General features: G+C 42.3%; 2 protein-coding genes across 2 annotated transcripts in view; one reads left to right on the forward strand and one right to left on the reverse strand.

The window, feature by feature from the left end:
* Positions 1-13,349: 13,349 nt before the first annotated feature.
* LOC137347671 (gelsolin-like) lies at positions 13,350-76,856 on the reverse strand. Its single transcript, XM_068012348.1, has 17 exons — positions 76,705-76,856; positions 52,262-52,463; positions 50,418-50,572; positions 48,683-48,844; positions 45,578-45,727; positions 43,251-43,337; positions 38,609-38,741; positions 37,047-37,135; positions 36,374-36,589; positions 34,523-34,656; positions 30,380-30,470; positions 24,747-24,917; positions 21,022-21,196; positions 20,462-20,583; positions 17,571-17,648; positions 15,872-15,932; positions 13,350-13,725 (listed from the first exon to the last, which is right to left on the reverse strand). Exons 2-17 carry the CDS (start codon positions 52,452-52,454, stop codon positions 13,556-13,558), a joined length of 2,187 nt encoding a protein of 728 aa, XP_067868449.1. The 5' UTR covers positions 52,455-52,463; positions 76,705-76,856; the 3' UTR covers positions 13,350-13,555.
* A 27,076-nt stretch (positions 76,857-103,932) lies between these two features.
* LOC137347672 (ras-related protein Rab-14) overlaps positions 103,933-144,179 on the forward strand; it is a 42,538-nt gene continuing 2,291 nt past the window's right edge. Inside the window, exons 1-7 of the mRNA XM_068012349.1 lie at positions 103,933-104,064; positions 119,046-119,104; positions 121,928-121,981; positions 129,397-129,574; positions 136,109-136,175; positions 136,994-137,081; positions 143,782-143,812. Of these exons, the coding sequence (XP_067868450.1) occupies positions 119,053-119,104; positions 121,928-121,981; positions 129,397-129,574; positions 136,109-136,175; positions 136,994-137,081; positions 143,782-143,812 (470 nt within the window). The 5' untranslated portion in view covers positions 103,933-104,064; positions 119,046-119,052. The remainder of the gene's footprint in view (positions 104,065-119,045; positions 119,105-121,927; positions 121,982-129,396; positions 129,575-136,108; positions 136,176-136,993; positions 137,082-143,781; positions 143,813-144,179) is intronic.

A 144,179-nucleotide genomic window follows, 5' to 3' on the forward strand; every position in this document is an offset into this window, starting at 1 on the left:
TCAGGAGGCGAGTTATTCGCCGTAGTCTGTTATCGGCATTGCTCGTGAATAAATCTTGACACCTCATGACTTGCAACAGTCTTCTTTCTGCAAGTGCCCGTTCTGTCCTCCTCTCACTTTTTGCCCTGTTAATTACGTGACAATACAGTCTCCACTCCCCCATAGTAAGCCAAGGCAGGAGAGGCATTAGAACCTGCATCAATTCCTTTTACAGCAATATTAAAACCTGCTTCAAATTTGGGGTCATGGTGCATTACATTCTCTGCAGGTGAGCTGGGCTATTGAACTCCAAAGCTTTCCAGAGGGAAAGGATTCAGTTACTCACCATCATGACAGTTGTGTTAATGCAGGAGCTCTTGTGCATCCTGCATCTCTAAAAGAGGGTGTAAATAAAGCCACCGTCATGTACTCTACACCTTACAGATCTTATTATTGTCACAATGAAGACATTTGCACTTACAATATGAATAGTACTAACTGTTGGCTTTCGCTTGCCTGAGAATTAGAGGTACAAGTACACGTGCAAGTACAGCACATTGATGTAAAAATATCTAAACTATGTACATAAATATGTACATCAGAAACTGCGATGTTAAGTCATGTTCCCAAAGGTTCTGTCAGAAAGGAAAACAAATTATTTTGGTTCAGTGAGTGGATTAATTCATCAATTTTTCCTTTGCTGGATTTTGATGTCTATGCAATGATTTTGATGATTTTTTTTTACTGCATTCTCCATGCACCCAGGGATTTGTCAAATTTGTAATTTCATATATAGTAGCAATCCTTTGGGATATAAGTTTTAGAAAAGGGTTTGCTGATATGGTTGCCATTCATTTTTATTTTTCTTACCATCTCATTTCCCTGGTGATTACTATATATCTGGTCATGACTCCTGATTTCCCTGGTGAACTAGTTATGAAGTGTCAATACAATCTAATCTCCCTGGTGGTCTAAGTGGTTACCTATACAAGTCATCTGATTTCTTTGATGAACTGAAGGACTCAGTTTGGGAATCAAGTTTAGTGAGGGACTATGTTCAAGTTGCCTACAAAGAAAGAAACAAACTAACTATCTTTAGCAAATTGTAAATTCAGATAATCAGAATTTTGGAGAATCCACGTCCACACATATGTAAATGGTTGTGTGCAAGATTTATAATTTGCTATCAGTCTTTAGTGGACTAGAAGAGAAGTCAGGTTGGAGATGTCCACATTACCGTTCGATAGATTTTGCATCAACAGGCTTTTTAGGAAAATGCACAAGAGAAGTGCAATCACTTTAATCTCAGAACTTCAAACTACTCTTTGCTACACAACTACTGCACAAGAGCTCCTGCATTAACACAACTGTCATGATGGTGAGAGGACAGAATATTCTGGAAATATTCAACATGTCCATCAGCATTGGGAAGGAGGGGAAAAGCAAATTTAGCATTAAGTTTAGCATCTTTATCAGAACCAAACTGATGAAGAATCTCCACCCGACACGTTAACCCACTGTTTCTCCTTTCGGAACTGCCAGGCCTGCTCTGTATTCCATTTTTATTTATGTTTCCAATATTTTCAGTTCCTATCTTGGAAGGACAGAGGAGATCAGGGCAAACTTGATAAAATAACAGTAGTTGCTGTGGCTTTCATGCACCACCTCCACGGATACTGCCAAAGAAAATAACCAATTCTGGGTAGAACCTGCCCCAGATAACCCATCTCAGACCTACTGATACTGATCGGGAAGTCTCAACAGGTTATTTACAAGTGGATACATCTTGCTTGTTATGGGTTATTTAATTCCATTATGAAAAAACAGGAGGAGATAACATCCTGCTTTCAACAGCATGGTTACAAACAGCAATGATACACATCCATCTCTCCAGGGTCTAGGCAGGCTGTAAGAGACAACTGTTCCTTTCCATGGATGAAAAGAATCTTCTAGGCATTCAGGCAACCAGACTCAATCCTCATTAGGAGTCTTCAACTGTGGGATTGCAGGTAGGTCAAATCACACAGATTCAATGAGAAAACCCAAAGTTACCCAATTTATTCTGGGTGAGGGACTTCAGTGTCCATCACCAAGAGTGGCTCGGTAGCACCACTACTGACCGAGCCCTAAAGGACATAGCTGCTAGACTGGGTCTGCAGCAGGTGGTGAGGGAACCAAAAAGAGGGAAAAACATACTTGACCTTGTCCTCACCAATCAGCCTGTCGCAGATGCATCTGTCCAAGACAGTATTGGTAGGAGTGACCACCACACAGTCGGTGTGGAGACAAAGTCTCATCTTTGCCTTGAGGGTCCCCCCTCATCACGTTGTGTGGCACTACCACCGTGCTAAATGAGATAGATTTCGAACAGATCTAGCAGTGCAAAACTGGGCATCCATGAAGCGCTGTGGGCCATCAGCAGTAGCACTGTACTCAAGCACGATCTGTAATTTCATGGCCCAGCATATTCTCCACTCTACCATTACTATCAAGCCAGGGGACGAACCCTGGTTCAATGAAGAACGCAGGAGGGCATGCCAGGAGCAGCACCAGGCATACCTCAAAATGAGGCGTCAACCTGGTGAAGCTACAACACAGGACTACTTGTGTGCCAAACAACATAAGCAGCATGCGATAGACAGAGCTAAGCAATCCCACAACCAACAGATCAGATCTAAGCTCTGCAGTCCTGCCACATCCACTCATGAATAGTGGTGGACAATTAAACAACTAACTGGAGGAGGTGGCTCCACAAATATCCCCATCCTCAATGATGGGGAGCCCAGCACATCAGTGCAAAAGATAAGGCTGAAGCATTTGCAACAATCTTCAGCCAGAAGTGCTGAGTTGATGATCCATCTCGGCCTCCTCCTGAAGTCCCCAGCATCACAGATGCCAGACTTCAGGCAATTCAATTCACTCCACGTGATATCAAGAAATAACTGAAGGCACCGGATACTGCAAAAGCTATGGGCCCTGACAATATTCCGGCAATAGTACTGAAGACCTGTGCTCCAGAACTTGCCACACCCCGAGCCAAGCTGTTCCAGTACAGCTACAACACTGGCATCTATCCGGCAATGTGGAAAATTGCCCAGGTATGTCCTGTACACAAAAAGCAGGACAAGTCCAACCTGGCCAATTACTACCCCATAGTCTACTTTCATTTATCAGTAGTGATGGAAGGTGTCATTGACAGTGCTGTCAAGTGGCACTTGCTTAGCAATAACCTGCTCAATGAGGCAGAGTTTGGGTTCCGCCAGGGCCACTCAGCTCCTGACCTGATTACAGTCTTCATTCAGACATGGACAAAAGCGCTGAACTCAAGAGGCGAGGTGAGAGTGCCTGCCCTTGACATCAAGGCAGCATTTGAGAGAGAGAGTATGGCATCGAGGAGCCCGAACAAAACTTGAGTCAATAGGAATCAGGGGGAAAATTCTCTGCTGGTTGGAGTCGTACCTAGCACAAAAGAAGATGGCTGTGTTTGTTGGAGGTCAATCATCTGAACTCCAGGACATCACTGCAGGAGTTCGTCAGGGTAGTGTCCTAGGCCCAACCAACTTCAACTGCTTCATCAATGACCTTTCTTCAATCGTAAGGTCAGAGTGGGGATGTTCGCTGATGATTGCACAATGTTCAGCACCATTCGTGACTCCTCAAATACTGAAGCAGTCTGTGTAGAAATGCAGCAAAACCTGGACAATATCCAGGCTTGGGCTGATAAGTGGCAAGTAACATTCACGCCACACAAGTGCTAGACAATGACCATTTCCAACAAGAGAGACTCTAACCATCTCCCCTTGACATTCAATGGCATTACAATTGCTGAATCCCCCACTATCAACATCCTAGGGGATACCATTGACCAGAAACTGAACTGGAGTAGCCATATAAATACCATGGCTACAGGAACAGGTCAGAGGCTAGGAATCCTGTGCCAAGTAACTTATCTCCGGACTCTCCAAAGCCTGTCCACCATCTACAAGGCATAAGTCAGGAGTGTGATGAAATACTCTCCACTTGCTTGGATGTGTGCAGCTCCAACAACACTTAAGAAACTCGACACCATCCAGGACAAAGCAGCCCACTTGATTGTTTGTAGAGGGGGTGCCATTCACTCCCTCCACCACCGACACACAGTGGCAGCAGTGTGTACTATCTACAAGATGCACTGCAGCAATGCACCAAGGCTCCTTATACAGCACCTTCCAAACCCACGACCTCTACCAACTAGAAGGACAAGGGCAGCAGGTGTATGGGAACACCACCACCTGCAAGTTCCCCTCCAAGCCACACACCATCCTGACTTGGAACTATATCACCGTTCCTTCACTGTTGCTGGGTCAAAATCCTGGAACTCCCTTCCTAATAGCACTGTGAGTGTACCTACCTCACATGGACTGCAGGGGTTCAAGGTAGCTCATCACCTTCTAAAGGGCAATTAGGAATGGACAATAATTGCTGGCCTGGCCAGCGATGCCCACATCCCATAAAAGAATTTTTTAAAAAGCCCCTATCCTATTCACTGTAATATCACAACTGAATAATGAGTTTTGCTTTGCATTAAAGTTTAAAATTTCAGTGCCTCTGATGAACAAGCGCTGATGGTTTGGAATGACATAAATTTATTCGAATCGCAATGCGTTGCTCACATCTGAGGAGCAAAAATACAGTTGTGTCATTTATCTGTTAAGCTTTGCAATTGCCTTTAAGGCCACTATCGTGCCCTCCTTCTAGGGATGTTAAGCAAATAGGCTCATCTTGTTTTGGAGACTGAGGATAGACAGACAGACAGACAGATATAACTCGCATTTATATAGTGCCTTTCACAACCTCATCGTCGCAAAGCACTTTACCGCCAATGAAGTAGTTGTGAAGTCTAACGTAGGGAATCGTGGCAGCAAATTTGCACACAGCAAGGTTCCACAAACAGCAATGAGCTGATGTCCAGATAATCTGTTGATTGAGGGATAAATATTGACCACAACACCTTCTTCAAAATAGTGCCGCGGGATCTACACATACACCTGAGAGAGCAGACTTGATTTAACATGGGAACAGCACAACTCTCTCAAACAGGTCAGCAATGTGCAATGCCCAGAACAGCACTCTGTGAAACACCTCAGGTAGCTCATGATCCACTTCTGTTGAGCCATTTTTGTGTGCTTGATTCATTCCAATAAGTGTATCAATTTCTTCAGTGGATCAGGGGCTAATAATCTCAGCCCATATTCCCTTTAATCTGCTCCTCCCCATACGTCCCCCCCAAGAAACATCCAAATCTCAGCACTAATATCAACCACAACGCTGTGCACAGTGTTTTGGCAATAATCCCAGTAGAGATTCAAAAGCCTGGAAGTGCCATGCAGACAATTGTCCAGAATCTCTCATAACACATAAGCTCGCAGTCCAGCATGACACCTCAGAATGGATCAAATCCCTGTTGATGGATGATGAGGAACTGCAGCAAACTGCACAGGGAGGAAGCAGAGTATTAGAAGCAGATTGTGATAACCTGACTGAAACCCATTTTAATTAAGTGAATATCTGTGGCTGGCGTTGCACCTCATACATCAGATTCGCACATTAGCAGCATGCTGATTGTAGATATTTGCAGTACAAACACCATCTGACCTAAACACCCAAAGGGTTCCTTTGTAACAAGTCATAAATGGCAGAGATTTTCCTTAAATGTATTGTTAACACAAGAGTACAATAAAATGCACATATAAATCAGCCTTATATAAATATGCACAATGAATTGGTAACATGTTTGAAAAAATTGACGTTTTTGTTGCCAGTTATTTATGTTCTGATTGTCATGGATGCCCCACAGCAACTTCCATCCCTCAGCTGGGAAGATGTGTAGATAACTGGCTCCTAGACCACCAGCAGAACTAGTCTTGGCCAAGTCACTGGGAGATGCACAAGAAAACGTCTAAAGGACAACTCTTTCCCCCTCTCCCACCCTCATCTCCACATATTTTCATTCCCTTCCTGTGAAGAATTGCTCGATTGATGTTTACCAACGATCACCACCTTCAGAAGTGGGTTCAAGTCCCACTCCAGGACTTTGAGCACAAAAATCCAGGCTGACACTCTAGTGCAGTACTGAGGGAGTGCTGCACTGTCAGCTTCGCAGGTGGATGTAAAACCTCCCATGGCACTATTTTGAATAGGAGCAGAAGAATTACCCCTAGTGTCCTGGGCAATATTTATCTCTCAATCAACATCACAAAAACAGATTTGGTCATTCTCACACTGCCGTTTGTGGGAGTTTGCTGTACACAAAGTAGCTGCTGTGTTTCCAACATTACAACAGTGACTACACTTCAAAAGTACTTCATTGGCAGTAAAGGGCTTTGGGAATTCCTGAGGTTGTGAAAGGCGCTATATAAATGCTTTTTTTCCCCCCTTTTGTAGCATCTTACCAACATGGCTCACAGCACAGTATTCCACACTCGTGTTGGAGTGCAGCTTCCTACGTACTACACAACTCCCCCTTTATACTGCTCTTCAAAGGTTTTGTTAAAGTCAGTAAAAATGAAGCATTCTATATAGAACCTTTCACAACCTCAGTGATGTCCCCAAGTACTTTACACCCAATAAAATGGTTTTGAAGTGTAAGTCACTGGTAATGTAGCGGGCAAATTGCATCCTTGGTTTGACACAAGGAACTGCACATTGAATGGATGCCAGTTTTAACTAGAACTGCATTTCATGCTGGTGCTGATACCGGTGGTAGATGTAGACATCCCCACCCTCCCAATGAAAAAGTCTTGCATTTAAAAATAGGATCTTTCATGACCACCAGATGTCTCAGTGCTTTACAGCCAATGAGGTACTTTGTTTTGAAATATATTCACTGTTGTGTTACAGGAAATGCAGCAGCCAATTTGCGTATCGCAAGCTCCCACAAACAGAAATATGATAAACAGATAATTTTTTTTTGTGATGTTGATTGAGGGATAAATAAAGGGCGGCACAGTGGCGCAGTGGTTAGCACCGCAGCCTCACAGCTCCAGGGACCCGGGTTCGATTCCGGATACTGCCTGTGTGGAGTTTGCAAGTTCTCCCTGTGTCTGCGTGGGTTTTCTCCGGGTGCTCCGGTTTCCTCCCACAAGCCAAAAGACTTGCAGGTTGATAGGTAAATTGGCCATTATAAATTGTCACTAGTATAGGTAGGTGGTAGGGAAATATAGGGACAGGTGGGGATGTTTGGTAGGAATATGGGATTAGTGTAGGATTAGTATAAATGGGTGGTTGATGTTCGGCACAGACTCGGTGGGCCGAAGGGCCTGTTTCAGTGCTGTATCTCTAATCTAATTGGCCAGGACACTGGGAATAACTGCCCTGCTCCTCTGATATAGTGCCATGCGATCTTTAACATCCACCTCAGAGATCAAACGGGGTCTTGGTTTAACATCTCATCCAAAAGACAGCACCTCCATCAGTGCAGCGCTCCCTCAGTACTGCACTGGAGTGTCAGCCTTAAGTTTGAGCTCAAGTCCTGGAATGGGACAAACCCAGAACCTTCTGACTCAGAGGAGAGTGCTACCCAACTGAGCTACAGCCGACACTGAGGAAATTCTTAGTCAGCACCAGAACGTAAACCCGCGACAAGGCACCAAGATGATCCGTCTGGTTGCCATGGTAGATGTTACTACACTCCCCCATTTAATATCTCTTGCCCTTCACTCGCAATTTCTCAAGTTTCAACATCTCTCTCCAAACTGCTTAGTTGCCCATTCTGATAGAAATCATAGAATAATGCAGCACAGGAAGAGGCCATCAGCCTGAAAAAGAAAAAATAAGCTAAAAAGATATATGACACAAAGAATAAGCTAAAAGGATACATGAAGCAAAGAATCTTTAAAAGATCTTGGATACATGAAATTGCTGAGACAGACAGAATTGGACAAGTGGGGGGCGGGGGGGGGGGGGGAAGGTGTGGCATTCTGATAACAAACTGGTGCTCAGATGTGTGTGTGTCAGTCGCTAATTGGAGCCTTTTATCAGTATGTACACGCAGCCCCTCAGATAGGCTGTAATGCTGACCGAGGGGCCCCTCTAACTACTTCATTATCATGTTACAACAAAAAGTCAAATGTGACACGGGGATGGCTGTGATTGGCTCATTTAAATCACTCTGTATAATCTGATTGGTGTATGTAAACAATATCTGATAAGTAATCCTATAAACATGTATGACCATTGTGTTTCGGAGAGCTTGCACGTTTCGACTTGATTCATGTGGCTCCCCTGCATGCTTGAATAAACCGGTGTTCAAACAAAAACTGGAGTCTTGCGTCTCGCCTGGTAACTACTTACACGTGGAGAGGGAGAATCAACTCTCACAGGTAGCAGAACAAGGGAGGGCAACTGAACTCCCGCATGGGGAGGGTGATTGAACTCCCCGCAACACAAGTCATTGTGCTTGTGCTAACTTTTTGAAAGAGTTAGCCAATTAGTTCCACTCACCTGCTCTTTCCCCATTACCCTGTAAATTTTTCCCCTTCAAGTATTTACCCAATTCTACTTTCAAAGTTATTTTTGAATCTGCTTCCACTGCCCTTTCAGGGAGTGCATTCCAGATCACAAAAACTTGGTGTAAAAATGTTTTCCTCATGTTGCCTCTGGTTTTTTTTTCTCCAATTACCTTAAATCTATATCCTCTGGTTACCAACCTTTCTGTAACTGCTAACAGTTTCTCCTTATTAACAAAACCCTTCACAATTTTGTCCAGCTCTATAAAAATTGTCCCTTAACCTTCTTTGCTCTCAGGATATGAACCCATTTCTTTAGTGCCTCCACATAACCAAAGTTCGTCCTCTCTTGTATCCTTTTAGTAAATCTGGTCAGCACCCTCTCTAAGAAATTGACATCCTTCCCAACGTGTGGTGTCCAAATCTGACAATACTCTAGCTTGGGCCTAACCAGTGTTTCATGAAAGGTTTAGCATAACTGCCTTGCTTTTGTATTCTATGCCTCTATTTATGAAGCCAAGTATCCCGTATGCCTGTGTGATTATCCTGCTACCTTCAAAGAACCTCCGTCCCATGTGTCTCTCTTCCTGCCATGTGTCCGCCCATTTCACCAGTCTATGTTCCAAGTCTGTTATCAGCTTCACTCTTTACTGCACGAGTTTCATGTTAACGATAAACTTTGAAATGATGCCTGTACGCTCAAGTCCAGGTCATCATTGTGCAACACAAAGAATGATCCCACAAACCAACTCATAACACACCACTGTACCACTGTGTACTTCTCTCCAGTCTGAAAAACAAGAATTCACCGCTACTTTCTGTCCCTTGCCAATTTCATATCCACACATCTACTGCTCCTTTAATTCCATGAGCTTCAATTTGTCTAACAAGCAATTGTACTACTTAATCAAATGTTTCAAACCCCCCCTCCGCCCCAATCACCAAACCCCCTCCCCCACCCCACTGCTGTGTGCACAAATCAGTGCTTTGTGCATCAGCAAACATAATATATGGACATGGTGCCATCCTGGTTGTGTAATTTGAATAGTTCCTCATACTTCTCATTTCAATCTTAACCTGGTTACAGTAAACAAAGCATTAAAGGAGGAAGGAGTCTATGTCCTATAAGAATTCTGACCATTTATACTACCTTGAGGGGTTATGAAAGGTAGTCAGGTGTCATTTCCCATTCCATAGGGGTGAATCCTATTATGTTGCAGAACACTGAATCCTTGAGTTTCTAAAAGTTAATAACCTTAGCCAAGGTTAATCCTTACAAGCATAAAAATGGACAGGCATGTTCCTACTGGTTAGATTAAAATGGGTTGTTCCAACATACAGAGAATTGATTTGTGTAAGGTTAGATTACGCAAAGTTTCCGCCAGGATTGGGAAAGCACTTTTGGCAACTGAACAAAAAAAAGCTTCTTGCAGTAGTCAAAAAGACAGCAAAGGGGTTTATCTTTCCCTTCAACTTTGCACCCCTCCCCCCCCCCCTTTTCATCTTCACAATGGTGCCTCTAGTAACATTAAATCAATTTTTTTGTCCTGCTCAGTTTCGTATCGTCAAGTGTGAGATGAAGCAGAGCGGTTCCGACACAATCCTGTCAGCACAAATCGGACATTTGATAGCAAACAGACCAGTGAGAGATATGGACTCTGCTTCTGACTGTGGTCAGTCACTAGGTGGAATTCCTTGTTGTGGTGCAAGCATTGCATCACTGGGGCCAGAAGTTATGTTACCTCTCACCCTTGGGCTGTACACACCCCTGAACATTTGACATGAAAATGTATAATGTAAATATAGCCTGTAATTGAAAAGGTAGTGAGGCACCTCAGCACCACGTACTGTATTTAAAAAATGAACTGCATTGCAGTTATGTACTTGAGCTATGTACTTTAAAATGCTATCTCTAATCACTAAATCACAATCACTAAACTGGTTGTGCAAGATCCCGATCTTGCAACTAATGTGGAATAGAGCAAGATGTGTAAAATTAAATTGCATTACAATTCAATAGTTATTTTCCATAATTAAAAAAAGTGCCCATCTAGAACATTGCAAAACCACAGGAACATGGATGACATCAATACCATCCCACACACAGGTCTATGTGGGCAAATAGGCATACTGTATTTTTCCATTGTCTATGTGGATGTTGACAAGACTCGGAACGTTATAGTATTTCTCAATTTGATCTCAGGGGTGGGACCTAAAAATTAACTTCATACATTAGAATTACTTTGTGCTGCACTTTCAATGCCTTTTCTCCTCCCCCCCACCCCCATTTTAATTCATTCTCTCTTGAGAGTACTAGGGCCAATTGTATTTCCCTCTGTCCAGCATAAAATGGGCCTCAAAATGGATCAGGTTACTTACAGCTTTGTTTATGTAGCTACTCAGATCACTAGTACGTTCTGCAGGCTCTTGAGATGGGCGGGCTGATACCCACCTGGCTGAAAGAGGGTGGCAATGTGTAATATGCAACATGCAGTCTTATGACCATCATTGCAAGTTTGACATACAAATGGGCAGAATTTATTCATTTACAGATTGTAGGCATCCCTAATTGCCTTTGAGAAGGTGGTGGTGAGCTGCCTTCTTGAACCGCTGCAGTCCATGTGGGGTAGGTACACCCACAGTGCTGTAGGGAGGGAGTTCCAGGATTTTGACCCAGCAACAGCGAAGGAACAGCAATATATAATTCCAGGTCAGAATGGTGTGTGACTTGAAGGGGAACATGCAGGCGGTGATGTTCCCATGCATCTGCTGCCCTTATTTTTCCAGGTGGTAGAGGTTGTGGGTTTGGAAGGTGCTGTCAAAGAAGCCTTAGTGTGCCTAATTACATTAGGTGGTGGGCAGCCTGAATCAATTGGTCTTAAAAAGGGACGACTGGAGACTCCTGACAAAATGGTCCAAGAAGCAATTCATTTATTTGTGTTAAGCTCAGGAAAAGAACTACTACTCCTGGGCTAACTAGGAAACTCCAAGCCGCTAGCAATCTACTGGGATTGTCTTCATAAACCAACCTCTCCGGCTCCAAAACCAGGCCCCACCCGTTAGCCAGCTAAAGTAGAGAAATGGCCAATTTCCCACATTCCCAGAAACAAAGAGCAACAGCATGGTACCCACTTGGTGCCAGTCAGCTGGCAGAATGTGATTGATGCCTGCGGCTCAATGGCTTGGACCACTCGCCAGCAACAAGGGGCAGGTGGAGGGAATGTTCCACCCTCCTATACCCCAGTTAAAAATCGGCCTTAGTCATTTGGAGTACAGGTGCCTCCCCCTAGTGGGCATTCTTTGTGCCAGGATCAACAGTCTACTAATTATAGCCAAGTACATCCTGTCCTGACCGCACAGCTGTGATGGAGGTCAACTAGAACACTCAGTCCTGGCTCAAATTAGCTAACTCAGCAACGACTGAAGGTTCAGGCTCTTCCAGAGATGGAACGAGGGATATAAATTTACCTTGAGACAGTCACTCAGGTGTTGGCTCTTTCACCAATCCCCAACACAAGAAATCCATGCAGGAAAATGTAATGTGAGGCTCATGATTTATTGGCAGAAGAATTTCAGAGGCTCCTGTTGGCATACAGGAGATGCATAGCTTCAATTCTTTTGCCAAAGATCCACCCTTTGTGATGCGGGTCAACACTGCCCTTCCCTTCATTTTTCCAACTCACTCTGGACTATGGACCTACAGCAACCCCAAAGTCTAGAGTTTGGTGAGCTGTATCTATAGCACTCAGCACTTTTGATCAGTGGTAGGTGCAAGGATTAGAAATCTGGGTGGGTCCATTTTTGGACATATGGCTGTAGGGAGGGGTGTGTGGGCCACAGGTTGGGTATGATCCCCCTGCACCCAAATGGTGAGGTCCACCACCCTCCTGATATTGTGCCTCAGGCGCCAAACCGGTGTGGTAGAAGGAGCCTGCCGACAAAGTGAACCAAGTTTAGGTTGCTGCTAGTGTCACGGCAGGCCTGTTGGGTAAGTGAATGCCCAAGCAGCAATATAGGGATGAGAGTGTGTCCTGGGGAAGGGGAGGGCGATTAAAAAAAAAAAAAAAAGAAAGAGAGACCTGGCCAGTCTTGTAATGAGGGTGTTCCTCCTGACTCCACAGTTAAGTATGGGGCAACACTGCCAGACAGCGCCACATTTGCAGGGAGGATTCCACACGGCTGGCTGAGAGATTGGTGTATGGGTCCTTCAAAATGCAAAGGACCAAGTTACTTCCCACTTCAAATGCTCCCCCAGCACCAGCGCAACCACCTCATCCAGATGGTGGGCCATGCAATTGCAGCTTGCTTCCCGTCTGCCATATTGGAGGTTGTTCAGCACCCAAATTTCTAGGCTAAGGGGTCATCTTTGGCTCAGTGAGTAGCACTTACAACTCTGAACCAGGAGGTTATGTATTCAAGTAACACTCGAGAGAGAGTAGCACAAAATCTGGGCTGACACTCCAGTGTCGTGCTGAGGGAGTACTGCACTTGTCGGAGGTGCCGTACTCTTGGATGCAATGTTTAGCTGATGTCCGACCTGCCCTCTTTGGTAGGCTTCAAAAAGGTCCACGGCACTATTTGAAGAGCAGAGGAGTTTTCTCCCATGGCCACTATCCATCCTTCAACTATCACCACTAGAAAGTGTCCGGTCACCACATGGCTGATTGTGGGATCTTGCTGTTCAGTAAATGTGACAGCTGCATTTCCTTCATTACAACACTGCCTACACGTAAAATGCTTCTGGATATCTTGAGGTTAAAAGGGCACTATATAAATGCAAGTTATTTCTTTTCCTTTAGCAAGCAAGAAGACTATGTGATGTTTACATTAGGAAATGAGTGCAAGTCCAAATCAGGCACTACATTTAACTTAAACGAAACCAGATTCTGCTCTAAAAATGTCACTTTATTATATAGAAAGCTTTGGAAGCACATCCCATATGCCAGCACACAGCCTAAATACTGCACAGAAAAATTGTGTTAGTGAAGCGGCAGTGCTCAGCGTTGGCAAAACTTAACATTTATATCTTCAAAGCTCCTTAAAAAGTGAAATCAAAAGCATGGGCATCAGTGGGAAACACTCCCCATGATTCAAGATTCAAGTTCAGCCCTGGCCCGCTCGAAGGGGTCGATATTCCAGTAATCGTAATCCCATCCCAGGAACCAGCCAGTGAACGAGGGAGGCTCGAACCCCTGTTTGATCTTTATTATTGATGTCCTCTTATCCCTGTTGGCAGGATCAGTCTTAATGTATACGTCAGCTAGATTGAAGACAAAAAGGAAACAAACATTTGTCTCTTTCTATAAGCCGTTACCATTACTGGATATTTTTCACATTAAAGCCCTGTATAATACTGATTAATCAGCTTCTGGACTTGCTGCTGCGTAAATGAGATCTAGCAGGTGGTGGCCATTGCTGACTTGGCATCATCCTTCACCATAGTGTGTGTGGAAGTATTAGTAAGCTATTCACAGGAGACAAGCCTAATCCCAATCCCAATATTTACACACCCATACATGCATACTTTCCAGCAAGTAGTGACTGGACTGCAATGGAAATTGGAAACTCCCATTCCCCCAACCAAATGCAACTCCCATACAGCTGCCTTAGTTAAAAAAAAAATCAGAACATGCAGAGACTGGAAATGCTACTGGGCACTTTCCCCAGTGAGACTCAGCATGTGGTGGATGTATTTGCTGAGTCAGAGGAAGGAGCTGTAATCTTTCATTTTACACAATGTGGACACTAATGTTCAGATTCCTTCCAGGCAGATGCCACGATCTACAGTGCAGACTCTCAATTTTAAAAAAAAAGTCCTTTGCACTAGGATGTCTCCCCTCGGGAGCAGTGTGGTTGAAAAGATTTCAGAGTTACACTACTTTCAATTATTGCACATTATGTGACATGCTGAGATATTGTGGATATCTCGAAATTAAATTTCACAAGGGAAGGAGGCAGTATTTCTTTTTAAAAAATACCCTCAAGACCTCATTAGAAACAAATCTATACCAAAATAAACTTCAGGTGAAAGTCAAAAGCAATCATAGCAAATCAAAGAAAACTCACCTTCAGGCCCACTACCCACATCATAAACAGGTCCTCTGCAACAGCTCACTCCTGTTATCATACCAACTGGATCACAATAAGTAGTACAAAACTCTGCAAGTGCCCATGGAGGGGAGGTGGTGGCGTGGTGGTATTGTCATTGGACTAGTAACCCAGAGACCCAAGGTATTGCTGTGGGGACATGGGTTCAAATCCGGAAGGTGGAATTTGAATTTAGTTCATAAAATCTGCAAATTAAAAAGCTAGTCTAATGATGACCATGAAACCATTGCTGATTGTTTTAGTTTAGTTTAGTTTAGAGATACAGCACTGAAACAGGCCCTTCGGCCCACCGAGTCTGTGCCGCACATCAACCACCCATTTATACTAATCCTACACTAATCCCATATTCCCAACAAACATCCCCACCTATCCCTATATTTCCCTACCACCTACCTATACTAGGGGCAATTTATAATGGCCAATTTACCTATCAACCTGCAAGTCTTTTGGCTTGTGGGAGGAAACCGGAGCACCCGGAGAAAACCCACGCAGACACAGGGAGAACTTGCAAACTCCACACAGGCAGTACCCGGAATCGAACCCGGGTCCCTGGAGCTGTGAGGCTGCGGTGCTAACCACTGCGCCGCCCTATGGCGGGTAAAAACCCATCTGGTTCACTAATGTCCTTTAGCCTGGTCTGGCCTACATGTAGCTATAGTTGAGCTCGAGATAGCATAAGAGCAAAAATTTTTTTTGACACTTTTAAACCATTAATACACAGTAGCTTGTACCCACACTGCGCATAGGCATGGCAGGTGACAGAACAATGCCAACATTAATTGGGAACGTACACCTTTATGTAGGTGTTATAATAGCAAGAGTATTCCAGTGAATAAGTAATAGCTCAAATAGGCACATGATTCTTGAAGGGCTGGATGACTGTGGGATAGCATGCTGCCCTTTCACCACTGAAATATCTTGTCTGAATGTACCCCACTGACTACATGTTTTGTATAACCACGCGAGTTAGGAGAAGCAGGCCATTCGGCCCATCAAGCCTGCTCTGCCATTCAATAAGATCATGGCTGATCTGTTGGTCTCGAATTCCACACTCCCATCTACCCCTGATAATCTTTGATTCCCTTGCCTAACAATATATCTACCTCCATGTTAAAAATATTCAACGACCCCACCTCCATCACCTTCTGAGGCAGAGAGTTCCAAAGTCGCACCTTGACAGTATCCATACTGAACTTTGGAAAGGGTCCCCTCCCATCATAAAGTCATTGGTATCACACACTGAATGGGAGAATTAAAGTGAACGATATTAAATGAACCACCAGGTATCAAGTTCTTACCATTTGCCTCTGCATTGTCTTTTTCTTCGTCTTGTGCATCTTTACCCACCCAGACAAACACCTAAAATAAGACCAAATTCCATCAGTTGTAGCTAAAGAGCGGACAGTAACTTAAAAAAAAAATACAAAAAAAAAAAAACTTTGCAACTCCTGTGGGCTAATGACTCATTCTGGAGATATTCACATTCAGTAATTTCCAAATCTTAACTTGAAAATTCACAGCAGAGAGAGAACCACACCTGTAATTTAATCTTCCCGATTTGCTCTTCACCAGATAATTACAGAGAAATGACTAATGGTATTTTATGGCACTCGCTCACTCCTCAGCAGAAGGACAATAATTTGCGAGCCTTCTTCCACGGTAAACTATGCTCCCACTGCTGGATATGAACCCTTTGGCTGCACCAGGACAGGGCTCAAAAACACAACAGGGGTATTTTTGACTTTAAGGAGGTGTAAAACTGGCAATATTCGATATACCGACCGCTATACATTGCGCCCAGTTTTAATTTACACTGCCCAATAGAAATTAAAAAGGGGGGAAAAAAGATGATGTGCAATAGGCGACTGATCTGATAGCACTTATTTCACGTTACACCCAAAGTCAAAATTATACCCATTACACTTTTTGTCCCCCAAATATAAATGAAATGGATGCGGTGAAAGCGTTGAGTGATGTGACCGTTCCAACAGTACTCTTGGCTTTTCCACAGATATACTGTGGCCATGCAACTTAGAGGCCACATTGCTCCCCAAAGCCTGTCCACCATCTCTACAGGACACAAGTCAGGAGTGTGACGGAATACTCTCCACTTGCCTGGATGAGTCCAGCTCCAACAATGCTCAAAAAGCTCATCATCTTGGACAAAGCAGCCCATCCACCACCCTCAACATTCACTTCCTCTACCACCAGCACACAGTGGCAGCAGTGTGTACCATATACAAGATGCACTGCAGCAACTCAACAAGCTTCCTTCAACACCTTACAAACCCACGAGCTCTACCACTTAGAAGGACAAGGGCAGCATGTTTACATCACCACGCGAAAGTCTCCTTCCAAGCCACACACTACCCCGATTTGGAACTATATTTAGATTTATTTAATTTAGAGATACAGCACTGAAACAGGCCCTTCGGCCCACCGAGTCTGTGCCGACCATCAACCACCCATTTAAACTAATCCTACACTAATCCCATATTCCTACCACATCCCCACCTATCCCTATATTTGCCTACCACCTACCTATACTAGGGGCAATTTATAATGGACAATTTACCTATCAACCCACAAATCTTTGGCATGTGGGAGGAAACCGGAGCGCCCGGAGGAAACCCACGCAGACACAGGGAGAACTTGCAAACTCCACACAGGCAGTACCCAGAATTGAACCCAGGTCGCTGGAGCTGTGAGGCTGCGGTGCTAACCACTGTGCCACCATAATTGCCGTTCCTTCACTGTCGTTTGGTAAAAACCCTGGAACTCCCTCCCCAACGCTGTGAGTGTACAGACTGCAGCGGTTCAAGGCCACAACTCACCACCACCACCTTCAAGGTGAATTAGGGATGGAAAACAAATGCTGGCCTTGCCAGTGATGCCCCACATCCCATGAACAAATGAAACACACTCTGGTCTCATGGGCTGCAGTCTCCTTGTTTACAAGAGCAGATATCATCCATCATAAATGGCTGGTAACCTCACCTGGTCCCATGCATCAAGAATCATGACATCATCAGTGGCCAGATCATCCTGGGTCTGCTCACCAGGCACTTCTTCAATCTGAGATCAAAAAACAGATCATTGAAATTATTTTTTAAAAAGTGATTATACAGTCATTTTTGCCACTCCTTAAAAGAAAGTGAAGGATGTTAGAAAGCTTCAGAATTTGTTTTGGGCACTCGGTCACACCCAGATTACACATCCACATCAGCTACATACAATGCAAAGCTCCTACGCTGCCTCAAATGGCAAAAGCATCCCTTAAGCCAAGGTTGTGACATTTGCTTCATTTCCCAAACAGGCCTAGTGAAGTGAGATTGCCAATTAGTTACAAAGCTGGGTCAGTTTTGTTGAGTGGGTCCCTTGGAATTAGATCAAGAATGTCCAAAGTCATTTATGACCTTTACAACCAGAGACACAGAAGATTTTTATTCAACCAAATCAGGGCTGAATTTAAATCCTGCCAGATGGGAAAGTCAGTGTCCAACCTTCTACATGTAGGTGAATCACAGATTCCAAGCAGGAAGCAGGATCAGGACATCTTGCTTTTTTTTTAAATTAAAAATCCTCAAATCAAGACAAATATTTAAAATCTGTGGATAGAAGTTACTTTTAATATTAAAACAGTTTATAGACTTTAAAATATCAAAATGTAATACAGCCACATTAACCAAGTAATTAAAAACAGCACACAATTCATTTCCAACTTAGAATGAGTACAGATTTCTCAATCTTAGGAGAGTGAGGGGTGAGAAGTGGGGTTATGCTGGTTAACTCCATTCCCATAGAAGCTAGATCAGAGGCTCCAGGAGGCCACTAGTCGAGAATTACCCTCTACCCTCACTCATGACCACAACAATGCAGAGTCCATATGCTGATCCTCACTGAGTCTCCTGTTACTTTTCTCAAACCCCTTCAGTGTTTAATTGAAACGCAGCCCCCTCCAAATAAAATATCAACCCACTGGCACCAAAAATAGGTTCCGGAAACGATGGAGGCACCAAGGAGCGCTTTCCCAAATGATTTAACAATAACGTGCATTCATGTAGAGCCTACTGTCCCAAGGTGCTTCACACTATTAATTATCAGACAAATATTTGACACCGAGTTACATAGGATATGTTAGGAGAAGTAACCACTTAGTCAAAGTTTACAGCCCTTCCCCCACAGCTATTGTTCCCTGCTGAGCATGTGACTAGTGCTACTGTTTCTTTGCTTCACCTCCAGTCTGGTTCCTGGCCAGAGATTCACTCTCCTGGGCCAAAGTACATTTCGCTGATGATTCTGGATCTTAGGTTGACTTCCAACTTTCGTTGTTTACTTTTCTGCCCCACAACTGACCTGGCACACCACCTGGATCTTCACCCACATGGAAATACTGCCAACAGTACATCCTCTGATACTTTACCCTTCAAATAGATTCTGGACTTCCTCACCTGCCACACTCTTCTCTGAAGATCGACAACAGTTCATTGATACTCCATGTCGACTACATCCTACCTATAACATTATCCCATTATGGGACCTCGCTAACTCTAGACTCCCTCCAATAGTCTCCTCTCTATGCTCTGTATGCATCCTAATAAGTGCTACATAACCAAACCTATGTAACTTGAGTTTTCCCTGTGCCTATTTGCATGTGTTTTGACTGTCATTCCTGACCCGAGACCATCACATCTATTTCCACTTCACCACCCACCCCCCCTTTTCTCCTTGCTCTGTGTCATCATCTCATTTCGCCCCTCCCAAATCCCTACAGCATTCCTCAACCTTCCCAATCTCCTGCCGCCATCCCAGCCTGGACTCCCCATTAGATAAGCCTGCAGCTTCCTCCAGTCTGTCCCCTTGATTATTCCCAATTTTAAAATCACTCCACCATTGGTGACCATACCTTCCGTTACTATGCTCTACCATTCCTTCCCTAAACCTCTTACTCTTTGACCAAGCTTTTGGTTATCTGCCCCAATATCTCCTTACGTGGTTTAGTATCAAATTTTGTTTGATAATGCTCCTGTGTATCACCTTGTGATATTTTATACATTAAAGGCACTATATAAATATAAGTGTGCACTCAATGTGCCTCTGAAATTACTCCTCCAATGAGCACTTTTTTTAATCCGTTCCCAAGATTTACCTCAAATCCCCACACCTTTTGAGTTTAATTAAAAGCCTTTGGCAAGTAATTTTATCAAGTCTTTTTAAGTCAAAGTACATCAAGTCACTGGACTTAGCACAGTGCACATGAGTTGTCAGTTCAAGAGGAGACAATAGCAAGGTGCTGCTAGCACTGAGGCCAACATGCCTATATTTCAGAAACTAGATCCACTGCTAAAAGCTCATCCTACTCCATATCTGGCAAATTAACCAGAGTGAAGAGAGTGTCTTCAAGTCACTAAATCCCATTTCACTAAGAATTCCCAATTAAGCAGTCAGCAGAGAGCTCAAACCCCTTATACAAGGTACTCTGGACTGAAATCTGATCATCTAACATCTAATGTCTGTTATCTTCTACAAATATCAGAATATGGGGCAGGCCATCTAGGACTGAGATGATGACTAGTAATTTCTTCACTCAGAGGATGGTGAATCTTTGGAATTCTCTGTCCCAGAGGGCTGTGGAGGCTCAGTCGTTGAGTATGTTCAAGACTGAGATTGATAGATTTCTACATATTAAAAACACCAAGGGTTATGAGGACAGTGCAGGAAACTGGTGTTGAACTAAAATATCAGCCATGATCTCATTGAATGGCGAAGCAGACTCGAATAACCGAATGGCCTACTCCTGCTCCTATTTCTTATGTTCGTAGGTTCTTAGGTTTACCACTACACCACAGGGAAACCTCAAAGATGCAGTAACTGACGGTCAAACTCACAATGAAACGTCCAGTCTTGTTAGAACACGCAAAGAGGCGGGGTGGATGAATATCCATTTTGTTCCTTAGTCTTGGGGATGTGCGATAATCTGCCTTTCCACCCAAGATATCCCAGAACTCATCTATCAAAACAATAAAACAGTAAAGTGTGGAAGAGATAAATGATTAGACCCTCTATAAGAGAAGTACAGACTGCATACTGATGACTGCATGTAAGGTTCAAGCAGAGTACCTATGCCATGTGAATACTGTAACAAGTTGGACAAAAAAAAACTAATTTAAAAAGATAGCTGTCCACATAATAAGTAAGTAAGTGTGTAAAATTAATTGAAAGCCAGGATGAAATAGTTTATATATAATATGTAGCCATCTTTTGTGCCATTAAAATGACAAGGGACTTCACTTAGCAGTACACGGTGGCTGAAATTTCCCACTTCCCTGCTTTGCTAACTCTAGCATTGCAGGAAAAATAAAATACTTTGTGCAAATTATGTAACATTAAAAGCAATAAAAGGCTCTCATCAGCAGCAGGCGTAGTGCAGGAGCTCTGCGTAACCTACCTGACTCGCCGCCCTCGGCTATTTCTGAGGCACTGACTCCCAGAATGTCAAGGAGCTGTTGGGCCCCTCGCTTCTCGGCATCACTTGCTCCCTTGCCAACCCAGACAAAGGAAGATCCAGAAGTCTTCAGGACAAAGACATCATTTGAATTCAGGTTAGAGGAAACAGCATCGACCTGCAGGGAACAGAAAGACTTCACAGCATCAGCGGGTACAGCTGCCGTCTCCTGCAGTTCCACTACACGCAGCAGCGGTTTCAAATGCTCAATTTAATACAGTTTGTAATGCTTCAACTGGGACTTCAGGGATAAATGTTGCCCCCGCCGCACCTCACCAATGAGCTCATTTTTTCTAACATTCCCATCTCATTTTAAGATTGGTAAACCTCAGGTAGGGGAAAAATTAACTTAAAACCAATTTATTGGGCAGGAAGGATAATGGGCAAGACTACTGAAGGAACCGGAGTTTGATCTTTATATGATCTGTTAATTAATTTTTCATCTTAACAGCAATAGTAACCAATGTCTTAACTTCTAAGGATATGGCAAGTATGGAGAGACATCCTTTGGGAGCTGGTTTCAGACAACTCACTCACCACACAGACACGGTTAACAACCCTGGTTAATACCTGGCCCATTTCAGTCAGAAGACACTGGCCAAGATTCTTGCTGTTCTGACCTTCTGTACACTCAGTCCTGTCTTAACAAGCATCTGCCAGCTCATTACACTCGACAATGCCAACCACATTTCAGCTTTCCATGGGCAAGACTGCAGCCAATCAACCAAAAGAGCACCTCGATAAATTCACAGTATGCTGGGGACTGACCGCATGTATGTGGCACTCAAGATAGATATTTGTTACTGAAGGAAAACCTTTCATCCAACGAGCATTCAAATTTTTTTTCAAATGCAGAAATTCCCAGACGGTGAACTGGGTGTACAACGATATCGGTTGGGTTGGACAACATGAGGAAGACACCAGCTGTATCTCACCAAAGGCAAGGTGTGCAATGTATAATTTCTCCAACAGTGACACTGCAGCACTCCAACTCGCAAGCATCTCCTGCACACTGTTCCAGCTCTCTGGTATTTTCAACACGCTTCATAGTCGACTTGTTTGCCTTCTGGTCTGTAACTAGGTGTAGCACAGATTTTTTTTTTTTTTTTGAAGGCGTTCCAGAATCTTGTGGTTTATTTCTGGGTGGAGGCAAGGACAAGTCAATACCCCTTCCCCCAATGCTCCAAAAAAGAAAGAAAAAGCATTAAAAGATTCTTTGCTGTGAATTGTGTCCCTCTGTTGAACAACAGGTTTTTTTTCTCTCCCCCTGCATTAGAGTCTTTGAGATTGAGGTCCCCATAGGGTTTCCCAACTCTGCTTGGATGTATTCAGACAGACAGTCATTTATGACACGGAAGGCAGCCATTCAGCCCATCGAGTCCATGCCAGCTCTCCATGGAGCGCTTCAGTCAGTTCCCCTCCCCCGTTTGACCCCTGCAAGTCTGTGCCTTTTAAGTGGCCATCGAATTTCCTTTTAAAGTCATTGATCGTCTCCGCTTCCACCAGACTTATGGGCAGTGAGTTCCAGGTCATTACCACCAGCTGCGTAAAAAAATTTCCTCATATTCCCCCTGCATCTCTTGCCCAAAGTCTTCAATCTGTGTACCTTAGTCCTTCAACCATTGGTCAATGGGAACAGTTTTTTTCCTTGTCTAACTTACCTAAGCCCATCATAATCTTGTACACTTCCATTAAAACTCCTCTCAATCTCCTTTGTTCTAAAGGCAAATAAACCCAGCTTTTCCAACCTAATCTTGTAACTAAAATCACTCATCCCTGGAACCATTCTGGTAAATCTCCCCTGCACCCTCTCATCTTCCTAAAATAAAGCATGGTGACCAGAACTACATGCAATACTGCAGTTTGGGCCTAACCAGAGCTTTATAAAAAAGGTTCAGAATAACTTCCCTGCTTTTGTACTCAATGCCTTGGTTTATGAAGCCCAAGATCCCATATACTGGAGGTTTCATCATGTGACCTCCTGCCTCCAATTGCCCCCATCCTCTGACTTCCACCATCAAACACCTAACATGTCCATCTTCACTGCTCTTTCCCTGCCCCCACCATCAATTGGAAGACTGTTCGTCAACCAATTGGATGAGTATTCATCTACCAAACTACCTTTTTTGCCAATCTCCAATATTTGTGACTAATAAATGAATGTTCAATGAAAAACTTACTTTTAGCATCCCTACGATTACTCTCCTGGGTTAACTGCAGCAGCAACTTGGAAGTTAACATTTAACCCCCGGAGACGCAGCTATCCTAGGTCCTCACGACATTGAAAAGCAGATAAACTGCTCACCTTTCAAAAACTTATTGCTGCCTCAAAAGTTACTTTATTGCACAGTGTCCTGCACGCCTCTAGCAGATATGATTTCCCTGTTTGCAATTATCTTAAATTGAGAAAAATTAATAACGGGATCAAGTCATGGGTCCTTGATGGCAGCATAAAATAATTGAATTGAATTCATTTTTGCCTCCAAAGCATTGGATCAATTCATCATTCCAGGTTTCCCCTCCACCACAAAAAACTGGCCAAACGCAGGCCCGTTCTAGTTCTCTCTGCAGGGAAACAGGAAGACAAGCAGTTCTCCTCACTCTGCAGTTGCCAGGAAATTCCTCATCTGCCCCTCCCTCACTACCATCTCCCCCCCCACCCCACCTCCACTTTTGCATTACTTCATCAGAAGAGCAGTGGAAAGCCCATTTATGCTCCACACCTCCAACAAATGAACATAGCAAAGTGGGGACTGATCCAATGAATTTCCCAGCCGGTGATATATGCTAGGACTTTGTATTAAAGCTCATTAAGTGCAAGGGAACAACATTGAAAACTGCTAAAGTGACGCAACTGGTGTGGTAGATGCAGCTGGAAACCCAGAATACAATATCAATTTACACTTGTAATTTCTTAGAGAAAAAAAAAAGAGGGGCAAGTGGTGAATGTGCATATGGGACAGGAATCAGTGTGGGAGGCAGGGGCAGTCTCACCAACATTGAAAACAACTTGAGAACCCGTTCTGATGTGGATCACACTCTTTTACAGCAACTCTTGCCCCGTTCTGCAGGCTCCTTGCAATCCTGCCCTCTTGGCCAGTAGGAGGTTTTGATCTGAAGGTGCAGTTATGTGGGATGGACATTTTAGGCGATCGAATAGTGGAAGTGTGAGTGGGCAACTGGAAACAAGAGGGGTCAGGTGGTGAAACCATCCAGGAATACATACAACTAGGTAGCTGGCTACCCTAGTGTAGACATTTATGATTTATTGATAAGCACATTCCAAGCTAGAACTCATGTGAAATCAGGTTTGTTTTTACGGCAGGCACAGGAAGTGCACTTCATTTGATGTCACCATCTCCAGTCTGCCTTGTGAATGAGTGAGTCAGCGACATCTGCTGGCAGCACACCTGCCCCACTAGAAGTCACAGGACATTAAGGGCAAAGAGTCTTTAATGTTTGTACATGTGCCTATGTTCATCACAAATGACAAAGAACAATCTTTACAATTCTTGTTACAAAGAGTGAAAGGAGACATCTCCAAACCTCCCGGAAACAAGAATCCTCCCTCTTGCTTTTAATGAGACCTGCTCATTCTGCATAAAGGATTTGAGATGGTTCTTGTTGAATATGGAGGGAAAAGGAAAGCCAGCATGAAACCAACTAACCTCCACTGCTCTGGTGGATCCGGAGACAGAGGACCGTACTTGGAACAAGCGATTGTCTGCAGGTTCAGTCTGGCCACCTTCCCTGGAGGTCCCACCTTTATAAACAACCATTGGCTTCCCTCCAAACATGCTCATCAGGTGGGCTGGTTCCTTCCCCTGCATCACACGCACCTGTCCAGGCAATGAAAAAGAAAGTTACTGTTACAGACGGACATGACACTGGAAGTGCAAATGCTATTTAAATCTTAGGAAATCCAGTCTGTGCAACTCACTCAATTAATAAGTTTACTCTGATAGGAAGCAATACATGGAGTTGCCCACAGACATAATTTAACATTGAATAAAATATCTGACCTTTAGAACTCCAAGTTTTGGTGGGGAGGTATTCATCCAATACAATTTTCAGTGCCAGTATTTCTCGTACTGAGCTGCAAGGTGGGATACAATTTTTTTGATCACGTACAAAGCTGCTGCTAGTCAGAAACTCGACGGTCACTGGTCCTTGTTCCAGTGGGCTTGGGAGCAGTATCTGTCATTTAATCTCTCACACCCCAGAGACTTTCCCTTTTGCTCTTATTCCACCATCAGCACAACCACCCCCCACTGTTTCCCGAAACCCATTACATTTCTAACCTTTGCCAGTTCTGACAAAAAGTCAAAGACTCCCTCTCTCTCTCATCACAGATGCTGCCAGACCTGCTGAGTATATCCAGCACTTGGTTTTTATTTGGGAGCAGGATATTTTGCTTCCCCAAAATTTCCTGTGGGCTTGACCTCCTGTCACTTGCAGCATGAACAATGTCACTGCTTTAAAAGCTGTTAATTTTGGTGTTGTGAGTTTAGTGTACATAGGGTTAGGCTCAGGCCCACAACTGCCTAGGTGACTTCCTGTTCAAATGGCACAGTCCTGCTGGTTACACAGTGTCTTCCCTTTAGGGACATGCAACCATGTGCATTGTGGGGAAAAGAAATAGAAGATTAAGGGTTTAGACATCGATGTACCAATTACAGCATATGCATTTCCAGTGTTTTTTCTTCTCTAACTGTTTTGTTAATTAGATGGTGGGTTGTAGAGACAGGATTTGCCAAAGAACTGAGCCCATGGCAATGTAGTGACATGACTGCACTGAATGCCAAGCAGGACCTTCAACCCTTCCATTTGCCAATCTGTGCTGAGCCACTGAAGGAGAGTAGAAGCTGATCCAGAGGGAGGAGAGGAGAAAAAAAAAATCTAGGAGAGCACATTTATCGGCCATGTTGTATACCTCCCCAGCACCAGGCTTGAAAACTGCTCTCAGTCTACTGGTGGCCAACCATGAAGTGTTGGTTAAAGGTGGGAAGGGGGGGGGGGGGTCACAGAGAAGCATGGCAGGGTTCAGAACAGAAGGAAGGATCTCAGTTCAGATTACAAGAAATAAAAGAAACTAGCTCATATCAGTGTTTTCCAGCATCCACTATGGCACATGTTTCAGACACCCAGGTCTCATGATTGTTTACTATCTCTTCTATAATCCCTGGAGACGCTGTGTCACTGAAAAAAAAGGAAAAAACAAGGAGACATGGACAGTACAGGAGGAAAGCAAGAAAGAAAAACAAAAAAGGGACAATTCGATAAGATAAAATACAAAACAATCTCAAAGCAATAGCTTATTCCCATAGCAAACAACTGTGGGATTAATCACAGAGACTGTAAACTCTGAACACAGGACTGACTCATGCAGAGAGAAAAAAATATGTCCCTATATTCCCCTACCACCTACCTATACTAGGGGCAATTTATAATGGCCAATTTACCTATCAACCAGCAAGTCTTTTGGTGGGTACCCGGAGAAAACCCACGCAGACACAGGGAGAACTTGCAAACTCCACACAGACAGTACCCAGAATTGAACCCGGGTCACTGGAGCTGTGAGGCTGCGGTGCTAACCACTGCGCCACTGTGCTGCCCTATTAAGTGACTGACCTCGAGAATGTAATGGGAATGAGGGAAATTAAATTAGTTCTTTTCCCCACTTCTGGCCTCTGCAACAGCCTTTTGGTCCGTTTCTGACGTCAACTAATCCTATTTAAACAAAAATGCTCGACTCCCAAGTTCAAACAAGGATGGAAAAGTACTAAAAATGGGTGATGGCCCACTTCTCCCATTTCAAAAGGGCGAGGAAGAGAACAGGGTTTTATTAAATATTTCTGCCTACTAATTTGAATTTTCACAAGATAATTGGAAATTATAATCCAACTTTCGTATGTGTAAGAGTTTACCAGCAGATCTCAGATTTTCAGACGTGGGTACAAGTCTTGGAACTGCAGCTTCTGAAACGCCATCTAGTGGAAAAAGCATGCAGCTGCAAGTGTGCCTGCATCAGTGATGGTGCCCAAATAAGGACTACAAAGCAGATTTATTATATTACAGATGTGCAGTAATCGTTTATTAGCTAAAAAGCTGCGAGAGTGGCAGTGGGTTGGAATTTTCTTTCACCCATGGGATGGAGATGCCTGCTTTGAATAATGGAATGCCAAGTCTCCTGCATTTGTTGGCTATAGTCCAAAGTGGAATTCCAATCTTCACCCTAATAGCATGGTGACGGACATAAAACTGCCTAAAGGTCCACAAGCAGCCTTAAAAAATAGCCTTGGTGATATCTGTGTGTGGTGCTCAATACGGCAGCACAGTGGCGCAGTGGTTAGCACCGCAACCTCACAGCTCCACCGACCTGGGTTCAATTCTGGGTACTGCCTGTGTGGAGTTTGCAAGTTCTCCGTGTCTGCGTGGGTTTCCTCCCACACGCCAAAGACTTGCAGGTTGTTAGGTAAATTGGCCATTATAAATTGCCCCTAGTATAGGTAGATGGTAGGGAAATATAGGGACAGGTGGGGATGTCGTAGGAATATGGAATGAGTGTAGGATTAGTATAAATGGGTGGTTGATGGTCGGCACAGACTCGGTGGGCCGAAGGGCCTGTTTCAGTGCTGTATCAATAAATTAAAAAAAAAACACACATTCTTAGAAGATTCCTCTGGCATTGCAGCACGGGTGCTGTTAATGCATTAAAACATACAGGATGGCGTTCCTGTTGGGATGAGCATGGTTAATAAAATTTGATTATTCCTCAGTCTTAACAACCCAGGACTGTAAATTTGGCCTTTGATAACGAAACTCGGAAACAAAAAAAATGGAATCAAAAAAATTACGCCCAGTTCTGCTCAGGTTGGCATTAAGGCAGGGTGGGGGGGAAAGAGCGCGAGAGAGAGAAGTTTACTTTGAATCGAACACTGTTGGATTTCAGCTGGAAGCTCACAATGCTGACACTGGTAGCCAAAATTACACAAGAGTTTAAGTTCTCCAGCATGGACATGCCTTTTCTTTCTAAACCCCCAACCCATGTTAACATCCCAAGGGAATTACATACAGGCAGAAAAGTAACAACTAAAAAAAGTACTAACATTAGAGGATCAACTACATACGCAACCCTTCAGAAAGCAGACAGACATCAATGGATGCAAAAAGCAGGAGCATTCCATCCACAGCTGCCAATCTACACACTTCTTTGCTGGTTACTAACTAGTGTTCACACTGAGTGCAACAATCTGGACTCAATCTACAAAAGCTGCAACATTAGGGCAACTCAAACATGCACAACTATCTCATGCTGACTGTGCTTAATGTTAAAGACACAGATACAAATCAATTTTTTTTTTTTTTAAATCAATTCAGTGTCACTAAATGCCACAATCTTCAGTGAGCAGGTGCAGATACCTGGTTAACGACTCGGGAACCATCAGATCTCTGTAGGGAATTAGGAATTCAGTAACAGTCAGCAGTGAAGCCCCACTTCATGACTAGAAACATTTATTTTGTGGACATTGATCTGACCATTACAAAACAGTGTTCACTATCACAGCTAAACAGATCCTTCCCATTCCACTTACTGTAACCACTATGGGTTTGGTCACCTTTATAAAAATTCTCCCCAGTACTGCTGTGACTGAGGAACTCAGTTAAACCACTACCTGAAAGGTGCAAGAAGTTGTCTGTTCACAATATATCTCACACACAAACTGGTAGGTCTGTCTGACTTGTATCCTTTGTATGAACTAATGAATGGTGTATGTTTGCACATATGTGCATGTTTGAACTTTATGATTTTAAGTGCTTATCCTTTTAAACCATCACTTGGTCAAAATCTTGGAACTCCCTCTAACATCACTGTCAAAGTACCTTCACCACATGGACAACAGTGGTTTAAGGCAGTTCACCACCAAGAGCAACTAATGATGGGTAACAAAATGCTGTCCTTGCCATTAAGACCCATATCCAGAAATACCCAGAGTTGGTTCTTTCCCCTTTCAGATGCTGAGTGCCTTACTATTCATTTCCAGCATTGTTTGTTTTAACCAAAATTTCAATGTTTTTGAACAAAGAATACCTTTGAATAGAGGGCTTCATGTCATGAGATTATAAAAAAGGAGAAAAGCAAGGACTTTGGGATCTAACCAAGAAAGTATTATCCATTTAAAACTCATTGAGCACCTTAATTACAGAAGCACTTTGAAAGCAAGTCAACCCAGTTCATTCATAAGGAGGCAGCTGTCTGGTCCAAAAGCAGCCAATAAATCCTCCGTTCATATAATGGATGGTACAAAGTTTTTTTTAAAACTTAAGTCAAAAAAAAATCTAAGATTTATCATAGATTCACACAGTTTGTAATAAAGTGAAAGTCTGGTTTAAAAAAAAAAGTGAATGGGATAGGGGTGGAGTATTTGGTACAAGTTTGACATTCCCTCCCAATGAATTCAATCGTCAGAAGATTACAGTCCTAAAAAGCAGCGATGTTTGCCTTATTTTCATCATTTAAAAACCTTTCCCCATGGTATGCGACAGATAAAAACTTTGGAGAGAGTGGCATTGTGCTTCAGGTGACTCAATAGTACAAGGGGATGGATGGATGGATGGTGCTTTGTGCAATGCAAAGTTCCTCACAAGAACACAGTAAAACCTTCATATAAACACTGGCAGAGAATGTGTGAAAAGTGCAAACGTTGATTGGTTGACCTGGCTGAAATGAAGCAACGGACAGAGAGTCCCTCCGTTCTGTTATTAAGTGTCATTGAATAATAGAAACGTATTTGATGACTTAGCTTCAGAACTCTAATTTCTGGTAACCATGCAATCAGACCATCAAGACTTACAGAAAACCACAAAAACCCCAGAATTAAATGGTTGGTGTCTGCAGTGCTCGATGTGAAAAATAAAAACAATTGATGCCCTATGGAGCTGGCTGGCACAGCACCAAACCGATAATTAAGGCCAGCTCCACCGAGTGACCTGCTGCACTCGCCTACTGAGCCCGATCATGGGACCGACACTCAGCATAAACAAGCTAGGAGAAAACACTTGTGTAATTGTTTCATTCGGATTCTTGTTTTTATTCCAGGGCGTTTGATGCTTTCTTCTGCACCAGAAACCTAACAATTAATGTTGCTTGAACTGCCAAAACACTCGTCTTGGTCATTGTTTTAAATAAACTGATGCGACACCGGCATTAAAATTTATTTGCTGATATCACTGATAGTAATTTAATGACCACAATGTGCTTTGACTCTTCACCAGAGAAAGATTTTTTTTTTTTGTTTACCTGGACTGGGCCACCTCCCACCTCCTCATCTAGCTGGGCAGTCAAGATAGCAGCAGCACCCATTTCATCTTGGGACGAATCGCCTCCCAGCCTGTAAAGCAAAAAAAGAAATGCAGCCAACCAGCAAATTAACCAGTGGACTAGACTCGAGTTAGCTCTCCTGGTGCCCAAGTGGCTAAATGACTCAGTACAGCGTTAAGTAGGTGCAAACAGACCAATGGGCCACCAGGGGCAATCCCAGTTTGCATACTTTTGCTGATGCTAGCTGGGGAGGGGTGTCAAGACAACACATGGGGCTGGACCTGATGGTGCTGCAGCACAAACAAACACTCTCTTCAGGGGCAATGGAGAAAAGATGAAGGCAAAATGGTCCTTAGATTGTAAATTAATTACTAAACGCAATATTCTAAGTCAGCAACCACTGCTGGCAGGCCATTCGGAGACTCTCCAGTCAGGTGTCAAATAGTCTGACTCTCAGTATGGGAGTATTGAACCTGCTTAATCTTAAACGTGAAATTGTTCTTTCCTTATTTCCAGAATGTGGGGTGGCACAGTGGTTAGCACCGCAGCCTCACAGCTCCAGGGACCCGGGTTCAGTTCTGGGTACTGCCTGTGCGGAGTTTGCAAGTTCTCCCTGTGACCGCGTGGGTTTTCGCCGGGTGCTCTAGTTTCCTCCCACAGCCAAAGACTTGCAGGTTGATAGGTAAATTGGCCATTGTAAATTGTCCCTACTGAAGGTAGGTGGTAGGAGAATGGTAGGGAATATGGGATTACTGTAGAGTTCGGATAAATGGGTGGTTGTTGGTCAGCACAGACTCGGTGGGCCGAAGGGCCCGTTTCAGTGCTGTATCTCGGTGATGAACTGAACTGGTGCAGATGCAGCCCTGCTAGGTGGCAGCACTGAGCACAGTTTATAGACCGAGTATAAAGTGTCCCTTCATTATAAACAAATAGGCTCTATTCCTAGATCTGAATAGATCATCCATTTAAAAAAAAACACCTTCAATTTTTTTTTTTAAAAACAAGCTTCAGTAGACAAGGCAATGACAGACAGATTTCAAGGTCACAGTAAGGCCACTAATCTAATATAAACGGAATTGACAGAACCAAACCAGAAAAAAACTACAGTAAAAGGGAATTCACGTCGAAAACAAGGATACTCTGAAGCAAGAGAAGGCAGAAGACTTGTGAAATAAATTAGCAAAAAGACCACTGAAATTAACAGCATCAATAATTTGTTATAAAAGAGACACAATGGCCAGGATTTTGCTGTGATTGGCGAAGGAACGGTTTGTGCCACTCACCTTCAAGGCACTCACCCACAGACTTTTAGCGGGCTTGTCAGCTGAGACTTCAAGTCATCTGGTGTTTGTTTGAATTCAGCACCCTCTAGAGGGGAACTCTTGTGACTGCAAGCAGAGCAAGCTGCAGGGAGGCTCTTCAACCAACCAGATTGAAGAATCCACACATGTAAATTATTGGTCAAGCAGCAAAAGAAAAATTTAGACATACACATGGGATTAAGGGAAAGATGGGAAAAAATAAAAGCAAAAGAACCTACAAAATCTGCAACATTATCGTCTGATGGAATGTGACTCCACACTTGGAAAATTATTTTTTCAGGGCCAGAGAGGTCATTCAGCAGCAATTATCACTCACTACTCTTCGAGGCCAAACATTTTCATGCGTTTGGAATGATAATGTCGGGAAATTAGCCCAAGTTCATCAAAAAAGACTGCAACAATATGTTCTGTGAAGGAGCAAGGCACCATCCAAAGCAGCTTCCGTATTTCCAGGTTTAGCTGCACAAGTGCTGACAGTTGAAGCTGTCAGTTTTACCCAGGTGATAATGAGCGCAAGCAGTCTCACCATTAAAGCAAAATCTGGCAAAATTAGATAGAGATTGACAAACAAGTTGTGAAAGCTGGTAGGTGGGTGCTAGCCTTGTCTTGGCTCGAATACTTCATTCCCAATTTCCCTTGATCTCTTGAAGTATTCATTTATCAGTGGAGTTGACCCGACTTTGCTCATGAACAAAAGGTACTGCCCTTCCAAAGTCACATTCCAGCTTCTTTTCTCCATTGCATGCAGAGACATTTGTGCGGCCTTCTCGTATTCCCATTTTAACAGGAGTGCCAGGCAGCTGTGCAACAGGGCTGCTAATGTCTTTTAAAAAAGAACTGCGACTAAGTTATAAAGTACAGCCAATCCCAGGAAGGCCAGACTGGGGTGTTTTCTGATGCACAGTAGCATACAAGTTGTGCCAGAGTAGTCATACTCAGCTCAGCATCAAGCCTGTGCTAGACTACAGCACAGGGCGATGGCAGCAATTATTTAGAGTGGGAAACACTCCGCCACTCTCTCCATTCTCAAAGTGAATCAAAGAAAAATGTGGCACTTGAAGGCTTGAAAGCACTGCTGTCAAACTGTCGCCATTTGCATCAGAGCATCTACTTTGAAGTCTATCTCTCGGGATTTTAAATGCCTGTGGGGTCTTGAGAATTAGAAAACAAGCAACCGAGGGGGAGAAGAAATATTAAAAATTTAAAGCATTAGAGTAGCAGTAATGCCTGCAGTAGCTAGGCCCCACCATACTCAATCAGACCCATTGTCGAAGAGGCAGAAGCTCCTTCCCCCACCCCCTACTCCTTGTGTAAGTAACAATTCATGCTCAGGTACCGTTCCATACTTCCAGGTGACAATCCTTCACAAGTCAGCTGGGACAAATTGCATCAACAGGTAATTCAGCAGTGGGATGGCGTTATTACCAGCCATGTCACAGGAACACCAACACCTCCAAGCCACGCTTGATCTTGACTGCATACATACTTTGCGCTTGCTGGGTTATTATTAAAATTTCCTACCCTAACACCATCATGACATCATTTTCGTCACATGGGCTGCTGCGATTCAAGAAAGAGGCTCACTTCTGCCTTTTCAAAGCAGCTAGGTACGGACCTAGTCAGCGTCACCCATATTCCCAGAACAGAATGTGCTTGAAAAAGGTTTGATCCCGTTACCTGTATAGGTAATTGAGTATTTCAATTGCATTTAGGTGATGGGCATTAACTAGGGATTCACTTGGTCTCCTATACAGAGCTGACTGAAATGGTGGTTGTTGGGTTTGAAGGTGCATGTTTGTAACGTGTCTCTGTAAATAAAAGCCAGCAAGCATGTGAAGATTAAGCTCCAGTTCTATCCTTCACCACCTGGTTATGTTTAGTTTAGTTTAGTTTAGTTTAGAGATACAGCACTGAAACAGGCCCTTCAGCCCACCGAGTCTGTGCTGACCATCAACCACCCATTTATACTAATCCTACACTAATCCCATATTCCTACCACCTAATCCCCACCTGTCCCTATATTTCCCTACCACCTACCTATACTAGGGGCAATTTATAATGGCCAATTTACCTACCAACCTGCAAGTCTTTTGGCTTGTGGGAGGAAACCGGAGCACCCGGAGGAAACCCACGCAGACACAGGGAGAACTTGCAAACTCCACACAGGCAGTACCCAGAATTGAACCCGGGTCGCTGGAGCTGTGAGGCTGCGGTGCTAACCACTGCGCCGCCCTATGTGGAGAACAGCAGCTCCTGTCTTCACCAAACATCCACAAGCATTTTTCAGTAAGGCTCTCAGAACAAATCAGGAAAGAGACACTTCCATACTCTGTTACTCAAGCCAGTAACAAAATGAACTTTCATTGAGATAGTGCCCTTCACATCCTCAAGACACCCAAAACTATTCACAGCCACTGAATCACTTTTGAAATGTCATTATGGTTATGTCACAAACGCAGCAAGATCCCACAAACAGCGAGAGTGGGGGGGAATGGCCAGTTAATCTTTTTTATGGTGGCCTTGGTTGAGGGAGCAACACTGACCAGAATACTGGAAGAACTCTTCAGTGTTCTTCAAAACAGTAAGACAGGATCTTGTACGTCACAGCTGAATTGATAGAGGGCACCTCGACTTAAACTTCTTACTTCAGAAGAAACCCAAATGTCAATCAGGAGCCTCCCCGGTGTGAGCTCCAGTGAGTACTTACCCATTGAGGCATCAGGGATGCCCCAAGTGAAGCTTTTTAAAAAAGCGTAACAAATGTAAATAAAACATCCAACAAAGCTTTTCAACAACTTACCAGTAATAGATGATTTGGCCCGGTCTTCCAGAAAAGGTATACGCATACAAGATAATGTAGCAGTCTCCTCCGTAGAACTGGCCGTGAGTGCTCGGGTCCACAAGTACTTTGTCACTGCCTTCGATGCGCCAGATCTGAAAGTTGTAAATCGATTTATTGTTGGCCCTGTCAAGGTAGCATTTAATCCCGTGTCTTTTCTTCAGTTCCCCCTTTACCAAAGGCAGTGACTCACACTGGGAGCAGCTAAGGCCATCCAGAGCATTGAAGAGTTGACCAATTCTTCATGCATGAAACAATATAGCAAGCGACTGCTCAAGCTACATTCAGTCCTTGCCAGGGACAGATAAACTCAACGTCCAGCAAGAGTGGGAGCACAGGATAGCAGTACACAGTAGCTGCTCCCCTCTGGTCTAGGAACACAAAGGCACATTATATACCCTTCACTGCCATCCTTCCTGATATCAGCTAACTTAGCATGGAGCAAGCACTGAACCCCCTAGTCTGTGGGACCAGTATTGCACCAGGCCAACAGGATTATTCTGACACTCTTCCCAGTTCCACTTGCCTCATCAGCTTTCATTTCCTGCCCAGGCAGCCTATTCCACAAAGCATCTACTGCTGGAAAGAGCAAGAGACTAGCAGGGACGTTGCTTCATCTGAATTATTCCCTTCCTTCTTTGGTAGCAGCCACTACAGAGGAAACTCGGCAACAAGACGCACAAAGCCACATCCCACCAGTATTGCCATTCCTCCAGTTCCTTACTTGTTCCAGTTTAACTGGATCCAATAAGTGGGCAAACTGGAACATGTGTGAATGTATTTCGAAGAAACAGACTATAATCTCTACATAGTCTATACTTTAAAAATATTAAAAGGTTTGGTTTGCGTGACAAAAATCTTAGATTTTATCATGTATATGTAAAAGCCCCTGCCTAACAGGTACTGACCTATTCGCACTTAAACGGTCATCTGAACCTCATCTGGGGGAAGTTGTAAAATTCTGGCCATGGCTTTAGAGCTAGGGTAGGAGGGGGCGGGAGTGGGGGGAAGAAATGGAGACAAACAGCAGAGGTCTCTGAACAGATGGTCTCAATCTTACTGACAAAGATATGTCAGCTCTTTCTACATTTATTGGAGGCGAGTGCAGGTGGTCAGAGACAGGGCTGTAAAGGAGAGAGTTAGGGGAAATAAGCTGGAGATCAGAGATATTCTTAAAAATCATCCGGGAGTAATGAATGGTGTTGGCAGAAGAGAATGAAGGATGGTAGCGCTTGATGTGGACCGGCCAGACCTGATGGATGGCCAAACCAGTTGTGCAGCAGATAAGCTCAAGTCTACACCCCTTGGACTGCAGGGGACTAAAGATGGGAAACATAATAGGGGAACAACTGGGTTGGGAGAGAAAGTTATTTTCTGGAATCAAAGGCATTTAAAATTTTAAAAAAAAGGTATGCTGGGGAGGGGTTGGGTGCAAGAGTAGTTGAGCAGATTGATAGCTACAGAAGTATCGTGGCAAACAGAGGGCTGAAGTACAAATGGTTGGGTTTGTAAGTTCACACATTTGTTAAGCATTGTGGAACATTTTACTACATTGAGGAAGCTATTTAAATGCAAGTTGTCGAAAATGTATTTGGAAGTGACATGGATCCTTCTACAGTATAAACTGGAATGACAAGCTTCCAATACACAGCTGGGTACACATCTACATCAATCGCTACATTCTTAGTTAAGAATGGGCTCCTTTTGGAGAAACCCAACTGTTTCCTATAAGCTGACTTTGCATCACAGTACGCCCTTGATTCTCAGTTAGTGCCTCTCCTGATCACTATTAGCGATGTGCTATTGTCATACCGTTTTTTCTCCGGACCCATCATCCACCATTCCATGCTGGGCAGCCATAGCAGGAGACTCGTGCAAAGTAGCAGCATCAAAAGGCACTTTTTCAATTTTGGCAATTTGGCCAGAAATGTAGCAGGTTCCCATTCCCTCAGTCTGATACAGGTCAACCCAGTTCTTGAAGAATTGCTTAAACAGTGGCGTCTCACCAGTCTCAGGCAGAATCTGGACCTAAGAAACAAAATATTAGGATGTTTAATACGACATCCCTGGTTACACGCCTACTTGAAATGTAAATTTTACACTGAAAACTGTTCAATCACTTTTCCTCTGGGTACGCAACAGCCCAGACGAAAGTCTAATAGTTACGAATAGCAAGACATTTCATTCAATACCAAATTAACGCACGGGTGATACAAACAGAATATTCTGTGGAGAACCCTTGAATATGACATGTGAATGGGTGAATTTCTTTTCAGTTGTTTGAGTACATTCCAAATCCTTCCTTGGCAGTGAGCATCACCAGTCTCAACATGTCCCCCCACCTCCCTCCATCCCCACAGACATTTTCCAGGTTATGTTTGGGGAGTAGTTTGAACAGTATTTTAAAGGAAGTAGGATCCACAGCTTGAAGAGCTCAGGGAAGCTGCCGGCTTCATTTGATACAAATCACTCCGGTACATCTTACCTGGGTGTGTTTGGGATAACCCATTTTCGTAATAAAGCCTTCAGCAGCTTTCAGGGCAGCTTTTCGTTCTTCTGGATCAGCTTTTTTACCTTCGCATTTCACAAAAATAGAAAAAGGAAATTAGGAATTCCTTTTTCATTTCTCAAACTTGAATAATTTCATATCTGATCAAGGCAACACACTGAAATGTCTTCAATTTAAAAAATGATACTCTTGCGATCAGTGATGTTACTGGACGACTAATCCAGAAGCCCAGACAAATAACTGAATACAAAAGTTCAAATCCCACAATGGTAGCTTGAGAATCTGAACTTCGTTTAACGGCAAACAAAAAGCCGGTATCGATAAAAAAAAACAAAGTGAGCATGAAGCTATTGAATTGTTGTAAAAATCTGGTTCACAAATGCCTTTTAGGGAAGGAAACCTGCTGCCCTTACCAATTGGTCTGATCTATGGTGACTCCATACACACACCAGACTGCTACAGTTCAAGGCAGCCCACAACTACCTTAACAGGGAAATGAAGGTTAGACAATAAAAAGTTGGTGCACACCATGAAAGAATGATACATAACAAGTGGGGGGAAAAAAAAAAACCTCACGTTTGAACTACTTAATGCCCTTCCACCACCACCTTACCGAATTAAACTATTTCCCCTTCCATTTCTCCCTCTTCAAACAGCTAACACGGATGCCTTTTAACTCACACAGGACAAGGAAGTGGCATACATAGAAGTATTTCCTAGCTTGATAGCTGCTGAAGACCACTGAAGAGCCTTCTCCCACCATACCTCATCTAACCATCCAGTAATAACTGGACTCCTATTTCCATGCCAGGTAAAGCCTCAGGATCTGCATCACTCTGCATGTTGACTTTGACCTTTAGCTAAAATAGTCAAGTGAAATTGGGTGACACACATTGCTGTACAAATAATATACAACGAAGAACGAGCATTCCGACACGTCAGTAACACCACACAAAACTTTAAAATCTTCATTCCTGGCACGCCCACAAACTGGTGACATAATTGATGGAGGTTCCCTTACTGGTTTGTTTTACACATTAAAAAAAAAAAAGGCCTTGCACATTATAATAGTGCCATTGGCTCTGGGGGGGGGGGGGGGGGGGGGGGCTCTCATTTGTGGAGCCAATGGCACTCCCAAAATTAACCTAATTGTCTCTGATCAGCCAGCACCTATATTTATCCTGAATATCCAAAGCTGTGCCAACACTCCAACTTCCATCCTTAGCCTTTGAACCAGCGGAGATGGCTCAAAGTGTTTTCCCACTCCTGCCATGAGTGCGCATGGTTCACAGAGCCAACTCACTCACTGTTCTTGGGTCACATTCCAATTCTTCTTAATATGTAAAAAAAAAAATCTAAAAAATTGGGTTTCCATTTGCCACCTTAGCATTCAAAAAAAGGACAACAGGAAAGTAGAGACAAGAACTCAAAGGCAAGTTTGGTGCCTGCTCCCCGAAACCTGGGCAATTTTTTTTTTTTTTAAATGCCTTAAACCTGCTGTTAAATCTCTCATCACAACTGGCCAACTTAACTCTAACCTTTCCAAATGAAGATCTTTCCATCGGTTCCATTGTCCAGGATGAAGCTGTCTTCAGATTCCAACATGCTCTGTTTAAATGGGTTCGCTGCAGCCACCAGGCTTACCTGGACATCACCAGAGGCATTTGAAACCTGTAGAATGGAAAGACAGCAAGAACATCAGAGTCAGAAATTCATTGGCCAAGTATTCAATCCCATAACAAAGGAACTTTGCCTTTTTGTCACAGCCTCACTCAAATCTCCATGGTTCCCAAAAATTGTATGATCCAGGATAAACCTGGAGTTTACCTTCTCCTGACTTCAAGTGGGAATAGAATTAAAAAGGAATTCCTTTCAGGAACTCGTGTGTTACAAGGGACACGACGGCCCGTTTCTATTGCACAAACACCTCTACCATCCTGATGGCAAAAGGTGGTCTGTACGGGGCACAGGGAACTGCATTATTATCTGTACAAGTGGGCAGAGCACTCAGGCTACCTACTGACAGAAAAAAGTGGCTGCATGATGCAGCTCATGGCCTCAGCAGTGATGGTTTCTTTTGGGATGGGAGCTGGAAAACCAACGCGAGGCTGCAAATCAAGACCACTGCTGTGATATAAAGTAGGTGGGGGAGGAGGGTGAAGTTTTTCTCTCTTGAATGAGGTTCCTGATCTGGTCACTAGAAGGGCGAGGGGGAAAAAAACATAACTGGCTGCTTCCATATCTGTTCCTGCAGCTGCCATTGTGCTGTACTGTTACAGGCCTGGGGAAGAGATCCTCTCAGCCTGGTGCATGCACTGCATTGAATATAACGTGGACAAAGATTTTATAATGTGATTACCTACATGGCTCAAAAGGATAAGCAATTGGCACAGGTCTACATCCTGTTGGCTACCCAGCAACACCAACCGAAGCGGCTTACAATAGGCAACAACAGGGCCAGGTTCCGCTGCAATGGTCACATCCAAATAATGCATAAAGGCCAGTCAGACGAGGTACCCCAGAGCTGCCATCCTTTATTTCCTAACATAATTAGGACCTTTGGAAGAGATGGGGTTGTGGGGGGCTGGGACAGGGAGTTGGGTAGAACATGAGGTAAGGTTTGAAGTTACTCTTAAGTGCTACCAAATACATCCAGAATAAGAGAACCCCAAATATTAACCACACCCCAATTACCAAACAAAACAGTTTCTGAAGTAATTCTTTATGTACCCAGAGAGAGAGGCTGGTCAAAAAAAAAAAAAAAGTGCCTTCCTCTCGGAGATCTGGGTGTGTTGCTCCAAGCGAGTTGGCAACTCTCAGACCAGCACCACAGAGCTAGTTCACTGCCCAGATAGTACATTTTAAAACTGCAAGATAGTCTGCACAGCATCAAGCTTGTTTAAACACACAATGGAAAACCTAAACTCAAAAACCTCTGGGTGCACATGACTGCAACAGGCTGAACGCTAACTGCGTGATAATAGAATCCAGTCAGAATTACCAAGAAGTTTAACACAGGCCTGGCTGAAGGTCTATATAAAACACAGACCTCAACTTCTTCTATAAAGGAGTATAGAATATATGTATATATGTGTGGAGCCAGAGGAAATGGGCCAGGTGCTACATGAGTACTTTGTATCAGTATTCACCAAAGAGAAGGACTTGGTGGATGATGAGCCTAGGGAAGGGAGTGCAGGTAGTCTCAGTCATCTCATTATCAAAAAGGAGGTGGTGTTGGGTGTCTTGCAAAGCATTAAGGTAGATATGTCCCCAGGGCCTGATGGGATCTACCCCAGAATACTAAGAGAGACAAGGGAAGCAATTGCTGGGACCTTGACACAGAAATCTTTGCATCCTCATTGGCCACAGGTGAGGTCCAGAGGACTGGAGAATAGCCAATGTTGTTTCTTTGTTTAAGAAGGGTAGCAAAGATTATCCGGGAAGTTATAGGCCGGTGAGCCTTACGTCAGTGGTAGGGAAACTATTAGAGAGGATTCCTCGGGACAGGATTTACTCCCATTTGGAAACAAACTAACTTATTAGTGAGAGGCAGCATGGCTTTGTGAAGGGGAGGTCGTGTCTTACTAATTTGATTGAGTTTTTTGAGGAAGTGACGAAGATGATTGATGAAGGAAGGGCAGTGGATGTTATCTATATGGACTTCAGTAAAGCCTTTGACAAGGTCCCTCATGGCAGACTGGCACAAAAGGTAAAGTCACACGGGATCAGAGGTGAGCTGGCAAGATGGATACAGAACTGGCTCGGTCATAGAAGACAGAGGGTAGCAGTGGATGGGTGTTTTTCTGAATGGAGGGATGTGACTAGTGGTGTTCCGCAGGGATCAGTGCTGGGACCTTTGCTGTTTGTAGTATATATAAATGATTTGGAGGAAAATGTAGCTGGTCTGATTAGTAAGTTTGCAGACAACACAAAGGTTGGTGGAGTTGCAGATAATGAGGATTGTCAGAGGATACAGCAGGATATAGATCGGTTGGAGACTTGGGCGGAGAAATGGCAGATGAAGTTTAATCCGGACAAATGTGAGGTAATGCATTTTGGAAGGTCTAATGCAGGTGGGAAGTATACAGTAAATGGCAGAACCCTTAGGAGTATTGACAGGCAGAGAGATCTGGGCGTACAGGTCACTGAAAGTGGCAAGGCAGGTGGATAAGGTAGTCAAGAAGGCATACGGTACGCTTGCCTTCATCGGTCGGGGCATAGAGTATAAAAATTGGCAAGTTATGCTGCAGCTGTGCAGAACTTTAGTTAGGCCACACTTAGAATATTGCGTGCAATTCTGGTCACCACACTACCAGAAGGACGTGGAGGCTTTGGAGAGGGTACAGAAGAGGTTTACCAGGATGTTGCCTGGTCTGGAGGGCATTAGCTATGAGGAGAGGTTGGATAAACTCGGATTGTTTTCACTGGAACGACAGAGGTGGAGCGGCAACATGATAGAGGTTTACAAAGTTATGAGCGGCATGAACAGAGTGGATAGTCAGAAGCTTTTTCCCAGGGTGGAAGAGTCAGTTACTAGAGGACATAGGTTTAAGGTGCGAGGGGCAAAGTTTAGAGGGGATGTGCAAGGCAAGTTTTGTTTTTACACAGAGGGTGGCGAGTGCCTGGAACTTGCTGCCGGGGGAGGTGGTGGAAGCAGATACGATAGCGACGTTTAAGAGACATCTTGACAAATACATGAATAGGATGGGAAGAGAGGGATATGGGCGCAGGAAGTGCAGAAGGTGTTAGTTTAGGCAGGCATCAAGATCGGCGCAGGCTTGGAGGGCCAAATGGCCTGTTCCTGTGCTGTACTGTTCGTTGTTCTTTACCTAGATTAAATTAGAAAGTCTAGATGGAAAAAAAAAAATGAATAGGAATATGTATTATTTTGCAAGTAAGAAAAATTCCACTGAAACCCACATACACGTTGCAAATGGTCTGACAGAAACTGTTGCATTAACAGAACCACAATGCAGCATCTCCGAACTGAACATGGTGGTGTAGTGGTAATGTCACTGAACTAGTAATCCAGAGACCTGGGCTAATGCCCTGGGAACATGGGCTCAAATGCCATCATGGCAGCTGGTGGAATTTAAATACAATTAATTCATAAAAATCAGGAACTGAAAGCTAGTCTTAGTAATGGTGCCATAAAACTATTGATTGGCTCAACAACCCAAGTGGTTCACTAATGTCCTTTAGGGAAGGAAATCTGCCGTCCTTACCTGGTCTGGCCTACATGTGACTCCAGACCCACAGCAATGTGGTTGACTCTTAAATGCCCTCTGAAATGGCTTAGCAAGCCATTCAGTTCAAGGGCAATTAGGGATGGGCAACAAATGCTGGCCTTGCCAGTGATGCCCACATCCCAATGAATGAATTAAAAAAAAACTTCACAGGAAGACAATTGGTACTGGGATTAAACCTGCTAGTACTGAAAATGATGTTACTATGGCTTTTTATACCGACAAAGGGCACGGGAGTCACTCGGAGGGTTTCTTAGCAAAAGGCCGTGACTCAACTTATGATGCAGCAAAAACAAAATGCTGATACTACTGCACAGTCACATGCACTCAACAGGTTTTCAATTCTCTTAGGTTCAATATTGAGAGGCTTAATAAGTTTAGTGCTCCACAGACCCATCTCCATCTGGTTGGATCGTCTATAAAAAAAACTATAGCATCAGTGCTGATACCACAACCTGGCTCCTGCTGCTACTGAAGGTGGTGGGCACATGTGCCAATGATCAGTACAATTAGTGACCCTGCGCCCATGTTAAATATACCCTCCCCACTGCACTCAAATCAGCACTACCTGCCTTGGTGGCATAGCATTAAAGAAAGTTAAAATTCTAATTCAAGAATGCATCAAGACTGTTTAAAATCAAAGCTCTGCTTTTTTTTTTTGACAAGTAATCACATTGAATCATTCTGGAAATCTTTTGTGATCTTAGCAGCCAACACATCAGTTTGCTTGCTGGTCAGGTTCCCTGCTGGCTCAGCAGGCGAATACACCTTCTGTAATGGTGCAGGGCCATTTGGATTAGGAGAGTCCAAGCTTATGTTTCGGCTCCTATTGAATTAACTCATATGGTGAGGAGGGTGAACAGCCAAGCTTGATCGAAGTCTATTTGCCATAACCCATTTCCAATAACTTATCTTGAAGTGTTGTAGTTAGTACCTTGTACAGTTTTGCCAGTTTCCTGTTGGATGAATCAACTTTAACGTCATCAGTTCCGTCTGGCAGATCTGGTTTTGGTCCAAGAACCTAGAAACAAGGCAGCAACATAGTTAGCAACCAGCCACAAATGCCATAAAATAGTTACAACTTGACAACAGAGGTCACTGAAATCAAATGACTTTTCCCTATGCCACTGTATCTGAAGGATTCCTTCTTCATCTCTGTCATAATTACCCCCCCCCCCCCCCCCCCCCCCCCGCCCCTTGGGAAATATTGCGCTGTGCCTTTAAGGCTGTAAAAAGATCAGTACTTCAAGACAACACGCTCCAGGGACTGTAAGACAAAGCGCATTCTGGTTACCCGGCTACAACCACACAGAAAAGGAGGACAGGACTTCAAATGCATCCATTTTGACTTTGAAGTTGACTTTGCAGAGACACAGTTGACAGACTGTTCTGGCACATGAACGAAAGGGGAGAGCTCTCCCTCAATCTAATTAAACCCTATTTATTATTTTCTCTCAGAATTCTGAAAAGTCAAGCCAGATTATTTTTTTTTTAAACTATCAATTGTGTTCATCGCTGAAAAGAATATGATGTTTCAACTACTGAACTCCTATTGTCAGATTCATCAAGCCACCTCAACTGTTCCACATTCAAAGATTCCACTTCATCAGGACAGTAAATCTGCAAAAAGACTTTGTTATTACTAATTTTTCAGGTAGCTAATTAAACACCAAACTACCAATAGTTTGGGTATATGTATGTGAATGCAGGAGTTAGATTCTGTAAATAAGGTATAAGGTCTTCAGATATTGGTTTATCTTAGTAGTGTTTAAAATTAGTTTTTTTTAAATAAGCAGTTAATTTGTTGATATCTAAAGATACCTGGTTTGGTTCGCCTCATTCGGGGGTTACTAGATTGGTTCAAGTTGGCTGTGGCTTTCTTTGTTTTGGAAAGCTTAAAGATACATGTTATGTGACTTCCAACTGGGAAATTTATGGAATATAAAAATACAGGCCCACGGACATGTTTTGATGTCATGTTTGAGCTATAAAATACAAAAGCCAAGCTGCAGACGGCAGCACAGGGCTGGGCAGCAAGGGGTTAACTTGGACATTTAGTAAAAGACAGTGGCTCATCACAAAGGATTCAGACATTGTTCTATAACGAGACTAAGTCAATGATACTGGAGAAAAGCCAATACCTGCCGTTGGCTAATGCAATTAAGAGACTGATTACCCTACACAATGGTACAAGAAACATGCCAGCGATAAAATACAATTAAGGAGTTGTAATACAACTAAGGCCACCAGAGACAATGGTACTGGAATCTGGCCATTGTAACTGATTGGTTCCTCTCTAGGAGAGGAGTGGGACATTCACACCTTCAACCTCAAAGCCAGGTGCTTTTACTGTATGGCCTCAACAGTAGGGGGATTGTTTAAACGATATACAAGTTGATCATATTTGTCTGGGCTATGCATGGAATAAACCAAGAAGGTGTTAACTAACGGATATTTTGAACAGCACGAACAACAGGAAATAGGTTTGATATGTTTGAGTTGAATGGTTATAAAAAGAGGGTGTATTGGGGTGACTGTGCTGCAGTCAGGTGAAGGACGGGGACTGGTCATCTCCAGATGTAGGCTTACAATCAACATCGCTAATGACCAGCTTTGTGGGTGATTGTAAGTTTCTCAGTCAAATCTTGAAGAGGTTTGTACTATGGGGGCTGCAGTCAGAAGGGGGGGGGGGGGTGCGGGGTCAGGATTGGTCACTGATTCAGGACGTACAATCGACACTGGACAGATCAGCCGTGTTGGGGAATGTAAGTAGTGATACTGGTCTGAGGGTTTTGTAAGGTTTGGGACAAAAGCAGTTTTTTTTGCCAGTATTTTGGGAGGGGTTAAAAGCAAGTTGTCGTCATTTATTTTGGGTAACTGGGAACAGCAGTCAAATCGCAGGAGGATTCAGCTGGGAATCGGAGGTGTCAATTTTAGGTAACAGAAGGTTTTGTACTGGGTACAGTTTTGTTTCTTTCCAACTAACCATAGAGGGGTCTGTATTAGGGCTATTAGTGGGTTCAATAAAACAAATTTATGGTAGAGTCAAACCCTATGTCATGTGCATTTTGTACTTGTAATTCCTGAAGTTCAAGAACCGTAAAGGGGAAAACAGGAACTGAACCTCTTACATTTGTTACTTCAACAAACTGCATCCGAACAGTAAAGGAAATCCAATTTTTTTGAATTCACTTTTTAAAAAAAAAAAATTAACTCTGTTGAAAATATAATGTCATCGTGCTCGAGCTGCCCCAGCCTCACCTCAATCAGTCTTTCTGACTCCCTTCCTTCCTCCATCACCCTCACATTGGCACGGCCACTCCTCTCGTTGTCACGGATACCCTTGGCTACATATGTGGCCTTCATCCGTTCAAATCTATTGCAGCAAGAGCCACACCACTGCAAGATTTCCTGGAACAGACCATATAAGGAAGGGCGTGAGATTACAAACATGGTGCAGTTTACCGGCTAAAAAAAAAATCAATTTCAAAATTACATTTTATGATCAATATCACGCAAACTGTCTTCCCTTTGAGGCACATCACTTTATTGTAATGTTGTTCCACTCATCATGCTCTTGGCTTGCAAATGGCTGGCTGTCAATAAGAAAATGTCAAGGAAAACAAAAGCCATGCCATTATTATTTCTTCCATCATCATGAAATCTAACAAGTTTGGAGTAGCCTCAAATGATTTTGCCTCTCGTTTCGCTTGGTGTATTATGCCAAACAAATATTATGTTCCTAAATAAGTTCTAAAATCATTTTTCACCAATCTTCATTTTGTCCTTACTCTATGTACTCTACTTTGTAGCCCAATATGTAGATCACTGCTGCATTACACTTACACAAACTATTAGCTTCCATTGGGAGTTTGTTTAGAGTGGATTGACAAAGATGCATCAAAGAATGAATGCAGTACTTCTTGTGGTCTTGAGCCACAGATCAGGAAAATTTCAGGTTTAATCTCGGAACTACATGATCTCCGCTGCAAGAGTAATGGAGGCATTACAGCTCGCCGCAGCGTCCTGAGCTGTTGTTCCTGATCACCAAGTCATAACCACTACAGGAAATTGCATTCAACAACTTTTACTATGTTAGAGGAGCTATGTAAGTAAAACGTCCCAGGGTGCTTCACAAGAGTGTTGAAGAAACTGACCCGCACAAGGAGATTAAAACAGGTGGTGATCAAAAGCTTGGTGTGTGAGGGGACAGGAAACAGAGGGACAGATCAACTATGATCTGAGTTTGGGTGGCATCCCGGTTTTAGACCCCCACCCAATGTCAGGTGGAGTCTAAAACCAGCACTGCACCCAGTCCAGTCAGGGTCTCGATGGGTGGGTGAGGTTAGAATTACCTCAAATGCCTGAAGAAAAAAAAAAAGAAAATGGGTGGGGAAGTGGGTTTTCAGATATCAAAGTTTTGACTGATAACAGAATATTCAGTGTTCCAATGACAGATAAAATTATAATGGTTACATCATGGTGAAAAGTCGAACGGTCGTCTCCAAAAAGGACAATGTGCGCATCGATTAAATGGGGAATTGAAAGATATTATCTTTTAAGTAACTGAATACAATTGACTTCAGGAGAATAATTAACATCTCCTACCCAATGATCACCCCCACCTTCCTGCACTCATCGCCTCCCCCCACCTCATCAATATCTAAAATACAGGGTTGTAGGAAATGCAACTCAGGAGACGTTAGCAACAGCTGTTAGGGGTGTACTGGGCAGTGAAACAATGCACTTTTTTTTTTAAAAAGAGAAACAATACAAATAGACAACTTAGTCCTGTAGCCATTATAAGAGAAAAACATCCAAGTGAAAACAGACAAATACTTGTGTACAAGGTGTGCCCATGAGCTATCATAAAGGGATTTGACACCAGGAGCTTCGTTCAACTAGAGTGGAAAGAAATCAATTTAAACGTTCAGTGACCTTTGACCTGCTTCATCTTATGAAGGGGATGACACATGCCTTTAAAACAAATGCTACTTGATACTCAGCTAGTAACCAGCCATCGTGTCACAAAAGGCCGTTATTAATTTAATAGATCGTCTCAAACATTTACGGTCATGGGGTTAAGAAGCAGTTAGGTTAAAAAGGAAGTAATGTGCTTGTGTGAATGGCCCCAGGGGACACTTGTGAACCATGCAGGCTCGGAGTTGTCTCAGAGTATATAGGTGACCACTTTCAGCAGGCCCAAGATGGAAAGGCTTAATGATCCAACACAAACATTAACCCATGGAGTGAAAGGGCCTTAAGAGATACATTGAGGCCTGGGCTGCAGGCCAACCTCAATTAAAAAAGAGGCTTGCCGATTCCACAATTACATTTACACAGATTTCAGAAATTACTATAGAAATTAAGAAATGACACCGCCAACCATTCCCAGATCCGCTTAAACAGTTACAAGTGTCAATAAATTTCTCACCAGAAAACACTTAGTTTGGGAAAATTGTCTGGTCCTGTATTATACATATTAAAAATTAACCTTCTGAAAGCCTCCCTCTTTAAACATCCTTAGTGTTTCTTTCAGCACCTGCCTGCAAAAGGTTAAAAAATTCAAGCCTGCATGCTATTTATAAGGAACTATTCAACATACACTAAATTCTATGGAGTATTCACTGTGTAACAGCCCCGACAAACAAATTTTTCTGCAGCACCTGTGGAAGAGTCTGTCACTCTAGAATTGGCCTTTATAGCCACTCCAGGCACTGCTCCACAAACCACTGACCACCTCCAGGCGCTAACCCATCGTCTCTCGAGACAAGGAGGCCAAAGAAGAATTCACTGCAACAGAACAGCCCAGCTCTAACTTTTACCAACACAAATTTTGGGGCTTGGTCTCAATGTATTCTCTCATTCCTATTGCTGTGTTTACTTTGTATGTTTTTCTAATGAGAGGTGGAGGGCAATATTAATGCTGTGCCTGAAGTGTCAGCCTGGGATCTCAATCTAGTGAAGTGCAATAACTACCACAATAATCATATAGCAGAATACTCAATGAAGGGTCTGGCTTTTCAATGGCATTGAGTGTGGAGACAGAAAGCTGCAAAACAAAAAACTGTAGAAATAGAATTTGCTTCCTAATTGCATCTTTAACCAGCTATTAACACATATAATGCAGAAATAGGCAGTAAATACACACATCTTCTAGCATAACATTTGGTGTTGTGGTATTTTATGTGAACCGAATTCCTAAGTGGACATTTGTTGAAATGTAATAACATGGCTTCAACAGTCAGCATTCACATTCTAGCTGTAGAACATTTAGCTACTGTTATGCCACTTTGTTATTGACGAAATAAGCAATGTCTGGCTTGGTAACAGCTATAGTGGTGATGTCAATGGTTTAGAACTTACATCTCCCAGGTCGACAATAAAGCAGTCTCCTTTGTTGAAGCTATCCCACGACAAGGGGACCTCCAATGCTCGCACCGCTCTGCGGCCTTTCAGATGGAGCAACCGTTGCACAGTTACCTCATTGGTCACCACGTGGGTGAACCCTGATGCCACCCCACCAACCTGCAGTGAAACAAAAAAAAAAGTGCAAAAACATTCAAGCAAACCATCAGGTTGCATCATTGACAGTTAAAGCATTTGAAGTCATTCTTTTTAAACCTTTATAAACCCACTGCCCCCAGATTCCAACGGTACCACGGTGGATGACTTGGCTCTCCTATGGTGAAGGATTCAAGTTAGTAGGTAGCAAACTTTCAAAAATCACTATTAACTTCTGAACTAGCCGTGGCCTCACTGGACAAGTTCTTCCAGTTCTATGTGACAATGATAAACGGACGAGATCAGTGCTGCGCCTACTGGCTAAATCACTGAAGAGTGAAAGATAGGGGATGCTTACAAAGAAGATTATTTCCAAACACAACAGCTATCTTACAACAATTTAGAGATCTCCCTCCCAGCTGACGTCTGAAGCAATCATCTTTATTTTCACCAGAAAGCTTTAGAGCAAAATGCCATCCGAGGTGCTGCCATTTACATTTAATTAAATATAAAACACTTCAAAATAGTTCACATAACAACCTCAAACTAGATAAGTGACATTCCAATTTCAAATATACTTAGGGGCCCCCTCACACACTTCGGAATGACTGATCAAAGACTGGCAAAGGCCTGGGAGCTACTTACTCACCCATCCATCCTCTCATTCATTGTGTGATACTGGGAGATGACAGACAGAAAGGGCAACTGTTATTCACAATTTCTCTCATTCCCCTTTTCATAAAGCCAAGATTTTAAAAAATGACATGTTTTCTTCCTCTCCCAAAATTGTACCTCCTTGTTTTGGACACCAGCCAGGCTGAATGTGACATGCTCCTAGATGCCTCTGATGCCAGTTGAATCTCTTGCCACATAAAGTTCCTTGATCTCTGTGGGCAAATAACTGAACCATGTTTGGCACCACTCTTCCTCTCCACCTTCTCGAACCCCACCCTTCCTAGCTCCAATAGGGAAGTTGGCTGCACTTATAGTGCAAAGCCATGTGTTTGTTGGTACACTGACATCATCAGTTCCCTTTCCTTTGTTCCATGAGGAAGTAATGTCACATCCATAAAGTGAAAATCAATATAGTGCCTCCTCCCTTTCTTGCTGTTGGCTCGGATCATGCATTTGCCTCATTTCCCTTCCTTGCCAACCTCTCCTGAATACGGGGGCTGATATTATTTTGGTTGCTGGCCTACAGCCGCATAGGAACTGCTATCACTGGCTCCCGATCTCATAAAACTGATCTCATTGGTGTGGAACAAACTGGGTTCTTTACAGAATTTTATCTGTTGATAGCCTTCAGCTTCCAAAAAATAAACAGCTGGAAAATTTCACCTTACACTGATTTACTTTAATAACACTTAGCACACACCATCATAAATTTTGGAGGTTTATAAACTTTTTCTTCAAAAAAAAAAACTGTTAAGGATGAGTAACAAAAGTGGTTAACCATTTCAAAAATGTGTCAAGGCAGCACTTGAGGCCTTGCATTGATTCAAGGAAATATGTACCAAAGCCAAAAGTAAAACACTGGGCTCATTGACTAGCAAATGTTGAATCAAGTTACTGTCTTAGATTACTGACAAATTTTTACCTTGTATTTGATGCCAGACTTGAAGTTGCCCAGAAAGACATTGGACTCATGGCCCTGCATCTCTCTGTACTGGACAGGCATTCCACCAAGATAATCATCCATCTGCACAGTGAATATGGCAGCAGCTCCCTTCTCATCATCTGAGCATGCATCACCTGCTCATCAAAAAAAAGGAAAAAAACAATTCAGGCTGAAAATTTACGACACAGCAGCTAAAGAGAATTTTCTGACCAGCAATGACAAGGGACGGACGTTCCTCACTTTCGTTCCTATAAATGTGCAAAACGGCCTATGCTTGGTGAAATCAATGATCCATATGTTTTCAATTATTAAGAGTGCAACTTTGTGAACAAGAATAAAAAAATAGCTAATGAGGACACACCAGCAATAATGATCTTTCCAAACTCAATCAGCCAATGAGCCATTGAATGTAGAAGGTTCAGAGGGGTACTGAAAAAGAAAATGAGAAGTAAAGAGGGAGTATGAAGAGAGACTGGCAGCTAACGTAAAAGGGAATCCCAAAGTCTTCTACAGGCATATAAACAGTAAAAAAAAAAAGGTATAAAAAAGGAGTAGGGCCAATTTAAAAAAAAAATTATTAGTTTGTGGGATGCGGCCATGTGGAGTCGCATGTAGGCCAGACTAGGTAAGGATGGCAATTTCCTTTAGGGAAGGGAATCTAAGTGAACCAGATGGGATTTTACAACAAATCAATGGTTACATGGTCATTACACTAGCTTTTAATTCCAGATTTATTAATTGAACTCAAATTTCATCATCTGCCATGGTGGATTCGAACACATGTCCCCAGAGCATTAGCCTGGGTTCTGGATTACTAGTCCAGTCCAGACATTACCTTACACCGCCGCCTCCCCATCGAGGGACCTAAAAATGGGATTTATGCACGAGACAGGGGAAATAACTGTGGTGCCAAATTAATACTTTTCATCTGTTTTTACTAAGGAAGAAAGTGCTCCCCCGGCCACAGTGAAAGGAGGTGGCAATTAACATACTAGAAGGATTTAAAATTGATAGGAGGTATTAAATGGGCTGTCTATACTTAAAGTTGCTAGGGCACCAGGACTGGTCCAAAAGAGAACCAACCAAAAGTGGCCATCTCCAGGTGATGTCCCTTGCTGGTGTTGTAAGGCCTCACTGACATTTGAGTTCAGGGCACTGGTGACCTTAACTACCACAAGTGGCGCAATGCATCTGCTCAACTTCTCCTGCAGACTTTAATGGACCATGTGCGGATGAAAATGCAAACACTGGATATAGACACCATCCAGAATCTGAAAGAGGAAATTGTTCAGATGGGATCCATCAAGACTTGTACTCCCAATCTATCTTCCTCTTCCATATGTTGATTGACCTTCTAGACATGTCCAGAATTTTGTAATTCTAGTACAATAGGCAGTGGCCTCTGCAGTGTGAGGGTTGGGAGGGAGGATGAGCTTGGCTCTGGAATATAGAACATGGTTATGCCAGTCAGTCCCTTGAGCCTGCTCCTCTGGTCGGAGGAGTCCGTAGTTGTGAAGAGATGTTTTCACACAAGAAACTTAATCCATTGAAATTTCTGTGCCTTATAAATATGCTGATTAATACAATAACTTACAAAAACATTTGAAGCAAACGTAACAAAGCTTTAAATCAGAATTTGGCACGATGCATTAACCAGTGCACTAAAAATAGTGATACACAAGCAGGCTTTCAATTTGTTGCATTTGTCACTTTGACTGAATGACATTTCTAAAGAGAGGTGTCGACTATAATATAAATATAGCAAGAGTGAAGTGTCCAATCATAGAAATGAACAGTAAAAGCTTTACAAGATTAGCACTCACCCAGCCAGAAATGCAGATCATACTGCAAATTTCCAGACCGCTGTTGAATGGTACGCATTACAAGATAGGCATCTCCTGTGAAGAAGTCTCCATAAAGGTTTCTGGGCACAGCGACAAGATCAAACTTTTCAATCCTCCAGATCTGCAGGCCAGGTTCCTTTCCAGCATTTTCAAATTCGGCATGGTAAACCATCGTGGGAACCTAAAAAGGGAATCAGTAAGGAATGTTTAAAAAAAAAAAAATTGAGATCTTTCCCCCTCATCATTAACCTTTAACTTAGTTAAATAGGTAAATCCAACAACCAAAATTCAGGTCAAGTTCCCTTATCTCAGATCTGTCAGTTGGTCCTGCAGGCAGTGGAACAGATCATTCTTAATAATTCTCAATGTGGGTACTGCTGGCAAAGTCAAATATACTGTCTAGTCCCAGTTCACGAGAAGGCAGTGACGAGCCTTCTTGAACCACTGCAGTCTTTGTACTGATGGATAGCTAGAGCAGAATAGGATTTTGACTCTGCAAAATAAAAGGAACATAATGCACCCGTAAAGCAGCCCCATTCACCATTGCCAAGTTTTGGCTTTACTCAGATGGCAGTGTTCGGCTGATGACATCAACTAATTCCACATGGATGAGATTTTTTTTTTTTGCTGCTCTCTACACAATTATCTTCACATTGGCAAAATTTGTGGATCCACGCGAATATAAAAAATTGTGCATATGAATCTGGATTGCAACAATTACACCATGCTAAAATTTAACAGAACTAGAAATTCAGTTTCTTTTATTCCCAGAATACTACAAACATAGGTCTCATTTTGTTTGTTTTCTACATTGTACGATTATTTGTGTACTTGATTTTAAGACCACATTTGTGGTCACAATGGCACTAATGTTTGGCATTGGGGATTGTGAACAAAGATTGTCCTTAGAGAATTTTAAAAATCTACACAGAAAGCAACATTGTAATTTGTTTTATATCAAAGTCCCCAGAAGATGCAAATGATCTTAGCTTCCATTGCCTGTAATATTTGTAGAATAGATCGACCCTATTAGAAACTTTTAAATAAACAAGGCAAGAGCAGGAAAGATTTGAACTAAAAAAATGATGCCTTTGTTCTTGGCAGAAAAATCATAGTAAAAGTGCAATGTCTTAAAATGTTTGTACCTCTGTGCTGAATGTTCAGGGGACCAGACTGCTCTGCTATACAGAGGTTCAAAATCACCACACCATCGAGCCAGAGACTAACCTCAAACATTCTAGGCATCTTAGAATATTACATATCTCTCACTCAAGTGAAGCCTTCTCAACTTGAGTTGATAGAAAATTGCGAGGGTTGAAGGCTGAGACATTGGTTTGGTGGAAAACACAGACAAGTCAACATTCCTAGTTATGCACACATTGTCTAGATATAACAACCAGTGTAAAAGGCAGACTCAATGAATATGTTGAAAATGTACATATTAGGGTAGGCTAATAAAAAAAACAGATGCCTTTGTTCGGCCTACCAGCCACTCTGTCCTGAAGTCTTGTGTTATGATAAATTTTCATTAATTATTTTGCTTGAATGCAAGCATGTCCAGGCATTGCCTATGAAATGATCAAGAAAGAAGCACATACAACTATAATTTAGTGGCTTTACTTCAATTTTTAGCTCAAAAGATCAACAGCTGCATTAATGATAGGGACAGCTTGCATTTATATAGCACCTTTCGCAACCACAGGACATCCCAAAGCACTTTACGGCCCAAGAAATACTTTTGAAGCATGGCCCCTGTTATAATGTAGAAAACATGGCAGCCAACGTGCACATGGCAAGCTCCCTCCAACAGTAACGTGATAATGGCCAGGTAATCTGCTTTGCGATATTGACTGTGGGATGAATATCAACTAGGATGCCAGGGGATAACTCCCCTGCAAAGCAGAGTCCTCAAGAAGGTGCAGAGACAATTTACCAGAATGGTTCCAGGGATGGGATATAAAAAGGTACAAGGTTAGGTTGGAGAAACTGGGGTTGTTCCCCTTGGAGCAAAAGGAGAGGTTGGGGGGAGATTTAATAGAGGTGTACAAAATTGACAGGCTTGGATAGAATAAACTAAGAAAAGCTGTTCCCATTAGTTGATGGTGCAAGGACTAGGGACACAGATTTAAGGTTTCGGGCAAGAGATGCAGCGGGGGGTGGGGGGGGCGGGGTGCAGAGAACCTTTTGATGCAGCGAGTGCAATGACCTGGAACTCACTGCTTATGAGGGTGGTGAAAGCAGGGACAATAAATGATTTCAAAACAATAGGCACCGAGGGAAATAAACTTGCAGGGCTATGTGGATGGATCACAGGAATGGGAGTGACTGGTCTCCTCTACAGAGAGCTGGGATGGACTCAATGGCCTCCTTCTGTGCTGTAATGATAGAGTGTCATGGGATTTTTTCATCCAAAAGGGCAGATAGGGCCTCAGTTTAACATCGCATCTAAAAGACAGTACTTGACTGGAGTGTTGAGCTCAAATCTCTGGAGTGAGATCGGAGTCTACAACAGCCTGACTCAGAGCTGAGTGCGCGACTGACAGTCACACTTAGCACGTATTGGTGGAAGTGGTTCTCACCCTCAATACCAGCAGTAAATTTAACAAATCACTGGATAGGATATTTAACCAGAAGGAAATGTAATTTTTTTTTGAAAATAAGGTAGCCTCTTTACTGGATCAGAAGTGTGCAACTGCAGCCCAAGACTTCAGATAAAGGACAGACTGCAGGCAAGCTCAAGCAACACCAATGATAAGTTAACTATGGACAGAGTCCAATTCTGTCACCAAATATTATTTACGACGAATGTAAGTAATTGATTTTGGTGGCGGGGTGGGGTAAAAGGATTGTGAAATGCGTGCGTGCATCAAGGTGAGGAATGTTAAGTGAAGGACAAGAATAAATGGCTTTGATCAAGTTTGAAGTGAAGTCTATAGAGTACTTCATACAAGAAGTCAAAATTACAAATACTACCTAAATTTCTCTGAAAACATTGCCATAGGGTACCCCTTTCATTATTGGTCAACAAGGGCCAACCAATTTAAAGCTCAGCCACATGGATGTTTGCTCAAATACTTAAATAAAAACATTAGGAATTCCTGCCCACAACAGTAATTATTGACAAATGTGAGGAGGAGGAGATAATAAAGATTTCAAATTCAAAAGTTACAAAATAACATTTTGAAATGAGACTTGATGTTTCAGCTTGCCACATTCCTTTGAGCAGGAAACAGTCTGTGCCTTTGATTTGGCTTCTAGTCAGTTAGCAGTGTGAACAGCACAGAGACTGAATAAGTGGGCGCGTCCTATAATGAATAATTCCATTCGAAAAGCAGGTGTATAATCTCTTCAAAAAGGTTGGTCGCTGTGTTTCAGCAGGCAGTCACACCCCTTAGATTAACTACCTTGAATTCGGCCAGTGGTCAGGGACAGGGGGGTGTGACTATGAGTGAGGCAGATAGAGGGATCCAGGAGGTAGTTCTGCAGGAGCCTCAGCCATTGTCCTTGTCTAACAGGTTGGGGATTCTTGTTCCCTGTGTGGATGAGAGCAGGGACTGTAGGGAGGATGAGCAAACTGACCACAGCACTGTGGTACAGGGAGCCATTCAAGTGGGGGGGGGGGGGGAGGGGAGAAAATGAAATGTCATAATCGGGGATAGTATATAGTTAGGGGCATAGACACTGTTCTCTGTGGCCAGGATAGAGAGTCCCGAAGGCTCTTTTGCCTACCTGGTGCCAGGGTTTGGGATATCTCATCTGGGCTGCAGAGGAACTTGGAGTGGGAGGGGAAAGATCCAGTTATCGTGGTCCATGTAGGTACCAACGATATAGGTAGAACGAGGTTAGAGGTTCTGCTGAGGGAATACGAGTAGCTAGGGGCTAAATTAAAAAGCAGAACCAAAAAAGGTCAAACTCCAGATTACTACCTGAGCCACGAGCAAATTGGCAAAGGGTCAATAAGATTAAAGAGGTAAATGCGTGGCTCAAAGACTGGTGTGGGAGAAATGGGTTTGAATTCGTGGGACATTGGCACCAGTACTGGGGAAGGAGGGAGCTGTTCCGATGGGACGGGCTCCACCTGAATCATGCTGAGACCACAGTCCTGGCGAATCGCATAACTAGGGCTGTAGAAAGGGCTTTAAACTAAACAGTGAGGGGGAGGGTTCAGTTGCATGGAAAAACAGGAAGTTAAAGGAGAAGGTAGGAGTGCAACATAGGTTTACAAGAATGATACCTGGACTACAGAGGTTAAGTTACGAGGAGAGATTACACAAATTAGGCCTGTTTTTGCTAGAATTTAGAAGGTCAAGGGGTGATCTGATCGAAGTCTTCAAGAAACGAACAGGAAAGGACAGGCTAGATAAAGATAAACTATTTCCACTGGTTGGAGATTCTAAAACTAAAGGGCATAGTCTAAAAATTAGGACCAGACCGTTCAGGAGAGATGTTAGGAAGCACTTCTTCACGCAAAGGGTGGTAGAGGTTTGGAACTCTTTCCCACAAACAGCAGTTGAAGCTAGAACAGTTGTTAATTTTAAATCTGAGATAGATAGATTTTTGTTAAACAAAGATATTAAGGGATATGGGCCAAAGGAGTTAGGCCGCGGATCAGCCACGATCTCATTGAATGGTGGGACAGGCTCGAGGGGCTGAATGGTCTTCCCATGTGGCACAGATTGGAAGTTTATGGAGTTAGGGCACCAGTGAGCTGTCCCTGGAGGAAAACCAACCATATCTGCTTTCAAAAGGCAGTACTGCAGTGCCAATGTTGCCCCAAGGTTTATGATCATCTTCAGCACCATAAATGCATAAAGAAAATCAACTGGCTCAAAAAAAAAAGAATCTAATTGCTACAATATTGGATTGCTCCAATTAAGAGGATTCCTTCTCACGTGGGCTCTCAGACATTGGTGTTGTAGTGATGAGAATTACATTGCAGATATGGTTCAGCATTTAGGACAAAAACTTGAAACAAAAAATGTGCTCAGTTGCAGCTCCACTGACAGGTGAATGCAGAACGGCAGGGAAAAGGGGTCAACCCCCAACACCTGTCCGTCCTATTGGAGGTGGATACAGAGAGTGGAAAGGCTGCACTTATACTACATCATTTTGAACTTGAAACCTGTGATGAACAGTCAGCCCCTAGTGTCTAGGTGGCAGCTACAGATTTGATTGCCTTCCCAGTCCATTTCAGATAGTCTCCCCTCATCATACCTAAATGATCCCTCCTTTGTGTGATTGAATGCTGGCTCAATGATAAGCAAGGGCCAAGAAAAAAGGCAAGATTGTTAATGTGCATGCTTGTGGCTGCTTATTGTAGCCAGGAGGGGCTAGAAAGGACTGGGGGAAAACTTCCCCAAGTTTGCCCCCCCATGCCATTCTCTGATCCAAGTTTCATTGCCAGTTAATGAATGAACATGGCTAAGAGGGAAGGAATAACTTCAGTTCTGCTCCAAGGAATATTTAACTATGGTTGCTATTTTATCAGGAAAGTTTTGAATTATTTTTCTAATTATATCAAAGTGCAAACATTGCCACATACAGATTAAGAGAAAACCATCTCTAAAACAAAATTAATTTCATTTTAATTTTTAGCTAAAATAAGGGTGAAGCTATCTAATGACTGTCCAAGGCTGGAGGGTTGTACCGTGTTACTCTTCTGCTAAATTCACCACATTGCTGCCTTCTGTATGATACAGACTGCACAGGGGTGCACAAATACACTACAGCATTATGCACTCATCCAAAAGCTTCTCTTTACTGTAATCTCAGCAAAATCTCTGCATGATTGACCCAGTAAAACAGGAGCTCCCATTCAAGATTTTTTATACGTGGCCTATTGGAATTTTAAGAGCACACCCTCATTTTAGCATTGGTTGTTTAATTGAAACAAGTTGCTTTCTGCTCAGTTCATGTTAGATCAGCTGTGGCAGGTCTCATTTAATCTCGGTTTCTCCCCTCCAGATGGCCTCCAACTTTGACCCACTACAGATGTCAGGTTCACTGGATATAGTCCCCAGTAACTTTGAATCTTTTATGAACTATTGTGATGCAGGTCCTTTAATTCTTGACTATTTTAGTTTGATAAGTTCCTAAAAATACCCAAAATAAAAGAAAATACTGCAGATGCTGGAAATCTGAAATAAAAACAAGAAATGCTGGAAATACTCAGCAGGTCTGGCAGCAACTGTGGAGAGAGAAGCAGAGGTAATGTTTCAGGTCAGTGACCTTTCATCAGAACTGGCAAAGGTTAGAAATGCAATAGGTTTTAAACAAAAACAGCAGGTGTGGGACAAGGTCATCATTCTGAAGGGATCATTCCCTCCGCGACACCCTGGTCCTCTTCCCATGCAATCACAGGCGGTGTAATATCTGCCCTTTTATCTCCTCTCTCCTCAATATCCAAGGCCCCAAACATTCCTTTCAGGTGAAGCAGCAATTTACTTGTACTTTAAATTTCGTCTACTGTATTCGATGCAAACAATGTGGTCTCCTCTACAGTGGGGAGACCAAATGCAAATTGGGTGACCACTTTGCAGAATACCTCCACTCAGTCCGAAAGCATGACCCCGAGCTTCCGGTTGCTTGCCATTTCAACACAACCCCCTGCTCTTACACTCATGTATCTGTCCTGGGCTTGCTGCAGTGTTAACTCCGCTTCTCTCCACAAATGCTGCCAGACCTGCTGAGCATTTCCAGCATTTCTTGTTTTTAATTCCTAAAAATACCAGAGTTTGTATCTGATGCCACTGGCCATTTCCTTACCCATGTTAGATTACAGTCCGGATGAACATCCTATCAAGCAGTCAACCTTCATGAATGGTAATTTACAACATTACTACTCCTTTGCCCTCCCCAGAATTCCCATCTGCATTGGAATGATTCATTCATTCAGTGGAAATTCTGAAGGTATGAACTCATGTAGTTTTATTGCCTGGAATTTTTCATTAGGCGAGAGGCCCCACCCACTAGTCAAAATATCAGGGGCAAGCCCACCTCCACCAAGCCTGGGGAGTCAGGCCAGGATATTGTGCTCCCCAGGCCTTTAATTGGCCTTGAGCAGGATTTCCGCCTCGAGGCAGAAAGTCCCACCTAGTGGAGCTGTTGGCCAATCAGCAGACTGGCAGCTCTTGGTCCCAGCAGTGCCACTAGGAGTGGTGGCCACTGCTGGGATTACATCCAGCCATCACAAGCAAGGTGAAGGACAGTCTGGAAGACAGGCAAGTTTTCAGGGCCTCACCAGGGACAATTGGCTGGGCCCTCCGTGGGACACAGGGTGCCCAATCAGAAGAGGGCCCCCAGTCCACAAGAGGGCTGCCTGGTTTTATCAGGTGGTTTCTTTATGTTTTTTGCCATCCGGCCGCCTAGGGTAAAAATACCCGCGGCTGGAGGAGGCCCTTGATTGCCAGTTAATTGACTACTTAAGGGCCTTGATTGGCCTGGGGCAGGTGGGCCATTTCTCACCACCGCCCCACATAAAATTGCAGCAGGGGTGGGAGGGGGTTGGGAACTGCTCCCTGGCCTGCTCATTTGGGGGCCGTAAAAATTCCGGCCAATGACTCCACCATTAGTGGCCCTGTTTTCAGCCACCTTGGCTGCAAGCTCTGAAATTCATTCGATAACTATCTTTCGTCCTTTAAGTCGCTCCTTAAAACCCACCTCTGATCAAGCATTTTGTCATGTCTTCATTTCTTCTTCTGCAGCTCAGTGTTAAAAATGTTCTCATTGACTTCACTACTCGTTAAACATCTAGACCTGATTCACCACATTAAAAAGGCACAAAATAAATTGAAGTTGATTCCGATTAATCCATGGAATCTTTCAGGTGCCCTGTTTCACTCCTGCATTGAGCTTGCACCACTACTTAAGAAACCCAAAAATCTAAATCTCATTTTGGATTTTAATTTAAAAAAAAAAGTTTCTTGGCTTCTTATATTGTATTCAACTGTGGTTCCTGCTTAAAAAAAAAAATTGGCCGTCTCAGAATTCAGCATCTATGCTACCATCTGAATTTTGCAATGTCTTTAGGAGGGAGTTAGGGATTCTGCCTCGAGATGGGGCTCCTTTTTATTCCTGACAGCTGCATCAGGGTTTGAGACAGAAATCTCAAAGAATAAAGGTTGAAGGATACAGCAGATTCTAAACTACATGGGGAACAGTAGCATCCACAATGCACAGGAAACCAAAGAAAAGCAAGAAAATTGATCAAAAGAACCACAAGCAGAGTCGTACAGCGGCTTTTAGAGATTCGTAGACCAACGGTTACCATGGGGTTAATCATCTTTGTTTAGCTGCATTCTCTCTTCTAACAGCTCTTTATAAAAGACATTGCTGTGGGTAGAATGGTTACCCCTCTTTCCTACAAAATATTCATGAACTGAAAAGCAATTTATTTTAAGTGAACCATTGATGTGATGAAAATACTTATAACAAAGAAAATAATTCCCCCCCCCGCCCCACCAGTCAGGAATGCAGTAACTTTAGTTAAGGGGAAAAAAGATCAGCTGCTAATACTAAATAAAGAAGCAATCCAGATAGGAAACTTTATTAACATTAGATTTCATTTGAAAACTTGATCATTGTTTTTTGTATTCTAAGAAACACACAGAAAGCTGAGGCACGAGTTCGGTTCACAAACAGAAATGAATCATCATGTGAAACCACCCCACGTCTTAAGTTTTCACCTCCATTTATCTTGTTGCTCAAATACTCTCAAATCTCAGGGCTGTAGTTAGTCCTTCCTCAAAACAAGAGTCCCCCTCAAACATGCTGCCATCACATCTGGATGATATTAGTGGAGATTAGGTAAAGCAGGCATCTCTGTAGAATTTCCACCCCTTAAAAACATTCCCACGGCCATCTTCTTCCACCCCAACCTCTCTTTTGAGAATCTTCATCCTTTTGTCCCCATGAAGTCTTCCTTAAACTCGACACACTCATTTTAGTTGTAAAATACAAGGCAGCCAGCAGCAACTGCTTACAACGACTGCAGACCCATTAATAGGCAGGCTAATCTTATGAGCTAACTTTGGAAATGGATTAGGACAAGGTTTATACACGGTCAGGAAATCCATTGAGTCAGCTGTTCATTTCCCCAGCATACTGGGAAAAAAAAACACAACTGCACTCGTCCTCTTTGGCAGAGCGAGCAGCCACATCAGTAAATTCATTTCTAATGGCACAGAAATCATTGCAGCAAGACATAGCTACTCCTGGAATAACTCCAAGCACAAGATTCCTTTCTTCTCTAGCTTCCTACTCAGGAGTAATTATGTCAGAGATTTCAGACTTCTATGAACTCAAGTGCTTTCGGGAAAAAAAATTTCAATTTGATCAATACTTATACTATTAAACTGTTGCCTGGGGTAAACAAAAGATGGTTACAATTTCATCAGGGGCTATTTAGGTTAAATAGGGAAATGGAGAGGTGCGCCATTGAGTGTCAGAAATCTCAAACTGCAGCGCACAGTGAAACCCTTCTCATCACCTTTGTAGGAATGCAATTAAAGAACCAAAGCAAATATCATTTACAGCAGGAAGATAAAGCATTAGAATAAAGAAAAGTGTGTGAAGTTACTATGTAGATTGACATTGGACTTCGGTTTTGATGTCCTGCCACAACAAACCAGCCTAAAAGTGGAGTTGCCAGAGATGCTTTGTATAAATGTATGGATTAGTGTGCAATTTGAATTAGCTATTACCAAAAGTCACTTGGTATAAATTGGAGCTCAGAATGAAATGTACTATGACTCAAATGTGATTAAAAATCGTGGACTCTGCTCCTGTTTCAGCAGAACAGGAAGTGCTGTTTAAAGCTGCACAAACTTGCAAATCAAAACTATACATTGCAACCAGGACTACGTGCTGAGGGACGCACTAAAGCTTGGGGCAGCCGCAGCAAAGGCTCAATGGGGAAAGACCACAGTGTAAGGTCCCCCCACCAAGCTGAACTGAGGGGCTGGATCCATGGGAAACCCCTCGAACTGTATCGTTGATATTTTCGTTTGCTGTAAATGTAAAACTGTAATTGGCATGACAATAGTGAAATGGAAGGGTTGTGAAGAAACTCATGATAGTATTGAAGGAAACTGATCTCCCTTGCAATGTTTGTATTTTTTGGTGCTGTTTGAAACTGTTTGGCAACGTAATTTTTGCAGATTTTTATGAATAAAGTATATTTTGGAAATAAAAAAAAAAACTATGCATTGCAACTTCAAGTCCCATTGTTCATAGTCCTCTGTAACAATAACCTGTTCCATGAAGATACTTAAATGGAAGTCTCATTAGTCACTACCTCAATGCATGGCAGTTAAAAGTACAGAACTGAATTGCTCGTTCTTTACGATCACTAGGCTAGGAACAAGCACTTCAAGAGCCTTACTCACGAAATTGGTTGGTCATACACGAGGTACCCAAGAGGGGAAAGAACATTCCGATCTAGATATTTAAATAAAAAAGTAGCACTGACTTCTGATTACTTCATATTTCCCCTAACGTGGCTGCACTTTTAAAGAACTTTCATGGTTTCTGTCATTAGAGACTCCCTCCTTGAATCTTCAAAAGGCTGCCTGGTTATTCTACGAACCTTAGGAACATCTGTCATTAAAATGAGGCAAGTCCTCTTCAGGCTTAGGTTTGAATATGGTTCTGTGTGAAACTAATCAGTCCCACAAAAAAAGACAACCGGAGAGCCCACAAGCGTGAACTTTTCATAGATGTTACAGTACAGAATTGGCCACCGGGCTCAACTGGTCCATGCTGGTATTTATGCTCCACTTGGTCATCTTCTATTCCTTTCTCCCTCAGGTGTTAATCTAGCTGCCCCTTAAACGTACCCAAGCTATTCACCTCAACTACTCCAGAAACTCAAGCAACCCACTTGAACAGCACCTTCAACATTCACTCCCTCCACCACTGACAGACAGTGGCAGTGTGTATCATCTACAAGATGCACTGCAGCCACTAACCAAGGCACCTTCCATTCTCAACAAGCAAAACGGAGGTGGAAAAGTCAGCCTTACACTGGCTGTTGTCAAGAGGTTCCACTTAGAGCCAACGTTTAACATGTAATGTTTAAACAAGGTTTAAAGATATCACTGAAATTTGATAAAGATCCTACTATTGCTACCAGTGCCACGTGATAGTCAGAGTAGAAATGAAAGAATAGTCAGGATGAATGCGTGGCTTGAGAGATGGTGCAGGAAGGAGGGCTTCAGATTTTTGGGACATTGGGACCGGTTCTGGGGGAGGTGGGACTATTACAAATTGGACGGTCGACACCTGGGCCGGACTGGAACCAATGTCCTTGGGAGTGCTTTTGCTAACGCTGTTGGGGAGGGTTTAAACTAATGTGGCAGGGGGATGGGAACCAAATGAGGAGGTCAGTGGACAGTAAGGAGGTAGTAACGAAAGCCTGTAAGGAACTAGATAATGACGTCAGCATGACTAAGGGGAAGATTAGGCAGGGAGCAGATGATGAACGCAAAGGGAGTGGTGGTCTGAGGTGCATTTGTTTTAATGCAAGAAGTGTAGTAGGTAAGGCAAATGAACTTAGGGCTTGGATTAGTACCTGGGAGTATGATGTTATTGCGATTACTGAGACTTGGTTGAGGGAAGGGCATGATTGGCAACTAAATATCCCAGGATATCGATGCTTCAGGCGGGATAGACAGGGAGGTAAAAGGGGTGGAGGAGTTGCATTACTGGTCAAAGAGGATATCACAGCTGTGCTGAAGGAGGGCACTATGGAGGACTCGAGCAGTGAGGCAATATGGGCAGAACTCAGAAATAGGAAGGGTGCAGTAACAATGTTGGGGCTGTACTACAGGCCTCCCAACAGCGAGCGTGAGATAGAGGTACAAATATGTAAACAGGTTATGGAAAGATGTAGGAGCAACAGGGTGGTGGTGATAGGAGATTTTAATTTTCCCAACATTGACTGGGATTCACTTAGTGTTAGAGGTCTAGATGGAGCAGAATTTGTCAGGAGCATCCAGGAGGGTTTTCTAGAGCAGTATGTAAATAGTCCAACTCGGGAAGGGGCCATACTGGACCTGGTGTTGGGGAATGAGCCCGGCCAGGTGGTTGAAGTTTCAGTAGGGGACTACTTTGGGAATAATGATTACATTTCCGTAAGCTTTAAAATACTCATGGACAAAGAAGAGAGTGGTCCTAAAGGAAGAGTGCTAAATTGGGGGAAGGCCAACTATACCAAAATTCGGCAGGAGCTGGGGAATGTAGATTGGGAGCAGCTGTTTGAAGGTAAATCCACATTTGATATGTGGGAGGCTTTTAAAGAGAGGTTGATTAGCGTGCAGGAGAGACATGTTCCTGTGAAAATGAGGGATAGAAATGGCAAGATTAGGGAACCATGGATGACAGGTGAAATTGTGAGACTAGCTAAGAGGAAAAAGGAAGCATACATAAGGTCTAGGTGGCTGAAGAAAGACGAAGCTTTGAAAGAATATCGGGAATGTAGGACCAATCTGAAACGAGGAATTAAGAGGGCTAAACAGGGTCATGAAATATCTTCAGCAAACAGGGTTAAGGAAAATCCCAAAGCCTTTTATTCATATATAAAGGAGCAAGAGGGTAACTAGAGAAAGGATTGGCCCACTCAAGGACAAAGGAGGAAAGTTATGCGTGGAGTCAGAAAAAATGGGTGAGATTCTAAACGAGTACTTTGCATCAATATTCACCGAGGAGAGGGACATGAAGGATGTTGAGGTTAGGAACAGATGTTTGATTACTCTAGGTCAAGTCGGCATAAGGATGGAGGAAGTGTTGGGTATTCTAAAAGGCATTAAGGTGGACAAGTCCCCAGGTCCGGATGGGATCAATCCCAGGTTACTGTGGGAAGCGAGAGAGGAAATAGCTGGGGCCTTAACAGATATCTTTGCAGCATCCTTAAACACAGGTGAGGTCCCGGAGGACTGGAGAATTGCTAATGTTGTCCCCTTGTTTAAGAAGGGTAGCAGGGATAATCCAGGTCATTATAGACCGGTGAGCCTGACGTCAGTGGTAGGGAAGCTGCTGGAGAAGTTACTGAGGGATAGGATCTATTCCCATTTGGAAGAAAATGAGCTTATCAGTGATAGGCAACATGGTTTTGTGCAGGGAAGGTCATGTCTTACCAACTTAATAGAATTCTTTGAGGAAGTGACAAAATTGATTGATGAGGGAAGGGCTGTAGATGTCATATACATGGACTTCAGTAAGGCGTTTGATAAGGTTCCCCATGGTAGGCTGATGGAGAAGGCGAAGGCACATGGGGTCCAAGGTGTACTAGCTAGATGGATAAAGAACTGGCTGGGCAACAGGAGACAGAGAGTAGCAGTGGAAGGGAGTTTCTCAAAATGGAGACGTGTGACCAGTGGTGTTCCACAGGGATCCGTGCTGGGACCACTGTTGTTTGTGATATACATTAATGATTTGGAGGAAAGTATAGGTGGACTGATTAGCAAGTTTGCAGACGACACTAAGATTGGTGGAGTAGCAGATAGTGAAGGGGACTGTCAGAGAATACAGCAGAATATAGATATATTAGAGAGCTGGGCAGAGAAATGGCAGATGGAGTTCAATCAGGGCAAATGCGAGGTGATGCATTTTGGAAGATCCAATTCAAGAGTGAACAGTAAATGGAAAAGTCCTGGGGAAAATTGATGTACAGAGAGATTTGGGTGTTCAGGTCCATTGTTCCCTGAAGGTGGCAACACAGGTCAATAGAGTGGTCAAGAAGGCATACGGCATGCTTTCCTTCATCGGACGGGGTATGGAGTATAAGAGTTGACAGGTCATATTACAGTTGTATAGGACTTTGGTTCGGCCACATTTGGAATACTGCGTGCAGTTCTGGTCGCCACATTACCAAAAGGATGTGGATGCTTTGGAGAGGGTGCAGAGGAGGTTCACCAGGATGTTGCCTGGTATGGAGGGCGCTAGCTATGAAGAGAGGTTGAGTAGATTAGGATTATTTTCATTAGAAAGACGGAGGTTGAGGGGGGACCTGATTGAGGTGTACAAAATCATGAGAGGTATCGAGAGGGTGGATAGCAAGAGGCTTTTTCCCCCCCCCCCCAGAGTGGTGGATTGAATTACTAGGGGTCACGACTTCAAAGTGAGGGGAAAAGTTTAGGGGGGATATGCGTGGTAAGTTCTTTACGCAGAGGGTGGTGGGTGCCTGGAACGCGTTGCCAGCGGAGGTGGTAGACGCGGGCACGATAGCATCTTTTAAGATGTCTCTAGACAGATACATGAATGGGCAGGAAGTAAAGAGATACAGACCCTTAGAAAATAGGCATCATGTTTAGATAGAGGATCTGGATCGGCGCAGGCTTGGAGGGCTGAAGGGCCTGTTCCTGTGCTGTAATTTTCTTTGTTCTTTGTATCCCTAGCTCGAGTATGCAAAAGGTTTAAAATATCGCAGGGGTCCAAACTTTGGAATAATGAACAAGTAGTTAACTTACTGCATCTTCATCAGCTAAGACTGAATCTTAGCACCAAGCTGACTGGTACCAAAGAACTGATGGAATTACAGTGTCGGCACAATTAATTCATTCTGCCAGTTTATCTTTTTCCACTTCATGATGTTGATAACTTGCAACTGTTCTGCTCCAACATCTCTGCTGTGTACTAAACTTCATATCATTCAGACTAGTAGCCAGCTTTATTTACTGACGCGATTCAGTTTGCAGTTGTAAACCAGCAACAACCATTTTTTTTTTACAAAATGACCACTCCGGCAGAGAGTGAACAATCAGTGGTGAAAGCCCATAGTCCTAAATGGAGCTCAGTAGATGTCAGACTTCAAATTGTTGAACCCCTGGTGGATTTCAGCTTATATGAACATTCTGGCAGGCTTGAGAATGGAGCTGAATCTGGTGCTCTGCTCCCCTGAGCACTTTTATTTGAAGAGGGAGGTGCCAGAAGAGCAGTCTGCCGTTTTGTGTGGTTTCTATTTTTTTTTTTTAAATCAAACTGCCATAAAACATCCGTCACACAATACCGCATTCAGAAACCTTAAGTTTCTATTGATCAATTATTTTTTGAAACTTTGTTCAGTGGCCAACAAATGCATGAGCCGTTCATTACTCTTGCACTTTCCCCACAGACTTTCCGTGGTCTTCTGTGCTGGAACTTGCAGTTATTAGCCAAGACTAAATGGCGCAGCACCTTGTACAGGAGATCAGGGATCTGTGAGCAGGTCACGTAAGGTCACTACCACTAAACACAAAATAACCTAAGTGTCCATTACAATGGCCCGGATTTTGCAGTAGAAAACTCACAGCTCACCATTATTGAGTAAATCAGGCAGCAGTGTCCATTGACTACATAGGCATAATTAAATAGGGAAAGCGTGACTTGCTGTCAGAGTTGCCCTGCTCCTCCAGAAGCTTTGCGATATCGGTAATCCACCGAAAGGCCCAGCATTGAAAACCTGTAAATATCAACTTCACTCCCTGCCATTATAGATAACCACTGAACGTGGCAGAGTTAGGGCTGTCCATTCAAGTCCAAGTGAATTTTTAAGCACTGATCAGCCTCAATTAATTTTCAATGCCAGAGAGATTGACAGTAACAAGTGTGGAGTCTCATGCCTTCAGATTTTAGTTATTGGAGGTTTCTTAAAATTCAAGTAACTTTATAAACTTTCATTTCTCTCAATTCAATCATTTCCCTTGTTGCACTTTGCGTTGAACTCACTTGTAACTGACACTTTCTGGTTCAGACTCTGCTCGTTTCAGTAAGGATTCTTAAAATTTGATTGGTTGAAGAGATGCACATTTGTTTGACCTGTTCACAGGAACCAAATCCCCTGTGGAGGGTGCTGCACAGTTTAGTATTGGGTAATAACTGCAGGTTCCAGCACACAAGCCCACGGAAAGTCTGTGGGGAAAGTTGAAGAGTAATGAATGGCTCATGCCATTTGTTTGCCACTGATCAAAGTCCAGGCCATAGTTTCAATCTGCCAAAATGTGTCATAAAACAGTGCTTTTCTGATGTACACACATGAACAAGAGTGTAACCAGTTAAAAAGATGTCTGCTATTTGGTTATCCTTGGGCCATCATTTTAAAAAAAAGTAGAACTTTTGCAAGGGATGTCAACTTCACTATCAAATTGCTCACTCACGACCTTGGGAGAGGCTGTCAAGGAGACTTACTGGAATGGTACCAGGTAAGGAACTTCTGTTATGTGGAGACTAAAGCAGCTTGGATTGTTCTCCTTAAAGCAGATAAGGTTGCAAAAAAAAAAAACGACTTGCATTTATATAGGACTTATCACAACCACCGGATGTCTCAAAGCATTTTACAGCCAATGCAGTACTTTTGATGTGCAGGCAATGTGGCAGCCAATTTACACACAGCAAGCTCCCACTAAGTGTTATAATAACCAGATAATGTTTTTTGCAATGTTGATTGAAGGATAAATACTAGTCAGAACATCAAGGATAACTCCTGTGCTCTTCGAAATAGTGCCACAGAATCTTTAATGTTCAGCCGAGAGGGCAGACAGGGCCTCAGTTTAACGTCTCATCTGAAAGCAACACCTCAGACTGTGTAGCACTCCCTCAAAATCGCACTGGAGCGTCAGCATTGATTTTTCTGCTCAAATCCTTGGACCCACAACATACTGACTGAGGCGGGTGAGTTACTAACTGAGCCACAGCGGACACAAAAAGCTGTCTAAGACATGCTGACTTCTGAGAAATGAATGGAATGCAGGACCTTCAGATTATGAGACTGATGCACTCGAGATTTTAAAGGTGTTTTGATAGTTTCTTCCTGTTTACTCTACTTCCACTGGCAGGAGGGTTGGTAACTAGAGGACACAGATTTAAAGTAATTGGCAAAACAACTAGAGATGTGATTTTCTCTTCCCCACCTATCCCGAGTTGTGATGTGGAATGCACTGCCTGAATGGGTGATGGAAGGACAGTCACTAGTAACTTTCAAATGGGAATTAAACACTTCAATGGGGAAAGGGGAGTGTGGAACTAATTGAATAGCTCTTGCAAAGAGGAACAAGCACATGCACAAATGGGACAAATGGCCTCATCCTATGCTGTACAATTCCATGTCACTTCACATCAGTTTTCTCAGCCCCTCATGTCTGCCAGTAACATTTCACGACCCCTGGGGTTTGGTTCTGAGATCAGCAGACGTCACACGGATTTTAAAAAATGAATAGATGTCTTTAGCTCAGTCCTGCAAAACAAAATACTGCATTTTGCAATAGCTGTGCTGATCTCATGCCATATTTCAGATGATGCCAGATACACTTCATTAAATCACACTGTTAGTATATTAAGTAACTGTAATCAAACCAACATGCCACTATATACTTAACTTTCTAACTCAAAGGGATCTGACTTTCTTTTTTATCTTGAGTCACATGGAGCTTTCAGAGCCACGTAGGTTTAAAAATCAGTGTTTACATTTATTTTCATAAATCTCAAGTTCGTGATACCAACAAATCTGTGTCCTGATTTAGGATTCATGCATCAATGAACTAATAGTATTAAGAACTTTGTTCAAAGCTGCCTGCACCCACCATGCCCCAGAGAAACAGACCAAACCAGTGCACAAATGGAAGAGCGCTGTCTGAGCTCCAGGGTCTAGTTTATTTTTATTTTTGAGAGATACAGCACTGAATCAGGCCCTTCGGCCCACCGAGTCTATGCCGACCAACAACGACCCATTTATACTAATCCTACATTAACCCCATATTCCCTACCACATTCCCACCATTCTCCTACCACCTACCTACACTAGGGGCAATTTACAATGGCCAATTTACCTATCAACCTGCAAGTCTTTGGCTGTGGGAGGAAACCGGAGCACCCGGAGAAAACCCACACGGTCACAGGGAGAACTTGCAAACTTCACACAGGCAGTACCCAGAATTGAACCCGGGTCACTGGAGTTGTGAGGCTGCGGTGCTAACCACTGCGCCACCCTGAGGGACTAAATGTAACTTATAGGCTGCAGTTTGTATATCCTTGTTCTTATTGCTCTCAAGTTCAATTTTGGCCCCACAAAAAGCATCATTATATTCTCCCGTTGCCTGGATGCTGCACAGTACAATTAAATTACACAGGGTGACTTAAAACTGACTTTCCCCACCTGCATTGTGGAGAATCACTGTCCTTCTCTCAATGCTTCTGCACAAAGGTATGGGTATGGAGACTAACCAATGTGAACCTACATCATTCCACACCAAAGCACCACTCAGTTCAACATTTATACTTTGTTTCACAAACCCTAAAACTGGCTGAAAATAATTGACAATATTTTGGAATGGATTTTATGCTACTCTGCTCATTTTTAGCAAAATGGTGCTTTCAGAATGACTAAATATGACTTTGCAGATGATTAAGTAACTATGACCATATGAATTAGGAGCAGGAGTAGGCCACTTGGCCCCTCGAGGGCTCTGCCATTCAGTAAGTTCACGGCTGAACTGATTACTCCACATTTTCATCTATCCCCAATAACCTTTCACCCCCTTTGCTGATCAATCTACCTCTGCCTTAAAAATATTCAAAGACTCAGCTTCCACCACCTTTTGAGGAAGAGAATTCCAAAGACTCAAGACCCTCAAAGAAAAAATTTCTCATCTGTCTTAAATGGGCGACCCCTTATTTTTAAACAGTGACCCCTAGTTCTAGATTCTCCCACAAGGGAAGACATCCTTTCCATATCCACCCTGTCAAGACCCCTCAGGATCTTATATGTTTCAATCAAGTTGTCTCTTACTCTTCTAAATTTCAGCGGATACAAGCTGAGCCTGTCCAAGCTTTCCTCTTAAGACAGCCCACCCATTCCAGGTATTAGTCTAGTAAACCTTCTCTGTACTGCCTCCAACACATTTACATCCTTTCTTAAATAAGGAGACCAGTACTCCAGATGTGGTCTTTCCAATGCCCTCTACAGCTGAAGCATAACCTCCCTACTTTTGTATTCAGTTCCCCTCACGATAAAACGATAACATTCTATTAGTTTTCCTAATTATGTGCTGTACCTGCATACTAACCTTTTGTGATTCATGCACTAGGACACCCAGATCCCTCTGCATCTCAGAGCTCTGCAGTGTCTCACCATTTAGAGAATATGCTTTTTTATTCTTCTTGCCAAAGTGGATAATTTCACACTGTCCCACATTAGGTTTTTAGGGAAATGCAGTCTCACCCCACCTCCCATTGCTACTGGATTAACCCAATTGCACAAGAGTTACCAATTAATAACTGTGTGCGTGTGCCATCCCGTGTTCCAGTCACTTATCACTCACCAAGCCATGAATAATACATGTCCTTGGACACCCACTGCTGTGTACCAGCAAGGGGCTGATACCTCCAGAGGGATGGAAGAAAATACGGAGGAAAAGGTGCACATAAAATATCCAAAATCAAGACCTGGAAAAGAATGCCACGAAATTCAGACTCAATGAATATCAGCTGTTAACACTGTGGGAACTGAAGAAAGAAATACTTATGAATGCTTCTGCAATGTAATCTTGTATTTGAGTATGTTTCCCAAAGCAGTTGCACCTAGTTTCACCCTGCTCTTGTGGAAAGAATGCTTAAAATTCAAACTCCATTACAATTAGCAATCAGTTCCTCTTAAAATGGTTACATCTATAAGGCTCATTAATACAAATAAAGTATCCTATTTCCTGCTGATTCTGGTTCTGCGCCTTAATGGAGTTAGAGCCAGGCTTGTGTGAAATGTAATTTGTTGTACTCAAAATGTGAGAATTTGAGAAAATACCCAACTGAAAAGGACATTGCAGTACTCTTCCTCAGATGAACTGGAAAGAAAATCTTACAATGAGGAAATATAGTCATCTAAAATCATAAGAGCACTCAGCCCCACAACACTGCTCTGCCATTCAGCAAGATCATGGCTGATCATCTGCCTCTGCTACACATTCCCACACTATCCCCATATCCCAGCCATATCCCTTAGAATCCAATCAATCTCTTGACTTGAATATACTCAGCAACTGAACATCCACAGACCTCTGGGGTAGAGAATTCAAAGCTTTACAATCCTTTGAGTGAAGAAATTTCTCATCATTTCAGTTCTAAGCATCTCACCCCTTATTCTAAGACTATGACCCCTAGTTCTAGACTCCCCAACCAGGGGGAAAACATCCTCCCTACAGCTACCCTGTCAAGCCCCTTAAGAGTTTTATACCTTTCAATGAGATCATCTCATTCTTAACTCTAGGGAATATAAGCCTGGTCTACTCCATCTCCCCTCATAGGAGTATCCTATCATTGCACTCCCTCGCTATGACAAGTATATATATCTTTAGGCAAGGAGGAGACAGAAACTGTACACAATACTCTAGGTGGGGTCTCACCAAGGCCCTATAAAATAGTATGAAGATTTCTTCACTCTTTTACTCCAATCCATTTGTCACAAAACTTAAGTTATACCATTACCTGTACAAGTGCACATTATCCTTTAAAGCAACTGACTCAAGTTAGCCTTCAGGCAAACATTGTGTAGCAACTAGTCCCCACACCCCTCGCCCACTTCAGTTATATAACACAAGTCGCATTCAATGTCACTAACTGGGAGTGTTCAGCAAGTCCCAAGTCACAAAATGTTCGTTCCCATTTAAAACCAGCAGTTTCAAATGGGTACAGACAAAACAGGGGTAAGGAAAGGCTGAGAAAAGCAAGAGAATAGAGAACTATATTTCCAACATTTTAAGATTAGGTGGCAATTCAGATAAACACACTTCCCTGTTAGATGGATTGCAGCCAGATTCCTTTTTTCTCCACTGGTTCTTCATTTTTAATGGTAATTTCTACCCCCTCCCCCAAACAACCCACACACACTTCTACTTATTTCTAATAACTGGAATTTTTTCAATTTAATTGTACAGTAAATGGCAGATTGATCATTCTTAAAGGCTTTTTTTTTTAAAAAACTGAACTCACCAACAGGTTCCACTCAATAAAGGATGTTAAACCTTTTAGTTTGAAGTCATGGGGAAAGTAAACTGAAATTACATTCCTTTGACAATAAAGTCAGTTGAGAAGATGTCTACTAAACACTGCAAGATTAACAATGTTTAACCTTCAACAAGCCTTGCAAATTAAAATAGAACAACACCTGCTGAGATTTGGGTTTTGTAACTAACAGCTGCAATCAGGAATGAAGAATTCTCTTGCCAGCTTTCCCAATCTTTCAGCATATTCACTTTACACAAATCTGCTTTTATTTTGCTGTTTTGAAACAATTCGATATCAAGGCATAAATCATGCTGAAGTATACTAAAAAAAAAAAATCAATTGGGTTTAAACATTCAAGAAATTGTTATATTTTACAAGGTAATGTCAAATAATGTAACAGAACTGTATTTTTTTTTGTGGATATAACTTCCCTGTATGCTTCCTCACTTTAGAACAGAGGTCTACAGCAAATTTACCAAAGTAACAATTGTGCTTCCTCAGTATTTAAGATGAATTTTCCTTTTAACTTCCTCAGTATGCATTACATTCAAAACCCGACATAACACACACCACAAATATTTGCCTCACTGCAGCAATGCAGGAAGGTGGATTATTCTGTACACTGTATTGCTTGCTATTAGCAGATGTAGTTAGTTTAGAATTCTTAATCTTGGCAAGATGGATTTTGAAAATAACTTTAGGAAGGAATTACTAACTGCCTGGTGACCTTGGATTTGCTTTCGGAAAGTTAAAATACCAGTTGATAAGTTGACATGCAACATTACCAGTGTTTTGGCCTAGTAAAATTAAATATCAGGTTTATCAATTATAATTGATTCAGCTGTGGTTAGTAATACAATTTGACTTAGCATTGCACTAAACTATCATTTTTTTAAAAATCAATATGGACAGGGCTCTTAATATTTTTACAATGAGAATTAGAATAGCTTTGAACAAAAACATTTAAAAGTTGGAGCAACGATGCTTACGTGTGCTATTACATCAAGAAAGTTACAGGCAGACTTGCAAACTTTTAAGAAAGTGCTACAGTTTTGAAAAAGATCATAACCAATCTTTAACAAACAACATTGTGGAAGAAGAAGTGGGGAAAAAGGAAGTAATACTGAGGAAGCATTGATCAATTCGGTAAAATTGCCACACACAGTTCAGTAGATGTTAAGGATACATATATATATTAAAATTTACATGGAGTGGAAAGTAAAGCACATATTTGATGTCATATTCTCCAACAGAGTTTTATGTTTTGACATCGTCTTGGACCACAACTATCATTTTGCAATGTGAATCATTGATCCAAAATAATTAATTATACTTCCATCACTGACAACTGTGGGAAACTATGTTAGTGTTTATAAAATATTTAAAAAGATTTCCCCTGATGATCCAGCAAGCTTATCCAGGGAATACCTGGACTATACAAATGAAAACAACCCAGGGTTTGGTCTCTTGACTGTGCCAAGGAGCTAGTCTGCAGGACGCGATTGGGCAATACAATCAGCCTCTGTGTTCCTGCTTCAGGGAGGAAGGGAAGAAGTGGCCACAGTTCCAGCCTTAATGTGGAATCTAGAAAAACCTGCTTTAAGTGAGCATGTGGGCATCGGGCGAGATCACAATGGGGTTCGAATGTAACGTTGCCTCTTTCCCACTTCCCCAGACCCAAGGCTCAGATTAAATATTGCTTACCTGGGCAAAGAACAAGAGGACAAGTTGCACTTATTTATACAAAAAAACATGCAGCACTACCTATAGCACTGTGGCAGGGTGGGGGGAAAGAGAAGGGAGAAACACAGCCACATAAATAAGGAAGGTTTCCACATCCCATCTCCGGGCTGTGCAGAGTTAATTGAACTTTGCCAGGGTGTCACTGCAGCCACGATTAACTAGGTTCAGTGTCTTTAGACTAAAAAGATAAAAACAAAAAATACCTAGGGTTCCCAAAGTTGACCTAATGAGCAGTGTCTGTAGTTTATAATTATTTAAAATTATACACACACAGATGCAAGATCAGGACAACTTTTCGGCAGGCTTGAAAGTGAAGCCCTTATAGCTGAATAGCCTAACATCTTGTCTAGATGGACAGGAAAGAATGACCAATTGGACAAAGAACAGGAAGTCTGCCAGTACTTCTGGAAGTGTATCCTAGCACAAATTGCTACCTTTGAGAAAAGGAGGAGACAAAATTGGGGAAATATTTCATAAAACTAACTTTACCACAGTATTTTAATTGTTGAGTGCTGTCTCCACCCACCCATTTAGATTTCTGGCCGTTACCCAAGAAGTTCTACAGTTACAGATAACAAAACATCACACTGGCTTTGAGGGGGGTGGGGGATCAGAATAGAGTCATTGCCTCAGTGATAAAGTCCAATAATTTTCACAAGTCAAACCGTGTGGATAGCCACTAGTGAATTAGAGTCGATCTCAGACGTGGCATCAGCTTTACTTCCACGCGTTATTTTGTTACTTTACATTCAAGCGTTCCATACTTGTTACTATCTTCAAAGATGGAGCCATTTCATACTTGGGTGTTAATTTATAAAACATTTCTAACTCAATTGTTAACTAGCTCTGAACAACTCTCGGGGTTAATTACCGGCTTTTAAAAATGGCGAGACGAGTGAAAAAGCATCGCCATAACCAGACACATCTAAAATAAAACTGTCTGAACCCTTGGTTTTACCCCAAAAAAGGATAAAAGATTTTTTTTTAAAGATATGGAAATTGACTTTGGATGTCAGATGAGATCAGTCATCATCAGTTCTTCCTAATGACTCATTCTCCCAACAGACCAGTAACAGCTTAATTAAACAACCCTCTAACTTCCGAAAGTTTGCACGCAATCAGTACTTTTAAACAAAAACTTTTACGTTTCATGAAACTTCACAAAACAATAAAACCATCTGAAGTTTCCGCTTTAAAAAGTGTCCTCGATTCCTCCAGCCTGATGGAAAATATACAAAACTTGAATTAGATCAATAGAGAGCTCCGGTTAACGCCCAGTCCAGTAAAATAATTCTCCGGGCAGGGGACATAACACAGCAACTATAAATGGACATAAGGAACAAGGTAAGAAATAGGAGCTCCAGACAGATGTGTACATTTTAAAATACATTTTAAATCTGCTGGATTCTGGAGAGCCAGACACGCCTATATTTGGTTAAAGATTCCAGTTTTCAATAGAAAGCAAATAGGCAATTCTACAAAGCGAACTAGACAAAGAGTCTGCTCATGTATTTTAAAGAGATTCTTAAAATACTTTGCCCAAACCACACAGTGAAGACAATAGTGACTAATGCTAGCAACTGTTACCCTAAATGGAAAAGAAAATCCCATACAACACACCCTTGGAGCACAACTTCCTCATTCGTTCACGCATTTGGGAAAAAAATAGGCGAAGGACCACCCCAAATAGAAGACAATGCAGTGTTTCTTACCTGACAAACTCACTTGATACAAGAATATCCCGCTGATTTAACTGAACTAGTTAGCTGATGTACCGGTAGAATTTGACTAGACGGTTCCACCCTCTGCTTCCAAAGCTCAATTTCAACCAACGCCTGTGAATAATGAAGAATCAACTGACATAGGGGTGGTGCTAGGGAGCAAAGTTAAATGACATCCGCAGATGCAGCCTGGTCAAATTTCAGGCAAAACCTTTTCACTTAAAACACCAGAAATAGATATATTTAAAAAAAATAAAACACGTCCATCTTTTAATTTAACTTTATTGCAACGTAACAATGTTTAATGAATTGTAATTTTTGGGAAAACATGAACGATTTAGAATAGGAGAGCAATGGGAATATTTAGACTGATTTGTGGGAAAAACGTGGAAAATGTTGCAAATTTTCAAACCCATTGTCACTTGACAATGTTTACAACTGCAACTTTACATAAGGCGATTTAAACGTTAAGTATACTGTAAAAATGAAACAATTGATGGCATTTGGTACTAATGTTTCTCAGGCACCCCTATTTCCAGTGCAAGTTAGTACAGTCTCCAAGCTGAAGTCATCCTAAGAATCAATTTAAATGACCAAGAATGCTTGGGATTAAAGCGGTAACTGAAGGAGAATGAATGTCGAATATTCAATCCTGTATCAATCAGAACATGTCTCATCTGATAATCAATCAGCAAGCGATATTGGTAATTTAGTAATAAATACTCATCATAGACTGCAATAACAACAAGCTGCATCATCTTCCAAATTATAAAAGAAAAATGCTCCAAGTGTAGCTCGACTTCCCCAGTGAACAGATAATGGAAGTACAGACTGGATTGGTAGAAGGAGCAGTGATCAGGTCCTGGGTGAAGTGCCCAGTCCTGAAACACAGACAACACTCAGCATCGGATCAGCAAATACACCAGTTTAATATTGTTTGTTTGCTTTCTTCTCTTCACCTCTTAATCGGCAGTGAAGATCAATTTAACATAAGGTGCCCCTTTCTTTTCAAGGGGTCATGAACAATACATTCAAATTTTTAATTAAAAAGAAAAATGATCAATTTGAATTGAAATGTTGGTGGGCCATGTTAATGTCACACTACAGTCCCTGAGATGCCCTCCAGTCACGGAAGGCCCTAAGTGGACCAATGCACATCGTGTATTTCTCTCCAGGGACATCCGGGCACAGACATTGCCACGGAAGAGAGGCAAGTAATTGGGCTGAATGATCCCATCGAGTGTGCTGTGCCTGGACCTGTTGATGGGCACTTTGGCCAGGCCCGGGAGCAGATGCATGAGACGATTCTCTGACCTGGTCCGCACCTGCGCACAGGGTGGTCAAACATCGGCAGCCAGAAGCTGAGGAACAGCCCTCTCAAATAATGGAAAAGGGTTTCAACCTCTTACAGTGTGGGCTGAATTTGACAGGCCCCCAACGTCAGGGGTCATGGGAGTGGGGGAGGGAACAGAAAATGCCTCCGGGAGAGGGCCACCACGCACCCCAACACCAGGAGGGCCCGGCCCGATATTGCTGTCAGCGGCGAGGCCTCGTGGCAGCCTTCCTGCCACTCGGTGATGGGATCCCCATTTACATCTGCAAATAAATTGAACATTTTTTTTCTTCTTCATCTTTGGCCTCCTTGTCTCGAGAGACAATGGGTAAGCGCCTGGAGGTGGTCAGTGGTTTGTGAAGCAGCGCCTGGAGTGGCTATAAAGGCCAATTCTAGAGTGACAGACACTTCCACAGGTGCTGCAGATAAAATTGGTTGTCGGGGCTGTTACATATTAGGCTCTCCCCTTGCGCTTCTGTCTTTTTTCCTGCCAACTGCTAAGTTTCTTTGACTCGCCACACTTTAGCCCCGCATGTATGGCTGCCCGCCAGCTCTGGCGATCGCTGGCAACTGACTCCCACGACTTCTGATCAATGTCACAGGACTTCATCGCATTTGCAGACATCTTTAAAGCGGAGACATGGACGGCCGGTGGGTCTGATATCAGTGATGAGCTCGCTGTACAATGTGTCCTTGGGGATCCTGCCATCTTCCATGCGGCTCACATGGCCAAGCCATCTCAAGCACCGCTGGCTCAGTAGGGTGTATATGCTGGGGATGTTGGCTGCCTTGAGGACTTCTGTGTTGGAGATACGATCCTGCCACCTGATGCCAAGTATTCTCCGGAGGCAGCGAAGATGGAATGAATTGAGACGTCGCTCTTGGCTGACATACGCTGTCCAGGCCTCGCTGCCATAGTGCAAGGTACTGTGGACACAGGCTTGATACGCTCGAACGTTTGTGTTACCGTGTCAGTGCGCCATTTTCCCACACTCTCTTGGCCAGTCTGGACATAGCAGTGGAAGCCTTTCCCATGCACTTGTTGATTTCTGCATCGAGAGACAGGTTACTGGTGATAGTTGAGCTTAGGTAGGTGAACTCTTGAACCACTTCCAGAGCGTGGTCGCCAATATTGATGGATGGAGCATTTCTGACGTCCTGTCCCATGATATTCATTTTCTTGAGGCTGATGGTTAGGCCAAATTCATTGCAGGCAGCTGCAATCCTATCGATGAATCTCTGCAAACACTCTTCAGTGTGAGATGTTAAAGCAGCATCGTCAGCAAAGAGGGGTTCCCTGATGAGGACTTTCCATACTTTGGTCTTCGCTGTTAGATGGGCAAGGTTGAACAACCTGCCACCTGATCTTGTGTGGAGGAAAATTCCTTCTTCTGAAGACTTGAACGCATGTGAGAGCGGCAGGGAGAAGAAGGTCCCAAACAGTGTAGGTGCGAGAACACAGCCCTGTTTCACGCCACTCAGGATAGGAAAGGGGTCTGATGAGGCGTCGCTATGCTGAATTGTGCCTTTCATATGGTCATGGAATGAGGTGATGATACTTAGTAGCTTTGGTGGACATCCAATCTTTTCTAGTAGTCTGAAGAAACCACGTCTGCTGACGAGGTCAAAGGCTTTGGTGAGATCAATGAAAGCAATGTAGAGGGGCATCTGTTGTTCACGGCATTTCTCCTGTAGCTGGCGAAGGGAGAACAGCATGTCAACGGTCGATCTCTCTGCACGAAAGACACACTGTGCCTCAGGGTAGAAGCGCTCAGCCAGCCTCTGGAGCCTGTTTAAAACGACTCGAGCGAAGACTTTCCCCACTATGCTGAGCAGGGAGATTCCACGGTAGTTGTTGCAGTTAATTAATACATTAATTATACTTATGTTCCCACCTTCTGTCGGAGCATTCCTACTGCCGCTGGCTGGCTCTCCCACGCCTTCGGATCTCCATTTGGGGATATGAGGCGGAACGCTGGTGGGGAAGGGGGAGGAGTTAGATTTCTCAGTGCAGAAGGGGGAAAACAGGGTCAAAGTGACATAGGGGATGATGGGAAGGGTTTTAGGTTAAAGTTTATGCACTTTGTGGTGGGGGGGGAGGTCAGGTGGACAAAGTTTTGGAGGGAAGGGCAAGTAATTTATGGCTATTGGGGGTTGTGAGAGAGGGGCAAAATTAATGTATTTAATTTTTTTATCAACTGTAACTTTAATTCTGTAAATTTAATGGTAGGGCTCAAAGCCCTTTAAAATGGCGTCGCGCCTGCGCACAGGCAGTTGATGCCATTGCCGGGGATGGATAGCCCGCCCCCTCCACGTCATTGGGTATCGGGGGCGCGGCCTGCCCCACCTGTTTAAATGAGCTGCTGCGTTTGGCATCGCGGCAGCTCCGCGACTTGTGGCCCACTTTCGCCTGCCGCCAATTTTGGCGGCGGGAATAACACAAACTCCTCATCCAGGCCATTAAAGTTTCTTAATTTCTCTGTTTGGTCGGCGAGGATGACGCTGGTGTCACCAATCAACATCATGTTAAACAAAAGTTGAAAGGGGCACAAACAACAAAATCCTAACTATAAGTACAAATGAAGGAACCTTATCAGATTCAATCAGAACATTAATTTCACAGTCTACTGTGCACTCCAGTCCCTCTGGCACCCATTGGTCATGAAAGCTGTCAGGTGTACCAGCAGACACTGTGCGCTTCTTCTCCAGGGACACCAGGGGTGTGAACATAGCCATGGAAGGGAGACTGGCAGCTGGAGCAAACACAAGCAGCTAGCCCAGACCTGCTGATAAAAGAAAAGAAAGACTTCCATTTATATCATGCCTTTCACAACCACCAAAGTGCAGACAATGAAGTACTTCTCATATGTAGTCACTGCTGTAATGTAGGAAATATGGCAGCCAATTTGCACACAGCAAGCTCCCACAAACAGCAATGTAATAATGACCAGAGAATCTGTTTTTTGTGATGTTGACTGAGGGATAAATATTGACCAGGACACAGGGGAGAACTCCCCTGCTCTTCTTTGAAATAGTGCCATGGAATCTTTTACATCCATTTGAGAAGGCAGATGGAGCCTCAGTTTAATATCTCATCTGAAAGACAGCACCTCTGACAGTGCAGTGGCCCATCAGTACTGCACTGGAGTGTCAGCCATGATTTTTGTGTTCTTAAGATCTAAGATGCACTTTTTTTTTACAAGCAAACAAAACACTGGAGAGTGCAGGTAATTGCGGTTCAGATATAGCAAAATAATATCATATTCTAAACCCGAGTCTTGAAAGTATGTAACAAGATTGCAGCTCGCCTCGGGAGGATTTCCTCTGTTCACTAACTGTGCCAAAATCATAAATGTCCATTTAAAGTGTATGTTTATTTTTTGTTATAATGAACAACTTATATTTATATAGTTTAATGTTACAAAACATCCCAAAGCGCTTCACAGGAGCATTATAAAACCATATAGGACACCAAGCCACATGGAGATATTGGGCTGGATTTTCCAGCCCCCACCGACGTTGGGGATCATGGCGGGGGGCGGTGCTGGAAATTGCCTCCGGCAGAGGCCTGCCACGGGCCTCGGCACAGTGAAGGTCAGGCCCGATATTGCCGGCAGCAGCGAGGCCTTGCGGAGCACTCGCCCCCCAACACCCACCCCCCCCCCCCCCCCTCACACCACACCGCCACTCCTTGACGGGAGCCAAATTTGCATATTTTTAAAAATGCAAATAAAGGAATTAATTACTTGCCCCTCCCGCCGTCCATTCCGCTCCAATATAAGTGCCGGTGGCCGGCACTCCCGTGCCTTTGGATCTAGGGCGGCACAGTGGCGCAGTGGTTAGCACTGCAGCCTCACAGCTCCAGTGACCTGGGTTCGATTCCGGGTACTGCCTGTGTGGAGTTTGCAAGTTCTCCCTGTGTCTGCGTGGGTTTTCTCCGGGTGCTCCGGTTTCCTCCCACAAGCCAAAAGACTTGCAGGTTGATAGGTAAATTGGCCATTATAAATTGTCACTAGTATAGGTAGGTGGTAGGGAAATATAGGGACAGGTGGGGATGTTTGGTAGGAATATGGGATTAGTGTAGGATTAGTATAAATGGGTGGTTGATGTTCGGCACAGACTCGGTGGGCCGAAGGGCCTGTTTCAGTGCTGTATCTCTAATCTAATCTAATCTAATCTCCGGACTGAGATCCTAGGCGCAACACTGGTGCAGAGGGGGGAGCAGGTAAGTTTCTCTGTGCATGAGTGCGGGGTGAGGGCGGGGAGAGAGACAATCAGCATCAGAGTGATTTAATAGGTGTGGGGGATGGTGGGAAACAGTAAAGATTCAAGTTTGTGAACTTTGTGGGGGGGAAGGTCAGGTGCACCAGGTAAATGTTTTTGAGGGGGGGAGAGGGCAGTTACTTCATTCTATAGTTTTTGGGTGGGTTGTGGGGGAGAAGCTCAGGATCAAGTTGTTTAATTTTTTATAACAAATGTCCCTTTAAATTTTAATTGGCAATGTGGGGATCGAAGTCCTTTAGAAATGGTGTCAGCGCCTGCACAGTGGCACCAATGTCATTGCCGGGGATGGGCCACCTGCTCCCTCCTCATCATCGGGGGTTAGTCCGCCCAGCCATTTAAATGAGCTGCTGTGTTCAATATCATAGAGTCATACAGCACAGAAACAGGCCCTTTAACCCATCGTGTCCGTGCTGGCTATCAAGCACCTATCTATTCTAATCCCATATTCGTGCACTTGGCCTGTAGCCTTGTATGCTATAGCGTTTCAAGTGCTCATCTAAATACTTCTTAAATGTTGTGAGGGTTCCTGCCTCTATCACCCCTTCAGGCAGTGTGTTCCAGATTCCAAACACCCTCTGGGTGAAAAATGTTTTCCTCAAATCCCCTCTAAACCTCCTGCCCCTTACCTTCCATCTATGCTCCCTGGTTATTGACACCTCCGCTCAGGGAAATGTTTCTTCCTATACTACCCTATCAATGCCCCTCATAATCTTGTATACCTCAATCAGGTCCCCCCCTCAGCCTTCTCTGCTCTAAGGAAAACAACCTCAGCCTATCCAGTCTCTCTTCATAGCTGAAATGCTCCAGCCCAGGCAACATCCTGGTGAATCTCCTCTGCACCCTCTCCAGTGCAATCACATCCTTCCTATGGTGTGGTGACCAGAACTGTACACAGCACTCCAGCTGTGGCCTAACTTGTGTTTTATACAGATCCATCATAATCTCCCTGCTCTTATATTCTATGCCTCAGCTAATAAAGGCAAGTATCCCATATGCCTTCCGAACCACCTTATCTACCTGTGCTGCTGCCTTCAGTGACCTATGGACAAGTACACCAAGGTCCCTCTGACCCTCTGTACTTCCTAGGTTCCTACCATCCATTGTATATTCCCTTGCCTTGTTAGTCCTCCCAAAATGTATCACTTCACACTTCTCTGGATTAAATTCCATTTGTCAGTGCTCTGCCCATCTTACCAGCCCATCTACATCATCCTGTAATCTAAGGCTTTCTTCCTTGCTATTTTCATGTCATCTGCAAACTTACTGATCATATCTCCTATATTCACGTCTAAATTATTAATGTACACTACAAACAGCAAGGGTTCCAGCAAGGGATCCCTGTGGTACACCACTGGTCACCGGCTTCCAATCGCAAGATCAACCTTTGACCATTACCCTCTGCCTCCTGCCACTAAGCCAATTTTGGATCCAATTTGCCAAATTGCCCTGGATCCCATGGCTCTTACCTTCTTAAGCAATCTCCCATACGGGACCTTATCAAAAGCCTTACTGAAGTCCATGTAGACTACATCAACTGCTTTACCCTCATCTACACATCTAGTCACCTCCTCGAAAAATTCAGTTTATTAGACATGATCTCCCCCGACAAAGCCATGCTGACTATCCTTGATTAATCCCTGCCTCTCCAAGTGGAGATTAATCCTGTCCCTTAGAATTTTTTCCAGTAGTTTCCCTACCACTGATGTCAGACTCACTGGTCTGTAATTACCTGGTTTATATCATGGCGGCTCCACAAAGTATGGGCGCGGGTGCAGACCGCCATTGTTTATGGCAGTGGCGGCAATGTATAGTCCAGCCCATTAGGTCAGATGACCAAAAGCTTGGTCAAAGAGGTTTTAAGCAGTGTCTTAAAGGAGTGAAGTGAGGTGGAAAGGTGTAGGGAGGATATTCTAGAGCTTAGCGCCTAGGTAACCAAAAGTACACTCTCCAATGGTGGAGCAATTAAAATCAGGGGTGCTCCAGAGGCTAGAATTAGAGGTTATGGGGCTGGCGGAGATTACAAAGATAGGGAGGGGTGAAGCCATGGAGGCATTTGAAAACAGAATGAGAATTTTAAAATCAAGATGTTGCATGACCGGGAGCCATAGTAGGTCAGCGAGCACAGGGGTGACAGGGGAATCGGACTTGATGCAGGTTAAGACACAGGCAACAGAGTTTTGGAAGACCTCGAGTTTACGGAAGGTAGAATGTGGGAGACCAGCCAGGAGTAAGTTGGAACAGTCATATCTACAGGTAACAAAGGCACAAATTAGGGTTTTATTTATTTAGAGATACAGCACTGAAACAGGCCCTTCGGCCCACCGAGTCTGTGCCGACCATCAACCACCCATTTATACTAATCCTACATTAATCCCATATTCCTACCACATCCTCACCTTCCCTACCACCTACCTATACTAGGGGCAATTTATAATGGCCAATTTACCTATCAACCTGCAAGTCTTTGGCTGTGGGAGGAAACCAGAGCACTCGGTGAAAACCCACGCGGTTACAGGGAGAACTTGCAAACTCTGCACAGGCAGTGCCCAGAATTGAACCCAGTTCGCTGGAGCTGTGAGGCTGCGGTGCTAACCATTGCGTCACTGTGCCGCCCTTGGCAGCTGATGAACTGCGATGGAAGTGAGGTCACAAGCAGGAAGGGAATGGGTGATGTGGCTATTCCCCTGCAAAACAGATATACTGCTTTGGATACTGTAGGGGGGAATGGCGTCTCAAGGGAAAGCAGCAACAGCCTAATTCGTTGCACCACGGTTGGCTCTGCTGCACAGGGGAGGAGTAAAAAGTGTGGGAATACAGTAGTTATAGGGGATTCAATTGTAAGGAGAATAGATAGGTGTTTCTGTGGCCGCAAACGAGACTCCAGGATGGTACGTTGCCTTCCTGGTGCTGGGATCAAGGATGTCTCAGAGCGGTTACAGGGCAGTCTGAAGGGGAAGGGTGAACAGCTAGTGGTCATAGTACACATTGGTACAAACGACATTGGTAAAAAAAAGGATGAGGTGATAAAAGCAGAATAGAGAGAGTTAGGATGTAAATTGAAAAGTAGGACCTCAAAAGGTAGTGATCTCAGGATTATTACCTGTGCCACATGCTAGTCAGAGTAGAAATCGCAGGTTATATCGGATGAATATGTGGCTGAAGAGATGGTGTGAAGAGGAGGGTTTTAGATTCCTGGGACATTGGGACCGGTTCTGGGGGAGGTGAGACCAGTACAAACTGGACGGGTTACACCTGTGCAGGACAGGGACTGATGTCCAAGGGGGAGTATTTGCTAGAGTGGTTGGGGAGGGTTTAAACTAAAATGACAGAGGGATGGGAACCTTTGCAAGGAGTCAGAGGAGGGGGGATCAAAGACAAGAACAAAAGACAGTAAGGGGAATAAGAAAAGTGATAGGCAGAGAAAGCAAGGGCTAGAATCAAACAGGGCCACAGTAAAAAATAGTGGGAAGGGGACAAGTAATGTTAAAAAGACAAGCCTTAAGGCTTTGTGCCTTAACATGCGGAGCATTCGCAATAAAGTGGATGAATTAATCGCGGAAATAGATGTAAACAGGTATGATATAGTCGGGATTACGGAGACATGGCTGCAGAGTGACCAGGGATGGGAAATGAACATCCAGGGGTATTCAGTATTTAGGACAGACAGACAAAAAGTAAAAGGCGGTGGGGTTGCATTGCTGGTTAAAGAGAAAATTAAAGCAATAGTGAGGAAAGACATTAGCTCTGACAAGGTGGAATCTGTACGGGTAGAGCTGAGAAACACTAAGGAGCAAAAAAACATTAGTGGTGGTTGTATATAGACCCCCAAACTGTAGTGGTGATCTTGGGAATGGCATTAAACAGGGAAATTAGAGATGCATGCGATAAAGGAACATCTGTAATTATGGGTGACTTTAATCTGCACATAGATTGGGCAAATCAAATTAGTCACAATACCACAGAGGAGGAATTCATGGAGTGTATATGGGATGGTTTTCTGGACCAATACGTTGAGGAACCAACTAGAGAACAGGCCATCCTCGACTGGGTATTGTGTAATGAGAGAGGAATAATTGACAATCTAGTTGTGCAAGACCCCTTGGGGATGAGCGACCATAATATGATAGAATTCTTCATCAAGACGACGAGTGATGTAATTGATTCTGAGGCTAGGGTCCTGAATCTTAATAAAGGAAACTACCAAGGTGTGAGGCACGAGTTGGCTATGATGGATTAGGAAACGTTACTTAAAGGGATGACAGTAGATAGGCAATGGCAAACAATCAAAGAGCGCATGGATAAACTGCAACAATTGTTTATTCCTGTCTGGCGCAAAAGTAAAGCGGGAAAGGTAGCCAAACCATGGCTAACAAGGGAAATTAGAGATAGCATTAGATCCAAGGAAGAGGCATACAAATTTGCCAGAAAAACAACAGACCTGAGGATTGGGAGCAGTTTAGAATTCAGCAAAGGAGGACCAAGGGATTGATTAAGAAGGGGAAAATAGAGTATGAGAGTAAGCTTGCAGGGAACATAAAAACTGACTGTAAAAGTTTCTATAGGTATGTGAAGAGAAAAAGATTGAAGACAAATGTAGGTCCCTTACAGTCAGAAACAGGGGAATTTATTATGGGGAACAAAGAAATGGCTGACAAACTAAATGCATACTTTGGTTCTGTCTTCACAAAGGAGGACACAAATATCATACCAGAAATGTTGGGGAACACAGGGTTTAGTGAGAAGGAGGAACTGAAGGAAATCAGTATTAGTAGAGAAATGGTGTTGGGGAAATTGATGGGATTGAAGGCCAATAAATCCCCAGGGCCTGATGGTATGCAAGCCAGAGTACTTAAGGAAGTGGCCCTAGAAATAGTGGATGCATTGGTGGTCATCTTCCAAGATTCTATAGACTTTGGAACAGTTCCTACAGATTGGAGGGTAGCTAATGTAACCCCACTATTTAAAAAGGGAGGTAGAGAGAAAACGGAATTATAGACCAGTCAGCCTGACGTCGGTAGTGGGGAAAATTCTGGAGTCCATTATCGAAGATTTTATAGCAGAGCACTTGGAGAACAGTGGTAGAATCGAGCATAGTCAGCATGGATTTATGAAAGGGAAATCATGCTTGACAAATCTACTAGAATTCTTCAAGGATGTAACTAGTAGAGTTGATGAGGGGGAGCCAGTGGATGTGGCTTATTTGGACTTTCAGAAGGCTTTCGACAAAGTCTCACATAAGAGATTAGCGTGTAAAATTAAAGCACATGGGATTGGGGGTAGGGTACTGCGATGGATAGAAAATTGGTTGGCAGACAGGAAACAAAGAGTAGGAATAAACGGGTCTTTTTCCAAATGGCAGGCAGTGACTAGTGAGGTACCACAGGGATCGGTGCTAGGATCCCAGCTATTCACAATATATTTTAATGATTTAGATGAGGGTAAGCATGCAGGTGCAAGAGGCGGTAAAAAGGGCAAATGGTATGTTGGCCTTCATAGCGAGAGGATTCGAGTACAGGAGCAGGGATGTCTTGCTGAAAATATACAGGGCCTTGGTGAGGCCACACCTGGAATATTATGTGCATTTGGTCTCCCTATCTGAGGAAGGATGTTCTTGTTATAGAGGGAGTGCAGCGAAGGTTTACCAGACTGATTCCTGGGATGGCGCGTCTGACGTCTGAGGAGAGATTGAGTCGGTTAGGATTATATTCGCTGGAGTTCGGAAGAGTGAGAGGGGACCTCATAGAAACCTATAAAATTCTAACAGGACTTGACAGGGTAGATGCGGGAAGGATGTTCCCGATGGTGGGGGAGTCCAGAACCAGGGGTCATAATCTAAGGATAGGGGGTAAACCTTTCAGGACTGAGATGAGGAGAAATTTCTTCGCCCAGAGAGTGGTGAGCCTGTGGAATTCGCTACCGCAGAAAGCAGTTGAGGCCAAAACATTGTATATTTTCAAGAAGGAGTTAGATATAGCTCTTGGGTCTAAAGGGATCAAAGGGTATGGGGCGAAAGCAGGAACAGGTTACTGAGTTGGATGATCAGCCATGATCCTAATGAATGACGGACCAGGCTCGAAGGGCCGAATGGCCTACTCCTGCTCCCATTTTCTATGTTTCTATGAAGTCAGGTAATGTTACTGAGGTGGCAATAGGCAGTCTTTGTGATGGCACAAATTTTTTTTTTAATTTGTTCATGGGATGTGGGTATCGCTGGCTAGGACAGCATTTATTGCCCATCCCTAATTGTCTTTGAGAAGGTGGTGTTGAGCTGTCTTCTTGAACCACTGCAGTCCATGTGGGTTAGATACATCCACAGTGCTGTTAGGAAGGGAGTTCCAGGATTTTGACCCGGCGAATACGTAGTTGAAAGCTCATCCAATGTGACACCAAGATTGCAAACAGAATGGTTTAATCTTAGACTGTTGCTAGGGAGAGGGATGGAATCGATAGCTAGGGAACAGAGTTTGGAGAGGGTACTGAAAACAATGGCTTCAGTCTTCCCAATATTTAATTAGGGGAAATTTTTGTTTATCCGGTATTGGATATCGAATCGACAGTCTGATAATTTAGCAACAGTGTCATCAGCCTACACATAAAAAAAACTGATGATATCACGGAGGGGCAGCATGTAGATGAGAAATAGGAAGGGGCCAAAGATAGGTCCTTGGGGGACGCCAGAGGTAATGGTGCAGGAGCAGGAAGAGAAGCCATTGCAAGTGATTCACTGGCTATAATTAGATAGATAAAAATGGAACCAGGTTAGAGCAGGGCCACTCAGCTAGATGACAGTGGAGAGGCATTGGAGGAGGCTGGTGTGGTCAACTGTGTCAAAGACCGCAGACAGGTTGAGAAGGACAAGGAGGGAATGTTTACCTTTGTCCCAGTCACATTTGTGAGAAGATGAAATCTTACCACAAATAGACCAAACATCTCCTGGCTATTTCTTGTTTTGATATATTATAAATAATTATACATTTTTGTACACTCAATGGACAAATACTGAAAGATAAAGGGCTGAATTTTATGTTTTCCATAAAAAAATGGTGGCCCCCACACTCGGGCTTTACTCTGTGGAGCCATTGCAATATTAAACGCAGCAACTCATTTAAATGGCCGGGGTAGACTGCCCCGGCCACCCCCGAACCAATTACATTAGTTTGATCTCGCTCCCCCCATCCCCTCCTCCCCACTCCCCACCAGTGTCCCGCATCGGATCTCCGAAGTGTCAGCCAAGGGCTACAATATCAGAGCAGGACGGACGGTGGGAGCGGGTAAGTGTTTAATTTATTTATTTTTAATAAATTTGCCTATGTAAACGCTGCTCCCATCACTGGCAATATGGGGCTGGGCCTTCCCGGTGTCGAGGCCCGTGGCCGGCCTCTCCCGGAGGCATTTTCGGGACCCCTCCGCCACGACCCCTGACGTTAGGGGGCTCATAAAATTTTGAAGTATTTCCTTCATATATCCTGTGGTAACCTGAGTTCAAATGTCACATCTTATAATAGTGCCATCTAGGGGCTACGCATATTTATCCATAAGGGACACAGAAACAGGAGCCTTTCTTGAATCATAACAGCAATGACTTGCATTTATATGACACCTTTAATGTAATTTTTAAAAAGTCCCAAGGCGCTTCACAGGAGTTTTATCAAACAAAATTGGATTCCAAGCCACATAAGGAGAAATTAGGACAGATGATCAAAAGCTTGGTCAAAGAGGTAGGTTTTAAGAAGCATCTTAAAGGAGGGAATAGAGTTAGAGAGGCAGAGAGGTGTAGTGAGGGAATTCCAGAGCTTAGAGCCCAGGCAGCTGACAGCACGGCTGTCAATGGTGGAGTGATTAAAGTCAGGGATGCGCAAGAGGCGAGAATTAGAGGAGTGCAGCTATCTCGGAGGGCTGGAGGAGGCTACAGAGATAGGGAGGGGCAAGGCCATGGAGGGATTTAAAAACAAGGATGAGAATTTTCAAATTGAGGTATTGCTAGACCAGGAGCCAATGTAGATCAGTGAGCACAGGGGTGAAGGGTAAATGGGACTTGATGTGGGTTAACATATGGCAGCAGAGTTTTGGATGTCCTCAAGTTCACGGAGAGTGGAAGATGGGAGACCAGCCATTGGTGTGTTGGAATAGTAAAGTCTAGCGGTAACAAAGGCATGAATGAGGATTTCAGTAGCAGATCTGGTGAGGCAGGGATGGAGTCAGGTGATGTTACAGAGGTGGAAGGAGGAGATCTTGGTGATGGAGCAGATATGTGGTTGGAAGCTTACCTTGGGGTCAAATGCTAAGTCAAATCCAAGATTGAAAACAGTCTTGTTCGGCCTAAGACAGTTGCCAGGGAAAAGGATGGAATTGGTGTCTAGGGAACAGAGTTTGTGGCAGGAACCAAAGATAACGACTTCGATCTTCCCAATATTTAGTTGGAGAAATTTCTGCTCATCCAGTACTAGAGGTCAGACCAGCAGTGTAACAATTTAGAGACAGTGGAGGGGTCGAGAAAACTGGTGGTGAGGTAGAGCTGGGTGTCGTCAGTGTACATGTGGAACCTAGCCAGCGACGCCCACATCCCACAAAAGAATTAAAAAAAGACACAACATTGAGTTCAACAATTTCAGATCATAACCTCTGCCCCCATTTTTTGAACAGCAGTTGTCAGTAATGATTCTGCTATTCCCACTTACACCTCATCTAGACCCCTCTTTTGTGTCTTTACTCGCCCCATTGCCATCCACTTTTGCCTTGCACCAGCATCCCTTTTGTTGTTTAATCTCTCCTGTCTTTCACTCTCTCAGTGACCTTCCCCTTTGTTCTTTTCTCTCCTCCTCCCTTTCCTTGCCTCTGTACTTGCCTAAAACCTGTTACCTCTCCACCTTTTTCCGGTTCTGCGGAGAAGTTGTCGACTTTTTTTTTCTTTGACGGATGTGGACATCGCTGGCTAGGCCAGCATTTATTGCCCATCTCTAATTGCCTTTGAGAAGGTGGTGGTGAGCTGCCTTCTTGAACTGCTGCAGTCCATGTGGTGTAGGTACATCCACTGTGCTGTTCGGAAGGGAGTTCCAGGATTTTGACCCAGCGACAGTGAAGGAACGGCGATATAGTTCCAAGTCAGGATGGTGTGTGACTTGGAGGGGAACTTGCAGGTGGTGATGTTCCCGTGCATCTGCTGCCCTTGTTCTTTTAGTTGGTAGAGATCACAGGTTTGGAAGGTGCTGCTGAAGGAGCCATGGTGAGTTGCTGCAGTGCATCTTGTAGATGGTACACACTGCTGCCACTGTGCGTTGGTGGTGGAGGGAGTGAATGTTTAAGGTGGTAGATGGGGTGCCAATCAAGCGGGCTGCTTTGACCTGGATGGTGTTGAGCTTCTTGAGTGTTGTTGGAGCTGCACCCATCCAGCAAGTGGAGACTTTTTCATCACGCTCCTGACTTGTGCCTTGTAGATGGTGGACAGGCTTTGGGGAGTCAGGAGGTGAGTTACTTGCCACAGAATTCCCAGCCTCTGACCTTCTCTTGTAGCCATAGTATTTATATGGCTGGTCCAGTTCAGTTTTTGGTTAATGCTAACCCCCAGAATGTGGAAGATTCACCTATGGTAATGCTATTGAATGTCAAGGGTAGATGGTTGGATTCTCTCTTGTTGGACATGGTCATTGCCTGGAGCGAATGTTACTTGTCACTTATTGGCCCAAGTCTAGATATTGTCCAGGTCTTGCTACATATGGACACGGACTGCTTCAGCATCTGAGGTGTCGCAAATGGAGCTGAACATTGTGCAATCATCAACAAACATCCCCACTTCTAACCTCATTACGGAGGGAAAGTCATTGATGAAGCAACTGAAGATGGTTGGGCCTATGACACTACCCTGAGGAACTCCTGCAGTGATGTCCTGGGACTGAGATGATTGACCTCCAACAACCAAAACCATCTTCCTTTGTGCTAGGTATGACTCCAACCAGCAGAGAGTTTTCCCCCTGATTCCCATTGAATCCAGTTTTGATAGGGCTCCTTGATGCCACACTCGGTCAACTGCTGCCTTGATGTCAAAGGCAGTCACTCTCACCTCACTTCTTGATTTCAGCTGTTTTGTCCATGTTTGGCCCAAGGCTGAAATGGTGGACTGATGGGGCGATAATTGGCTGGGTTGGATTTGTCCTGCTTTCTGTGTACAGGACATAGCTGGGCAATTTTCCACATTGCTGGGTAGATGCCACTGGAACATGTGGCTGTACTGGAACAGCTTGACTAGTGGCGCGGCCAGTTCTGGAGCACAAGTCTTCAGTACTATTGCTGGAATGTTGTCCGGGCACATAGCCTTTGCAGTATCCAGTGTCTTCAACCGTTTCTTGATATAGAGTCATAGAGTCATACAGCATAGAAACAGGCCCTTCGGCCCACCACATCCATGCTGACCATAATATCTATCTATACTAATCCCACCTGCCTGCATTAATTCCATATCCCTCTATACCTTGCTCATTCATGTACCTGTCCAGATGCCTCTTAAATGTCGCTACTGTTCTTGCCTCCACCACCTCCTCTGGCAGCTCCAGATACCCACTATTCTTTGTGTGAAAAATTTACCCCTTTGATCCCCTTTAAACCTCCTCCCTCTCACCTTAAATTTATGCCCTCTAGTTTTAGTCACCCCTACCATGGGAAACAGACTCTGGCTATCTACCCTATCTATGCCTCTCATAATTTTATATACCTCTATCATGTCCCCTCTCAGCCTCCTTCGCTCCAGGGAAAACAGACACAATCTCTCTTCATAACTCAAGCCCTCCAAACCAGGCAACATCCTTGTGAATCTTTTCTGCACCCTCTCTAGCTTAATCATATCTTTCCTGCAGTGCGGCAACCAGAACGGCACACTGTACTCCAAATGCGGTCTAACCAACGTTATGTACAACTGTAACATGACGTCCCAACTCTTGTACTTAACGTCTCGGCCGATGAAGGCAAGCATGCCATACGCCTTCTTCACCACCCTGTCTACCTGTGTTGCCACTTTCAGGGAACTATGCACTTGCACCCCAAGGTCTCTCTGCTCAAGAACATTCCCCAGGGCCCTGCCATTCACTGTATATGTCCTGCCCTGGTTTAACTTCCCAAAATGCACCACTTCACACTTGTCTGCGTTAAATTCCATTTGCCACTCCCTTGCCCATATCCTGTTGTAACCTTAGACAACCTTCTTCACTGTCCACTATACCACCAATTTTGGTTTCATCTGCAAACTTACTAATCATGCCCCCTACATTCACATCCAAGTCATTAATATATATGACAAACAACAGAGGGCCCAGCACCGATCCCTGCAGCACACCACTGGTCACCATCCTCCAATCTGAAAAACAACCCTCCACCACCACCCTCTGCCTCCTATCACCAAGCCAATTTATCCAATTGGCTAGCTCACCCTAGATCCCATGTGTTCGTACCTTCTGGACCAGCCTACCATGCGGGACCTTGTCAAAGGCCTTGCTAAAGTCCATGTAGACAACGTCCATCGCCCTGCCCTCGTCAATCCTCTTGGTCACCTCCTCGAAAAACTCAATCAAATTCGTGAGACATGATTTGCCACGCACAAAGCCATGCTGACTTTCCCTAATCAGACCATGCTTTTCCAGATGCATATAAATCCTGTCTCTCAGAATCCCTTCCAAGAACTTTCCCACCACTGATGTAAGGCTCACCGGCCTGTAGTTCCCTGGCTTATCCCTGCTGCCCTTCTTAAATAAAGGCACAACATTAGCTATCCTCCAGTCTTCCGGTACCTCACCCGTGGCTAACGATGATACAAAAATCTCTGCCAGGGTCCCAGCAATCTCCTCCCTTGCTTCCCATAGCATCCTAGGATACACCTGGTCAGGCCCTGGGGATTTATCCACCTTAATGCGCTTCAAAACCTCCAACACCTCCTCCTTTGTATTGTTGATATGCTTCAGGATATCGCTGTTCCCACCCCTGAACTCATTAGTTTCCATGACCTTCTTCACGGTAAATACGAACGAGAAATATTCATTTAAGACCTCGCCCATTTCCCATGGCTCCACACATAGATTACCACACTGATCCTTAAGGGGACCTACTCTCTCTCTAGCTCCCCTTTTACTCTTAATATACTTATTATAGAATCTTTTAGGATTCTCCTTTATCTTATCTGCCAGGAAAATCTCATGGCCCCTTTTTGCCCTCCTATTTTCCTTCTTAAGTGTAGTCCTACTTCCCCTATACTCCTCAAGGGACTCGCTCGATCCCAGCTGCCTATACCTGACATATGCCTCCTTCTTTGTCCTGACCAGACCCTCAATATCCTTCGTAAACCAAGGTTCCCTAAACTTGCCAACCTTGCCCTTCCATCTAACAGGAACATGCCGGCCCTGAACTCTTCCTATCTCACTTTTAAAAGCCTCCCACTTGCCAGACGACCCTTTACCTGTAAACAGCCTCTCCCATTCAACTTATGAGAGTGAATTGAATTGGCATGAAATGTTAACTCTGCTTCTCTCTCCACAGATGCTGCCTGATCTGCTGAGTATTTCCAGCATTTTCTGGTTTTATTTCAGATTTCCAACATCCACAGTATTTTGCTTTTGTACCAGGAAAAATATCCTTCTCTTCTTTGACTAGTTGAATAGAAAATTTGGATTGCTGCAGTTTCAATTATGCTGGAAAAGGAATAATTATTTTAGTTGGTGAAGGTTGAATTCCCTTTTGTTCATAGGATTTCCCTTTCTAATCCAAGTTAGTTAATCTGTTTTTGGTAATGTTGGTTGAGGGATGAATGTTGCTAAGGACATCATAGAAACTCCCTGCTATTTTGCATGTAGTGTTAGGGGCTTTTCAATACTAATCCAGACAAGGCCTCAGTTTAATGTTTCATCTGAAGAAAGGCATCACCAGCAGACTGCCAGCCTATGAGCTCAGACCTGAGGAGTGAAGCTTAAACCAACAATACTCTCAAAAAGATGCAAGAGTGCTATTAACTGAGTCAAGTTGACACAATATTTGACTTTCAAAATATTCAGTTTGTTTATTTCATTGTAATTATTTGCTTGAATTTCATGTACAGTTCAGGTATTAGGGCCACTAGCATTGTTGTAGTTATCAGTTAACTAATGTAACTGGTATAGTTAACTAATTATAATTACCATTTTTAAATGTAACACAAGGAAAAGTTTATTGATTTATTTTTCTCCTTTCCCCATTTTGTGCGTTCTTCTCCTGCTAGTACTGACTCTTGCTGGGGTACGATTCCATGAGCATCTATCAGCTCTCTCATACAAGTGACCATTCTTCCTGTGAGTCTAGAAGGGCAGTTTACTCAAAGATGTTTTCTCCACATGTGTGGTAGTTCCAGCAGTGGTTTATTTTTGATGATTTATGCAGGAACTATTTTTACTTGCACTGCTGACTCAGTCTTGGTCTCTGGGCAGTGTGTGGTGTATTCCCTGGCACTGACAATGAAATCGCTAGTGCATAGAGTCATAATTCTCTGACAAGAGAAAGCAGGAGAAAGGAATACAGTAAAGCAGTAAACAGAAATGCTGCTACAGGCCTGTTGTGCACTGCAATATTCTACAGGGCTGGTTCGCATCTACAATTCCCAACACAGCTTTCTATAACTACCAATGTGGATTTAGTCTGTAATTTATTGGCCATCAAGCTGTCAACTCTCAATCTGATATTCTAGAGAAAATCAGATCCTCAGGATGGACAAATGCAGCCAGTCTCAATTACAGGTTACAAAAGCGAGTAAACTGATATTTATGATAGAAGGATGAATTGCAAAGCCCATTTATATACCTGAATATTCAACTCACAACTGGGATACAGTTTCTTCAGAAGAAGCATCTAACTGAGGCCCCATCAACTTGCAACACTTCTATCAATGTTGGTTGTATAGGGAATTCATGGACTCTTTTCTGGACAAATACAAAAATTTATAACAGTTGCTCGATAATGATTTGTCTGTTTCAGACCTCAAAAGCTTTGATGCAGAAATCGTCAAACTCTTTGAAGTAGAAATGACATTTCAAATACTAATTCTGTGATTGGTCTCAATGTTGCTTTTAACTAGTGTGTCAAATAATATTTCAGAGGTGGATTCTCTAGTGTCTGTGAATAACTTGCTAGATGCATATGGTCTTTTGTTGCATGGTTGCAAACATTAGAGATCCATTGTGACAATATCATGGAGTAAAGAATTACATAGATTTTACAGCACAGAAATAGACCATTTGGCCAACTGGTCTGTCCTGGTGTTTATGCTCCACATGAACCTTCTTCCATCCTACTTTATCGAGTCCTGTCAACCTAGCCTTCTATTCCTTTTTCCTTCATGTATTTATCTAGCTTCCCCTAAATGCATCTATGTGCCGTGTAATGCAATCAAGCTAATGGGAAATATTATTTTCAAGGAATTTCTAAAGGAAAGCATTTTTATAATCCAGGGACTTTTGTGTTTTCCAGTTGCCTATTCATCACAAAGAGCTCAGTAGAGCTCCATAAACAGAAAACTTTCTTATGTTTCTTTCATTCTCGAGATGTGGGTGTTACTAACAAGGCCGATATTTATTACCCATCCTTAATAGCTCTTGAGAATGTGTGGTCAGTGTGGTGAATACACTCCCACAAAGCTGTTAGATAGCAATTTCCAGGATTTTGACTAAGTGACATCAAAGGAACAGTGATATATGTCCATGACGCCAGAGAGTCAAAGGAAGTGTGAGGGGGATTAGGGACCAAAAAGGAAAATTTGTAGAGGCAAAGGGCATGGCTAAGGTATTAAGTGAATACTTTGCACCTGAATGCTGCCAATGTGACAGTGAGGTAGGAAATAGGAGAGAAATTGAATAGGATAAAAATAGATGAAGTGGAGGTATTTAAAGGAGTGGCAGGACTCAGTAGAAAAGTCACCCAGTCCAGTTAGGATGCATTCGAGGTTGCTGAGGGAAGTAAGGGTGGAAATTGCATAGGCTCTGCCCAAAATCTTTCAGTCATCCTTACATATGGGAGTGGTGCCAGTGGACTGGAGGATTGGAAATGTTACACCCCTATGCTAAAAAAGGGAGAGGGATAAATCCAGCAACTATGGGCCAATAAGCTTACATTGATGGTGGGGAAACTTTTAAAGACAGTAATTCAGGACAAAATTAATTGGCACTTGGAAAAATATGGGTTAATAGTTGAAAGGCAGCACCAATTTGTTAAAGGCAAATCATATTTGATTGTCTTGATTGAGTTCTTTGATGAAGTAACAGAGAGGGTTGATGATGGTAATGTAGCTGATGTTGTGTATATTGGCTTTTTAAAAACATTTGATAAAGCACCACATAATCGACTTGTCATCAAAATTGAAGCCCATGAGATTTCAAAAGGGAATTGGATAAATATTTGAACAGGAAAAGTTTTCAGGGCTATGGGAATAGGCCATGGTTTCTATGTCTGGATCGTGTGTGACCTGGAGAGAAACTCAGATGTGATGATGTTCCCTTGCATCTGCTACCCTAGACCTTCAAGGCAGTAGAGGTCATGAGTTTGGGAGGTGCCGCTAAAGAAGCCTTGGCGAGTTGCTGTAGTGCATCCTGTACAGCCATGGTATGCTGATGGCAGAGGGATATTTACACCAGTGGATGGGTTGCCAGTCAAGTGGACTGCTTTGTCCTGGATAGTGCTGAATCCCTTGACTGTTGTTGGAGCTGCACCCTTCCAGGTGTGGAGAGTATTCCATCACACTTTCGGCTTGTGGCTTATAGGTGGTAGAGAAGCTTTGGGGAGTCAAGAGGTGAGCCACTCACTGCAGAATATCCAGCCTTTGGCCTGCTTTAGTATCCACAGCATTTATGTGGTTGATCAAGTTCAGTTTCTGGTCAATGGTGACACCCAAGATGTGGATGAAGGGGGCTCTGTGATGGTAATGCCGTCGATTACCAAGGGGAGGTGGTTATGTTCTCTTTTGTTGGAGATGGTCATTGCCTTACACTTGTGTAGCGTAAACGTTACTTGCCATTGAAAGTCATTTGCCATTTACATGCCCATTCTGATGAATTCTTGTATTTTGTCGCAGTCTTTCTCAGTGTTAATTATTCCCCCAATTTCATATCAACTGGAAATTTTGAAATTGTGCTTCTGATTCCCGAGTCCAGTTCCCAGTTATTAGTGAGGAGGACTTTGCAGGGTCCACTGGGCTGATATGCATTTGTCATATCCTGATTTGATGCCAATGTCACAGCCAAATGGCCTAAGCCATTTTATTCTTTTATTCTTTTCTACTGGTTTGATATAATAGAGCAGCTTGCTTTGCCACTTCAGAGGACAATTAAAAGTAAATCAGGTTCGTGTGGGACTGGAGTCTCACATAGAGACCAGACTCGATAAGGACAGCATGTTTCCTTCCCTAACAAACTTCAGTGAACTATTTTGGTTTTTCACAATTATCTGACCATTTCAAAGTCATTTCTACTAGTATCACGTTTTAATTTGCAGATTTTCTTTGTTTTTAAACTGAATTGAAATTTACAAACTGCCATGGTGGGATTTGAACTCACTCTCATGTAGATTATTAGACCAGACTTCTGAATTACTAATCCAGTAACATAACCACTACACTACTATATGAGGTATGCAATGAAATGTCAATTTCTCACAGATCACTTCAAAATTAGTAGTTGCATGAATCACTTTTCAAGAAGCATATTAGGATACAGAACTATATCTGGAATAAAAGTCCATATTTATATTCATAGAGGATCACATTAAATAGTTACCTCCTCATCCAAAAAAAATCCCAGAAATAGTGTAGTAGAGCTAAATGGATTTGAGGGATATTGGCAAATAATGAAACTGAGCAATTTATTTGGAAGCATTACTCCAATCACAGATGAGCACACCTCTAGTGCACCAATGTGATTTTTTTCCATTTTTACATCATCAATGTCTGTGATCTCTCTGAGTGAGATTACTAAATTACTGTCAAGTTAGAGTTATTTTGTTAGAGGTCTTTGCCCACTAGAAGCTGGATTAAGACAGCCTTTAAAAAATGCATGGCATTTTTGAAGGTATCGTAAAGGTGAAACATTCATCTGGGATGGATTCAAACCAAGCTCCCAGAGATGAAATTACCCACTGTACAACTTGGTCACCACCCCCCCACCCCTACCCTGACTTCGCCCATCCACCTTACTCCGGCCTACATACACAACACAGGCACTATTGAACATTTTTACTTGTTTACATGGAATTTTGCTGCTTTTATTGACTGTAAACCATTCAAAAAGACACTCCTAAAAATGCCTGAACCTTCCAGAGACGGACTGTGTGCTTTGAAGGAAAAAGTTGATAAGAACATTTTATATCTATCCATTTTACTTTTACAAAAGTTAAGAGAATCAAGAATATGTGATGACTATTTAATCTTAGGAGTTTTTTTTGAAGGGGAGAATGATTGTGAGCAGTGGTTCCCCTAATCCTTGCCTGTTTGCTTTTATTATTCAATAGCTTTATTCAAATAGAGCTCCGATGTACGTCTCTTTCAGTGCAATCATGGCAGTTGAAGAAAATATAACAAATTGAACTAAAGTCGACATTTTTAATAGTCATATTAGATCAAAAATGTGAAACTGCTTCAAATATTTGCTCAGAAAGACTGGCAATCACTCACTTAGGGTAGTCTGAGGTAAAAACAATCTCATGAATCTCATTGAGTGACTACGATATACAGACTAGGAAAGTCCCAGCTTCAATCTCTAATCCATATTGAGTTGTCCGATCTCTACGAGGGCAATGGTAGGGCATTACAATTGCCCTCAATACCACTGACTTAAAGAAGATTGAATTGGCTGCAATTCTTTGTCTTGAGTGCTATCCAGCAACTGCTGCTTGGAGTTTATGTATGGACATTATGGGAGTTTTTTTTTAGATTAGCGATACAGCACTGAAACAGGCCCTTCGGCCCACCGAGTCTGTGCCGAACATCAACCACCCATTTATACTAATCCTACACTAATCCCATATTCCTACCAAACATCCCCACCTGTCCCTATATTTCCATACCACCTACCTATACTAGTGACAATTTATAATGGCCAATTTACCTATCAACCTGCAAGTCTTTTGGCTTGTGGGAGGAAACCGGAGCACCCGGAGAAAACCCACGCAGACACAGGGAGAACTTGCAAACTCCACACAGGCAGTACCCGGAATCGAACCCGGGTCCCTGGAGCTGTGAGGCTGCGGTGCTAACCACTGTGCCACTGTGCCGCCCCAAAGTATGGGATTCATTTCAGCTGTGATGCCCTCTATGGTCAAACAGCCTTGTGACTCTCATTTCAAGTTCACATGTGGAAAATGGCCAATTAGATGAGTTATGGAAGGACAACTGGAAACTGTGGAACCGTGTTACAACAGGGAGTCAATGCTCTTAGGTGGGAATATTAGGCATAGTCAAAAGATATCTCAATAAATTTTCAAAATGTTAATTTAATAGCCCATTTTTATCTTTGCCAATTTTCCGTTCTTCCTTCTGAACATATTGAGTCATCCTTTCATATCTCTGATTAACTGAGCATAGCCTGGGGACCAAGCTTGGGAGCTTCTTGGTCTGTATAGTTGAGTTAACCATTGTATTTACTTGCTGAGCCATTAGGGAGCCTTCTTTTCTCTTAGTCTCTTTAGATTTTTTTAGTGTCCTTTTTATGGAGTCAATGTATTTTTCAAGAGCTTCAAGTCACCGTTTCTTGAAGAAGTCAACTAATAATTCTTACCTTCCCACTAGTGTTGCTTTTGCAGACAGAGGTCTTTGTTGTCCAGAGCAGTTTTGCAACTTATGATGAAAGCCCATCAACCTGAAATGTTAACTTTGTTTCTCTCCTTCACAGATGCTGCCAGACCTGCTGAGTATTTCCAGCAGTTTCTGTTTTTCATTTCAGATTTTCGGAATCCGTGGTATTTTGCTTTTGTTTCAGTTATGCAGCTCGTTGGAATGTCTGCAATTCCCTTTAACTTGAGTTCCCAAATTTTTGTCATGAGCATCTATCATATAAATAAAATACTTGATATGAAGTTGTTGAATGTTATGTTTATTTGATTCCTGGAAGGGACTGCGAATACAGAAACTCATTTGTGATGAGTTATACAGACTTCTGTCACAGAATAAATATAAAATACCTCAGGTGCAGTATCCTCTGACAAGATTGCTTGTGGACTGCCTAAACCTTTGTATTTATTTTGTGAAAGCCCACAACTGAAATTTTATTCATGAATATTAAATGACTAGGTTTATTTATAATTTTAAGAAAGCCAGTAACCTGTGTTATATTCCAGAAGGATAGAATTGGAGCCAATCTTTACATTTTATAAATATTTATTTAAAGAGTTACACATGGACCTCCTAACTAACAACCACACTTTCAATCTGTGTCCATTTATATGGGCACAAGTGAATCCCCAGTTAATGCCCTCCACCTGTGTACAATTAAACACAATTAATATACAATTAACAATCTGAACAACACCAAGTAGTGAACGGTCAAACTTAACTTTCTTACCATTTTATAGGAATTGTGGACATCCTGTATGATCAAATAATTCTAAAATTGGAAGCAGTCCTACAGAAAAAGAAAGACCAAGGAAATTGAATTAGAGCAAATGGCCTTTATCAGCCACAACAATGTGAGTTCAAATTAAGTGATATATTTGATGATGACGATGAGGATGAGGAAGATGAAATTGAGAAAATGCATCCATTGGAAGAACATATTGGAAACTCACTGCAAATTTCAGCTGGAGAAACTAACTGAAAATATTATCCTACAGAGCAAGAATTTCTGCAATGTGCTTTGTGATTGGAAATGATGAATGAAGTATTGAGGTTGTAAAAATGTTGACATTCACATTATGTGGTCTCTTGAGACTGCTGTGCTTTTATTTTTCAACAGTTTACTGTATGCAAGGTAGATTTATACCTTGAAAATGCACAGAAATAATATGAAAATAAAAATCCTCAATCTCTGCTCATGAACAATTCAAACTACAATGAGAAGCATGACACAAATAGTACTCTTGCAGCTCTGACTATAACATGGTATAAGTAACTAACATAGATAATGCTTGGCTTGTGTAAATGTTTTTAAAATTTAAAACTGTCAGATTTTATTTAGCTTGAATAAAAAAATTTTTATAATAGAAAAGCAAAATACTGTGGATAGTGGAAATCTGAAATCAAAACGGAAAATGCTGCAAGTACTCAGCAAGTCAGGCAGCATTTGTGGAGAGAGAAACAGAGCTAACGTTTCAGGTCTGATGAAAGGTCATCAACCTGAAACGTTAACTCTGTTTCTCTCTTCACAAATGATGCCAGACCTGCTATGTATTTCCAGCGTTTTCTGTTTTTATACAAGTTATTTTGTTCCTCTTTTAATTTAGCATAGGGAAAATGTCTGACAAAATTAGTTGTGCATCATCAGGCTGGAGTTGCAAGCCCTCCCAGATTGCCAGGAGTCTCCAGGAATTAAAGATTAACTGCTGTGAACAACCCAAGAGAAAAATCATAGCAGCATTGAAAAGATCGTGTTTTTGTAAACTGCTTTGAATAATTTTGTTTACCAGTTATAAAAATATTGGACATGGGAAAAAGGCTATTTCACTGACAGTCAAGAATCATTCAATCAGGCAAATGAGCCTATTTGCTCTCCATTTGGAGTGGAAAGATGGTGTATGGTGAGTATGGACATGTTGGGCGGTTAATGGCAGGGCTGAGGGACAGTTGGTGACAGAAGGTCATGTGATGACTCCTTCAAGAGCTTGTCCAACCAGAGTTGGCGACCCTCCAACAGACGAAAGTGACTGCAGTATATGCAGTGGATAGGGTTGTGAAAAATGCTAATATACAGGAAGAGTTTATAACACCAGAGAACTCTGTAGCATTTTTAAGTTATTAATTAATGCGTAGTAGGAGGTTAAAGGTGGATGACAAAGCCTTGCTTGAACATCAGATAGATTACTGATATTTCACCAGCTGGTGCACTGTTATATTGTATCAAGTATGAATAATGCTGTTAGTTCAAAAGCATAGCCCCAGCTCAACAGGAAAATTACTTGGAATTACATAAAATGTACAGCACAGAAACAGGCCCTTCGGCCCAACTGGTTTATGCTCTTTACACCCCTCACTCATCATCTAACCCTATCAGCATATCCTTCTATTCTTTTCTCCCTCATGTTTACCTGGCTTCCCCTTCAACGCATATTAAAAATATGGATGATTGCTAATTAATGTGATGATCAGGTTAATATTCAATGATAATGTGATCACTTTGGACTGCTTAGCAACTTCAAGTTGCAATCAGTGGATGGTGCAAGTAGGGAACTCTTGAAATAATAAGTTTTTAAAAAGAAAAATCACATGATTTAGAGTTCAAATGCATCATTCCAAAAGTTCCAACTGGGTTATACAGCACAGCACAAAAAAAACCATGAATATGAACATTGCAAGCTGCAATAATGATGCACCTCCCCAGTTGTATGTATAAGGACCTCCCACTCTGTGCGGAAGAGCATTAATGAGGGATCCTAAAGGCGCTGACCCTTGACCCGCCCCTGTGACGAGCAGCAGGAAACCCCGTCGGAAGGAGGCGCCATCTTGGAAGTTGCAGGGAGGAAGACTTTTAAGAAGTGATTTTTTTTTGGGAAAAAAAGATAGATAAAGAATTATTCGCGGAGGTTTGCAGAAGACGGTAAGATTATAATGCAGGCGTGTGATAAAGTTTAGGGGGAAGCGAGTGTTAGTGCGGGGATTTCACGGGGATGTAGCGTTGAGGAAGGAAGGCTTGGAGGCGGCGGTTGCTGCACCTCCTTGATGGCCTTTTGTGTTTTGAAGCGGTTCCTGTTGTCTGATCCCGGAAGGCCGGCCTGGCCTGGTTGCGGCTCGGCCTGCCCAGTCACACCACAACGGGGAGAAGCCTCTCCCCTTTGCCTGTACGAAATCCTGAGTCTTGGCCTGACTGCTGCTGTTAGATTGCCGGCCTAAAGCTGTATGTGTGTATTTCTATATTTTAAACCTATTTGCAGCTGGTTGCCGTGTTTGCGTCTGATTTGACTTATTCACAGCTGTTGGAGAGTGAAAAGGCAAGGATGAAAGGCTGACTATTCCGCCCACCCCCGCCGCCGGCTACCCATCAAATAAAAATCTAGCAAAATTCGGGTGGGTTATCTGGCAAGAGCCTGACCGCATCATCCAGCTGATATTTGTGGAGGACTGATGCCGATTTGGGTGGGGAAGGGAATTCTTGAGAAGAGCGGTACATTGCATGAATTATGAGCTTTGGTGTCCAATTGAAATAATAGCAACTTCAGTTGCATTTTATTAGACTTAAGTACTTGGTGTGTGGTGATTTGCACAGTGTGTCTACAGAATAATGCGTCTATAGTCTATTGATGCTAAAATATTAGGTTATTTGGCATCTTGAATTTTTGTAGTGTTGGGGTTTTGTTGACTGTGTAGCAAATTCCTGTGATATTCATCTGCAGTGTCTGTACTAGGATGATTCTGATCATCTGGGTAACAATTGATTCATTTATAAACATAAATGACTCTTTACACAGATGTACATAGTAATGACATTTCTCCTTGTCTGCAATACTAAACCAAGTTTTTTTTTCTTATGTCAAGTTAAATTGTAAAGGAAACAATGGGTTGGACATACCATTTTTAATTTCTGAATGGGGATAGCCAGTCAAATGCAAATTTCATGCATTAATGACTGATTATTGACTTATTACATGTCTGACTTATTTGAACAAGGAAATTGTCAGTGACAACTTTCTGATTACATAGTTTTGTATAGAACAGTAGAAGATGTTAAGTTTTGGATAGCTTTTTTTTAGATGGTAATATCAGTTGGGAAAATTGATTTTTTTTTTTGGCGGGCGTAATTAAATTGGACAAAGGGCAGTTTTTTTTTTAAAAAGGAAACTGTCGGTCAAGGTAAAAAGTATTGGAAAATGGAATGCTACCTATTTCAGGTACCTGGTGTCAATATCAAGCACTTTCAAATGTAGCCAGATGTAAAGTTCCTTCATCTCTGTCCAACAAGGTACTTTAGCCCAGATGTCAGAAGACTAGCTGCTGTATTAGTGTGACACGGTCTTTCCGTTACCCAGACCAACCACCTTGTGGCACCTTTGAGATTACTAATTAGTGTCAAATTAAGGGCCGTCATCTGCTGCAGGTTTATGCCCAATATGAAGTGGATTGAGACAGTTCAAGCTGACATCTCATTGAATCCTTTCAGCCAGTATAGAGAGGGAGGGAGAGAAGGCTTCTTTCCCGTGTCTCTGGTCAGGACTTGAACCGAGGTCCAGGTGTGAAAGTATCTAACCCTGAAAGATATTTTTAAACCAAATTTATCTTGCGTAGACATGAAAATGTGCATTCTCAACATATTCCATAATGTAATAAATTCTCATAACAGTCAATAGCAGTTTTTAAAGGAGGCATTATTTTCCTGACCTGTTACTTAATGCTGGAACATTTGTGCCATCCCCATTGAAATCTCTTAATAAAGTATGGCCTGGGGCAGAACAAGGAAAGGTCCTATTTTGTATTGCTCAGTGCAATGAATGGTGTGTAGTTGACTCCTGATGATTAAAAGTTGTTTTACTAATTAAAAATACAGATCATTCAGTAAGCTGTTTAAGTAACTCGGCATAGTGGGAGTCCAGTACCCTAAGTTAAGCAACTTTTAAGTATACTTTGAGTATTTTTGAGCACTGTAATGAATGTGGAGCTGTTTAAAATACTTAATTTTCATCTTGGATTATTTTTCCATTGTGAGCAAATGCTGCCAAAGTTGTTAAATGACCTGAATTTATTTGCAGCATTTTCAAAGTACAAGTGTTCATATCGTGAGATATTACATAAACTGAGTCCTGATGATCTGTTTTTTGGTTAACATGTACTGTTCACATTTTAAAATGAGCTCTGCTGTCCTGATTGCATTTGGGCAACAGATTGTGTGGGTAATGTTAATGCAGTATTGACACACAGCTCTTATCCTAGTTTGAGAGTTTGGAATAGACATGTCAATGGGTGTGGAACTTCGTTAATACCACTTTATTGCTGACAGTTGGGTTTGGAAGCTGAATGCTTCAAAGGCAATAGTAGTAATTCCCGTTTTGCATGTGATGCTGAATTTGAAATGCTTACATTATTGCATTGGTGTACCAAAGTTGCTGCTGGGAACTTTGACTGTAGTCCAGTTTAACTACCACCTCATAGTTTAACCATTGTTTTACAACTTGGCCTCTGCTCTTGTGTGTTGCAGTAATTGTGGTCACAGTAAACAGTGGCAGAGCAGTTAATGTACATGACGTGTAATGTAAAATATCACTTTTGGAAGTGATTCTGCCACATTGGTTAATGAGATCTCTTATTTGCTGTTACCTCTTGTATTCTCCTCTAGGTGGCAAGTGGTAATGTCTTCAGCACAAACATTTCGTAACTGCATTGGTACTGTGTGATCACAAAGCAATAACTATCTGCTAGTTTGTGTTTTTTTTTTTAATACTTGTTTTTATGGGATGTGGGTGTTGCTGGCAAAGCCAGCATTTGGTGCCCAGCCCTAATTGCACTTGAGAAGGTGGTGGTGAGCTGCCTTCTTGAATTGATGCAATCCAGCTGTTTTTTTTTTTACTGTGATATTTGTAGCTTTGTGTGTTTGTGTGGGGAAAGTATCTCAATCCCATAAAATTTATGTCAGATTGAGATCTGTTTTAAGGTAATTTGTGCTTGTGATTGTAAAAGTTAAAGAACTTGCATTTATGTTGGGTGTCTTGGGACATTCCAAAATGTTTCCCGAACAGGGAATCATTATTCCCAAAAGAACACTTTTCTCCTTGTAGTGCTGTAAGATCTTTTAACATTTTTTTAAACAGATTGGATCTTGGTTTAACATATCTCATTAGAAGTTTTGTCAGTATGGACAGAGAATAGTGTTACATGTGCAAAATAGAAAAGCATTGGCATGAGGCATGTCAGAATTGAGTATGGTCACATGCACTTGATTTTTATTGGACTTGATTCTCAAATTTGAAGGCTTGGATATTCTGTTTGTGGTAAAGCATATTGGAGGCAACATGTTCTAGAATGTGTTTTAGCTATTCTGTGTGACAAATGTTTCCAGTTCTCCTTGCTCCACCCCTATTGGGGAATACACTCTTGGCAGCTCTTCAATCTTCCAGCAAATTTGAGGACAGGCTGTTTACTCTCCTTGACTTGGGATAATTTGTGACAAGAAAAATATATACATTTTGAGGGGAGCCCTGAAATTAAAATAAACTGGATTAAGTCTGTGCACATGCTGTTTCTGATCTATGTAGATCTGTGGTATTTCACCTGTATTTCCAATCATCATCCTGATTTTCCTGGAAAATATGCTGTTTCACATGCCACACTTGCTGTCAAATAAAGCTGCTTAACTGTTGACAGTATTTCTGCTTATAAGTTCCCATGGTTACTCAAGATATTGAGATAATTGCTGATCATTAGAGCGGTAGCAAAGCAGTTGGCATAAAGACACTGCAAAATAATTATAGAATATTTGGATGTTGGTTTGCTACAAACTTAAAACAAGTGATGTCTCCGTCTGCACATAGTAACCATATATCCAACACCAATCACCGATTTTTAGCTTGAAGATTTAATGGTCTTTACTTACTAGAGAAGTGTGCTGTTGACTACTGTTCTTATTTATCAAGAAGTGCTTGCTTCTATCAGAAAAGGAAATTGCTCCTTCGGCCAACTAAAATGGCAAATTGGGCATCGTGGCTCCCTTCAGTGGTGTGAAACCTGGCTTTACGATCACCATCGTGTCATAGTTCAGACTTTTATCGTGCATCTAAAATGGAAGAAAAATGTGTTGAGGCACTGTTATTAAAAGCAGAGTTGTGTGCTGAATATGTCTGGATTGTTGACATTAAGACTTCCCAGACATTGGATGGGGTGGCTGAAAGATTGTCCTGAGTATATAGAAGCACATGTTGAATCTCTGCAATGCTAATGCAATTTTTAAAAAACTCTTCCATAGGGTGCAAAGAAAATAGGAGTGGTTTATATTCAGTACCACAGCAGTGCATGGACAACTTTTGAAGTACAGGTTGTTGAGCAGCAGCAAGGTAGTAGTTGCTGCAGAATCGGTGTCAGTAGTAACAACAAATTGATATAAATATTATGAAAATAGTTAATTATTTAAACTGCAGAGCCTTAAGTGGATCCATAGAGAACAGAGTAGACATTGTTCCATTTTGTGTCTCCACCATTCTATTGGGTGCACCACAATTGATTTTGTAAAATTGGGAGGTGAGTTTAGGATGACCCATTGTTGCTTCTGAAAATTTTGAAGGTGGGTGAGAGGTAAACATGACTTGAATCCATTAATTAGGATTTCAAGTCATAACACTTGGAATTATTTTATTTTTAAATAGATGATAACAGAAGGTTGTAATTTTGTTCTGATATTTCAAAGCTTCATGTAAAATGGAGAGCAGGTGTGAAAGTGGAGTTGAAGCCTAAAATCAGCATGATCATATTGAATGGCGGAGCAGGCTTGATAGGCCATATGGTCCACTCCTGCACCTTGTTCTTGGATACAAATTACATACCATAATTTGTTATTGTAACTCAATTTAAAATTGGCTCATTAGAGCAGTCTTTTCAGTTTGATTCGAATTTGAATCTGTTAGTCTGCTGGTTACAGCTTTATTTTCTGTTGAAATACTCATGGTGTAATTTTTAAAATGCAGTCAAATTTTGTTTTTCCACTGCATGTTGTTTTTTCATGACCCCTTGAATTTCCCCTTGCTTTCTTGCATAAAGGGGCTTATTCTTTTTAATTGCATCATCTATACATAGGATAGACTAGCCTAGTATAAATTGGAGTGAGATGCTTTGATAGATTATTTAACCTAGAAGAGGCACAATATTTTATCCAGTATTGCAAATGCTTCCAGTGATAATGTGACTGTCTGTCTGAAAATTTGACTCTGTGCACTCCTGTATTGTCTCAAAACCTGGCTGCTTCTTTCTCTTGCAGTTTCCTTGTAATTTTTGAGGAAGAGTAATTGATAATGTGTGTGTAAATAATATCAAATTGCACCCTGACGTCAACAGGGCTATAATAGGTATGAGTGGTTGTACATAAGGTAAATGGATTTGACTGTACAGTATGTAGGGTAAAATATTGGGCCAATCTAACACCAACTCATTTGAGTGTTTTTTAATGCACTAGCAAGCAGTAATTGTCCTTCAGAAATGCATTTGTGTTGTAATTCACTAGATATTTCAAAGATGGCAATGTATTTTCAATAGACTGACCTCTACCCCTCTAACTTTTGACCCAGTCATCCATGCCATCCTCTTCCAGCACCTCTCTGTTGACCAGCTCAGTGGAACAACCCTTGCCTGGTTCCGCTCTTCCTGAACTAACTAACGGACTGTAGCTAGAGAACCTCCCAGCGATGGCTTTACTACTTTCCTCCCTTTTTTGTTCCACCCTGCCCCAGTCCCCGTAGGTGTTCTTGGTGTCCTCCACTTCCCCTCCTACGCTTAGTCTCTTTGCAACATCGTCCAAAGATGTGAAGTCAGGTTCTATGTGTATGCTGATGTCATCCACTTGTATATCTTGACCACTTCTCTGACATCCAGGCTTGGATGAACCCAAATTTCGTCCAGTTAAATATTTTGACGGCCAAAGCCATTGCCTTTGACATCAAATTCTGTACCCTTACCACTGATTCTATCCCCTTCCCCAGCCATGTTATCTGATGGAACATGAATATTTGCAACCCCAATATCCTATTAGTTTGAGGTGAGCTTCTGATTTCATAATCCTTTGTAACATCGCCTGCCTATCTTCTAAAAATGCTTGTCCATGCTTTTGCTGCCTCTGTGTTCTCCTGACCAGTATTCCAGTCCCCACCTTCTATAAACTGCAATTCGTTTTTTAAAAAAAAAACCTTGTTGCCCTCCATTGGTTATACTGCCACCTGGTAGTGGCAGCTCCTAGACCTACAAAGAAGTAGATCTCTGGTGCCATAATGAGAAGTCTGAAAGTTTATAATTATTAACTCTGACAACAGAATTGTGTATCATTAACAGTTCTCTATTTTAAAAAAAAAACTTTCAATACTCTGAATAAGCATGTTAAAGGTAAACATAATTATTACTCATTTTAGGAAGCTTTTCTGGTGCAGAACTTGGGTCTCAGTTATTTAGTTACAATGTAATGAGTTGTAAACTCTATTGGTCTGTATCCAGGATTAATGTCCAATTCCTTTGTAAGAATTTTTTTTTGGGATGGGAAGGGGAAAAAGACTTGTGTAGCACCTATCACAAAGCATTTTACAGTAAATGAAGTACTTGTTCTGACATAGGAAATGCGGCAGCCAATTTGTGCATGGGAAAACTCTCTCAAACAGCAATGTAATTATATTTGTGGCATTGATTTGAGGGATAAATAATGGCCAAGGCACCGGGGATAACTTGCTTGCTCCTCTTTGAAGTGGTGCAATGGGATCTTTTATGTCAAACCGAGGGCCTGTCTGCTCTCAGGTGAACGGCACTCCCTCAATACTGCGCTGGAGTGTTGGTCTAGATTTTTGTACTGCAGTCCTGGAGTGGGACTTTAACTGACAATCTTCTGACTCCGAGGCAATAGTGCTACTGACTGAGCTATGAGCTGACACAGGAAGAAAGTGATATGAATTTTTTTTTTGGGAGGCATGTCTTTTGACCACCATAAATTGAGTGCTGAATGACTGACTGGATTATCCAAATGTTGAGATTTAGTTGAGTAGTGGACTATGATTTTAGTTACAGTATGTGAGACTTTTTGTCAGGGATGCGATAAAGACTTGCATTTATATAGTGCTTTTCACAACTACCAGATGTCTTGGCATTTTACAGTCAATGAAGTACTTTTGAAGTGTAGTCACTGTTGATGAGGGCTAAAGAAAAGACTGTGTACACAAGTTTCTGTTGGAGAAACTTAAATTTATTTGGCGAATTCTGCATTTGTTACTTTTTCTACAGGATGGTAAGTTCAGCTTTCATTTTTAAGGTGCTTCCTTGCAAGTAAATTTTAGTAAATTAGTCAAACTAAATGTCAACCTGCTAATCTGTACTAATGTGCTTAATGCATGCATTCAGTTGGCAACTAATTTAGAGTTTGGAATCCTGAGTGCTAAATAACCTGAGCTCCAGCAATGGAATCCCATAAGGTGCTGTTCCATAACAGTACCTTCATAGAGGGTTTATTTACGTTTTTCTGTTGAATATTAAGATTTCCTGGGTTCTAGAGGAGAAAAATCATCTTGGGTCCCTTCTCCTAATTGCCTTGTAACCATTGTTGGGGAGCAGATATATCTGAACTGAACAGTATTGAGCATTGGGCAAATAACTTGCTGTCCAGTTATTGTGCTGTGTGGCCCCTTGGATATGGTACTAGAGGGCTACTGGTGCTGGTGCGACTATACTAGAAAGAGTCAGAAGGGAGAAAACTTAAGGTTTCTCCTGTAAGTTAATCCCTCCTCTCTTGACAGTACCTGTAAGCTTGTAACTGAATTCTGGGAGTCAAATTTTGCACCAGGAAGAGTTTCCAAAATTTGAGGAATAGAATTTTGTTTACATTTAGCATGCCTATTTTGAAGAATATTAGAACTTTATTACTATTTTGATAGAAACATGAAGTCCTGTTCCCACTTAGTTGGTAGAAACTTACTGACTTAGCTCATTCTGGCACCAGCAGGGAGGGATCTACTGCTTTGTAGGTCTAAATTTGTTACAACCAGGTTGAAATGTAACCAGTGGAGTGTCACATGGTTAAATGCAATTTTCCCACAATTGGTTGGGTTGATTTGATGTGCGCAACTAATGTGGAAAACCTGTAGGCAAATACCCTGACTGGAAGATGTAACTAAATGTATTTAAATTTATCCAATTGATACTCTAAACTCGCCTCAGCCATTTCTTGAGATTCTTTGGGTAAAAGATTTTACTCATTTTATATAATATTCCAGATGTGTTTGGTGTGGTGATTTGATCATGACATGGAGATGATTTCTTTAAAAAAACAAAATTAAGATGTACATAAAGAACAGTGGAGCCCAAGCAGTTGGTCTTCAAATGTGACAGGATTCTGTTCAATAATGGTTGGCAAGTTTTTATCAAACAAGATGTTGGCTTTTACAGTACTTGGGTGCTGTGCTAGGAAATTTTGAGATGGCCTATTTATAATGAGCTTTTGTTTTGAGTGAGAATTTTTATAAAGTTTTTAAACATTAATTTTATTTCAAATATTACATTTTAAGTAAGGTCTGAGTCTTGTGATTTCAGTGGAACACTACATTTAAAAAATCACTGAAAATTGGTACATTCTTGAAGGATATTTTAATGTCTGAGCATGTGAATTGGAAAATATCAACATTATTACTGTCTAAATAGTAAGCGTTTAGAAATTGGAATATTACTTAGTGATTTTCTACACTGGAGCAACGCATTAGCTTGTGAAGTTCTGCATGCTAAGTATTAGACAGGCAGTAAGTGTTCATCTCAAAGATCATTAAAGCCTTAAGTCTCCAATTGATTTTTCCCAAGCCGCTGCACCCTCCTTGCCACTATTCAGAGTTTAGTGATGAATAATTGAGCCAAATATTTGAATTAAATTGAAGCGCTGTTCTCAGCAAGTGTATTTTATACAGCCTTGTTCACCACTCCATGGACATTACTTTTCTGAACCCTAGTGACTCGGACTAGCAGTCTGGTTAGTTAATAACCATGTTTGGTAGGAATATGGGATTAGTGTAGGATTAGTATAAATGGGTGGTTGATGTTCGGCACAGACTCGGTGGGCCGAAGGGCCTGTTTCAGTGCTGTATCTCTTATTAAAAAAAAAAGTACTGTTTAAATGCCAATTATAAATACAACTTTGAAATGACTGCAATAGTCTTTGCTAAGTTGCTGACTTGCCATGCTTACATGCAAGCTGTTACTGTTAAGTAATGAATAGCAATGACATGCAAGTTCTGATTTTCAACTTAATGGCTGTAGCTACTGGAACAGTTGTGAAGGTCAAGAACATAAGTCCCTTCAGATTTTAAAAATTATTCCAGTGTTTTGAACAGATTTGTTTTGGTTGGGAAAGGGGGAAAGAAGGGTAAGAAATGCTGTTCATTACTCCAGCATAAATACACTGTTACTTTTGTAACACTGTCTCCCTGTTTGTCCCCTGGAAAATGCACACAAATGTTTGTCTGTTATAATACCTTGTAGAGAAAAGGTATTGCTTCGATTTTCCACTTGTATTCATGCATATTATTGATCAACTTGGAAATCACCTACATTTTGAATGTAAAAACAAGTCACATGCTTCCTATGTAAATGTAGGAAAGGTAAAAGGTCACTGAGCCAGGAAAGGAGAGATTGGGAAAGCTGAACGGAGGCTGGGTTGAAGAGTAGGATTTCAAGGTTTTTAAAAATGGAGGGATTTAGGAATGCAGTCAGAAAGGACAAAGGCTGTTCATCAATGGTGCAGTAGAGGGAGGGATGCATAAAAGACTGGATTTTAAAGGAAAGGACAGTCCGGGAGGGATATTTGACTGTAAAGGTAAGTTGGGGCAAGTTTATGGAGGAAACTTATTGAAGAAATGTGAGCAATATTGGCAGGACTACATTTATTGCCCATCCCTAGTTGTCCTGAGAAGGTAGATGCACAACTACCTGAACAACTGCAATCCTTCTAATGATGCTTCCATGTTTGTATTGGCAGGGAACTAAAGGATTTTGAAACTGACTGAATTGGGGTAGATGTGCGATTTGAATGAGGTCTGGCAGGCGAAGTGGGTGATGGTGTTTCCATGATCCTTCTGGTCTTGGTCTTGTTCTTGACAGCAGAGTGAAGCTGGGGAGGTGTTGGAGATGGGAAAGGTGATAAATTTAATACAATGTAGAATAGACAAACAAGTAACCAGTGTATATTAATGAGACCAGGTGAGTGGGAAGTGGTAAGAGACAGACTAAGGCTAGTAGAGTTCTGGACAGGATGAAGGATGCTAGGGCAGAAAATTAATCAAATCAATTAAGTGGCATAATGTAAATCTAGTTTGAGGATAGATTTCCATAGCACTTCTGATTCAAACTTGTTCCAGTATAATATCGATAATGTTCACCACCCTCCCACCCCCTGCCTGCTAAAGGACATGTTCAGTTGGGTGCCATTTGTACTGTTGATTTACCTTGAATTTTTAATGTTGTGTGAACTTTAAAATATACATTTAAGTGTAAAAGTCAGTTCATTGATGGAACTTGCCACATTTGGTTTCAGTTGTTACCATGCACAGGCTGTTGTATATTCTCAAGTGTCCTGTTCTTTCAGGCTATTATAGTTGTTCCAAATTTACAACTGATCTGTTGCTGCGTTGGTTGTGAAACCAGATTCTAGTAATCCTGTTGATTTATAAGAGACTGAGTTTACTATAATGATGTACAGAACTTGCCATTAGAAAATCTATTTGAATTGAATTTTTTTTTAATGTAATGGTTGTTTTTGTGCTGATTTGTAATGGACTCTTAACACAAGACTGAGAAACTGCTGGTCCAGGGCAAATAAGTGAAAATGAAGGCCCATGCATTGTACTGGAGGCTGTAGAATCTTTCAGACCAAACAGCAAATAGTTAAACAGTGCAAAGACAAATTTTAGAAAATTTCGTAGCACTTGGCATGTTTTGAAAATTCAGTACTGACCAGTTAATAACTAGGTTTGTGATGGCAATAGTGGGTGTTAATACCCTGGTTGAGTAAAATCTGTATTGTGGTGGTTCATAAAATCTGTATTGTTGTGGTTCAATCATATATTTGTAAGGATAAAAGGCCATTAGTTTAGTTTAGAGATACAGCACTGAAACAGGCCCTTCGGCCCACCGAGTCTGTGCCGACCATCAACCACCCATTTATACTAATCCTACACTAATCCCATATTCCTATCACATCCCCACCTGTCCCTATATATTTCCCTACCACCTACCTATACTAGGGGCAATTTATAATGGCCAATTAACCTATCAACCTGCAAGTCTTTGGCATGTGGGAGGAAACCGGAGCACCCGGAGAAAACCCACGCAGACACAGGGAGAACTTGCAAACTCCACACAGGCAGTACCCAGAATCGAACCCAGGTTTGGTATATTTCTGCACCCCCCCCCCCCCCCCCGCCCCTGCCCCAGATCACCATTTGTGTGGCACTGACTACAGTGTAATCCACTTCTCATTGCAGTGGTTAATTTTGATGCTTATTTTCAGATTCCTTTCTGGCTGTGCCAAGTGTCTCACTGTGTATGGTGAGGTGAGTGGCACACAGTGAATCATTTGGCACAGCCAGACTGGAATGCAGCTTCAGTCTTGTAGATGCATTTAAAAACGCAAGCATGTTTTTTTTTCCCCTTTTCAAAAGTAAATTATTCAAAAAGTGATTATTCTAATGCCTATTTACATTTACGAGTATAATTTTATGCAGAACTGTTCAGGATGCAAATGGTAGAAAACAAATGTTTCAGCAATGTGCTTTTAAGTTAAAATAGCCATTTGACCTATATAAAGGTCTCTAGACTTATTGTGTCTTCAGTTATAGAGGTGCGTGCATGCAATTCCCAAGCACTTGCCATACAACTACCTTGAAATGCAGTATCCATTAGATATAGTGGCTTATTGGGAATGCTGAAATGTTTCAATAATTTCAATATAGTACTATTTTGAGTTTTGTTTCTAGTAATCCCGTTACACTTAATTGGTACTTCAGTGGTTCTTAATGACTGCTCTACTCCCAGTTGAAGCAGTTACCTTGTTCCAGAGGTCAAGACACTACTGTCTAAGTTCCTATCATCATTTTATTTGTAGTGATTTGCTGCCGGAATAGTTGCACCCTCAGGTAGGAGCCAATTAGCAGCCAGGCGTAAGAACTTGATCACCAGATTGGGGGGTGGGGGAAAGTATTTTTGGATCATAGCGATTGGGGAAAATTACAAATCTGCTGCAGGAATTTGGGAACAGAAGTTGGCCATTTAGTGTCTTGAGCTTGATCCATGTACCATTTAGATTTCATGGCTGATCTGTGTCTCAACTTAATTTACCTGATTTTGCTCCCTATCCCTTGATACCCTTATCTACTAAAAATGTAACGATTGGTCTTGAAATTTTCAGACTTTTGCTGGGAGAGTTACAGGTTTCCACTGCCCTTTGTGTGAGAAGTGCTTTCAGATCTTGCTCTTAAAATGGCCTAGCTCTAATTCTAAGGCTATGCTTCCTCGTTCAGGTTTCTTCCACCTATCAAGTGAACAAAACATTGACGCCCAACTTCCTGTTTAGAATTAATTTAATACATCATTCCATGTTTTGTCGAGTGCAAACAAAATTTCTATTTCGACAGCTGTCATCTTTCAGACATGTTGTATGTAAATTTTATTTAGCCATCCTTACACTTGCTGAAATAAGAGTGACAGCACTAGGGTAAGGGAATAACTTTAATATTTCTGTAAAATGGAATAAGGCCTTTTTTAAAAATAGGAATATATAGAAATTGTTCTTGCACCAAATGTTTTGTGGTCTATGCATATAATTGTCCTCAATCAAATATATATTTAAGGCTGTGTTGGACAGATTTTTGGATTGACAAGGGAGTCGAGAGTTATGGGGACAGGCAGGAAAGTAGAGTTAAGACCACGCTCAGATCAGCCATGTTCTTATTGAATGGCGGAGCAGGCTCGGACTGAATGACCTACTCCTCCTATTTCTTATCTTATGACGATAATCTTTCGGTTGACTTAAATGTACCAAGCTTGCTTGGTTGAGTTGCAAGAATTCTTGTTTTGTCTTCTCTTACAATTTATGAAAATGGTTTCTATTACTTTTAATATCTATCTTTAAATAACTTAGTGATTTTGAAAGTCAGCTTGAAGTTTGTAATGAACTGCTATTTCACATTATTTATCTCAGTTGGAGGTAGCTAATTTAATTACATGATCGTCTGGGTAAGTAAGTATATTCTTTAGCAAGATGCAATTTTGCATGAAGTTATCCAGCAAAACGCCACCTTAAATGACTTAAGTGTAGTCAATTTTTTTTTGTTGGAAATGGTGCACACTGAAGGTAGCCAGAAGGTAGAGGTCAGATTACTTTTATTCATTCATGGATGTAGGCATTGCTGGTAAGGCTACCATTTATTGCTCATCCCTAGTTGCCTTTGAAAGTGGTAGTGAGCTGCCATCTTGAACCACTGGAGTCAGTATGTTGAAGGTTCTCCCAAAGTGCTATTGAGTAGGGTTCCAAGATTTTTGACCCAACGACAATGAAGGAACAGAGATTTGTATGCCCAGAATGGTGTGACTTGAAGGGGAACGTGAGGTGATGGTCCTGTGTGCCTGCTGTCCTTGTCATTTCTAGGTGGGAGAGGTTGCAGCTTTGGGAGGTGTTGTTGAAGCCTTGGCAAGTTGCTGTAATGCATCTTGTCGATGTTACACACTTGTAGACATGGTGTGCCAGTGGTGGAAGAAGTGAGTGTTAAAGGTGGCAATCAAAGTTGGCTGCTTAGCCCTTAGATTGTTGAGCTTCTTGAGTTTTAGACCTGTATTCATGCAGGTAAGTGTAGTATTCCATCACACGAGACCGAGACAGTTAAGAGTCCAACACGTTGCTTTGGGTTTGGAGACATATAGGCCAGACTGAGTAGGAGTGGCAGATTTCTTTCCCTAAAGGACATCAGTGAAGCAAATGTGTTATGACAGTTGGTAGTTTCATATAGAGACCTGCTACCTGACCCAAACCCTACGACATGGGGTTGGGTCGGGCCGGCTTTTGGGCTCTGGTCAGGTTGGGCCGAGTCCACTTCGTGCCGGACGCACACTGTAAGTGCTCTGCTGGTAAGTATTAAAAACAAAAAAAGTTGCTTGAGCTGGGAGTCTGGGACGAAACTGAATCTGCGCAGTGAGTGACGTCACTATGACCTCACAGCACATACACTGCAGGTTCGGTGTCAGGAAGGTAAGTAAAGGGATGGTCGGGCTCTGGTTGGGTCGAGTAGTGGTGGGCTTGGGGCAAAATTGGCTGGGTTGGGCTCTGGTCCGCTGTGGTTCGGTTGGGTTCTTTTTCCCAACCTAAAGCAGGCCTCTAGTTTCATGGTCAGCGTTACTGGTGCTAGTTTCTTATTCCAGAGTTGTTAATTACTGAATTTAAATTCCCTGTCTGCCCGGTTGGGATTTAAATTTGGATTGACTGATTATTAGTCAGGCCACAGAGCAGAACAAAACAGATATTCTCTTTTTTTTCTTTTTCCCCCCCACTCCCTTCCCATTCCCCCACCTGCAAAAAAAGCATGATGTGCAATTAATTCCAGGATCCACTTTCTTGGTCGTTTTCTCAGCAGAGGGATCATTGGGGGATGGAAGGGACTTGAAGGTTAAATTCATGTAGCTTCTGTGCCAGTGTAGGGATAAACTATTGTAGGTCTGTATTACATTTTAATGAGATCCTCTTTACTGCTATGTATAATGTAATTTGACAACAAATCCCCTGCAAAGATGTTTATATCTCTGCATGTTTGTATATAATGTAGTAACGGCACTTGATTTTGGATGTGTCTATTGTGACTTCATTTTTTTCCCTTTTTTTTATAGAGCCAAGATGGCCACTGCTCCATACAACTACTCCTACATCTTCAAATATATTATTATTGGTGAGTACATTTATGCTGTGAAGTTTAGGTTCAATTCCTAGAGATGGTGCATTTACTAGTGCTCGTGAAATAAGAGGCTTCATTGTGAAAAATGAGTTAGAGAAGTGAGGGTTATTCAATTGTAAAACTAGTCATATGGAAGTTTTTTTTTCTCTCTCATTCTTACCCACTCACCCCGCCCCCCTCCCCCTCCCCTTCTATGTAAAAGTTTATTTTTACACATGTTTTTTTTAAGAAAACAGCATTATGCTGAATTGGTCTTAAATGAAAACCAAATGAGAGCAGAAGTCTGAACTATGAAATGTACTGCAACTGTAGATGTCATAAATGATGCCAAGAATGACATGACTCTTGCCTCTTATTCAGAAGGTTGTGGGTCCATCCATTAGTTTAGGCTGGCACAGTGCAGCACTGAGGGATTACTGCCCTGCTATCATTCAGATGAACCACTTAAAGTCAAACCTCATCTGTCTGAGGTGGTCATAAAAAGAAAAAATTCTGGTGCTATTTGAAGAGCAGGGATTTTTCCCAATGTCCTGCCCAACTTTTCTCATTTAACCATGCCATCAAAAACAAATTAACTTGTCGTTTTATTTCCTTTACTGTTTGTGGGCCATGTGTGCAAATTGCCTGATCGATTTCAAAAATAATTGCATGTGAAGCACTTTGGGATTTAACAAACAATGTGATGGCTGTTAAACAATTAAAAAAAAAAGTCAAACTTACAAATCTCAGTAAACAAATTTCACTTTAGTCAGCATATGCCAGCATCTTAACTGAAAGTACAAAACAGTGGGGTGAAAATCTGAATTTGCATTAAAAATGGAATTTGGTTTGTTCGTTCACTGTTTTTAAACCAGAAGTTTAGATGCAAGAGTTGCCAGGTTTATCATGTAACTGATGGCATGAATTGGTTTTCTTTTGTAATGGTATTTTAGTTTTCATTATACAGTATTTCTACAAGATATGGCTGGCATTCCTTGGAAGCAACCATTATGTCAGAAGCTCAGCGATGTTTGGCTTAAAAAGCAAGCTTTTTAAAAATGTTAATTTTGAGTTTCTGATTGAAATTCAGATTAATGCAAGTGTTGATATTTTGGTTTCTGTTTTTTGTAGCTAGCTCAATAATGTAGACTTGCCCATAATTCTAATTTATGCTGCTGTTGTATTTTAAATTGGATGACTTTTGGCGTAAGTATGTAAAATATGGTGCATTAATCTTTTCCAACATTTTATATTTCATAATTACACTGATCAGGGCATATTGATACAGGACTCTACTACTGTAGAAGATGGGTAAAATGTGTAAATCCAGTCTTGAGTACAGAAAGGACATAGTCCCAAGTAACATTTAAATTGCTTAATGGTAAGATAGAGTTTAAATTATGTAAAAGCTGTAGTGTCGTCTTCTGCAGTTTGCCGTATTATGTAGCCTTAATTAACCAAAAAATAATGACCAAAGCTATATTGCCAAAAAAAATGCTGAGTAGATCAGAATAGGGAATGCTGTTTAATTTCTGTTGCATTAACGAGGTAAATTTATCTGAGGTGGGGGAATAGAAAATTGTGGAGTTCAACAATGTAGTGCATGCTTCAGGATAATAGTCCTGAGAGAATAATTCAGTTTTGAAGCTGGAAAGCAAATTGCCCAAAGTCAATTTTATAACTAACCTTGCTATATTTTTCCAATCCATATTAATGCTGCTAGAAAGCATTATTAACCAGTCTAAGATGGTGTGTTGGTCCCAAAATTGAAATTCTGCATCTTGGCCCCTCTTTCGCACAAGATTGGAAAATAACTTAGGTTCAAAATGTTAGGGTACAGCTCATGAATCAATCAAGTCTGTATATAATCTAGAATGGCTTCAATATTGAGCTCTCAGACACGACTAAGTGTTAAAGTCATAATGGCCACATGAGGAAAAGCTTTTGTGCAGCAGGTGGTTAGAATCTAGAATGCACTGCCTGAGAATGTTTTGGAGGCTTTTAAAAAGGGGGTTGGGTAAGCACACAGAGAAAATTTACAGCTATGGGGAAAGAGCAGGGGAGTGGACTAGCTGAGTTGCTCTTGCACAATGGACCGAAAGGCACCTTTCTGTGCTGTAGCCATTCTATGATTCTATAAAGCTATATTTAGCTGTTCTTTGAAATAAGAACAAGGATCCCATTACATAATATCTTGTAAACTTTTGACCCTGTTTATTTCTGTAGTTCCTTTGGTAAATCTAAAGCTAAGACTACACTGAGATGGGCAAAAACATATTCCCCACAAGTCTATTCTGTGGTGTGATCAAAGAAGAATACCACAAAAAGGAAATGTGTGTAGTGTAAGATGACATTTTGGGGGGAGGGGGCTTGTGTGTAACCACTTTATGCAAATGATGCATTGCAGTAATGAGTTGCAAATTCATCTTCCACTTAACTAGATGAGACAAGAATTTGCAAAACTTGCAGGAAACTTCAGTGGATTTAATTAAACTTCGCTTTGTAGTTTCAAAGGGATTGGACACTGCTGTGTTTTAAATAAATAAAGGTCATTTTAACATTAAATGCATCATTAATGCAATCAGTACCAAAAACTCTGAAATCAAAATTAACACCTTTTGTAGAACTTCTGGCTAAATCCCTGTCCTGCATACCTTCCTAAAGAATTACTAGCAGATGTGTTTGGAATAGAAGCAGGAAGATGGGATTTCCAGAAAGGATGACTAATTTAGATTTAGAGCAAAAAGGTTATGAACAGAGGCAGCTAAATGAAAATCTTATTTTAAAGTTGATTTTAATCCTTTTCATGACTGATTATAAGATTTCTTTTTACAACAGGAGACATGGGCGTAGGGAAGTCATGCTTGCTTCATCAATTTACGGAAAAGAAATGTAAGTAAATGCCCTGGAAATCAATTGTCCAAACACAAGTGAAAGGTCTTTACTGAACAGTGACTGCAGAGTTGATGCAAAGAATTAACTGACTTATTCCAGCATCCCAAGCTCAATTTTTATGTGTTGCAATCTGCTTTACATTTTTTAATCCTATTTAAAATGAGGGGAAATAGCGTTGCGTCACTTTTTAATAAAAAAAAACAAAGCTGCTATTAGTCGTGGGAGATTTCCCAATATGTGTTGCTGTCAGTATTTTGAGTCCCTGTTTATGCACAGCTAGAAAATCAATAATTCTTTTATAATTGAGGAGACAAGGGTCTCAGTAACGATTGCATGCAAAACTGGTGTGCCTGCACGACATCTTCTGTAATAAAGTTACTTTTCATTGTAAATGCTGCTATTTAATTGTACGTACACATTGATCCCACGTGATAAATTTTGGTAGTTGAGCTCTTGTTGCAACAGTGCCAGTCAAGTCAGCGACTCTAAATTAGTAACAACCGACAAAGATAAAATTTTCATCCTGTCACTCGAGGATTTGAACCAGAGTCCAAGCGCTGATCTGTCAAGTGACAGGCTGGCTCACAGCTCCCATGCTACATACACCTGCCTGTGATTCCAGACACGCATCCGTCCCCACAACATTGAATTGAAAATATAATAGCATTAAAAATGGGGATGAAAAGATCATAAATCACAAGAAGTCTCTTTTTTAAAAAAAAAAATCTGATTTCACCAGATGTTTACTTGTCTAAGTGGTAACACTCTTGCCTCTAAATCACAAGGTTGAGTTCAAGCCCCATTCCAGGACTGAGCACGTAATGTGACATTTCAGTACAGTACTGTGCCCTTTCTCAGATGAGTGGTTAAAAGGAGACATTTCCTGTTTAAATGGACATAAAAATTCTAATAAGGCGCGCAGAAATTCTTCTGTTTTGGCCAGCATTGCCCTCTTGGCTGATGCCCCAAAAATGGATTGTATGTCATTTATTCTTGTGCTATTTGCGAGACCTTGAGATGGCATTCTCAGGAGAGCAAATTTTAGATCTACCTCCTGTCTGCCATCCACTTTGAGTTAATTTGAAAATTCCAAACTGTGATCTTATAAGTTATGCAGAATCTAATGGTGATAACTGATATATTGTTTATGTCTATCTTGTGTCAGAAATCCTTATCAGTAGGTTGTCATTATTTACTTTGGGGTTTTGAAGTTTTTTTGCATTAGATGCTTTTTAAGTGCTCTGGTGGCCTAGAAAGGATCACACAATAGAATATAAACTGTTTGTCTATACATTATACTGAATTGTTGCAGAATAATTTCATCCAGTTTATTTGAATGATTCTTTGGCTTATGATGTATCCTGTGTTTTCCAGGATGTACGAATGAGGAAATAGAGTGAATGTTGTTCAATCAATTGTCTGTCTTCTGCATGAAGCTGTTGCATGTCATTTTTCTTCCCATTCCCTGAAAAGAGAGCTTTTAGTTAGCACACCTGAGCTAACTGGTACTGGGTAATGAACCCGGCCAAGTGTTAGATTTAGATGTAGGTGAGCACTTTGGTGATAGTGATCACAATTCGGTTAGGTTTACCTTAGCGATGGGCAGGGACAGGTATATACCGCAGGGCAAAAATTATAGCTGGGGGAAAGGAAATTATGATGCGATTAGGCAAGATTTAGGATGGGGAAGGAAACTGCAGGGGATGGGAACAATCGAAATATGGAACTTATTCAAGGAGCAGCTACTGCGTGTCCTTGATAAGTATGTACCTGTGAGGCAGGGAGGAAGTTGTCGAGCGAGGGAGCCGTGGTTTACTAAAGAAGTTGAAGCGCTTGTCAAGAGGAAGAAGAAGGCTTATGTTAGGATGAGACGTGAAGGCTCAGTTAGGGCGCTTGAGAGTTACAAGCTAGCCAGGAAGGATCAAAAGGGAGAGCTAAGAAGAGCAAGGAGAGGACACGAGAAGTCATTGGCAGATAGGATCAGGGAAAACCCTAAGGCTTTCTATAGGTATATCAGGAATAAAAGAATGACTCGAGTTAGATTAGGGCCAATCAAGGATAGTAGTGGGAAGTTGTGTGTGGAATCAGAGGAGATAGGGGCAGCGTTAAATGAATATTTTTCGTCAGTATTTACAGTAGAGAAAGAAAATGTTGTCAAGGAGAATACTGAGATTCAGACTACTAGGCTAGATGGGATTGAGGTTCACAAGGAGGAGGTGTTAGCAATTTTGGAAAGTGTGAAAATAGATAAGTCCCCTGGGCCAGATGGGATTTATCCTAGGATTCTCTGGGAAGCCAGGGAGGAGATTGCAGAACCTTTGTCCTTGATCTTTATGTCGTCATTGTCGACAGGAATAGTGCCGGAAGACTGGATGGTTGCAAATGTTGTCCCCTTGTTCAAGAAGGGGGGTAGAGACAGCCCTGGTAATTATAGACCTGTCAGCCTTACTTCGGTTGTGGGTAAAATGTTGGGAAAGGTTATAAGAGACAGGATTTATAATCATCTTGAAAAGGAATAGGGAGAGAGAGGAGTTGAACACGTGGCTGCAGGGATGGTGTAGGAGGGAGGGTTTTGGTTTCCTGGATAATTGGGGCTCTTTCTGGGGTAGGTGGGACCTCTACAAACAGGATGGTCTTCACCTGAACCAGAGGGGTACCAATATCCTGGGGGGGAGATTTGTTAGTGCTCTTCGGGGGGGTTTAAACTAAATCAGCAGGGGAATGGGAACCTAAATTGTAGTTCCAGTGTACAGGCTGTTGAGAGTAGTGAGGTAGGGGATAAGGTTACAGGGACGCAAGAGGGCACTGGCAAGCAAGAACTTGGTTTAAAGTGTGTCTACTTCAACGCCAGGAGCATCCGGAATAAGGTGGGTGAGCTTGCAGCATGGGTTGGTACCTGGGATCCTGATGTTGTGGCCATTTCAGAGACATGGGTAGAGCAGGGGAAGGAATGGATGTTGCAGGTTCCGGGATTTAGATGTTTCAGTAAGAACAGAGAAGAGGGTAAAAGAGGGGGGGGGGGTGTGGCATTGTTAATCAAGGAAAGTATTACAGCGGCAGAAAGGATGTTTGAGGACTCGTCTACTGAGGTAGTATGGGCCGAGGTTAGAAACAGGAGAGGAGAGGTCACCCTGTTGGGAGTTTTCTATAGACCTCCGAATAGTTCCAGAGATGTAGAGGAAAGGATAGCGAAGATGATTCTCGACAGGAGCGAGAGTAACAGGGTAGTGGTTATGGGGGACTTTAACTTTCCAAATATTGACTGGAAATACTATAGTTCGAGTACTTTAGATGGGTCTGTTTTTGTCCAGTGTGTGCAGGAGGGTTTTCTGACACAGTATGTGGACAGGCCAACCAGGGGCGATGCCACATTGGATTTGGTACTGGGTAATGAACCCGGCCAGGTGTTCGATTTAGATGTAGGTGAGCACTTTGGCGATAGTGATCACAATTCGGTTAGGTTTACCTTAGCGATGGGCAGGGACAGGTATATACCGCAGGGCAAGAATTATAGCTGGGGGAAAGGAAATTATGACGCGATTAGGCAAGATTTAGGATGTGTAGGATGGGGAAGGAAACTGCAGGGGATGGGCACAAACGAAATGTGGAGCTTATTCAAGGAGCAGCGAATGCGTGTCCTTGATAAGTATGTACCTGTCAGGCAGGGAGGAAGTTGTCGAGCGAGGGAGCCGTGGTTTACTAAAGAAGTTGAAGCGCTTGTCAAGAGGAAGAGGGCGGCTTATGTTAGGATGAGACGTGAAGGCTCAGTTAGGGCGCTTGAGAGTTACAAGCTAGCCAGGAAGGATCTAAAGGGAGGGCTAAGAAGAGCAAGGAGAGGACACGAGAAGTCATTGGTGGATAGGATCAAAGAAAACCCTAAGGCTTTCTATAGGTATATCAGGAATAAAAGAATGACTAGAGTTAGAACAGGGCCAATCAAGGATAGTAGTGGGAAGTTGTGTGCGGAATCAGAGGAGATAGGGGAAGCGTTAAATGAATATTTTTCGTCAGTATTTACAGTAGAGAAAGAAAATGTTGCCGAGGAGATTACTGAGATACAGCCTACTAGGCTAGATGGGATTGAGGTTCGCAAGGAGGAGGTGTTAGCAATTTTGGAAAGAGTGAAAATAGATAAGTCCCCTGGGCCAGATGGGATTTATCCTAGGATTCTCTGGGAAGCCAGGGAGGAGATTGCAGAGCCGTTGTTGATCTTTATGTTGTCATTGTCGACAGGAGTAGTGCCGGAGGACTGGAGGATAGCAAATGTTGTCCCCTTGTTCAAGAAGGGGAGTAGAGACAGCCCTGGTAATTATAGACCTGTGAGCCTTACTTCGGTTGTGGGTAAAATGTTGGAAAGGGTTATAAGAGATAGGATTTATAATCATCTTGAAAAGAATAAGTTCATTTGCGATAGTCAGCACGGTTTTGTGAAAGGTAGGTCGTGCCTCACAAACCTTATTGAGTTTTTCGAGAAGGTGACCAAACAGGTGGGTGAGGGTAAAGCCGTGGATGTGGTGTATATGGATTTCAGTAAGGCGTTTGATAAGGTTCCCCACGGTAGGCTATTGCAGAAAATACGGAAGTATGGGGTTGAAGGTGATTTAGAGCTTTGGATCAGAAATTGGCTAGCTGAAAGAAGACCGAGGGTGGTGGTTGATGGCAAGTGTTCATCCTGGAGTTTAGTAACTAGTGGTGTACTGCAAGGTTCTGTTTTGGGGCCACTGCTGTTTGTCATTTTTATAAATGACCTGGATGAGGGTGTAAAAGGGTGGGTTAGTAAATTTGCAGATGACACGAAGGTTGGTGGAGTTGTGGATAGTGCCGAAGGATGTTGTAGGGTACAGAGGGACATAAATAGGCTGCAGAGCTGGGCTGAAAGATGGCAAATGGAGTTTAATGCGGAGAAGTGTGAGGTGATTCACTTTGGAAGGAGTAACAGCAATGCAGAGTACTGGGCTAATGGGAAGATTCTTGGTAGTGTAGATGAGCAGAGAGATCTTGGTGTCCAGGTACATAACCTGGGTAGCAACTTTCAGGGATTTAATAGAGCTGTTAAGAAGGAATATGGTGTGTTAGCTTTTATTAGTAGGGGGATCGAGTTTCGGAGCCACGAGGTCATGATGCAGCTGTACAAAACTCTGGTGAGGCCGCACCTGGAGTATTGCGTGCAGTTCTGGTCACCGCATTATAGGAAGGATGTGGAAGCTTTGGAAAGGGTGCAGAGGAGATTTACTAGGATGTTGCCTGGTATGGAAGGAAGGTCTTACGAGGAAAGGCTGAGGGACTTGGGGTTGTTTTCGTTAGAGAGAAGGAGGAGGAGAGGTGACTTAATAGAGACATACAAGATAATCAGAGGGTTAGATAGGGTGGATAGTGAGAGTCTTTTTCCTCGGATGATGATGGCAAACACGAGGGGACATAGCTTTAAGTTGAGGGGTGAAAGATATAGGACAGATGTCAGAGGTAGTTTCTTTACGCAGAGAGTAGTAGGGGTGTGGAACGCCCTGCCTGCAACAGTAGTAGACTCGCCAACTTTAAGGGCATTTAAGTGGTCATTGGATAGACATATGGATGAAAATGGAATAGTGTAGGTCAGATGATCGGCGCAACATCGAGGGCCAAAGGGCCTGTACTGCGCTGTAATGTTCTAATTCTAATTATCAAGTTGAGTCACTTTGTAGTGGGAGATTAATCATTGATGGAATGATGTCCAATGCTGATCTGAAGAAATGCTGTCATTATAGTATGAGATGCAGGCCTGATTTGTACAGCAAAGGACAGGGGAGAAGCATTACAGCTGATATTAAGTAATGAATGTACTAATATATTGACATGGAGACCGAGAAGGACCTACAATTTGAGAAGAATTGTGATGGAAAACATGAGCCTTGCCAATAAAATAAGGAAAACTTATTTTTGATTATAACATTCCATTTCTGCCCCACCCTCCTCCCACATGTTCAGGAGCTAATGTGATCTTGTGAGCTGCTACTGGAACCTCTGCCAATGCCACAAGAGTTGGCTGCTTATAACTTCATTCCTCTTCTCCTTTCCTCTCCCCCCTCCCCAGCATTCTCAAAGTGCAGATGAAGGTTTAATTCCACCCAGCACCCTTCTATGAAAGCATGCATCATTTCACTGAACCATGATTAGGTGTTTCAACTTGTTTGTTCAGCAGAGATCATGTAATAAGCAATTGTGCTTTCAAGTATCTAACTCTGTATTTAAAACATAATAGGGTATTAGTTTCATAACCACAGTTTGTAATGGTGGGTTAACAATCTCTCAACTGAGTTGCAGGTGATAGAAGCAGGGCTGCAGAGTACAAAAATGCAGGGAGGAGCCAAAGGATGTGTTAGCTTGAGTTGCTGCTGTGATTTTCTGTTGCCTCCAGAATATCTTGAGTCTTCGGACTGGCTCATGTTGCAAAAGGAAGGAGCTAAAGAGTAGCAGAAGAAAGATATTCTTGAGTTTGTTCATGTATTATCAATGAACTTTGAAAACCAGGATTTTGCTTATGTATTTAATATTTTCCAAACCAACAACTCGCTTAGTTTATACTAGCAATCTGTCATTTAACATGCATGTTCAATTTAGGTGTTATACTTTATTACCTAAGGTGGGGAGAAGACAACACCATTGCATAATATGTTAAGCAACTACAATTTAAAAATAATTCATTTATGGTACTGTATTGATCAACTGACTGCCTCAAGGATTGGGTGCATCTGATGCACTTCACTGATTTTTAGATTTTGTTTTATTTGACCACCTGCCACCTCTGACCTGGCCTGCTATCTTTGCTGATCTCCTGTGATTGCTTATGCTAAGTTAGCATAAGCATGAAGCAACATTCACTCTTTCCATTCCCCACTTCTTCATCTTTTGCTCTGTTCAGGCCCCAAAATAACAGGTGATGCCCTGACATGTGCTTCAAGATCTCAAGTCGAGAAGGGGAGAAACTGACTGTGGAGAATTTCATATTTAAGCCTAAATCTTGCTACTCTAGAATGCTTTTTTAAAAAACATTTGTTTTCAATTCAAATTTCAGAGGAAGGATTACTGTACCTTTTTGAGACATTTAAATGTGACGCATCTGTAGCTGTCGTTTGTTGATTGAGACACCTGAGGAAAGATTAGGAGATCTGTTTTGGTTAAAATATAAAATGTGTGTTCTTGTGTATCAGCATGTACACACCACACCAAAACCAGAAAGCCAGATTTGCTATCTTGCTTTATTAATTGAGGCAATATGCAGAGATGGCTGAAGTTAATTTCGTGTAAACTTTCAGATTCAAGAAGAGCTGTGATTTTTGAGTAAATGTTTCAAAGCTAGGCTTTTAGTATGAAAAAGCTCCAGTAATAGAGATGCTCCTTTTCTTTTAAATAACAAAACTTTTCTTCCAACCTAGTTATGGCTGATTGTCCCCACACGATTGGGGTAGAGTTTGGAACCAGAATAATTGAAGTTAGTGGTCAGAAGATCAAGCTTCAGATCTGGGACACAGCTGGCCAAGAGCGATTTAGGGCTGTTACACGAAGTTACTACAGAGGTGCGGCTGGAGCTCTCATGGTCTATGATATCACCAGGTAATTATATGAAAACATTCATGATTTTGCTGTTGAAATATTTTTGGGCTCCAAATGGTAGTTGCTACTGATGATACCAGGTGATTTTAATGCTGCAGTTGTTTGCTGTAGTTAAAATTGTAATTGGGTTCACCTTAATCAGACTTTATTTTCAATTGTGATGTAGTATAATTTTGATATGCTAATCCAATTTTCCTGTTGATAGCTGATAGTCAGTTAACTCGGGGCTTCTTGAGGAATGTCAATTTGCAGTGCGATTCCAATTTGAGCACCGATACTTAACTGATCTCTGTGCACGTAAATAATCGAATATTGTTAGAATTTAGACTTTTCTACCCCTTTAATCTTTCCCCCCTGTATAAAATACTTTGCTCTCACCTATTCTGATCTAGCCTTGAGGATAGAAAAGATGAAGGGCTTGTTCATGGGTGCTGTCCATGCTCCTCTCCCATCAGCTGTTGAGAGATGGTGCGAGGCATATCAGTCGCTTCAACATAGCACTTCATCTGACTAAAGGCTAACTAAACTCCCCTGAAGCAGGTATATTCAAGTAGTGATAGCTCTTGCTTCTTGCAGTGTTATTACAGTGCTAGACTGTATCTGGAATATCCTCTTTAGGAGGTTTAATCTAAAGGATATATGGAAATGGTTTTGATAGATACCAACAGATCGGCTGGAATTTTTCATCTGGCGGGAGGCCCTGTCCACCCGTTCACTGGTGGCGAGCCCGCCTGTGCCAGGCCTGGGGAGCTGGACATGCCTTTAATTGGTCTTGGGCAGGACTTCTTCCTCCTTGAGGCACAAAGTGCTGGCCAATCGGTAGGGGTGGCCACTGCTGGGACTACACCCAGCCATTGGAGGAAGGGTGACCTGGGAAAGGAGGTAAGTTTTTAGGGCCTCGCTGGGGACAATTGATTGGGGGGGGAGGTGTTGGGCTTTGGGGGGGGGGGGGGCCTGCGTCGTGCACAGGGCACCTGATCAAGAGGGCCCTCCCAGCAGCTCACAAGAAGGCTGCTTGGTTTTACCAGGTGGTGGGCAGAGGCTCTTAAGTGCCAGTTAATTGGCCACTTAAGGGGCTTGATGGGCCTGGGGCGGGAGCACTGTTTCTTGCTGCCCCATGTAAGATTGCAGCAGGGGCAAAAGGGGATTGGAAATGCCTTCCTCCTCTCCCACCACCAGCTCACTCCTTTGTGGGGGGGTGGGGGGGCATAAAATTTTGGCCATGATCTCTTAATTGATTTAGAAATGCTTTCAGTCTTTTGGAAAACAAAATCGAGCTTTGTTCTTTTAATGTTAATTGGTTCAGTTTAAATATGTGGTTCATTTATATTGCCATGTTTCTGTCCTGTTTTTCTAAGCTCCTCCACTTAATGACTTGGAGTACCATGGGAAATCTCAGGATTCCTTTGGTACTTCACCCAAGTTGCCATTCTTTATTTACATCTAAATAGTAAGTGTCAAATCAACGGTTTGGCTAAGGCCAACCCCAATCTTTGACACTTCCAACAGGGATCTCTGGTTAGTGATCAGGACCAAGTAACCCTGACCAATTTTACGAACATGCTAATTAGGAGCTGAAGTAGGCCATTTGGCTGCACTAGCCTGCTCCACCATTCAATAAGATTATGGCTGATCTGTTTGTGTCTCGAATTCCATGCCCCTATCTACCCCATGTAACCTTAGATTCTTGTTTGGCAAGGGAATCAATCTTCCCTGCCTTAAAATTGTTCAATGATCGTACCTCCACCACCTTCTGAGGCAGAGAATTTCTCCTCATCTCTACCCTAAAAGGGGGGACCCCTAATTTTAAAACAGTGCCCCCCTAGTTCTGAGCTCTCCCACAAGAGGAAACATCCTTTCCACATCCACCTTGTCAAGACTATTCAGGATCTTGTATACTTCCATCAAGTTTCCCTTCTAAACTCCAGTGAAAACAAGCCCAGTCTGTTCAACCTTTCCTCCTAACACAACCCGCTCATTCCAGGTATCAATCTAGTAAACCTCCTCTGAACTGCCTCCAACGCATTTACATCCTTTTAAATAAGGAGACCAAAAGTGCACACTGTATTCACGTGGTCTCACCAATGCTCTGTATAATTGAAGCATAACCTCCATACTTTTATTTTCAATTCCTCTCATAGTAAAGGATAGCATTTCATTAGCTGCCTTTATTACTTGCTGTACCTGTATACTAACTTTTTGTGACTCATGCACTAGAACACCTAGATCCCTCTGCACCTCGGAGTTCTGCAGTCGTTCTCTGTTTAAGTAATACTCTGCCTCTTTATTCTTCCTGCTAAAGTGAACAATTTCACATTTTCTCACATTATACTCCCATCTGCCAGATTTTTGCCCACTCATTCAACCTATCCATATCAGTCTGCAAGCTCCTTATTTCCTCTTCACAACATACTTTCCTACCTATTTTTGTGTCGGCTGCAAATTTAGCTAACATGTCAACGCTCCCCTCATCTAAGTCATTGACATAAATTGTAAAATGTTGAGGCCCCAGCACAGACCCCTGTGGGATTCCACTCGTCACGTCCTGCCAATCAGAAAAGGATCTATTTATGCTTACTCTCCTGTTGCCAGCCAGCCAATCTTCTATCTATGCTAATATGTTACCCGCTACACCATGAGCTCCTACTTTACACAATAACCTTTTATGTGGCACCTTGTCAAATGCCTTCTGAAATCCAAGTACAGTATGTCAACGGGCTCCCCTTTATCCACTGCACATGTTACTCCAGTAAATTGGTTAACCACGATCTCCTTTCGCAAAGCCATGCTGACTATTCCTGATTTACCTTAGGTTTTTCTAAGTGCCGAACTATAGCCTCCTTAATCGATTTTAACACCTTCTCCATGCCAGACATCAAGTTAACTGTTTTCTGCCTCCACCCCCGCCCCCCCCCCCCCCCCCCCCCCCCCCCCCCCACTCCCTTGGATAGAGGGGATACATTTGCTATTTCCCAGTCTCATGGAACCTTTTCAGGATCTAGCAAATTTTGAAAAATTAACACCAACTCCTCTACCTCATTAGCCACCTCTTCTAAGACCCTAGGATGAAGCCCATCAGGACCTGGGGACTTGTCAGCCTGCAGCTCCATCAGTTTGGTCAGTAGCGTTTCCCTGGTGATTGTAATTTCAGCAAATTCCTCTCTTCCTTCCACTTCCTGATTTACAGCTATTACTGGAATGTGTTTTCTATCCTCAATAGTGAAGACAGAAGCAAAATATTTGTTCATTGCATCTGCCATTTCCTTATCTACTATTATCTCTCCATCCTCACTCTAGAGGACCAACGCTCACTTTACTTTTCTTTTTCCTTTTTAAATATTTGTAAAAACTCTTGCTATCCATTTTTACATTTCTAGCTAGCTTCCTCTCGAACTCTAATTTCTTTCTCCTGATTTAACGTTTTAGTCATTCTCTGCTGTTCTTTATATTCTGACCAATCATCTGACCTGCCACTCATCTTTGCGCAATTATATGCCTTTTTTGATGCTGTCCTTAACTTCTTTAGTTAACCACGGATGGTGGGTCCTCCCTGTAGAATTTTTCTTGTGTTCTGAAATATCCCCTTGAATGTCTGCCACTGCTTCTCTGATCTATCTCTGAGCCTAGTAACTCCATTCACTTCACTTCAGCTAGCTCAGCTTTCGTGCTCACATAGTTGCCCTTATTTAAGTTTAAAATAGTCTTAGACTCGCTCTTCTCTTTCAAACTGGATGTAAAATTCAATCATTGTGGTCGCTGCTATCTAGAGGTACCTTTACTCTGTCATTTTACACAATACCAAGTCTAATATAACCTGCTCTCTGGTTCCAGAACGTGCTGCTCTAAAACTGTCTCGAACATTGGGACGGTGCAGTGGTTAGCACCGCAGCCTCATAGCTCCAGCGACCCGGGTTCAATTCTGGATACTGCCTGTGTGGAGTTTGCAAGTTCTCCCTGTGTCCGCGTGGGATTTCACTGGGTACTCCGGTTTCCTCCCACAGCCAAAGACTTGCAGGTTGATAGGTAAATTGGCCATTATAAATTGCCCCTAGTATAGGTAGGTGGTAGGGGAATATAGGGACAGGTGGGGATGTGGTAGGAATATGGGATTAGTGTAGGTTTAGCATAAATGGGTGGTTGATGGTCGGCACAGATTCGATGGGCCGAAGGGCCTGTTTCAGTGCTGTATCTTTAAATTTAAAAAAATTAAATTCTATGAACTCCTCATCTAGGCTACTATTGCCAATCTGAATTTTCCAGTTTGTGTAGATTAAAATCACCCATGATTACTGCTGTCCCTTTATCACAAGCATCCAATATTTCTTCTTGAATACTTCATCCTACATTGTGCTTACTGTTAGGGGGCCTGCAGACCACTCCCACTAGTGACTTCTTTCCCCTACTATTCCTCATCTCCACCCAAACCGATTCTACATCCTGATCATCTGAACCAAGGTCATCTCTAACAATTGCACCAATGTCATCCTTAATTAACAGTGCTACCCCTCCACCTTTACCCAGCTTCCTATTCTTCTTGAACGTCTCATACCCTTCAATATTCAGGACCCAATCCTTGTCATCCTCCAGCCACGTCTCCGTAATGGCCATCAGTTTGTCTACTTTATGAATGCTATGTGCATTCAGATACTGAGCCTTTAGTTTTGTCTTTTTGTTATCTTTGTAACATTTGGTCTTGTCTGTTGGTGTTCTCTGTCCCTTCCTGCCTTTCTCTGACCTTCATTTCCCATATTACTATTCTGTTCTCCCCACTTGAATGGCTTCCTGTACCACAGTGTCATGGCCAGTCTGCTCTTCCACCTTGCAGATCTCACTTTCATCCGCACAGGTTGAGAGCACCTCAAACCTGTTTGACAACTGCAAAGTCTGAGGCTCCTCCACTACTGTCTGCTTGGTCCCTTGACCTGCCTCACTCACGGTCACATCTTCCTGTCCCTCACTGCAGACCAAAACAGATGACCCTGTTCCAAGAGGTGTGACCATCTTTTGGAACAAAATGTCGAGGTATTTCTTCCCCGCGCCATGTTTTGCAGTATGGGCTTCCAGATCCGTAATCCTGATCTGAAATTCCACTAGCTCCTTGTACTGTTTGCAGACCTGTTTGCCCTGGATCGCCTTGGCATCTAAAAGCTCCCACATACCACAGCTGCAACGTAATGCCGGTCTGCCATTGTTACTTATGCTATTAGTTAATTCACTTTAATTACTTAATCACTTTCTTAATTAACTCTTACGGTTTCCCAGTCTGCTAAGCTTAACTAGTATTACCAAATAAAAGCTTTACAATTTCTAAAATTGCTTGAGTTTTGAAAGATAAAATGATAAGACACTCTCAACCAATCACCTACCTTGGAGTCAAAGGATGAAGACTCAACAGCTGCTGGAGGCTGAAAGAAAAAGTGATTCCTGACTACGCTGGCCGCCACTGACGTCATCAGGTTGCGCCGCGGTGCGCGCATGCGCAGATGGGCTCCTGCTCTCTCTGCATGCGCGGCGTTCCGGCCTGCCAGGACTGGTTAGCGCATGCGCCGATGTCATCGCGTGACCTCTGCTTCACTCAGCTACCCCACCCCCCCCCCCCGGCTGCTCTCTCCGGCGCCCACTCGCTCGCGCTCTCACTCCGGCCATTGTATGCTGCTGTGTGTTAGGTTGCCTCCATGTAATTATTTGAGCAGCGCCATCTTTAGTCCTGGCAGCTGCCTAAAGTCGCAGACTGACATTTAAGTGGCACATGTTGCATTTGTGCATGTGCCACAGCAGCGCCACCTAGCAGTAGCGTTGTCAGCAAATGCAGCCAAAAGGAAAAGGAGCCCTTCTTTCACCCTCTGCACAGAGTTCCCATGTGTACCAAATTCCAGCTTCACCCTGGCAATGTCTCACTGCAGCAACTGTCTCCTCACTGCATCTCCTTACTGCCTTTATTTTCCAAGAGTGCTGAGATCCATTATAATATTACCTTTGTCCTTGCTTAGGTCAGCTAGCTCAATACTGATCAGAACCTATGACCTTTTCTAGTGAGTTTAGTGCAGCTGTGCTTAAAGTCGAGCAACTGGTTTTGTGGGGGGGGGGGGGGGCTTGTTTAACAAAGCAAAAAGTACAGAGGGGCTAAAGCTGCAATGTAAGCATATAATTTTAGCTTGTGACATTGTGCTGTGTGTTTCAGAGACTATTACTGTAGCATGTCTCCAGTTTGGTATGGCATGCATGATTACTGGCTGAGAGCAATAAACTTCAAGATGTCTCCAGTTTGTGAGGTGTGCATGATTACTAGCTACAAGGGGTAATGCTAAAGTCTGTGTGCATCAGATATATTGGCATGATGTCTCAGTTAAGCATTCATGTATTAAATTCTCCTTTTTAAATTCCTATTGGACAAGCAAAAGGCTACACATATTAACTTTTTAAAGGGCCTTCTCTGACTGCAGCATTTGAAATGTGCTTTTGATCTGTGAAATTGAAAAATGATTATGTGCTAATTGCAATTCCCTGTGTGAATTGTTCTATTCTGTTTTCCAGGAGAAGTACTTACAACCACCTTAGTAGCTGGCTTACAGACGCAAGAAACTTAACTAATCCAAATACTGTAAGTTATGTTTGTAAAAGGTGTGCATCTTAAGAGTTAGAGAATTAAAAGAACGACCTGAAAGCAGCTCAAGATTCTTGTGCTTTGCGCTTTAAGATTTTCTTTTAGCGTTCAACTTTTGGTGAGCTTACAAAGCATCTGCAATTGAATTTGACAGGAGGCCCATTCAGATTTTGAGAACAGAATGGGGCATGTTTTGGGCAGCCAGCTATTGGCACGGAAAAATGAGGATGCCTTTAGGTAAAATATCCCCATTGCATAAGTTACTGAGTTTTCAACTTCTAAGTTTTAAACTAGCCAAACACCAAAGGAGCTTGATGCACATATAGTGAATGTTTGTTAGAATGAAAATATGTCGAAGCATTGCAAGCAAAATTTTAGGGATGAGAAACCACTCTGGCGGCAGAACCTGTAATGTGCTTGCCATCTCCCTAGTCCAAATGCATACTGTAAACTGTATGCAAAACTGATGTTAATTGGAAAATATTATGAACTTAAATTATTTTTATCTGGTCATGTTCACTGTGGCTGCAGGAATGTATACTGAACATTCCTGTCACTAGAAATGCTGCAGTTTGTTTGCTTGGCAACTTGTGTACTTAATTTTTATAGTATAGTTCAACTACAGCATTGCTTTTTGTTATGGTTGTAAACTGCAATCGGTACATCTGTTTAAAGCCAAAATTTTAACCAAGCAAGCCTCCAGTTTGTAGTGCTGTCACTTTGGTTTTGCAGCACTCAAACCAACTTGGACAGATTAAAATGATGGTGGAATATGGTGGAAATCAGCATTCTATAATTGTTTTCTGTTCACACAGGTGATTATTCTTATAGGAAATAAAGCAGATCTAGATGCTCAACGAGATGTAACGTATGAAGAAGCCAAGCAGTTTGCTGAAGAAAATGGTAGGTTTCCTGACTACAGAACATATAAAAATCAGCATGCTAACAATATAGAGTTCTGTTGAGGTGCTCTAAATTCAGTAACATGATCTGAATAATTTCTTTCTGGGCAAGAGGAATGAAGTATGAGATATACTGAAATGCTCCATTACTCCTTAACCTCCTGCAAAGGAGAGGTCCAGACAAGGTATCTTGGTTTGAGTGGAGCTGTATGGTACAAGTCTGAATGGTGTCTTGTCACACCCCTCCATGATGTAGCATAAAATTCAATAGAATATGCTTCTCTTTCAATGCCTTTTTATGTTGACATCATTAATATCCACTTCAGAGTTGGTGAATATCCCACTTTTGAAAAATTAATAGCAATTTTTCTCATTGCTACTGGCACACTTCAGTGGGTTGAGGTGTTTTGTACTTTGCCTTTTAGTCGTTGCACCTTCATGCTGGTGTCCTCTCTATCCAGGTAATAGTCTAGAAAGTAAAGGTATGGCATGAACCCTCAGCCCTATGGAATGCACACCCTGTGCCATTTGGGAGATCTTGGACGCCTGTGATCCAGATGATCACGTGTGCAGGAAGTGTCACCAGGTAGAGCTGCTTGAGCTCCACGTTTTGGAGGGGATGGTAGCATAGTGGTTATATTACTAGTCTAGTAATCCAGAGGCTTTGACTAATGCTGTGGAGACATGAGTTCAAATCCCACCACAGCAGCTGGGGAATTTAAATTAATTAATCTGAAATAAAAACTCCAGTCTCATAATTTATGAAACTACTGGATTGTCATTAAAAACCCATCTTGTTCACTAATCTCCTTCGGGGAGGAAATCTGCCACCCTTACCTGGTGTGGCCTACAAGCAACTCCAGACCCACAGCAATGTGGTTGACTTTTAACTGCTCTCTGAAATGGCCTAGCACGCTGCTCTGTTTAAGGGCGATTAGGGATGGGAAATAAATGCTGGCCTTGCCAGTGATGCTCACATCTCAAGAACAAATAAACAAAAAACCTGGCAGACAGGCCATGAAAGTAAAAGCCCATAGAATCCAAGGCAAAGTGGCAAGTTGGATCCAAAATTGGCTGAGGCAGGAAGCAAAGGGTAAATTTCAATTGGGTATTTTTGTGACTGGAAGGCTGTATCCATTGGCATTCCGCAGGGCTCCGTACAAGGTCCCTTGCATTTTGTGGTATGTATCAATGATTTGGACTTAAATGTAGGGGGTATGAGTAAGAAGTTTGCAAATGATATAAAAATTGATTGTGTGGTTAATAATGAAGCGAGCTGTAGACTGCAGGATGATATCAAAGGACTAGGCAGGTGGGTGGAACAGTGGCAAATGGAGTTCAATCTGGCGAAGTGAGAGGTCATGCATTTGGGGAAGGCTAACAAGGCAGGAAATATACAATAAATGGTAGGATACCGAGAAGTGTAGAGGAACAGAGGGACTTTGGAGTGCATGTTCACAGATCCCTGAAGGTGGCTGGGCAGGTAGATAAGTGGCCAAGAAGGCATATGCGATACTTGCCTTTATTAGTTGAGGCATAGAATCGAAGAGCTTGGAGGTTATGCTGGAACTGTATAAAATACTAGTTAGGCCACAGCTGGAGTGCTGCATGCAGTTTTGGTCACTGCACTATAGGAAAGGTGTGATTATCCTAGGGAGGGTATCGAGGAGATTTAAAAGGATATTACCAGAATTGAAGAATTTTAATTGAAAGTTTGAATAAGCTAGGGTTTTCTTTGGATCCGAGGGGGCTGAGGGGAAACCTAATTGAAGTGTATAAAATTGAGGGGTCTAGATACAGTGGATAGAAAGGTCCTATTCCCATTGGTTGAGGGGTCCATAACCAGGAGGTTTTGAGGGGAATTTTTTTTCGCCCAGATGACGTTGGGGATCAGGAACTCACTGCCTGAAAGGGTCATGAAGGCATAACATTTTAACATTTTTAAAAGTACTTGGACATGCACTTGAAGTGCTGTAAGTTAAAGGCTATGGACAAAGCTGGAAAGTAAGATTAGGCTGGATGTCTAAATGCCAGCTACTGCAGACATGATGGGCCGAATGGCCTCCTTCCATGCTGCTTTTGTTTCTATCAGGGCATATCCTTTAATGCATTGGTCTTGCTGTGAATTCAGAAATCTAAAAGTAGTGCAGGTTTTATTTTTGTTTTCCCTTTTCCCTTAGTAAGGCAATTTACACACACATTACGTGCATAAAAAGGAAGATTTCAAATACGGCTGTGCAAGTAAATTCCCTGCCTCCCTCCCTCTGCTTTGACTGTATTCATTGCAAACTTTTTTTTAATGGGTGTTAAGTGCTTGATCTCAATCTAGGGAAGCCTCAGAAGTAGAACTCCGGTTCATATGTGATGCTGCAATGGCCGAGTAGTCAGCTTTGCTATTTTGCAGAGGTCAGTTGTTTCACCAGCTCCTTCAGCAACTCTAGTGCCTCCCTGTGGTTGGCTTCAGAATAACATTTGGAAGTAGGTGACCTACCTTTTCAACTGGAATGATGCACGGCATGAGATTATGCAAACCAGTGGTGAAGAGAAGAAAAGGGAGTCTGCAATAAAATAAAGCATTTCTTGCTAATATACATTGTACTGCTCCATCCTTTCAACTGTTATCAATTGTAGAAAGAGGGCTGTAATGATCTGATGCTTCTCGTCCTGATTTCTTCTGGTTCTAGATATCCGACATTGAAAGCAGACTCAACTTTTTTACAATTCCACTGAATCGTTACTTTTCAATGAAGGAAGTTGCTTGGCTCCTGCGCCACAGTATATATTATATCAGACTGAAAAGAGGAAGTGAACATAGTGGTTTTGTAACTTGTGGATTAGGAAGATGGCAGTTTGATAAAGTGGAATGGGAAATTATGATTAGCTTGAAATGTTTCAGGCATAGTTATGCTGTTACTGTTCTGAGGTTAAACTTTGAACAGTCCCTTTTTTAAAAAAAAATTACATCTCCAAGGAAAATGTGAAACTGCTTTGAATAACTTATGAAATAGCGAATGGGTGAAGAAGTATTGCTGTGATTTTACTTGGTCTTGGAGAGCCTTTCTAAGTATGACTTGCTGCTGGAATAAGTTTATCCATTGGACATTGCACAATAAAGTAGCCAAATATATCTAGGGAATGGTTTGTATTAAAGTTTATTACAGAAATTGAATCATCAGTTAAGATTATCTAGGGTCCACTGTCGGCATGAGATTCCACAGTGTATGCATTAAAGGATTTGGTTCCATTCCATTCTCCAGCACAGCATTACTTATCAAAGATCTGGTTATAATTAAACCCAGACCATGCAGAACGAATAGTGAATGGAATATGCTCAGGATATGAGCCTTAGTAAAAATTTCCACTGTATCAAGCCACAATGTATAGTGACAGCTTTAACTGTATAACATTGATATTTACTGAATAGAAGGCTGTTTGGCCGTGGCATATAGTCGAACAATCCAAAACTGATCTTGTATCTTCCTCGGCTTCAAATATTTATTCAGTTTTCCCTTAAATCCATTGGTCTGCCGAAACCACTCCCTATAGCAAAATATTCTACACTCCTAAAACCCGTATGCATAAGGACATTTGTTTCAACAACTTCTTTCTTCACTGACTACACTGCAGACCCTTGACATTGACACCTTCCCCTGCCCTCCCCCCCCCCCCCCCCCCCCGCCCAAAAAAGCAGGAATAGTCTGTCCCTATTAATCTTATCAAACTCTCTCTTTCATAATTTTAAAAACTTCTATTGAATCTCCTCTTGGCCTTCTCTGCTGCAGTGGAAATAGTCCCAATATTTTTATTTCCAGCACTTCCTGTTTTTAATTACTCAGCAGTTCTGGCAGCATCTGTGGTGAGAGAAGCAGAGTTAACGTTTCAGGTCAGTGGTCTTTCATCAGAACTGGCAAAGGTTAGAAATGTAATTGGTTTTAAGCAAATAAAGTGGTGGGTGTGGGAAAAGGGAAGGTGTGTGATAGGAAAGAGGGCTGGAGAGATTAACTGACAAGGAGGTCATGGGGCAAAGGCAAAGAGCGTGCTAATAGTGTGGTGAAAGACAAAGCATTAGTGTAGAGGGAGTGTTAATGACAGAATAATGAGCTGCCCTAGCCAAAAGCACAAACATAGAAAAAACCAGTAGGCAGGCACATGGCAAAAATAAATATGGAATAAAATAAAAGTAAGGGTCAGTCGTGCTCTGAAATTATTGAACTCCGTGTTCAGTCTGGTACATAAGAACCATAACTAGGAGCAAGAGTTGGCAATTCAGCCCCTCGAGCCTGCTCCGCCATTCAATATGATCATGGCTGATCTCATCTCTGGCTCAACTCCACTTTCCTGCCCGTTCTCCATAACCCTTCAACCCATTACTAATTAAAAATCTGTCTATCTCAAATTTATTCAATGTCCCGGCATCCACCGCATTCTGGGGTAACCCTTTGAGAGAAGTAATTTCTCCTCATCTCTGTTTTAAATCTGCTATCCCTTATCCTAAGACTATGACCTCTTGTTCTAGATTGCCCCACAAGAGGAAACATCCTCTCTACGTGTACTTTGTGAATCCCCTTAATTATCTTATATACCTCAATTAGATCTCCTCTCATTCTTCTGAACTCCAGAGAGTAAAGGCCTAAACTGCTCAATCTCTCTTCATAAGACAAACCCCTCATCTCTGGAATCAATCTAGTGAACCTCCTCTGAACTGCCTCTGATGCAGCTACATCCCTCCAAGTAAGGGACCAAAACTGTGTACAGTACTCCAAGTGCGGTCTCACTAATGCCTTGTACAGTTGCAGCAACACTTCCCTACTTTTATACTCTCTTCCTTTAGCAATAAATGCCAAAATTCCATTTGCCTTCCTTGTTACCTGCTGTACCTGCATACTAGTTTTCTACGATTCATGCACAAGGACACCCAGATCTTCCTGCACCGAAGCACTCTGAAATTTCTCTCTATTTATTTAGGTAGCCCATTTAAGGGCAGTTCTAGTAAGCCTGAAAAGTTTCCTTATTTTCATTATTTACCCACCAGTCTGCAGAGACTAATGCCACTTTTTTATTGTGGTTTAGATGACTTCCATTTATAGAACCAAATACTGTATAACTTGACATGCTGACTTCACACTTCACAGATTGGATAATGTAAAATTCAGTTCATATTTGTGCCAATGCCTTGGTTGGATCGATTACTTTTCATTTAAAAATGGAACTCTACTTCAGCAAGAGTCAGTGCCTTTCGGAAGAGTGAAAAACTGGAAAGAGAAAGATATGTGATAATCCCAAAGCTGTTTGATATCATTTGAGTGTATCCAGGCTGCAGTTCCTAATACTAAATGACTTCAAAGTTGTAGATACAGATGCTTATTAAAGATTTCAGAACGTCTGAGGAAGGAACATAGGAACAGGAGTAGGCCATTTAGACCTGCAAGCCTATTCTGCCATTCAATGAGGTCATGCCTGATCTATGACCCAACTTCGTATACCTGCCTTTGTCCCGTATATGTTAATACCTTTTTGGCTTTCTCTCCTATCCTGTAAGTCAGTAATGAATGTAGTGAATAGTTGAGGCCCTAAAACAAATGTTTGTGGGACATCACTTGTTATATCCTACCAATTAGAGCACCTGTCCAATATCCTGACTCAGCCTCCTGTCACTCAGCTGATATCCTAACCAGGCCAATAAGTTGCCTTTAATTCCATGAACAAGGAGCAGGATTTGTTTGGTGGAAGTGGATTGGATTGTGAGGGACTTTCTCTAAGAACTAGAAAGCCATTTTCTGATGCAGTCAAGAGGATAGGCCTGTAATTTTTTGGTGACTATTGATGCTTTTGTGTGGGTAATGGTTGACACCCAGAACATTAAATCCTCTCTCTCTCTTCCCTCAGAGCTATAATGCTGTTTCTGTTAACACTGGATGCTCCTTATGTGCAATCCAAATATTCGAACTGTTTTTTAAGCAAAAATTCCTGCTTTTTTTTTTAAGTAGTCCAACCGTCACCACATGCATTTTCAAATTGTGGTCGGTTGTGGTTCCATTGCTAAGCTGTCTTTTTTATTTAAACCGATTAAAATAGGAAGCTGGTCTTTTGGTATTTGAGAAGTTTAGATTGAAAACCTGTAATTGGAGCAAATATTGGTTTCTTGTGAAAGACCCAGATCATCGAATTGTATTTACAATTTGGTGTGGCTAATCTTCATACTGTAAATTGGTCCACTTATAAATGTTTTGTGGGTGGGGAGAAGAACTGCTGTCAAAAGGGCAAGACCACCCATTTTGTAACATTTATAAACTTAAGCTAGTAGTGTGGAATGCTGTTTTGTCCTGTTGCATCTCTTCCACAAGAAATGACAGTGCAAATTGGGAGTTGGACTTTCATGTCACTCTTGAATCCACTAACATTAAGTAATGAGACCTCCTGTTCCACCTTCCAATGTGTAGTATCTTGTTTTGTACAGCGTCTGGCCTCAGACTAGTATTGTTGGATAAGTGCTGCTGAAGAGTAGAATCATTCCTTTATAACTGCAAGATGGCATTGAGGGTTCAGAACAAGGTTGTGGCTTAACATTTAATTATGGGATTTGGATACATTTGCTGAATTGATCTGTGGTCCTTGCAAGCATTTGAAGTTTAATTTTGTAATCTCAAGTCTTGTAGGTAGAACTTTTTCTGCTTCTAAAATTTTACTTTATTTTACTACAGGTCTGCTATTCCTTGAAGCAAGTGCAAAAACGTAAGTGTATTTCTTCAGTCGCTGCAAGCAAACTTCGTTCCTGGGTCTTTGTGAATAATGCCAAGTAAATTTCATGAGTAAGAGTGTACGGCTTTGGTTAAAAATGACTGACTTCACGTGTGATTTTCTTGCTGTTCCTGTCTTAAGCTGTAGTATGTCAGAGGTGTCATTTCTTAACTTCATTGAAAGCAAATCTCATTCTGTTGAGGTTGGGTTTTTTTTAAGCTAAATTTTATTGATCCATTCCTTTCCTTAATGTGAACGGGACAGACAGTTTAGGATCAAGCGAATCTTTGCTCACTTCATTTCTTTTCCACAATGGGGCAAATTTTATTAATTCTTGATGACTTTTTCACAGTGGAATATT

The sequence above is a fragment of the Heterodontus francisci genome, chromosome 32 (genome assembly GCF_036365525.1).
Source record: "Heterodontus francisci isolate sHetFra1 chromosome 32, sHetFra1.hap1, whole genome shotgun sequence".
NCBI classification, from domain to species: Eukaryota; Metazoa; Chordata; class Chondrichthyes; order Heterodontiformes; family Heterodontidae; genus Heterodontus; species Heterodontus francisci.

Coding starts and splice junctions, on each gene's coding strand:
- LOC137347671 (XM_068012348.1), bottom strand. CDS start 52,454: ATGGTTTACCATGCCGAATTTGAAAATGCTGGAAAGGAACCTGGCCTG. Junction 34,657..36,373: donor ATGGGTCCGGAGAAAAAACG/GTATGACAATAG, acceptor TACAACTTTCAG/ATCTGGCGCATCGAAGGCAG. Junction 30,471..34,522: donor GGCCAAATCATCTATTACTG/GTAAGTTGTTGA, acceptor TTTGCTTTACAG/GCTGGGAGGCGATTCGTCCC.